Source organism: Mchenga conophoros, linkage group LG18 (genome assembly GCF_057382185.1).
Source record: "Mchenga conophoros isolate Kocher_MC1m ecotype Shallow Benthic linkage group LG18, M_conophoros_male_GT1.1, whole genome shotgun sequence".
Classification (NCBI taxonomy): domain Eukaryota; kingdom Metazoa; phylum Chordata; class Actinopteri; order Cichliformes; family Cichlidae; genus Mchenga; species Mchenga conophoros.
This window is the reverse complement of record NC_140543.1, coordinates 18,587,593-18,729,388: the sequence shown is the minus strand read 5'-3', so window position 1 is coordinate 18,729,388 and position 141,796 is coordinate 18,587,593. Positions and strand designations below refer to the sequence as shown.

At 39.7% G+C, this 141,796-nt stretch overlaps 2 protein-coding genes across 3 annotated transcripts; one reads left to right on the top strand and one right to left on the bottom strand.

Annotated features, from left to right (window-relative positions):
* The first annotated feature begins 1,751 nt into the window (after nt 1-1,751).
* LOC146553576 (zinc finger MYM-type protein 1-like) lies at nt 1,752-4,124 on the top strand. Of its 2 annotated transcripts, none has more exons than XR_014889608.1 (2): nt 1,752-3,787; nt 3,995-4,026. XR_014889608.1 is itself a non-coding variant. In XM_085255666.1 (2 exons), exons 1-2 carry the CDS (start codon nt 1,807-1,809, stop codon nt 3,809-3,811), a joined length of 1,581 nt encoding a protein of 526 aa, XP_085111792.1. In that variant the 5' UTR covers nt 1,752-1,806; the 3' UTR covers nt 3,812-4,124. The 2 variants fall into 2 exon arrangements, 1 of the variants encoding a protein (XP_085111792.1); XM_085255666.1 differs by having other exon boundaries at nt 1,752-3,248; nt 3,673-4,124.
* Nucleotides 4,125-80,600: 76,476 nt separating this feature from the next.
* On the bottom strand, nt 80,601-141,283 carry cdh2 (cadherin 2, type 1, N-cadherin (neuronal)). The gene is made up of 16 exons (XM_085253304.1): nt 140,980-141,283; nt 139,236-139,344; nt 104,454-104,662; nt 100,808-100,975; nt 99,464-99,619; nt 96,464-96,608; nt 96,027-96,199; nt 94,886-95,023; nt 94,217-94,402; nt 93,227-93,480; nt 92,389-92,531; nt 91,209-91,442; nt 90,160-90,393; nt 89,786-89,925; nt 84,752-84,916; nt 80,601-82,185 (listed from the first exon to the last, which is right to left on the bottom strand). The coding sequence occupies exons 1-16, from the start codon at nt 141,037-141,039 to the stop codon at nt 81,979-81,981; spliced, it is 2,721 nt and encodes a 906-aa protein (XP_085109430.1). The 5' UTR covers nt 141,040-141,283; the 3' UTR covers nt 80,601-81,978.
* Nucleotides 141,284-141,796: the final 513 nt, after the last annotated feature.

Below are 141,796 nucleotides of genomic sequence, written 5' to 3'. Positions count from 1 at the left end.
TCAAACAAAGCTGTATGAAACGTTTCCAGCTGTTAGTATCATGGTTGCTAGGCAACCTGGGCAGCGTGACAGAGGCTAGACCAGGGGTGTCAAACTCAAATACGCAGTGGGCCAAAATTCAAAACTGGAACAAAGTCGTGGGCTAACATTAATATTTATTGAAAAAAAAAATCTTCCTCCAGATATAAGAATGAATCTTTTTTTATGGACTCAAATAAGTTTTGCTGGAAAACTGAATATGGAACAAGAAAAGCTTAATACTAAACAATATATATATTAGCTGTATAATACCAGTAGGCCAGCTCTAATAGTAATTTGGTATGGCTTCGTGGGCCAAATGTAATTAGGCTGCGGGCCAGAGTTTGACACCTATGGGCTAGACCGTCCCATCTCACAAGCCTACAAGCCTCACACTTCCGGCCTCAGCGGTCTTTGAGTGCGGCCCTTGAGGACCGTTAAGGCTGCGTACTTTAAGGCTGCAGACCCTGAATTGGGAAACAGTCCCTGAATTGGGATACAGCCATACATACATGTTTTGGTTCGTGCAACTGGTCCGTCCGGTTATTGTCTCCCCAGAAACATTTCCGTTGTCTTTTTCCTATTTCCGTTGTGTTGTGTGTGCTTTTGCAGCGTTTTTCTTTTTGCAGCATTTTTCTTTTTGCAAGTGTTTTCTGAAGTTGCAGTCCGTTTGGCCTCTCAGGGCCACCGTAGTAAACCTTTAGTATCTGATATTGCAATAATAGAAACTGTATATAAATCTTTTTGATTATTGCAATAATGTAAAACAGAGTGTCCTTGAGCAACAAACATTAATGCAAACAAAGTGTTGCATTTCTCTCTTTGGAGTAGTGGTGACTATGGATTCACTAAATGGCTGGACATAATAGGGACTGTCAGTATTATAATAAGAAAGTTCTATTTCATCTTTTCTTGACCTTTTATTTGAATACTCCCTCTGAGTGTGTGCTTTACAGCAAAATCAATAAGTGCGTCACTGTGGTCTTTGTTTCCATGCACAACAACTGCCAGTGGCTACAAGCTGTGCTCAGCATGCTATGTACCATAATTCAGTAATTTGTTTACATCTGCAATGACCAGGTGAAATAACACAATTATATGGAATTAGAATCACATAAAACAGAGGATTCCCCTGGGCTGGAAAATCAATCAATAAGGCTTATAAATGTTAAGCAGCAATAGCAGAAGTGTTAACACCTACATGATGGTTTCAGGTAGAGTAACACTCTGTTGAACAATGTTCTAATCAAAACAAGTGGGCAAGACACTGCGTCTAATAACATGTTTAGACAGTGGCGGCTGGCCCATAGGGGGCGCTCGGGCTCCGCCCCCCCAAATGTGGAGGAGTAAAAATATATATTTTTAAAAAATTCATCAATGATAGTTTTACTATGTGTGTGCCCATATACAGCCAGGCGTATTTTAACATTTTCACCAGCTGACTCATTAAAGTTCAACCAACAAACGGTGTTTTTCTTCTTCTGGGGCGCTCGTCAAAGCGCCCTTGATATGCAGCGAAATAGCCTATCATTAAATGGTTGCCAGGGGAAAATAATAAATATTTGACCTATCAGCGTCGCTGAATTAAATGGTTTGGGGGCGCTTAAAATTGCGCCCCTGCAGAAAACGCGCGAAGATTTGCTGTTCTAGAATTTTACCTCAGTCAGTAGCCTAAGTGAGCTATAAGGTCAGAGAGAGACGATGGCAGCGGTATTGTTAATGGTTGAGGCACAGCCTCCCCCAAATTCGGTTAGATCGCTTCTAACCTACCCTTTTGCCAGAAGGACAATGGCAGAAAAACTGCAAGTTAAAGAGTTGGGACCTGACAAGCCCGAAATTCAACTAACCCAGGCAACGAAGGAGAAGTCAAAAGCATACAACAGGACTTTTTGTCGGAGTTGGTTCCAGCGCAAGTCGTGGCTGACAGGCTGTGGAACAGCTAATGCACTTTTTTGTTTCCCGTGCATACTGTTCAAAAGTGACAAGTGTGATTTGACGTGGACACAATCTGGACAAACCGACTTAAAGCACCTCTCCGAACGAATCAAGAAACATGAAAGCTCACGAGTTCATATGGACAACAGTGTAAAGCTAGCTGTGCTAGGGAAAACTAGCATAGCGGCGCAGCTAGATGATGGACATCGGATTGCTTTAAGAAGGCACAACGAAGAGGTAGATAAAAACCGTCATATTTTATCTAAAATCATCGATTGTATTAAGTTTTGTGGTGCTTTTGAGCTAGCAATGCGGGGACATGATGAAAGTGATTCCTCAGACAATCCAGGGATTTTTAGAGGTTTAGTCGACTTGATGGCATCAATTGATCACGACTTGAGGCAACACCTTGAAAATGCTACTGTATTTAAAGGCACCTCGAAAACAGTCCAGAACGAGATCCTGGATTGCATGTTGGCAGTTCTGAGAGAAAGGATCGTGGAAGAAGTAAAGGCAGCGAAGTTTTTAGCCATTCAAGCTGATGAAACCACTGACATTTCTACACACTGTCAGTTAGTCATGGTGCTAAGATACATTGACCAACGAAACCGTATTCAAGAGCGTTTTTTTGAATTCATCAAGCTACCCAATGCTTGTGCAGATGCAATAGCCAGTGCCTTATCGGAGAGGCTGCGCTTCATCCTCCCCCAGGGACAAGAGAGAAAGTTGATCGCCCAGGCCTACGATGGGGCCGCTGTAATGAGGGGTACCACTGGAGGAGTGCAGCGTAAGATACAGGACATTTATGCTAACGCTCACTACGTACATTGTTATGCCCATCAGTTAAACCTGGTAATGCAACAAGCAACCTCCCACATCCCTCAAATCAGTCACTTTTTTTCCGACATAGCAGGATTCGCTTCTTTTTTTACTAAATCGAGCAAGAGGACTGCAGTGCTTGACGAGGTGGTGGCGCACCGACTTCCAAGTGCATCGGCAACCCGTTGGAACTTCAACAGTCGTGCTGTGAATACAGTGTATGAACATAAAGACGATCTGGTGAGGTGTTTTCAGACCATCCGTAACAGTGAAGGATTTGATGCCCCTACAAAGAGAGATGCCGGTGGTTTCGTGAGAATGCTGGAAGACGAAGCTTTCTGTTTTTTCCTGGCCTTGTTTCACAAGATAATGCCACATGTAGACATGCTGTATAACCACCTACAGAAGAGAAACATCGATTCTGTCACCATCGCAGGGATCACCCAGACATTCATCAGCCGCATGCAGGCTATCAGGTAGGCATAAAAGCATAAATATGTAACCTAGAATAAATGTTAATTATCTATGCATAGATTCTATCAAATTCTCTGCATATATTCTGTGTTCTGTGACTTAAATGTTTAATGGAATTCAGATAATTTTGATTTATATCAGCCTTTGAAGTAATTTTATGAAAAATATTTGATTAAGTATATTTGATGAAGTATATTCCCAGTAATGATTTGATGTAGCCTATACCATAGGCTATTTCCTGAAATTATGGCCAGGGCCTTTATTTACTTGCACTGGTTTTCCCCCAGCCATTAAACCAGGTCCGGTTATTAATTAAATCCGGTAATTCCCGGTAATTAGAACACAACCTTTGTTTGGTTTGTGTTTGGTTAATATATCCCTATTCAGTTTTCAGAAGCCATTAATGAAACTTATGTATTGGATCAGGGAGGCACTTCCTAATCTGGTTGTGGATGAGGAGTACAGGGGACCTGTTCAAGACCCACCCACAAAGAGACGGAGAACATTGGGGGAAGACAGGCAACACCATTTGGCACTGGAGGTAAGCACTAGCTGCTTGGTCTGATTTAAATCGGATCATCAGATAAAATCTAATGACGATGCTGTCAGATGTCATTTGATATAGTGGTCATGACTGTTTTGTTTTGTTATGGACAGATTTTTTTTTTCAGAATAATGATTAACATGAGACATGTGCCAAAGTCTTACCACTGAATCTAACTCTTACCAATTATATATTATTGGATAGGTGTGCGACACCATTATGAGCCATGCCAAGGAGAGGTTTTCTTTCACCAAGCACCTTGTCAGCGCCACTCTGTTGCAAGGAGACTTGTTCCAACAACACAGCAAAAATTTTCCAGATGCAGCACTACAAACCACAGTGGAAGCCTATCCCTCATTGGACAAAGCCAGACTTAAAACAGAACTGTCCCTGATCTACGACAACGAGGAGTTTCAGAGTTGTAGTGGTGCGCTGGCGCTCTATCAGGTTCTGATGGAAAACAACCTTCAAGACACATTCACCGAAACTGTAAGTCTTCTTAACATCCTCATCACCACACCAATGACAACATCAGAATCGGAGAGGTGTTTCTCTACTTTAAAGAGGATAAAAACTTTCCTGAGAAACAATATGGCTCAGGATCGGCTCAACGCTCTGGCTATGCTGTCCATAGAGAAAAAACTCACACAAGAACTTCCTGATTTCAACACCAGGGTCATCGAGAAATTTGCCACTCAAAAAGACAGACGAGCAAAGTTCTTGTACAAATAAGAACCCTTAACCATATTTACTCTCTTTCTCCATCCCTCTCTCTTTCTCTCTTTAGCCCACCCCCCCAATCAGTTTACAGTTGTTGTTTTCAATAGTTATTTTTCATTCATTCAAAAAAAAAAAAAAAAATCTGTTCATGTTCATTTTTACAAATCTATACAAATGGCCAGAATATGGTTGTTCATTTTTACAAATCTATACAAATGGCCAGAATATGGTTGTTCATTTTAAATTTAAATTAAAATTGTGTTGTTTGATGTACTCATTAAATGGGTCATTTTAGTCGATATCATAAAAATTGCCCCCCCTGAGATTTTTTTCAGGAGCCGCCACTGTGTTTAGATGTTTTTTTCCAAACAATAACTTTATGTCTGCCTGTGCATCATTAGTCTTGTTATTGCTTAGGCATAAACATATAGATAGAAAGATGAAGTTAAGACATTTGTATATCATAACATAAGAAATAATATGGAGGTTAAAATAAATGTTTAATATCTGATATGTGAGTTTTTGTGAATTTTTGAGACCTCTATGTCATTAATGTTATTTTTCTTTTCATGGGTTTTATATTTGTGTGTGTGTGTATCTATCTATCTATCTATCTATCTATCTATCTATCTATCTATCTATCTATCTATCTATATATATATATATATATATATATATATAAAAATTAGGGTAAGAAAAATAGGATATAGAGTTCTTTTTAACTGATGTTACAGAGACTCTGGTGACAACTTGTTTTAGATGTGTAATATAGCATGCAATATCACTACAAGAAGTAGCACTATAAATAAGTCAGCAGTGAAGCAGCATTCCTAAGTAATGATGACATAATACTATGGAAAATGCATGCCTTGTCCAAACTAATACTAGTAACAGGGTTCAGTATTGCACCAGTTGTGATTAAATTTAGTCAGCAAATCAGTCAGAACCTTTAGCTGTCCTTTAGCAGTGCTAAAGTCACTGGAAATATTGAGAGGGCCTAGCTTTGCATAGTTCTTCTTCTTGCATGTTTTAAGAGACGCTGTAATAAAGTGACCTTAATTCAGCATCACACATCACATACTATCTATGAGCTCAAATTGTGGTCATAAATATTTGGTAGTTGGAAATCAGACTGTACTGTTTATATCTTTGAGGTTCATTCTATATTTTCTATTTTCATTCGTATATTCCGTCTTTTATTGTAATATATAAATATGTAATAATTTGTGTAGTGGTAACATTCTTTGGAACAATAGGTTGGAGATTTGAATCCCGTCCAGGGCCCAAGGTTGGATCCCCCCATGTAACCCAAGCCTACCCTCAGACTATCAAAAGGCAACATTGCAGAATTCGAGGACAGCTACAAGTACCTTTGATTACCACAGGCAAATAGGAACCACAAAGGAGGTTGCTAGGAAAATACATGCAGAGAGCAAGGTAAGTCCTGAGGAGTCATCTGAATGGGAAGAACAGAATCCAGGCAATTTCCACCTACGCCCTGACAGCCACCTGATACCCGGAAGGGATACTAAACTGGCCAAAGGAGGAGATAGAAGCTACTGCCATCAAGACAAGAAAGTTCCCTACCATGCATGGAGATTTCACCCTAAGTCTAGCACCCTAGGATTGTACGCTAAGTGGAAGAAAGCGGGCTAGTGAGTGTCAGAACCACTATCCATGATGAATCAGCACAGATCCATGAGCTTAATGCTTAGTGAATACTAGGGGTGCAACGATATTCGTATCGATATTGAACCGTTCGATACAGTGCTTTCGGTTCGGTACGCATATGTATCGAACAATACAACATTTGTAATTTATTTTATCAACTTTCCTTCCGACGATGCTGTCTGTGTTGAGCGCTCAGTGAATCTGCGTTCGACTACTCCGCCTAGGCTGCACTGTCGAGCGCAGATCCACTGAGCACTCAACACAGACAGCATAGTCAGAAGGAAGAGCGCAGGGCAAGCTAGCAAGACACATGGACCTCCCCCACCCTCATTCAGATCTGGCGTTTGGAATTATTTTGGTTTTCATGTGACGTATGACCCTGAAGGTAAGCGAGTCATGGACTAAAGTAAAACAGTATGTTGGATGTGCCATGCAATGCTCAATTACATGGGTGGGAACTAGTGTGTTAGCGCAGTTAGCTCGTTAACGTGTTGGCCGTCTAGCCCCACACACGGGGCGATCGGCGGTAGCTCGTCAACGGAGATTTGCCGTGTTGTGGCGTTAAGGTCATTTCAACGAGATTAACCTGAAAGCACTAGTGGGAACACAACGAATATGACTGCACATTTACGCAGACATCATCCTAGTGCAAAGACCAAAACAACAAGCATGCTACTAACTTTAGCCGAGTCATTTAGACAGCTGTTAGCACATGATTCTCCTTATGCTGCTGAGAATATAGCCCAGAAGAAGCGGATAGTATAGCTTTTATTTTGGAAAGAGACATTTCTCTGTAATAAACTCTCTTTTCCAAAGATGAGTGATTCCTCAATCAGATACAGGGCTTGCAATATCGCTAGCCCGACGTCCTGGAGCTAGCGATTTTTTTCAGTCAGGCTACCAAAATCTATCTCTGCCCTGCCCGTCGGGCTATTGTAGGAAGGAAAAATATATGTCAATGCTTTTGCATTCTTTCAGAAATGTAGCTGGGTAATTATGTCATTGGCATCGGTGAGCCACTGTCAATATGTGACATATTGAAATCGCGTTTGAATTTGCGCTTGTTTTTTTGCTTTCACTTTGCAATCGCGCGAACTGTGTATAGAGAGCGACAGCACTGATCTGTGAGTGATGATAATTTGTGCACCAATTCCTCTGACATCGTCTTATTAATCGTTAGCTTACTATGCAAACATGACAAGTGAAATCTCCCGCAGCTTAAACATGTGAGAGGTTGATCGCGCAGAGAATCGCTGAGCTTATGTGAGTCCGTGTGTAAAAGCATTTCAGTTCTGCTGAGCCAAATAAGACAGGTCAGGGTGAAGAAGTGACAGCCAAAGAAAAGCTTACCACAAAACGGAGAAGTTATGACAAATCAGACTATAAGGCAAAAAGAAAGTGCAGCTTTATGGTTTCACGGACAAAAGAATTTCTGTGGCTGCAATATGACGAGCTAAATAACCAGGGCTGCACATAAGTGGTCCGCAGGTGCGCATTCGCTGTCAAAATAAAAAAACACGCACAAGGGTTAGGGTTAAATTTAAAAACTGTACTTTTGAGTTAAAATATATATTTATAATTTTAATAAATGACAAATTAAAAAGGCATGAACATTTTTTTTGTATCGAAAAAATATCGAACCGTGACACCAAAGTATCGAACCGAACCGAACCGAACCGTGAATTTTGTGTATCGTTGCACCCCTAGTGAATACCTCAGGAAGCAAAAACCCAAGATAGAAGGTGGAGGAAGAAAAGGAACCATCTTGGAAGGACAGGACCCCGCACAGCATGTGCCATCAGCACATAGTATAAGTAGCTGATATCGCCGGAGAAAGCTGGTCTGAAGGACAGCACACATTACACTAATTATGGCAGCACAAGAACAAATTCTAAGTACAAGATCGCTAGAGGCTGAGGTCTACCAGACAAGATCCCAGGTGCAGGCTGTGTACGGATGCCCTTGAGACAATCCAGCACATAACAGTAGGGTGTAAGACGCTAGCATTCAGGATATACATGGAAGAGCATAACCAAATGGCTCTCAAAGTATGCAGGAATATTTGTTCCAAGTGGAAGTCTCGAGGTTAAAAGCCCCCTAGGATAGTTGAGAAAGACCAAGCTGAGATCATATGGGACTTCCAGATAGAAAAGGACAAAACTGTGATGGCTAACCAGACAGTACTGGTAGACAAGCAGAGAAAGAAGGCCATAATGATAGATCAGAAAGATAATCTATGAGTCCCGTATCCATTTTTCTTATAAAAAAATGTTTCTGTTAAAAATTATTGTGAAGTAGTCACTTCCTGTGAGTCGCGGGAACCGGAAGTTGTGCGCGGGAGAGACAAGACAGAACGGTAACACGGCAGACTTCGGAATCTACAACTTTTCTGCTGCTGGTTTTACAAGACGTACACGGTAAAAACATTATGCTGGTTAATTTGTTAAGCACTTGTGCACTTTGTGAAAAGAAATAAGTGGCTGAGATGGATGTCATGTGTGCTATTGATATTATTTTACTTGTTTCTAGTTATTCCTCTCCATGATTGTGAAAGGAATAAAAAAGAATTGTGGACATCAGTATGAAGCGTGGAATCTTTTGACCAGAATAGATACACAAGATCTCTGTTCAGAAGAGCACAGTTCTAAGAACAGCAAAGATTCTGTGCAGGACCCTCAAGCTCCTCTCTTGCTCGAGAACCCGAAATTTGCTTGTATTGATAACAAAGCAAAAATGGTGTATTCAAATTAGTGCTTTCAGCGTTAATCTCCTTAAAACGACGTTAACGTCTTAACCGCATTAATGCAGCGAATCTCCGTTAGTGAGTTCACGCTGATCGCCCCATGCGTGGGTCTGTACAAGCGCGTTAATGAGCTAATGCGTTGATGCCGTGCAGCCCCACGCACGGGGCGATCCGCACTAACTCGCTAACGGAGATTTGCCATGTTAATACAGTTATGGCGTTAACGTCATTTTAACGAGATTAACGCTGACAGCACTAATTAAAAAAAAATTAAGGTTCTATGATGTTGCTGTATCCCTATTTAGCTTTCCCAAGCTTTAATAATTGTGTTGACTAGACTAAGAGCACTGCTATATTTGCAGTTCAAAACACAGTATAACCCAGTCAGATTCAGTGCTACTATCCAGCCCTAAGCCTTAACAAACTACTCTCTTGCCATCCTTTTTGAGTATGGCATTCTGTAAAATGGACAGTGTTGAATCTTCAAAGACAGCTTTAGTCAGCCTCCCCCTTTAGACAATGACTAGCTCATGACTGGTTAGAAATCAGCATACAGTATGTGCTCATAATTGCATCACATTAACCATGCAAACCCCACACAGAGGGAATTCAACCACATTTCTCAAAGATTTAAACATGCATTGAAAAACCAGCCTTTCTCTTTGGATTACATATTTATTTACATTCCACATACTCTCAGGCTGATGTCACTCGCGCTCCTGTTTCACCTTTAAGTAATGATAACCACACATGTTTAGCCCTGTGTCATTAGCATGCATTTTAGACAACTAGCTCCATGCAGACTATCTGACATTTGGGCTCTTAAACCTTCACTGCAGTTTTAAACATGAACGATAATTAAAACATCTGTTCTTGATTTAAAAAAGTGGTGCTAGAGACATGTAGACCGAAGTTCTGGAGCAGTCTCTAGAGCAGTGTGACTTAAACATATGTTTTGAAAAGATATTTTCAGCATAAAGCATTGTAGAAAAATGTTAAAAATATTACAAAACATGCTAATATTTAATGAAAGTAAATGTACAGAGACGAGATTTGCTATGGCAATCAAAACAGGGCTCGCAAAATCGCTAGCCTGACGTCCTGAGGTAGATTTTGGTCGTCCGACCGGAGATATCGCTAACTCCGGGACGTCGGGCTAGCGATTTTGCGAGCCCTGCAAAAGAAAAAGATCAGTCACATTTATGAAGATAGCACTTATCATCATGTACATGCACAGGAAGAGGAGTATACAAAAACTGTACTCATTTTTTCTTTTCCTTTATTTCATATCTCCTTTTATTTTTTCCCTTTATTGTCCATATATCTAGTAATTACATATGCAGTATATCCAGTCACAGCTTACTCTCTGCACTACTTTGGTATGAAAAGAGTTTGAGCTTGTTTTAAGACATAACCGGTGGATCATTTGGTGCAACAGTGATGGTGTATCCAGAAGATCCAACTCGGCTTGTGAGAGGAGTGAAATCAAAGCAATCTTCTTGGCTTGACTTAAGGAGCTTTCATTTTGTGTAACTGACCTTTCTGTTGGATGATTTGAAACACTGGAAAGAGGAAGATTTCTAAAATTTCCCCCCTAGTTTTAGTTATGTAATGTGCACACCTACAAAATGTGTACGCATTGTGTAACTTAGCAAAGACAAAATTTGAGAGTGGCTGTAAAGTGAAAAGAAAGAAGGAGAAACAATCCTTCAATAAGGGTTAGATAGCTCATCCAACAACACCATAGTCTGACTATACATTGAAATACACTCCATTTAAATCCCACCCATTCCTTCTTCTCAATACTATGTCTAAATTTTTTAAAATCCTGAATAAAAACTTGTTATATGGTATTTAAATAAATAATTAAATACAAAATGTGGCCACACCCTGAAACCAGATTTCTCATAGATGAAAAAAAGTGTTTCGCCCCATAGAAAATTAATATATGTCAAAAAGTTTTGGTACAGAGTCATCAAAATCTATAGTTTATAGACAATACAGTCAAGGCTGGGGCAGACCCCAGCTTAGCTCTTTATGAGACCAGCACAGGATAAATAGTATTGTATCAGATGTGGAGAATATAATAGGAAATCTTTCCTTGAGTATGGTAGGTGTCTTAAAAATCCACATTGTTGCTTTTTCAGTTACTCCAATACTAGGATATTTTACTAGTTAGGTGTTTAAAACTGGCATTTCCAAGACTAAGAGTTAGTTCCAACCTGATGGACTAGACCAAAATAAACAAATTGTAATTGTACAACAATATAAAGCCAACAAGAACCCGAACAAGTCTTAATATCTTTTCTCTTTATCTATTTAGCCGAAGGCATTTGGAGTGTAAGGGTTTGTTGTTTTTGTTGCAAGTGATTTCCTCATCCGTGTGATGACACAAGAGAAATGACAGACAGCACTAACAGCCAGCAATAACAAAGGTGCAAACGGTTTTAGTTTGGAACTACATGATAAATTGAACTCACCTACGAATGCACAGCATGCCTGTCGGAATGACTCTGATCAGCACCTCGTCAGGGAGTGGCTCTACTCTTTTTCTCACATGAGGCATCAGGGTATAAGATGAACTAGCTGCGCTTATTGGGGATGACAAGTCATGTTCACTTTAATTTTTGTAGGCCTTTGTCAAAATGCAAGGAACCTTCAAAAGATTCATCGTTTCCCAGGTTTTTTTTCCTGCAGTATAGGGACTGATTTATTTTTGCCTATTCAGAGAATCTGTTAAAAAAAAAGACTTTTAAAAATCACTTAATAAAGATTAATGGCAGTATCATATGATGAAGAAATGCCAGTTATGTGGCTTTCTAAATTTCCTGTGACAATAAGTGTCTACCTGTCATAGCTTTCATTATCATATTCACAGTGTTGCCTTCTGGGAGCTGTGAATAACTGATTGATATTAAAGTGTACCCCATACTGGTTTTGAATTCTTTTTTTTCTTCTTCTTTTTTTATGAACCCTGAAAGTCAGACATGATAAAATGCTCTGTGATTGCAGATTGTACCAGGAAAAAAACGTTGAACAGAAGTGTGTGTGAGCATAAGGCAGTTTTACAATTTGCAAATACTCACCAAACAAGCAGCTTGTTGATGAACACCAAAACAAACTGGCCGGCAAAAGCTTCTTTCTTTTTTTCTTCTTTTCCTCGCAGCCACTTCAATAATGGCCAGTTAATGGGCTTGCAGCACATCATAAATTGGTTTCATAGCATTGCATTGCTATTAATGTCTGAAAAACAGTTAATCCTGTGATAAATGCAAAATATGCTGTTTATGTTGTAGAAAATTGACTATTTCTAAGCCAGGATTAAACAGTAGATCTGTAATGGGACTACAGCAAAATTTAACACCACAAAACAAATGTAGCTTATTGGGTTGAGATCTGGAAACCAAACTGGCATCTCTGACATTTCAGGAAATGTTTTAAAACGATATGACTCGTCATCTTGCTGGAAGCATTCCTTTTAAAAAACAACGAAAAAAACAAAACAAGTGTGAGCTGTGCAAAAGAAAATGAAATGAATTTTGTCAGAAATGTTTAGGCACGCTGTGTCATTAAAATGTTGCTCAGTTGCCACCAAAGAGACATTGCACCATGAAAGCACCGACAAGCAGCCTGCACAGCCTGCACAGCCTCCATACAAGGATGGACCCATGGTTTCATGTAGTTTATGCTAAATTGTTACCCTGCCGTGACCATGTCTCAACACAAACCGTTATCCTTGTGGCAGAGCATCCCACTGTGCAGTGGTGATGACATCCCCGCTATGGCTTCTCCTCATTTGTTTTGAGTCGACAGAGTGGAACCTAGCATCATGTTTTGCTGCTAGTCCTTCCATTAAGATTTGTCTAGTTGTCTGATTTAAGATGCCCTCCTGCACATCACCCTGGTACGGAATCGTTTTTTTGTGGGCCATCTGTGTGCTTGAACAAATCTTGTCATTCTTCTGTGACCTCGCCTGGCAACGGGGTGTCTTTGTCCACAAACCTGTCACTGACTGGACACTTTCTGTTTGCTCATAGGTTTTGCTCACGTCACTGTGCCGGTTAAACTAAAGCTACCGTAGTGAGTAAACTTCCCTGAATGGTGAAGGTGTTTATGCTGGAATTAGCACATGTGGGATCACACATCACACCGCATTCAGAGTTCCTTAGATCATATCCTGCCCTTTCTACGGTTTAGTCAAACAGTAACTGAACCTTTCAACTCTGTTTGCATGCTTCACACTCATGCATTATTAATGTACATCATGACTCACTGTCTGGAGGAACAAGCTGTTTGTGTTTCTGAGAATGTGTTCTTAATAAAGTGGGTACCATGTGTACTAGAGACCTTTTCTACCAACCCTGCCATAAAAAAATCTAGGCACATTAAATTTTAAAACTTACCTTGGGGGCTCTACCTTTTTAAATGTTTACAGAGTATCTTAGAGCTTTGTTCGACCTTAATGTTAGTGATGACTTATGAAATTAAAACCTCTAAATATATAACAAAAATAGTGTGCATGAGGGGCATTGGTTGGCAAGGCTTTAAGTAAGAAAGGCGAGCAATTTGGTTTGCACCTAAAAGGCTAAGTAATTCATCAGTGTTCTACCTTTGTAATTTATCTAAAACACAACTTGAAAATACTTACATGTCACTAAACTTATCAAGTCATCTACACACAGTTCCTCAAATGATAAGCCCATAATTGCTATTGCAAGAAAGAGGATTCGGTCGCTGTGATGACCTGCTGAAATTGTTTATCTGCGGCAGGAAAAAGACTAACTTTGCAGTATGTATGTCCTAATGTCGGGAATGGGCCTTGAAACTGAAAGCATGTTGACTCATGCAGCGATGCCGCTGAATGCTGACATCGAAACAAACCGACAGAGGAAATAAGCCGTGGCACTGAATCAACAAACAGCTGTCAACCATCCCTGCGTTATATTGACGGGGCTCAGCAGTGGCGAGAACAACATACCATAAATGGGAAGGGACAGATGGACACGCTCTGTTTGGGTGACAGACTGCACAGCCCTGGGAAAGGTGTGGGACAGACAGCTTTTTATAAAGAAATATGTTTGACACAGTAGACGCTTGGTGCAAATCACATCAGGCTGCCTGAAGAGGGCTTTGTAATTCTGAAGTATTGAAATCATTTGCAAGCTGCAGAGACATCCACAAGTAATAGTTTTTTTTTTCTGCATGACATGGAAATTTGATGATCTAATTAGACTTAATAATCAAAGCCTCAATCAACCGTTGCTCATAGTTTAAACTCATCATCTTCCTCAATTTTATCATAATAGATGCATTTCACTATGATGTTTGAATGTGCATGATTACAGTCTGAATGTTTTCTCTCAGTGAATAGCACGTAATCAAACTGAATTGCACGGGTGAGGTTGTCACAAAAGACAGCAGTCCTCTAATAATGCAGCAACACTGATTGCATGTGATCTCTGCTGTGACAATGATGCATATTATACTGCACATCTAGAGGCTTCCCCAAGTGTACTCTGCATCATTTGCCTATCTGGCAATGAGAATGTGGTCATGTGACAACATTGCTTGTATGTTATGCTGGCTGTCATTGATTTTAGGGGAAGCTATCAGGCAATATTTTGTCCATCCTAGCATTTTTTTTTTTAAACGAAGACTATAAAAATACCTTTCAAAAAGCAACACTATCAAGCTATAGGAGTAAGCTGGACACAGATTACATCTTTATTTACGTCTGTTGGGAATAGCACCACGTATCTGTCTCCATCAACACAATAGATCTTCCTAAATTTGACAATTCAACTCAATTGCCCCTGTCTAATGGCTTGTATTCTGATATTGAGATGCAGAACAATATGTTACAGTTTCTGGGGAAACCGATGCAGACTATCTAGGTTGGAAAATAACTTTATATGAAATGATACATTTTCTTAATAGCAACGCCACTCACACACTGCAGATATGAGTGATCTAGGATGAACTCTGATATTCAGAGCTGTCAGAAGCCACCAGAGACGTCTGTGTTACTGTGAATTTTTTCCGTCGGTGGTGTAAACAAATGTGGCCCTGTCAATTCTCACAGATGTGTTTGATGTGTGTTGTTGGAAGAGCAATACACACACCTTACAGGAAAACATCAGAAAAAAAAAACTATAAAGATGTTACCTACAAAAATATACAGTGAAGTTTATGTATCTCTGTTACTGTTACGCGAGATAAAAGGAAGGTTATGGAAGCCATCTGTGTTGGTAAATAGGAAAGAAGAAACTACCACAATCACACAACCATTCAGGTGAGACTGATGACTCATGTTTGAAAATGGAAATGTCAAACATGCTCGAAAACACTGTTGAATCATACATAATGTGTCCCAGATGAGCAAAAGCAGTGTTTTCTGATAAGACAAGAAAACTAGTCTGATGTATTTTGTCTGTAGGAAAGTGGATACATTTTTTTGAACCTGGCAATTGAATGTGGATGTCTTCAACTGTCATTTTCTGGTTGGTTAAACAGGTATGAATACTTCCCTTTTATAACTAATATACAATTAATATACCACCCTCCTGGGAGAGACATAGACTGGATCAAATTCAGCAATAGTTTTTTTTGAATTTGAAAATTGGCAGATGCAGTCTGTGGTTTTAAATGCTTATTTATTCTACATCAAAATATCAGCAAGACTCAACGTTAAAGCTGTAAGAATCTTTACGAAAACCTCCATTTCAAAAATGAAAATTTCTTGTTGCACATTAATGGTCCACGAGATACCAGTGTAGCTCATAAAACTATACTTTTGGCAACTCCTGTCAGATTTTCCCCATTTTCAGTATAAAATAAGCGATTACATGGATTAAGATAACTTATTCATAAAGGATATGACAAAATAGTGTGGTTTTGTTTTGACTGTGACAACTTTATTCCCCCTTTTTTATTTTATTTTTATGTTTCTGCATCTCCACCTGCTAGAATTGCACAGGCAGTTCTGTCTTGTTTCCCACTGAAACCAGCCCACATTTCAACAGATCTGAGAACTGACATTTACAAAGTGGGAGGTTGGGGTAGTTTACATGGGAAGAGAATCTGGGTCTTTTTTTCTTTTCTTTGAATCATGTTTGAATTTCTTACTGTAGCTCCTTTCACATCCAGTGGTACCAGTAGTTCCAACTTAAAGCACCGGTGTTTTTCGTGCTGTATTGGTGCCAGCTTTTTGGCAGCAGTCTTTACCTTCTTATGTCTGCTTATATGAGAGAGTTTCTACCAGAATTTCTTTTAGTTCTCTGTCTCTGTTCTCAAATATAAAATCTCTTAAACTTCTGTTTCTTAGTTTTGTTTTAGGTTAAAATTCATCAACATTTGACCTCAGATTGTATTTTTTTTCTAGTATTTGCAAGATAAAATCTTTTGCCACTGTTCAGACAGTGTCTACAGTGGTCTTTCAGAACCAGGATCTAGGTCCTGCTGAAGGAGCTTGATACCGCAATGGTTTCCTGTCCTTGATGGATAGAAACACCTCTAAACTGCACTCTCGCTTAATTCCTACCCTACCATCTGAATATTGGAGCAGCTCATCTCAACATCAGTTATAGATAGTTGCATTAAAAAAAGTGGATGTGTTACAAACAAATATAAAAAGATATTTAAGTGCCACAAAGAATTTATTTATTGATACATTTTATTAATTCAATAAGAAGAAATTATTTGGAAGAAAAAGTAAACATTTTTTCAAAAACATAAAGTTGTAAAATTAATGATTTCTTATGAGAATTAACATCATAGATCAGAATCCCAAATGAAAGTGAGAGAAACTACCTGGATCCCCTGTGGTCCAAATGCTGGTGGTGGCAGGCACAGTAGGCAGATGGCTGATGGAGAGTTTGGCTCAGTTGCTCTGGACAATCCGGATGAGGCAGAGATGGGGAAGAGGAGGACTGCATAACAGACTGCCTAATAGGGAAAGTGACGGATCACAGTGAATGTAAGGAATGGCAACTAGAGGTTGTCTGGTTCAGAAAATGTGGGCAGATATATTATTTAACAAGGACTGGTGGTGTTTTAATTTTGAATAAGGTGAATTTGTTGGGAAAACAAAGTGATGAAGAAAATAAAGGAATAAGAAGATAGACTACCAAGATTAATGCGACAGAATATGAGAGAATGTAAAACATCATTATACTCTAATTATAAATATTCTATTATGCTTTGTGTTGTAAGAAAAATGTGCTGCATTTGACTTTAAATGTCTTTTTAACTGTCTCATGATGATAATGCTAAAATATGTGACATAAGGCTGTGTTTGTCAACTGTCATACATCTATTAATGACCGTCTTCCATCTCTCCTCTTTTATATGGATCCGTCAGAAACAGCTGTTTCAAATATCCACATTAACAGGAACTTAATGAAGATTTAGACTGCCTATTTTACTATTGCTCTAATTATTTTTAAAGTACTCAGTCTTTGAATATCATTTGATCTTCACCAGAAACACACAGAGGTTCTATAAGAGCATAAAATCTTAAAGGAACTCTGCCTCTTCAGGGGATAGAGACTTAACGAGCTCAACAGCCTTTGAGTTGCCTGGAGACAGTGGCAGGGTTATAAAGCATTAAGGAAGGAAATCAAGTTCTCCTGAACACCGAAAAAAGAAAGAGAGGCTGCGGAGATTCTGACTAAGCTGTGGGTGGTGGCTATACAGGCCATGGGGCTACCAAGGACAAATGATGAAGGACCCTGAAGAAGAAGTAAGATCCGAGATCAATAATATAATCAACAATCACTGAGGCAGTGACATTTAACTAAAGCTGGTTTAATACCAGATCCAGACATGTATCTTGGGGAAAACAAATTCCCAATAAGACACTGTTGAGTGAGTACACACTTTCAAAATGACATTTTGAAGCACAATGCTATCATGCAGACCATTTCCCGTCTTAATTACAGCATATGCAGTGTCAAGCTCTGTCAAGAAGTATATTTTTGTTAATAATCCTATTTCTCCTTTTATTTTTGCTTCTCTCCATCTTCCCACCACATCCTTAAGAAGAAGTCCCAAAAATGACAGTTGTGTTGATGGGATTGTATGACTAGTTATTGCCCGCAGGCTAGTGCTTGCTTTGTTTGGCAGTCTTCTTTCTTTCTTCCTTTCTGATGTCAGCTGGAATGCCTCAGGTGAAAAGTTTAATCTTTTGTCCCCTCATCCTGACAGTTGTCACCATTTGTTAATCAGCATCATAAAGACCCAGTAATGATATTGTCATGGTCCGTTGGTCCTCGCAGGTCGACCTGCATTTTTGTTTTCTTTTTGTTTTGTCTTGTTGTTTGCTCCATGTCCCTCGTTTCCCCCATGTGTGTTTGTGTGTGTGTGTGTGCGACTCAGTGTGCCAGTTTACAGGCTACACTAGGCCTTTAGAGTTTCCCACCCTTAAGCCAGCCACACCTGTCTAAAATCAAGCTTACCTGCTGTTGGTTATCCTCATCAGGAACTCACTTTTTAACAGAGCTTTAGTCAAAGCTGGATTGTTGAGTGACACAGTCAGTAAGGCCCTGGCTCACTAAGGTGAAGCTGTCTTTGGTCTTCGTTTTTGAGAAACGTCAACTAATCGCCATGTCTTGTTTTAACCGGGAAAGCTGTGCGGAGAGTGTGGCTGGAGCTGAGCACTATCTGTAAATATTGTGTCTGGAATTCAATGCACGGGAACTTGTCACAGAGGAAACCACGTTATTGGGAAACTGTACTTCATTGATTGTTTATTCAGTCTAAATAGACTTGCTGTCACCAACCAGAAAGTCCTGCGTTTTGGTCCAGTATTTTTTTTCCAGTTTTTGTTTTTAATCAGGATTGTAAAAGTTAAACTTTAGCTGTTAGCAGTGGCTTATGGTCAAAGCAGCTATTCATTTTGCTTAGTTTCCCTCCCTAATCCATTTTTTTTGTTTTAGTTTTTACCACAAGGGTATACCAAGGTGCTTAACAAGTAACATAGAGAATACAAGGAAGATAACAGACATAGAAATAGGACCAAAGCAAGTACTAGGTATGCAAGCAGATAATTGTCACTCATACATACTGTAGGTGAAGCAGCAGATACAGAACAAACAAGGAATTAAATGAGCATAAAAGTGCATAATGTAAAATCACAAGTGAAATGTTAACTAGAACGAAAGGCAAGATTGAATAAGTGGGTCTTTAGTTATGATTTAAAAAGTGCAATAGAATCAGAGGCGCGGATAGCGAGAGGGAGGTTATTCCACAGTACCGGGGCAGCCAGAGCAAACACACGGTCACCCCGAGACTTCAGCCGAGATCTAGGTTGCGTCAGAAGTAGTTGAGTAGTAGATTTAAGTGTTCTATCAGGAGTATGTGGCCTGAGAAGTTCACTAAGATAACTAGGTTACCAGTCCATCCCTGACTATAATGGATCAGAAATCTACACTACCTACACTAACTGTATTTTGTGTTGGCATGCTTCACACACAATCTTCGACTTAAGCACACACTTACTGTTGTCTATACTCTTAAGCCTTTGTTAGAGTCTGTTGTGGACACAGATAGCTGGATAGCTCACCACGGCTGAGCGGTCATTCCTGTTATACTTCACTGAAATCCACCTCTTGAGGTGTTTGCATGTCTAGTGCATTATAAAGTAAATTCTCCATGAACAAGAGTTTACAAAAAATGGTTTGACATGTGGGCAACTGCACAGAGCTTTGCGCTCACCATATGATGATGATGTTTACATCATCATTAACCAATCGGACACACTTATCTAAAGTTAAACACATTTTAGAAAAGCTCTGTGTATTCTTTGACTGCTTGTTGTGTGGCTCTTTGAGGTTGCTGGCTTTTGCTGGGTGAAATTGTTTACAAAGAGGGTACTGTACCAAAAACTTCCATGTGATAGCTTAGGCCACTAGGAGGTGGTTACCTGTAATTTGGAAGACAATGAATAATCTGCTTACTACTAACTTGAAAAAGTGCAAACCAGAAAAGAAGAATGTTTACCTTCAAAGTGAAAATTGTGCCTCAGCCCTATCGCCAATACTTTTCAAAAACCACAACTGGCTTCATTTCCAGTTTTTGTCACATTTTTCAATTTCACCACTGCTATGAGAGTATTTGGTCAGTGTTTCCAGACAGGTCAGTGATTTTCATGCAAACTATGGGTGACCACGGAGGAGGCTATTGCCAAACATTGAGGGAATAAACATTTTTTCCTAGCGACTGGTGGTTTCCAAGGAGTAACTGACGACTCTCTAAGCCTCTGTTACAAGGGCTTTGTTAATTTGATCCTATATTATAACGCATCCAAAAAGCCGGGAAGTTATTGTCACGTGGTTAGTGGTCACAGAACTACAAAATAAATAGGCTTTTGCAGTGCACAGCCACTAGAGCCACTTTAAAGAGTAGATCTTAATAGCAGTTTAAACAAGGGCTTGTTTTCTGGGGGAGGATTGGTATCGGGTTTGGTGACATGTTGCCATGATAACATTTAGTTCAAACCTTTCCTAAGTATTGCCTCACCGATGGCCAGCTCCAAGTCCTGTTCCATTGAGTCTTCATCTATTTTACACATTTAAATTAAGGTTTACTGCTGATGCAAATCCTCAGAGCATTTTTAAAATGTTTTATTATTATTATTAAATCTATCAGAGGCCGTCAGTTGCTGTGCTCTCCCAGAGATGTCTCAGCTTTCTCTTATATTTATAAAGACACTTGACAAGACAAAGAGGTGTCTTTCTTTATTTAGATTTTAATATATTATAAAGTTATTTTTAATGACAGCATATTGTCTGAAGAAAATGAAAACAGTAAATCAGAGTGATAAATCCTTTGGATGATTGTATAGGCTTGTCTTTTGGGAGAAAAACAAGGGAGAACACAGACCTTGGCTAATGTGATTGGCATCTATTTTGATGGCTGCTGAAGTGTCCAGGTGCCCTCTTATCTAATTCTCTCTTCGGCTGGGAGGCTCGAGTCTATAATAGCCTCGTTATGGAAGCTTGTTAAATTCATTATGAAAGAAGGAAGCAGGAGCGGCAGTGGGGGCAAGAGCTCAGTTGTTCTGACATTCTTCTGGCGTTGACTCTGCGGGGGGAATAGTGTTTCTCATTTTCATTAGATTTCATTAGATAACACCTCGCTTTTCACAAGCAGTTAAAAAGATGAAATGCTATTTTGCACTTTTGCTGTGTCCTCTGCCCACACAGAGCTGCTTCCAAGATGGTGTTGTTGCAGAAATGGGAAAAATAACATTTTAAGACTCATCTGCCTTTGCTCGGCTGTTATGGGGGAAGATTTACATCCCGTTTCCATGTAGCAGATTGACAAACAGTTTTTTTGTAAGCATCATAACTTTAACTCAAATATTAGGATTTGTATATCCTCCAGGCAACAAAACGTGAATAAATAAATAAATAATGCTTAAAAAGATTAATACAGCCACCCACATTGTATCACTGACTACGTGCCACAGTCTGCAGCACCACCTCAGACACTGTATAAATTATCATGGTTTATCATTATCATTACCACATTAAGATAGCATGCAGCCTGGATTTTTGAAGAAAATATGTTAGATTAAGTTTGGCATGATATAATACAATTTTGTATGAAATCTCTGGTGCAGCTTTCAGTGCTAAAGCATGCCTCCCCTTTAATATTTGCATTTGCAGATTTTAAAGTACAAATATTCACACCTATGGGCAATTTAGAATCACCAATACGTAACTGCGTGTTTTTGGAATTCACACATTTAACATAGTATTTGAAAGAAAAATGTATTGTCAATGGTAAAATTATTAAAAATAATTAAAATCAGAAGACATAATAGCTCTTCCTGGTCATGAACCTCACTTAACAAGTTATTGCCTGTAAAATGACAAATCTTGACTTGAATTTAAGCACAACAAAAGGACCCATCGGGTGGTCACTCTGCACAAGTTTCTATAAAATTTGACCAGCCCTCTAGTTGGAAAAGTGAAAATGAAAAGAAAATGACAAACGTGATGCTGATCTTGAGCACAGTTTGGATAAAGACCCATTGGGTGATCATTGTACGTAACTTAAATTCTCAGAGTGGCAGCGATTCTTGTGAATTCTTATGAATTGTGGACAGAAACGGATGGAACAAATGAAAAATTTAATTCATTAACAGTGAATTTACATTGGCAGTGTACATTGGATCAATTCAATCAAACAACTGGTTTTGTCATAGTTTTTTATGTCTGGTGTTATACATACATTAGTAGGTTATTTTTAAATTATTTAATGATGACTTAATGATTGTGCTCTCTTTTGTAATTGCAGCTACTTAGCAAAAGTCCTCTATGATTTGCTACACTTTTATACAAAGTCACCTCTTTTAACCATAGTTAACCTTTTGCAAATTGAATTTAATAGCAGTATAATTTCTGTGTAATTTTGCAAGTGACTGCTCTGTATTGTTGTACATATTAATGTCAGTAACTGAATGGACACTGTCCTCAACCTCTCCTGCTGTGGTCCTATATCTCTTTTTGAGTATTGCTTTGCTGTAATCACATATTCGTGTAGAGCAGAATATCAATCAATCCCTCTGCAGCACGTTTCATGGCTCTTCAACTCAGCCTTCTCTACTTTAGCTTTGAGCAATCAACTGATTGTACTTTAGCCTGCTAAACCCATCCTAAGTCTCCCAACAGACGTTAACTGAAATGTCAACCAAATTAGAAACAGGAAACCTGCAAGCATGATCTTTAAACCAAGATACATTTTTATAGCTCAAATCTGTGAAAGACGAAACAACTCCAGAACTACAACGCTGGTCTTCAGTACAGTTCCTGACAAGTTATTAATGTCAGAAGTGCAACTGCATGACAGTCCAAATAACCGAGCAGACTTTAGAAGACACCTTTTCTTTTACAATGTTTGTTTGTGTTGTTTTATTATTATGATCCAATTTGAGGACTGTTTGCAGTACCCCCTGCGTATTATTTATTATGTTATTGCTTTTCTGTGCTGCTTTGCCATGTTGCCTCAGCAGGGAGCAACACAAAAAGCAGAACGATATACTGCCAAGTCAAAGTGTCTTTATCTCTTTGTTTTGTTTTGTTTTGATTTGTTTTTCAATGCAGCATAAATGTTACTGACAAGTAAATATAGTAAATACAGTGTAGCTATAGCCTGTTAAACTATTTATTTTGCTACAATTAAAAAAACAGAGCATAAATAGAAATATTTTACTTTTTACCTTTTGTTTATATAAGATAGTGGGTTATTGACCATTTAAAGTGAGGGTACAGTGCTGTGAAAAAATATTTGGAATTCATTTTTTTGGCAAAGTTTTTACACTGACATGTTTCGGATCATCAAACAAATTTAATAGACATTATTTTGCCCTAAACCTAAACACTGGTTTTGCCTTGCTTGGCAGCAAGAACTGCAATCAAGTGTTTCTGAAAACTAGCAGTAAGTCTTTCACATCACTGTGAAGGAATTTTTGCTGAGCCTTCTTTGCAGAATTGTTTTAATTCAGCCACACAGGAGGGTTTTCAATTCAATTTCAAGAGTTTCAAGGCCATGTGAAAGCATCAATTAGATTGAAGTCTGGGCCTAACTGGGCCACTTCAAACCCTTCTTCTTCTTTTTAATTTTTTTTTTTTTGAGCCATTTAGAGGTAAACTTGCAATACCCAAGTGCCCACGTGCTTCAGACACATGGGCACATACTAATCACTGAATATTCTTCCATTCGACCATGGCCTGCAATGACTTTGCCAAATTCTTCACTGAAAAAATCCAAAAAATTAGACAAGCAATTGGTACATCAACAGCAGATCCAGGATATGTACTGTGTCCACCAAAAAACTGTTTAAACACCATGAAACAGTTTCAACCTATTAACAGCAAAGACCTGGAGGACATCTTAGGTAAACTGAACTCCTCCTCCTGCTGTTTAGATGTCCTGCCAACAAGTTTTTTCAAAAAGGTCTCAAAGACTTTAGAGTCAGACCTGTTACAGATCGTCAACTTTTCTTTATTATCAGGTGTGTTTCCAGAATCACTAAAAACTGCTGTAATCAAACCTATACTGAAAAAGGACAATCTTGACAAGACACAAATGAACAACTACAGGCTGATCTCAAATCTCCCGTTTTTAAGTAAGATCATTGAAAAAGCAGTTTCTCAACAGCTCAGTTACTTCTTAAAACAGAATAATTGCTACGATGCCTTCCAGTCAGGTTTTAGACAGAACCACAGCACTGAAACCGCTCTGACCAAAGTGTTTAATGACATATGTCTGAATACAGACAGTGGAAAAATGTCAGTCCTAGTTTTACTGGATCTCAGTGCAGCATTTGATACAGTTGACCACAACATATTACTCAAACGACTGGAGAACTGGACAGGTCTTTCAGGAACTGTACTAAACTGGTTCAAAACATACTTAGAAAACAGGAAATACTTTGTATCAATAGGTAACTTCACATCTGAGCAGACAAGTATCACATGTGGAGTTCCCCAAGGTTCCATCTTGGGACCCCTTCTGTTTAACATCTACATGCTCCCACTGGCACAGATTATAAACAACAACAAAATAAACTATCACAGCTATGCAGATGACACACAAATATATATCACAATGTCACCAGGAGACCGAGGCCCTGTACAGGCTCTTGGTAAATGCATTGAGGAAATCAATGACTGGTTGTGCCACAATTTTCTCCAGCTAAACAAAAACAAAACTGAGGTAATAGTCTTTGGCGCCAAAGAAAAACGATTACAGGTCACCAGAGAACTTCAATCTATACATCTAAAAACCACAAACCAGGCGAGAAATTTGGGTGTAGTGATGGATGCAGACCTAAACTTAGAAAAACACATTAAGACAATAACAAAGTCAGCTTACTATCACCTCAAGAATATATCAAGGATAAAAGATCTGATGTCTCAACAGGACCTGGAAAAACTAGTCCATGCATTCATCTTTAGTAGGCTTGATCACTGTAACAGCATCTTTACAGGTCTACCTAAAAAATCAGTCAGACAACTACAGCTCATTCAGAACTCTGCTGCTCGAGTCCTCACTAAGACCAAAAAAGTGGACCACATCAGTCCAGCTCTGAGGTCCTTACACTGGCTGCCTGTCCGTCAGAGGATAGACTTTAAAGTTCTGATGCTGGCCTATAAAGCTCTGAATGGTTTAGGACCAAAATACATCAATGACCTCCTGACCCAGTATGAACCTTCCAGATCCCTCAGGTCATCTGGATCCGGTCTTTTATCAGTTCCCAGAGTCAGAACCAGACACGGAGAAGCTGCATTCAGCTTTTATGCTCCTTATATCTGGAACAAACTCCCAGAAAGCCTCAGATCAGCTGAAACACTCAGTTTATTTAAATCCAGGTTGAAGACTCACCTGTTCTCAGCTGCATTTGAATAAAGCACCAAATCCACACTTTAAGCTTAAATTTCAAAACTTACATTTAACTACTGATTTTATCTACTGTTCTGATTTTATCTGTTTTGATTTTATATACTGTTTTGTTTGTTTGTTTGTTAATTAGTTAGTTTATTTGCTTGTTTTAATCAATTTTAAATCATGCTTTTTATTTGTTCTTGTTTCTAATGTCTCTGTAAAGCACTTTGAATCACCTTGTTGTTGAATTGTGCTATACAAATAAACTTGCCTTGCCTTGCCTTGCCTTGCCTTGCCTTGCCTTCACGATTTACCGGTAAAGAGAGGAATTCATGGTTCCTTCCATTATGGAGAGTCGCCCAGGTCCGACCATCACACTACCATCACAATGTTTGATATTTGGTATGGTTTTCTTTTCATGAAATGCTGTTAGTTCTATGTATTATAAGAATCCCAAAGCCTTGGCTTTGTAACCCTTTCCAGAATGATGGATGTCAATGACTTTGTTTCATTTTTCTTTTTCACCAGGTAGAACCAGGTAGGTTTGCCATTTTCCCCTAATAAATAAAATCATTTTTTTTAATGATTAAAATCATTTTGTATTAACTTGGGTTAATGTTGTCTGATATTGGAATTTCCATGTCAGTTATGAAAAAACTAAGATATCAGGAATGAGGTAAATACTTTGTCATGGCACTGTAGATATTTTATAAACTGAATGGGAAATGAAATCATCATGTCAGCTTTCGTCTTTTCAGGTGTAATTCTTCTTCTTTTGTTTTTACCTTGCTGAGTGCCAGTAACGAACGTCAAGAGAAAGAAAAGAAAAAGTAAAGAAAGTAAACTACAGGTAACAATTACAAAATAACGGACTCTTCCATCAGCTGGTTAAATGCAGCAACAACAGAAGCTATGTTTTCTTTTAAATTTGTGGTGCTCAATTATTCTTCCTCCAAAGAGAGGAAGTATGTAAATGGTTCATTTTGTTTGTTTGGCATCTTGATAACAACCACAGTTTTCAAGATGCCATTTTCAAATTTTGTTTGATGGTAAATGTACAGTAAGTAAGTTTTATATTATCCAAAATTTTCTATGGATTGTCTTCAAACTGTACAACAATTCAATTCAATTCAATTCAATTTTATTTATATAGCGCCAAATCACAACATAAGTCGCCTCAAGGCGCTTCATAGATACAGAGAAAAACCCAACAATCATATGACCCCCTATGAGCAAGCACTTTGGCAACAGTGGGAAGGAAAAACTCCCTTTTAACAGGAAGAAACCTCCGGCAGAACCAGGCTCAGGGAGGGGCGGCCATCTGCTGCGACCGGTTGGGGTGAGAGAAGGAAGACAGGATAAAAGACATGCTGTGGAAGAGAGACAGAGGTTAATAACAGATATGATTCAATGCAGAGAAGTCTATTAATACATAGTGAGTGAGAAAGGTGACTGGAAAGGAAAAACTCAATGCATCATGGGAATCCCCCGGCAGCCTATGTCTATTGCAGCATAACTAAGGGAGGATTCAGGGTCACCTGGTCCTACAACCATGCAGGCCTTAGGGGACATGAACACCTACGTGTTTGACCTTGACGTTCATTATTAGTGCTGTGGCTTCCATGATGGAAGATGACCTTGAAAAAGAATTTCAAGAAACCATATCAAGTAATACTGTCATGAGGTGGCGGTGAAAGAACAGAGTGTGGACCAGACAGAGTTAAACTCAAAATGCAGCTTTATTCAATGCTGGTCAAAAAGCAAACACTATAACTGAGCTTAGTATGAACAGAGAGGTAAAACAGACTTGCAGAGGCTATACGCTCATACTGAAGGAGGACATAACAAAGAACAGAGAGAGACGCACACTGGGGGATTAGTGCAGAGTGAACACACTTGGGAACACAGCTAAAACGCATTACCTCCCCTTGTAACTGCAACTTCGATATACAGTACTGCAACTTTTGCATGGACATGGGGGAACTGGTGTATCTGTTAAATATTTTGTCGTGATACTGGGCTGGACAGATACAGGGACATGACTGCGGTGACAAAAGGTAAACAAACTTGGAGAGAAAGACTGAATATCACAGGAGACGCTGAAGACTGGGACAGACTGGATATAAAGGGCAACTAACATAATCCCCAAAGGAACCAAGGAACAACTAACAAACAATAACAAGCTCAAAAGAGCTAGAGAATAGTAAATTCAAAATAACTAATGCAGAACTTGAACACAAGCATTTCATAACTTCAGTGGACTCCAGAACAAAAAACTCAAAACACTGGATCAAAGATCCAGGACAATGAAAAATATATCAAGTGAACGTCATGGAGCAAGATGTACAAGACACTTTTAAAAAAATGTCAATACAGTGCCCTACAATGCCACAATGATGCCATAACAAGCTGACATCATCATGCTATAATAAAAACAGACATCAACAATTCATGTTGTAATAAAAACATCATAAAACATCAAAGTTTTAGGATAACCCTTGCTCTTTTTGTTTTATAGACTTTATTTAATACCTTTTCCCACAGGGAGTTACAAGGATTTGCTGAAAATTGCAATTTTTCTCTGTAATAAAAGTTTAAATCTAATGGAAACCCCAGTAAACAGTTACATGTTCAGCTACACATTGTTGTATATATGTTTTCAGTATTGTTTAATTGAGGAATAAATCTAATTGTGCTAACCCCTTTATAGGGATGAAACAGTAATTACAAATAAATGTTAAACATCTCAACCTAGCAAAAACGCAATGAGAAGACACTAAACATGATTTTGTTGAATAAAACCGCCTTCAGTTCTTTAGAAGGTGACAGGATGCTTTTACTTCTCAGCTTCTCTGTAAACCCTTCAAACAACCGACACAATATGTTTGTGAGGCAGCAGTGATAATTACTTCACCACTCCACGTGGGAACAGTTCATAATACATGCATAGCTCTAAATAAATGACATAGATACTTTTTTATGATTAAAAAAGTGCTGTAAGATAATATTAGTCCACTGCATGATGTCCTGCAGTGGACATCATGTGGCTGTTAACTATTTCAAATGTTGTGTTAGTAAAAAATAACAACACATCTTTGCATTTTAAAAATAATGACTAGATGTAATCAAGGCAGTAATTTAACTTTCAACGTTCAACCAAATATTATGCAACTTTTACCCTGGATATACTATTTAAACGTATTTTAGACCACTAATCAATGGGAATGAATGAACTGGGATATTTGTGAATGGAACTTTTCACATCTCACAAAAAAACAAAACAAAACAAAAAAAGAAAGGTGAACATCAAAGCAAAAGAACATCAATGGATGTCTCTTTCTTTGGGGATAGGTAGAAAAATATTTGTTATATTAAGCATTAATTACTTGCAAAAAACCTCATTAAATATCAGGAACAGACATGATTGAAAATAATCTCATGCATGGCACAATGTAAAAGCAATACCGTAATTAATGGAACCAGTAAGGTATTTCAATCATCATGATTTACGAGTCATTAATCATTTTCACGTCTTCTTCACAGTGAAGTCTTCAGTGCATGGGGCAGGCCAAAAACTCAACAGTAATGACAGTCAAAGTGTTTTCTGATGAATATTCCAGACTTTTGTCATCATTATTTAATTGGTGTAACTTTTTCATGACTTTGTCATATTTGTTGCCGCTCAGATTCAGGGCTGACCTAGTTCTTCTTTAACACTGTTGAATAATAAATATTTAACAGGAGCTGAAAATGAATTATATTTGCCATTAATAGAATGGGTTAACAACACCAAAGACATGAAAATCTTCATATTGTGACGAATACTCAGAAGATTATTCCATATATCTGAACTTTACTTTTAAGTTACAGGACTTTCTGCAATAGACAATAATGATCAGTTCAGCAGAATAGACATCCACTGCCATTTCTACTTTGTCTTTTTACTCATCCCGTAAACTATAGATGAATCTGAATCCATTAGTGTCTTAGTAGTAGTGCCTGATATAACTTTACCCTCAACATTTTGCATACAGTGTAGACCTTTGTTACTCACCATTTTTAGTGGAGATTTGTCTTTGGGCAAAGATAAAGATAAAAACTGCTGTATCTAATAACTTAAAATTTTGTATTGTGCAGTTGTATTTGTGTATTTTCCAGTATAATTTTACAAAATATCACAAATGAAGTCATACTTAATAATTTAAACCTAATCGTCTGTTCCTATAAAGTACTCCAAGTTTTTGTCCCAAGATTTTTTTCAGCTAAATAAAGAAGTGCTCTAGTATTGTATTTTAATTAATGCTAGCCAGCAGGGACACGTTTTCTTATGTGTTTATGATTGTGTCATAATTCTCCAAAGCCCTGTTCAGCCCCCTCAATATGTCATGTTCAATCATCAGTTTATGCCATGAAGCAGACGTAGGCCGATGCTTACCCAAGACAAATGGTGCTTCTTTTATCCTTAACGCGCATCCTCTAAACTGGCACTCAAACCTGTTATGCTACGCTATCACGTTCTCCACTGATGTAAACAAAGTTATCCTAAGGCATTATTTTCTGCCATAAACTGTCTGACAGCCCCTCCAATACTGTGTTTTCACACAAATAGCGATTTCTTGACAGGATTCGTTTATAACGACGACCATACTGCACAAAGATCAAAGCTAGTATCAGGCTGTGCAGGAACATGGTAGGGAAAAAAGCTTTTCATGTTGCCTGTTTCAGTGAAAGCTGTTTATTGCTTCATTAGAACATCAATGGTGCTATATGACAGCAACTTCACATTTTAAATGTTGTTGCTTCAAATAAATAGCTGTTAAAATTTGTTACAAGACTGCAAATAGTTACTATTGTACATGTTGAGGTATTAAAATGTGTTAAATCTGCAGCTTTCCTTTTGTTTATTCCATACTTTATTTTATTTCCAAAATAGTCATATAGGCTGTGACAAAGAGGAAGTTGTCCATCAGGGTCAAACCATCCATTATGATATGTAAATTGCTGTTTTCTTAGATCTGTGAAAGGCTCCGGTGCCATAGTTTCAGTGTTGAACTTTTTAGAAAATTTGAATTGCAGTTTGTAGTGTGGTGGTTAATCATTTTCATCTGCAGCTGCACAACAGTGTACCTAAGCAAGAAGCACATACTTTAATACCCCAGTATTATTAAATATTACCACCATGGATAATTAATTTGGTTCTCTAAATTTGCCTTTAAAAAATTTTTTTTTAAAAGAGTGTAACACAGCTTCAACAAGTGGTCATTGAACAGTCTGCACAATTTCATGCTTCAGGCAAATGAAGTTCAGAATGAAATGATGCAATAAAGAGTAACAATGTTTTCATTATCAGTAACTGCTGATTTCTAATCTACTGTATGAAGGAACTATGATTTCCTCCAAATAGTTTATACATAAGAGTGCCTAATTAGTAATCAGTATGAGTGCTCAGTGCTGATCAAATACAAAACGATGATCAGTGGAATACCTTTCATTCTTTATGCTTTTTGCATTAGCTGAAGCTGGGTCTTTCAACAAAGCTCTGCTATTTAAATCAATACATCCCTCATTACAGAATGATGAATATTTCATCAGGAAGACTATTACTTCAAATGAATAATTTAACTGTGTTATATCAGTCAGGGTTGGGGGTTCAATGGTACCCAGGTCCCTCAGCTTTTAAACTCAATCAGTCATTATGGAGCTCTTTAAAACATCACATAACTCCACCGGAAAAGGTTTGGGATTTGGTTCAGAGATTGTTCTCTCTGAAAATGCCAGGTTCACAGTTCAAACTACTGACAGTAGAGGTATTGTCACCTCCAATTAGTCATGATATACATCGAACTCTGTGCAATTGTCAAAAGCCTTTCTATTTATTATAATAAGCTCCATGCTTGAGTAAATTCCACATAGATATATGGCTCTTGTGCTCATTATAAATCTAAAAACTATGCATGACCATCTATCAAATATTCAAAAGGACAAAAAAGAATGAATATTAATGATCCAATACCTAATCCGTAATGGCAGTTCATTTTTGTTTTTTATAATTTCACCATCTGACATAGTACAAAGTGTCTTGTAAATTATGCAACCGCGTTACTTACAATAATTGTTACTGTTTTTATTATCACACCACATTACACACACTGGTCACTTCATTAGTTACAGCAATTCAACTGCTTGCCAACGGAAATATCTTGGCCGGTCACGTAGCAGCGAGTCAATGCTTAAGCGTGTCGAAATCACGAACTGCTGAAGTTCAAAGCGAGCAAAGGTGATTTAAGTGACGTTGAATGTAATATGGCTGCTGGTGCCAGACAGCCTGGTCCGAGTACTCCACAAACTGCTGATCTGCTGGGATTTTCCCACACAATCATTTCAAGGTTTTACAAAGAATAGTATGAAAAAGAGATAATGCTTAATGACCAGCAGCAGTTCTCTTCAACAAAATACCTTGTGTGTGTCAGACATCAGAGGAAAATGCCCAGGATGCTTTGACCTGATAAGAAGATAACAATAGCTTAAATAACCACTTTTTTACAACCAAGGTTTGCAGAAAAGCGTCTCTGAATGCAGAAGACCACGCCAGGCCCCATTCCTCTTAGAACAGAAAAATGAGGCTACAATTCACATGGTCGGGTAGGGGATATTTTCTTGTATGGTGAATATATATTAAAGATTATCTTATGCCATATCGTTTATCTTAGCTTTTTGCGGTTTGTCCAGTCTTTTCACCATTTCACATGTTGCAGCTTACATAGAAAGTTTGCAGTGTCAGCTAAAGTGCTGTAGAAATGAACAAAGAATTTAAGATTTTGTAGAAAAATCTTTGATTATTACTTTAAGACTTCAAATACATATACATCACCAGCGTTTCACCAATGGAACAAATTCTGGCTACCTTAAAATGTACTGAGCTCCATGATATTACAAAAAGGATATCTTTATTATCTGTTATATCAGATTCACTATCATATATTAAATATCAAGAGAGTAGATTTAAACCTTTGGGATTTACACAGGGGGAAAGGATGTATCCACTTCCCCCTCTGAAATTCATCAAAATCGAGATAAGAGTTCTTTCAAGTGTTGAGCTGTGCAGGGTATTAAGTAACACAAGGTCAAATTCAGTGTTCATGTAAGATTATGGAAATGTCAGTCTATTTCCTTCCTCTCATCTCGGTAGTTAAGAACAGTGAGAGCACAGTGGTTAAGTATGTCATACACAGATAGATATGTTAATTGTATGACAAGCACCTATTTCAGCCACATGCCTGCTCATTTGTAGTCTTTCAATCAGACAGGTTGTAATTTCTGTATAATTACTTCCATTAGCATGAATTGCTCTTCTGATACTTGAGTATGTGATGACATATAAATTGTGACTGCAGATAGTGGAGCATGGGCATCAAAAGTGCTTGAATCTTCCCTTTCAAAAGAGTTTGACGCCATTTGAAGAAAATAAGGTATTTATTGAGTTTATTTGTCGTTATCAGAGCACAAAAAATGAATATAATGTCAGCTTTGGGGCAAAGTGTGAACTAAAGTTGATGCAATTCCCCAGTAAACTGTTCTACCAGCACAAAAAGAAGTTTAGATTGTTGCCACATTATCTTCAATGATTCACAGCAATGGCCACATCTGTTCTGAATCTTTTATTTTATCCCCGAATCCTTGCTTAGGTTGATCTTCTTGTTGCCTTTGAACCATGAGTTTTAGAAGAGGAAGATGGAATAAATTTTTTATCATTATTTTCTTATCTTAAGTATTTTTTATTTTCAGCAACTTGAAGCATTCAAATATTATTATGCATTATAAATAGGATAGAAGCAGGCCTTGTTTTGTTTTTCTTTTCTGGTATAAAATATTCACTCAACAGACTCAAAAGGCAGCTCTAACACAACGTGTTGTTTTCTCATTTGTGAGCACTTTATGTGGTGACCTTGGAATTCTGCCTCGAAAGCACGAGGATTACAATAGCTTCTAGGTTTCTACAATTAAAAAAAAACAGGAGAAGCTCATAGAAACATATCAAAACACCACTACAGCAAAACATGCCTTACATTTACTGTATTTCACATCAAAACAGTGTTTTTATAACCTTTGATGAACGCTGCTACTATCTTCTTTTAAAAAAAGCATCCTCTGAATCTTTAGTTAAGCAAGTATTTAAATAAAGCTAGTGAGCCATTTTAGAGAAAGATTAAGGGGGGGGGGGGGGGGGGGGGCAAGGTACAAATTAAACCAGTATAAAATATTCTAAATGTAGACAAATAACACTGGCAAAACAGCTTTAAGAGCCATGTCATTTGGTTCTTTTTTTGTCAGACACTGTGGATTACGATCTCAGCAGATAAAACAGTGGAATTAGCAATGCAGGTAAACAGTTTTTAAGCACTGAGACATTCTTTTTAGCTTTATCTCCTAGACTGCGCTGATAGCTATTGTGGATGTAACCTGCCTAGATCGAGCTCTCCCTGGAGTTTCCGCTATCTCTCCATCCTCTGTGCCAGAGATCTGCTGAATGACAAACTATACCGTTCTCTGTGGATCAATGGCTCATAAGTATAAACCAATTTCCTTTACAAACTGTACTTTGGGAAATAGACAGACACTCTGCCTTGGGAGCCTGACACTGCACAAGCTTTCGCAGCCCATTATTCATTTTAATGTTGTGGAACTTTGATAGAAGCACAGAACTTTCGAGATTAGGCTTAGAAGTAAATCTGCAAAAGTAAACTTCATGTCAGAAAATGTTTCACATAAGAGGCATCAAGAGAAATCTTTAGACAGCCGGGGTTCGTTTGTTATATATATATATATATTATATATAATACATTATACAAATGGTAATAGCGAAGAGTGGTATATTTCACATTGTTGCCAAGAATGCATTTTATGATTGGGCTGTTTGTTTTTCTCTTTCTTCATTATGAACTGCAAACATGTGAAAAATCTGAAACTTGTTTTGAATGGTTATGTTATCATCCATCTTTTTTGTTTCGGTTTTTTCTTTGTATTATAAAGCCTTCTGTGGCGGAGGCGTGGCCCCGGGCGCAGCTGCAGGGGAGGAGTGGAGCGGAAGGCTCAACAGGGCGGCGCTGCGAGGCCGGTAAGAACAGCTGATGTTGTTTATGGACTGATGATGGTCTCCCTCCGCTGTGTTTATAGTGAGACGAGGAGGAGCGGCCAGAAGAGAGATCAGCTGGGCTCGTGAGCTGTCAGACTGTGTGACTGAGTCAGCTGTCAAAACAACAACACTTGAATAAATGTGGAAGTTGGCTGTACCTACCTGTGTGTGCGTGTGTCTGTGCCTGGTGTATTCCACACCTTCACATTGTGAAAACAGAAAATCTGTTGACATGTTCAAGGATGTTTAACGTGAATAAGCAGAAAGAAATGAACTTAATTCATGTCATTCTCATAGCAGTTTGCTGACTTCATTTGAACATTTTCTGATAATAGAGCCCATGAGCTCCTTTTTAGCCAAAAAAGGTCTGCTTTGGGATCCGCAAAGTCCTTGAATGCACCACTAGATTCTGATCCTTTATAGCTGTGTAGATATATTCCATTTAACCTTTGTTGAGTTTCTACAGTATAACAGGATGAAAGTAAGGAAATAAAAGCACTATAAAATCAAAAGAGTGAAATGTCAGAAAACATTAAAAAGTATCAATTGAATCACATGGAAAGAAATGTATCAACACGAGGAAAGAGTGAGGGCATGCACTTGCTGCTGGGCTAATTGTTTCCTGAAATAAGGGGGATTTGAGGGAGGTTTCTGGGGTTTGCCTTAGGTATCTTCTCTGTATTAACTCTTTAATCCCGTGTCAACAAGACGTACACCTGGAGGATTAAATCAGTTAAAGTGGTTTTTAAGTATGTTTTGGAGTGATGCTGACACAATGTTCCTACTAGGACTGCTTTGTTAGTTAGTTTGTTTTATAAAGTTCTTGCATCTTTAAGGACTAGTTCACATGATGCACCATGCTAAGAAATGCTGCTGTTGATGTTCTTATTGTAGACAGTATAATATATATTATTTTTCACCAATTATGGACTGCTGGTAATATGTGAAATAACATAATATGAAGAAGTGGGTTATGTTGCAGTAATTATTTGGATAAATATTTGAGGTCCTTTTTGTATAGCATTTAGAAATAATTTAAAAAGCACTGTTTTTTTTTTCTTTTTTCTTTTTTGTAGCTATTTCTAATGTAACATGGTAATCTGGCAGCATTTGTATTCAGATAGCTCCGGTTCTGTGGAACAAACTGGTTATTTGCTTGTATAGATATATAAACATTTCTATGTACTAAGAGATATAAGGCTCCGGTAAAACGAAAACAGAGGCACCAGAGGCTTAAATGATGGCTGGTATGAGGAAAGCCTTTTATTGTGTATGACATTATTTTTTCTCTGCTTCCTCTTATTCTTAAATTACCTCGACACTAATTAACAAGAGCTTTGTGGTCTTCAAAATCCATAGACACTTGTCATCTCTCTCCTTAATTTTCATTGTTTCCTTTCTTAGTTTGTTTTACAGCGACTCATACTTCACACTCATTTATTTTTTGGCTCTCTTCAATGCAACAACTGCTAATGACAACTTTGGACTATTAAACACAATCCCGTGTCAAATGCATGTCTGATCTTTTATCAAGACTTCATTATCTCCAAATTCAATAGGGATTCCAGATAATAGCTTTGCGGCCGAGAGGCAGGGGATTTTCCATATTGATTGAAATTACTCATACCTTAACCATCAAGGCTGTTTGTTCATGCTGATGAAAATGCAGTTATAAACCAAATTGATTTCAAATGATATCACTCCACTTGGTCATTTTTTACCTCTCATTTTAGAAATTGGGTTGGCTGAGTAATGATCAAATTCTTCTGTGTTATTGAGTTTTCCAGTGATTTCTAGCACTTGACTTTTTCAGGCTGAATCTCTTTATTTTGCTTAAAACCACAACATTTTAATTTAAATGGGAAGAGCTTCGACACTTGTGCCAGTTGTTGAAACTGTATCTCTCGTCCAAGTTAAAAATATCAACCAGTTAACCGCCTCTCAGACCTACCGCTGGTGATTTATTTATTTATTTTGTAAAAATGTGTCATTAGCTGGGTTTATCAGTAAGTTGAGTGGTACAACTGTTTGATAGTGCTTGATAATATACTAATAAAATGATAAATTGTGGAACACAGACGGGTTTTTAATACAATTAACTACAGAGCAAGCCATTAACTGTGCTGCAAAAAATGCTGCAAAAGGTACCAGAAACACCATCAAGACATAGAGTTCAATGAGTAATATCTACAGTAGACACCAGTCGGTAACCCCTTGGCAACCATAGGTTGCTAAAGAAAAAGAAATGCATTCCCTGACTGGTTGACGAGGAGTTGCTGGAGGGCTCTGCCATTTCCGACATGAAATTTGTTGCAAAGTGACACATAGTGCTACTATAAAAACATGATTTTGATTGTTTTGGTCATTGCAGAATGGACTTAGATTTGCCTACAAACTCTATGCAACTGCTCTCCAAGGAATAGTTAAGCAGTGAACCAGAAGTGGTGGCAAAATACCTTTAAAGTAAAAGTTCTGGCTTTTGAAATATGTAGTTTGAAGGTAAGGTGCAACTTATCTTACAAACACCAAAGCGAATTTTTTTTGTTATTTTTGCTGAGAATGTAACCGTTTTAACATGAGAGTCTATTGGGTTTGACTTACCTTTTGGGTTGGCTTCATTTTTCAGCCCCAGGGCAGTCAAGTAAAAGAATCTCACTCCATAGAAACTGCAAAGCAAACACAAGGAAAAGCACTGGTTTGAGGAGATTTCTGATGTGATGACAGCTTAAGTTGTTTTGACACATGCTTTAGAAACACTGGACTATGCTTAAGGTGCATAGCCTATTTTATTCATAGTGTATCCACAACATTATTTGAGGTTCTCTGACTGTGTGACAGATTTGTTCAAAGTACTCTGTGTGTAGCCTACCATATGCTAACCTTTTAAATGGTTTCCCAGTCTCTTATACACTCGTATACTTCTAAAGGTTTAACTCTGCATCAGCCAACAAATTTACGGAGGTCTTTTAAGCCCATTTTCTCTTCCAACACTACTTCAGGGCTTTCGCTCACTTCTGAAGAGTTTTTTGATTGCTTTAGCATCACTTGCATTAGTTCTCTTGATGCTGGTGCTCCTTTTAAAAACGAAACGATCAACAACAAAAATACTTGTCATGACTAAATGAAGCCACTTCAGTCAGTGGAGTGTAGAGTGGATGGCTTAATGTTATATCACGAACCCACATAATATTTTGAGTTACTTGTGAATACTCATCAGCAGCAGGATTTTTGGAGTTCCTTGAGTTCAAAATTCTTTTGTGTATTTGAAAGCAAACAGTGCAAACATTTCCACTCCACAGTTACATCTGCTTTTCAACAAAGCCATTTACATAAATCAGGAAAAACACTTCCTTCTCATTTACCTACTGCTGTTACTTCTAAAGATGATAAGTGTCTTTCTAACAATGTTAACCCGCTCCAAAAACAGACACATCCCTCATTTCATACTTACAGAATTTAGAACCGCTGTGTGACAATTCGCAGGGACGTGTCATAACTCTGTGATCACAAGTTGACATCTTAAGTTTAAAATGAATTCAACTCTCTGAGTAAAACAAGGATATAAATGTAATTACTTTTGGTCCTCATCCCTGGATCTTGGATGGCACTAAATGGAAATACTGTTTAACGTAGAATTTTGGGAATTAATATTACGCCCCTCGATGCAGCAGGCAGATGTTTTCAGTGACAAAGCTGCAGAAATCCACTCTGGAGCAAACTGCAGACATAAAACATTAGCAGGAACTTTTCACTGACAGGTAATTTCATGAGAAGTGAGTTGAGACCAAAAGCAGGGCTAAAAGGAAAATGACTATAAATAAATGCTAATGCTACTCTGTTGCTGATGGATGTGCAGTAAAGGGTGAGAATATTTCACTGTTTTCGTCACAGCTTATTTAGATTGTTTCCAATAGGCCAAAAAAAAAAATAGCTAAAGCTGGATCATTCTTTTATTTTCATTGATCTTTCTTCTTCTTTTCCTAGCTGCAGATTTCAAAGATATAGACGCCTCTAGTTAATAACATCACACGGCCAGCCTAAAGATCATTGTTTAATGCTCATAAAAGTATTATTAGCTTGGTTATGTGATGTTGATGTTTCCTGTTAATTACTCATGCGGCATGAACTCCGCAGAGAAGTGAAACCTTAAAAATCTCATGAAAAGGTTCGTTTCTGGAACATATCTAGGTTACAAAACACACTCCTAGGCTGCAATAGAGACATATGGGAAAACCAATTCACACAGAACAGTGAAAGGTTTTCATCTCCTGCAAGAGCCATTTTCTCTGAACCTCCTACTTAATGTTTTGACACCGTTATCCATGTAAATGCTCTGCACAGTGCTTATGAATACTGAGAGCTCTCCTTTGCACATGAATTGTCAGCGTGGTTGGAGATCATTTAATTCTTAGGAGATAGTGATTAACACATGCATTCATTTCAGGTTATGCACATCTTTGATGCCAGCGAAAGGGAGACAGACCAGAAGAGGAAAAGAGCGAGAGGGGGAGGAGAGACGAAGCGGGAAGGGAGGGAAAAGACGAAAGAAACACAAAGAGACAGGCAGAAAGCCACACAGGGAAGGGAGAAGCAAATCTCTCATAGCCACGTGTTACTGATGTGTGGCAATGTGCAGGAAAGAGGCTTCATTAACATTGTTGATTCAAGGCGCAGGCGAGAACACAAAGAGCACTTTGCATTACAAGCCTTTATTAAGAAAAGCCACGCATACAGCAAGCACATATTGTAAAACACAATTTATGTTAGATTTTCTATTTAACAACATTGTCCTTCATTGACGTCATGTTCACATGAAAACCAGATTTGTTTACATTTCCGTGCACACTTAATGTTTTATTAATGGTAAATGTTTGAGAGGGGGATGGGTCACTTTGAAAGCTGGTGAAGATGGATGAATAAATTATGTACACATGATATGGAGTGGAAAAAAAGGAGGAAAATGGTGAAAAGAGTGAGATATAAGAAATGTGAGGGAGGCTTTATGTTATAATTGAAAGATTCAGCCGTTTAAATGGCTATTTAGACAGCCATTATCTTTAATTCCTTCTGCCAGTCTCATACTGTATGTGGATATTTTCATCTCTTTAGTCCTTCTAATATGCCAGCACCTTCCTTTGGGTAAATATCTCATTGTTTTTAAAGGTCATGTTCCAAATACTGGCCCATAGCTTATGCAAAAGGGCAGATGTTCTTGAATGAGAGGTCATTTGCACAGAGTAATATCCGTCAGTGCGTAGTGTCTGTTATCTTCCTGCCACCCATTGGGCTTATCTGTTGTTATCTATCTAAACATCATCTTTTGAAGATCAATGCAGGAAACTGCTGGTGGAGCTCAGAAGAATTTGTGATAAAACAAGGACTACCTAAAGGCCTACACTTTGTCAGCCTCCCTAATATAGATTATCCTGTTGAAACAGACCACCAGTGGCCACAAAGATATGCATTTTATGACCCTAGAGAGCCACAGGATGGGACATTATGACACCTCTTATCAGGAGTAAATTCAAGAACAACAAGACGGTAAAGCTGCATTCTTCTCCCATTCAGCATCTGAAATGAAGAACCTTAAGTTTCCCACTCAGACAGAACTGGACACTAGATGTAGAACACTGACATATTACTCAAAGCTGAGAACATCACACTCTTTTTGATTACAATGCCTAAAAACTCATTTAGCCCCTAAACCTGTTAACAGCTACACACCCCAAACCCCAGAAACCTGAGCCTGATCGTCTCCTCTTCTTTGCTCTAACCTTTTTCTACAAAATGTATATAATCCAGGATGATATTAGTTCATGACTTTTATTTGGTTTTTTTATATGTTGGTGTGCTTCAAACATGATGTTTTGTGTCATAAGAATCCTGCTGGTATCAAGACAGCAAATATGTACTCACTGAAATTGTTTTAAGTGTGGTTAAAATTCTCTAACAGCTGCATTAAAAGTCACCTCTAAAGTCACCTTTTCTTGTGAATAGCCTCTGAACCCTTCATGGGGCTGTCCAAAGAAGACAGTCAACACGAACACCTCCCTTGAATGATAAACACATTTGTCATTGCTCAGATGCTTCTTTGAATTTGCCCCCAAAACTTTGCATTTAAAATGCCACCATTATGTATGCAACTTCGAGTTCCTTTGTTCAGCAACAGCTAGAAAGTCTCCGGCCCTGTCCTCCTGCCTAGCAACCTCCATCAAGATGCTGACGCTCATTCTGCCTCACTATGGTTCGGCATCTGGCTTAGACACCAGCAAAAATGGAAATGAATTGTGACACAGACTTTCAAGAACAAGAGTGATATGCATACCTGTAACTATAGAGATAAAAGTGATTAGCCATACCATGAAGATTATTATTTGAAATTATATAAAAGAGTTGTTGAAGATAGGTTAAAGAGAGAGGTGACAGTTGGCAAGCAGTACTATGGCTCCATGCTGAAAAAGAGCACTGTAGATGCTATGTTTTCTATGAGAGTGTTGATGGGAAGGCATAGAGAAGGTCGGAAGGAAATACGGTGTGTCTTTGTGGATCTAGAGAAAGTATATGATAGACAGGAACTGTAGTAATGTGTGAGCAATTCAGGAGTGGAAGAGAAGTATGTGAAACTGGTGCACAAAATGCATTAGGACAGCAAGACAGATGGGTTCAAAGTGGGGGTGGGATTACATTAGGAATCGTCTCTGAGCCCCTTCTTGTTTGTGTTTGTGAAGGACAGACCGAGACATGAAGTCTCCATGGACTAGGATGTTTGAAGATGACGCTGTGATCTGTAGTGAGAGCAGGGAGTAGGTTGAAGAGAGTCTGAAGAGGTGGAGGCGTGTTCTGGAGAGAAGAGGAATGAAAGTCCGTAGAAGAAAGCAGTAGAAGCGTTCGACAGGGCTCAAGAAAAGTGAGGGGGGAAAGTGCAGACAGGGTGGAGAGAGTGGAGACGACTGTCCGGTGTGATTTGTGACAAAAGGCAGCAAGAGTGAAAGGGAAGGTTTTGTAGCACAGTAGCGAGACCTGCTGCAATTTATGGTTTGGAGATGGTGGCAATAAGAAAGACCAAAATGGACAAGATTAGACATTAGAACACCAGAGGGACATGTTAGGATGAAGAGGCAAGGTGGAGATGATTTGGCAATTGGGCAAAGAATGTGGAAAATGGAGCTGCCAAGACCTCAGAGGAAATTTGTGGATGTAGTAAAGGAGAACATGAAAGAAGAAGATCAACTGTAATGCATCAAATGTGTCTTACTGGTAGAGCATTATTATTCTGTTAACTTACACTTACCAACATTCCTTCCTGACTTCAAATCTACTAAACGTTATTAATATAGTAGCTCATTTCCAGTTTTACCGACCAAAGCATATAAAGCACACACCCACTCCTACAACGTTTTTAAAATGATACTAGTGTGCAATGCTTTTCCTGTTACAGACAGGCTGATGTGTCTGCATCAGTTCTGTTCTTTTTGGTCTGGTTTCTTTGTTTAGCATCTTCATATTTTTTGCAGTATTACACTTTCATCTTCACTTGGAAAATCATTTGCTCTGATTCTAGTACACTTATCTCTGTTTTTGATTGGGCAGATGCCACCAACACCACCCTAACCATGTGAATGTGCTAGTAACTAGATTTATAAAGCCCAGGTTAACATTTTGTGCTTGGATTTTAGTGACCCTAAGTGAGATTTTATATGTATCTCCCAAAAGTGACCAGCAAAACTACCAAATCAAACATACTGCTCATAACTAGATGAAGATGAACACACACACACAAACTAGAAGTAAGAAAGCAAATGAATTGAATTTCTTATTGTATTTTAAAATGTCTATTAACAATATATTTAAAAAAATGAACACTTAGGTAAAGGAAAAAACAAACAAACAAACAAAACTAGTTATTATAAGTTAAAAAATGATGTTGCAGTTCTACTTAAGGTGGCGAGCAAATAGTAAGTAAAACTTATTCTAATGAGAAACATATTAGCAAAAATAAATCATAAATTCATTACTTTCTAGCCGTTGCTCGCCAGGTGAAAATTACTTTGGCTATATTCAATTTCATTTGTTAAAACTTAAAAGCCAACTCTAAGATGCAAAACAACAAAAAACAAACAATACTTATGAGTATTTTTGTCTGATTTTTTTATCAGACAAAAATACTCTTAAGTATCCAGTAAAGTTGTGGTTAAATACTTATTAGCGTATCGCAAGATACTATGAACATTATACATTTAATAAACTTGATCAGGTAAACAGCAATCATTATGTTAATAGAATCATTCAAGAGTTTAATTGTTACCAAGTGTGTGATTTCTTTTTATTCAGTAATGGTTTCTTAGCTACCGGTGTATATTTTCCTGTAAGCTGTGCTTTTAGTTCCCATTAGATTTTTAGTCTTGGTTACAGTTTCTTTCCTGCGAGGGTTTGTTCCCTTTATTCTCCCTCCTGAGTCAAGGTCTATGTATTCAGTGTTTCAGTTTTTCACTTCCTATATCATTTCTGTTGTCACATGCTTGTGTCTTGCATTTAATTTTGCTACCTTTTGTCATTGCCGTGATTATTTTTGAGCTATCTCTTGTTTCCTAGGTGTTTCTTATCTCCTTTTTTTTGCCTCATGTGTGTGTTTATAGCCTTAGTCTCCTTCAGTCTTTGTCAGTGTGTCTGTTTAACCTCCCTTGTGATGACCAGTTCCTGTTTTTAAATTAAATTTTTTGTGTGTTTTTTTCTTTTTTTTTTTTCTTTTTTTTGCACTTTGGGGATTTTTGAATCCTACTTTCATAAAAAGGTCAACTTTATGTTTCCCTGGTTTGCTGAAAGTCCTGCTTTCAGGTCCTCTTTCTTCCTGAACCTTGCCAGTATATTCTGTTTTTTTTTTGTTTTTTTTGTTTTTTTATCAACCTTTAAACAATAACAGGAAAGGAAGAGTTGAATGTTTTCTAAGGTCACAACATGAAAATGCATTTTAAATATTTAAATTAAAGATTATATTTGAACTATTGCACTAAAAATAAACTGGAATGACTTCAGAGGTCTCTTGACAATATAAATGACATTGAAATTATAGAAAAAGTGCTGTAAAAGTATTTAATAGATCTACATTTTCTACCCCTCTTGTTCTGGATGCAGACTTAGGCTGTCAGTTCACAAAGGTAGCCTAATATCCTGTAAAATATTGCTCTATTATAATGTTAATAATATTAGCACACAATTTACTAATAGATTCAGATATTTTTCTGCATGATTTAATGCAAATCAAATATCTAATTTAATCTGTGTCAAGGTCATTTAATAATTTATTTAAATACCTTAGACGTTGATAATACATCTTGGCAGCCGTTATCTTTTTCCCTAATTTGTGATATCCAGTCCTTTCAAAAACATGCCCCACTCACTGTTGTGTATCTGTGTCTTTCCCAAGGGTTACTTAAATCTACAGCTAATATATTAATTTGTAAGTGCACCTTGTAAAAGAAAGAAGCCCTGGATCTACAGCAATCTTTATAAATCAAATTATCCAGTGTCCTTGAATGCTGATGGCTTGTACAGAGAGAAAAGAATGTAAAATGAATGCAAAAATTTCCAGTGTGTGTTAGAGTGTCGAACTGTAGCGAGTGTTTGCAGAAGACGTCCGTGCAGAATATTTTTTATGACTTTAGAACAGGGAAAATCCAATTTTCTTTTATCGGCTCTACTTGCCTATATCTGTATATGATGGTGTATTGGGGAAATAAGATAGTGACTGGGATCCCGGGGAACATGAGGAACGTGATGATGCTGGTATGGCCATGACTGGTCTGTCACCATGTGTGGACAAACCGTGTGGCGATGATGGGGGACAAAGGAGGCAATTAATTGGACAGAGCACTCGTAATACATTCTCAGGGGACCAGCAAGTCAGCCAGCTCAATGCTGCAGCCAGGTTCACTGAGCAATTAAGCGAGCTGGTAGAGTCAAAGTGGCTTAGCCTGATGCACTGCAGCATTGCACAAGTGTTAAGAGCAGAGGGTCACTTTCAACCCCTATCAGTCCACCTGTGTCTTAATGTACCCATCCACACTGGCTAGAAGAGCTGAGAACAGAGCCAAAGGGACAAGTGGGCCAAATCAGTACATGGAAGGAGTTATTCACCCCTTTCCCCATAACTATGTCTGACATATCCTTTGGCTGTACTCCCAGATCACTAGCAATGCATATATTTTTTGTTATATCCTTGCTATCCTCAGTTCCTTAATAAATTATTTATATTACGGAGAGCAAGGGGGTAGCGCATTTACCTCGGAGTAAAAATACCAATAAAAGGAGCGATGACTGCAATAAAATGATATGGAAAGCATCATTTGCCCCTTTACCAAAACAGGTTTTAAAGTATTATAAGTCGTGCACCATCTTAAATTTCAAAATTTTGCAGCAATTGGTTTTTTTTTCCAAAATGGAAAACAATGAGCTACATGAATTTTGATTAAAAAGATTTAGCATCACTTTGTTATTTTATGAATTCCGTGCAAACAATTGATCTTAACTGTAATAATCCACTCTGCTGCATAAATTAAAATCGATCAAATCCCTCTAAATATTTCATTTTCAGGTGCAATTTGACCTCAGTGGAGTAAGAGCAAACAATCATTATATTTCTACTCCAGTTTCAGGTTTCTGCCAGTTTTAAGTGGGTGTCAGATATTACCCATGGCTACCAGGCAATCAGAAACAACAATAAAATCCACATGTTACTGGAAGCATTTTAACATTTGCCCCAGGATAATCCTCAAAAGGTATTTTTTTCCTTTTTTATTTTTTTCCTACTAGTCTGTGAGACAAGCGAAATCATGAGTGATGCCCTAAGGGGAACAATTTTGAGCGTACCTGCAACACATTCACCTAGAAGTCCTTAGAGAAATCTGTGCTCCAGTTTACTGCTTCCACAAGAATGTGCAAAATCACTGCCCTCAGATGAGGAAACAGCTCATTGTTAAATTTCATTAATTTTGGGTGAAAACCAGCTTCAGGCAAAGATCACAGTGTCCAAATAGAACCGCATACAACTCTCAGTGAGATTTACACGTGTAAAAGTGGCGATTTCTCCCAAATAAAAATCTGCATGAACTATTTGCTCTTTGAGATATTCTTGCTTCCAGTGTTTTAGAATTGCAAGAGAGGGCAGTGATGGGTCAAAGCAGCGGGACTGTTAATTGAAGTTGTACATAATAAAAGAAGGGGTTGAGGGGTGTGGGTAGGGGGGGCAGGGATATCTGTTAATTAATAATTGATCAAAGAGCCGTTAAATTGAAATGTGTTTGCATCAATTAATCATGTCCACAGATGCCACTAATCAGCTTTTTCTACTGTAGTATCATAGCAATCCTGCAGACCTCATATTTGTACTGAGCCTAAGCCCTCATTCATCATGTTTTAGCATGCTCTTAAAGCTGGCTTCCAGTCTGTGACAGAGTGATTAAAACAGTATTGCCATTGAGCGCTTTAGGCTTTACTCACAATCTCCTCTGAAAATGGGTGGCTGTCCATACTATGTGTACAGTGTGAAACTTGATTACCATGTTTCTACGAGCTATTGATATTCTTTGAACCTTAACCGGGCAGTGAAGTAATCTGTTACAGTCGCCAGTGACAGTTTTACTTCTCACACTGTTTAGTTCAATCAGTGTCAAGCTCTGCAAAATTACCTGGTTTTTAAGGGGGTGGGTGGACTTCCATTAGCAGTTAATGAATGCTAGACAAACAAATTTAAAAGAATATAGTGATAAGGATGGCTTCGTGATTGCACCTTTTACAATTACCATTAATAAACACCGATATATATACATAAACAGACATTGACAAGTAGCTGGGGATCCCACAGGCAAATGGGCACCGTGAAGAGGCTGCAACCACCAAGTACCTGCAAAGTGTCAGGCAAGTCCTGAGGAGTCAGCTGAACGGCAAGTACAAGATCCGGGCTATCAACATCTATACCCTGCCCATGATTACATACCCCGCTGGGATAATAAGTTGGCCAAACGAGGAGATCTAAGCAACTGACATCAAGATGAGGAAGCTCCTGACCATGCATAGAGGGTTTCACCCCAAGTGCAGCACCCTGAGACTGTATATGCCAAGTGGAAGGAAGGAGGCTGGGGACTAGTGAGTGTCAGTACCACATTTCAGGATGAGACACTAAACATTCACGTATACATCAAAAAGATGGCCCCAACCCGACTGCGTGCTCAGTGAATACCTAAGACAGCAGAAACCTAAGGAAGAGGAGCAAGAGGAGGAATCATCATGGAAGGACAGGCCCCTGCACGGTATGTACCACTGGCAGATAGAGGAAGTGACTGACATTCAGAAACCCTAAAAGTGGCTGGACTGAAAGACAGCTCGAGAAGATGTGGAGGGTGAAGGCAACAGTGGTCCCAGTGGTAGTCAGAGCACTTGGTGCAGTGACTCCCAAGCTAGGCGAGTTGCTCCAGCAAATCCCAGGAACAACATCTGAGACCTCTGTCCAGAAGAGCGCAGTCCTAGAAACAGCAAAGATACAGTGCAGGACCCTCAAGCTTCCAGGCCCGTGTTAGAGGACCCAAGCTTAATAAAGACTGGGGGGGGATTTTTTATATCCAAATAGTGGGTGGATTAACTGAAGGGTCAGATGCATCTCTTGGGTCCTGTGACCAGACTGTGCTGGATTGTTCCTATTTCTTAATGACATAACTTTCAGATACTGTTCATCTGATGTAGGTCCTGTTTAAGTCTCCCAATTCCCATTTTCCTCAATTTTTAATGGCACGCTGCAAACCATGCCAACATATACCTTTTTTGGCTAATAGTTCTTTGGGAATTACCTTGTTGGTCCAAAAATACTTTTTTTATGCCTGTCAAACTGTGTAATTTGGGTTTGTTTTTTTGCTAATTTGGCAAAATAAATGGGAACATCGGGCTGCCAGATACCATTCAACTTACCATTTAATATTTTATAGTTATTTGTGGACACAACACTGGTTAATCTCTTGAGTCAGATACTTTTTTATGCTTGAATGATTCATAGGTCAGTGTTAAGTGGCTTAACAATTTGTGCACTGCACCTGCAGTGTGTGTTCTGTCTTGGTTTGATGATATTTATTAGAATGTGTTAACTGTAGTGAAGCTATGAGGAAGTCTTTGATTAGTCATACGCCCAAGCTGCAAACTGCCCATGTTTGTAAAAAGAATCAATATTGGTTTAGACACATGTCTTTGCAGTGCAGTTTCAATTGATGAATTGATCTCTTTTCCATATATAGAGAGATAAATATATCAATTAGCAATATCTCACTTTTATTGTTATGTAAATTTTCAATATTTTCTCAGTTCTCTAGTCTGACTTAAACTTCTTCACTAAGTTACCTGAGGTCATAATACATTTCATGTGATCCAACGTGTTACCTCCGTCTAATCTGCTTGAAATGTGAACCTCCATGTTTAATTAAGATGAAAGCACAAACTGCCTTTTCATATTTACTACATCAGTGAACATTCAGGTTAATCCAAGAAGGGATTATCTCCCCTCACCGAGAGTGACCATTCATGTAATACATTCACAGTCCTGTTGAGTTACAGGATAGCCCGGTCAAGAGTCATAATAGTCATTCCCATTAAGTAATGTTAAGAAATGCTCCCATCATCTTTATTTTAAAGTTTAATATCTCCAGGCTGAGTTTCAGGCCTGTTGACATAAAAATGATCAATGACAGTAGATCAGCCCCATGGGAAGTGCAAGATGCACATCACATGATTAATGGCTTTCCAAGATGTCATGAACTATACTGGACCAATAGAGTGAAGGCTTCATAAATCATAAGTGTTTCGACACATGAAGTTTGGTGGAGCATTTTACAAAAACCATTGGGTAAATATCTGCACTACTCTCAGGAACGTGACAGGATCAGCCTCTTCTTTGTGCTTACTGTCTTCCATTGACAGTATTGGTATTGCGAAATGCCTCTAGTCTAATGATAAATTAAACATAAAATTTAAGAGTACAAATAAGATGTCCCCCAGGAAAGTCTGTCATGTACTGTCGTGCACTAATGAATGTCTCCTAAATCTGCATTAAGTTTTTACCACGAGAGAGGGGAGCCTCCAAAACAGAATCAACAGAGCCTTGATATACCATCGGCTTAGCAAGTGCTTAGGGCTAAAGTATTAGCAGAAATTTGGCTGTTTACACATTCAACAAACACCGAGCTACCACAGCATCCCACTGGAGTCTTTATTTTCCTTCTACCTGTCAAATAAAAGCCCAATATTGAGTCACCACATGTCAGTCCTGGTTTGGTCCATGAATCCCTGAAGTGAAAAAAAAAAGAAGAAAGAAAAGAAAGGGGTACTGCTGGGTGTTCACTTGAAAAATAACTTTGAAAGTTCTAATTTTAGCATTTTAGTACCAGTTGATGTTGCTATGGCTACCTTGATGCTGGTCTTTGTGAGTCGTTATTGCCTCGCAGAAGAAGATCATATGGTTTATCTTTATAACTATTTTTATGAAGCATCTATTGTAATTTATATTTAGTTAGAATCAGAGTTCGTTTCACGCTCATTCGAAAGGGGAAAAAAAATCTGGAACTAGTCCTGTAGCAATCTCAAAATAAATAACAAGCCAGTCACAAAACAACAAAGTCATTCACATATTAAACCAAGATCTTTCAGCAGACAATACAAAACAGTTATTAATATGAAGGAATCAAGAATTAAATCAAAGGTGCCATGGTGCATTACAGTAATCATGTTTGATTTAGGATGGTCACTGCACTCAGATAAGAACTCTTCTTTGATTCCTGAGGAATCATGACCCCTCTGTTTCTCCATTGATGATCATTAAACACAGTCAATAACAACAGCATCGTATGTGGCGCCCTTAAATTGAGGACACAGTACAGTTGGTCACTTTGGCCCGTGACTTTTTTGCTACAATATTTTTGCAACAAAATCCTCCAAAGTGCATTTAATTCTCAAAATCTTGCTGGTGAGTACAAGTTTCTAGAATAAACTTGTTGAATTCTCTCCATGTCTGTTTGTGTTTCTTTGAAATGTCTTTACCTCTTGTTATATTAACAATAATAAACTTGAAATGCCACACCATTCATTTTGTTTTTCCTGCACTGGCATTGCACACAAATTATTATGGTGCCATGTGTTCACAGTAAATCTCCTCCATAATGACCGGGAAAGACAAATAAACAGGGGTAACGACATATCCAGCCACAAATCATCTACACATATTTATGCACAAGTTAGTCAAACATATGTGTGTGGGTTCACATCCTGTGCACAGAGCAACACGAGGAGATGATTTAGAGGGAGGCACAAAAGAGGAAAGTGAGAGCTGGAGGTCAGAATTAATAGAACTCTGAACCTTTATTAACACTGTACAATAGTGAGGCCATTATGATTGTAATTATACTCATTAGCTGTATATCGCCTCTTCCATCCTCTACAGGATGATGTGCAGCTCTATTGAGAGCCATCAGCTTCTTATGTGTTGTGAGCATATGGTAAATTTAATGATGGGGGGGAAATAAAATCATTAAAAAAATAACAGCATAAATCTGCAGCAGTTGTTTATCTGACCAAGCCTTTGGGAATACATATCCTTCCATTAATAGTGTTAAATATTCAACAAAATGTTACTCTTTATTACTCTTAATGGCCCATATTTCTGGGAAAGCCAGAAAGCCAGGTTATTACTTATTACTTTCCTGGGATTTAACTGTAAACATTACGTGCATCGCTCTTTATTATCCAAAGTCTCCCTAAGAAAGGTGAAAAGTGATTCTTCTTTCAGAACTCTGTAAAAAACAAAACAAAAAAACAAAAACAAAGGAAGGATGTTCTATCCCGACTTTTATTTTTTTAACACAGCTAAAAATTTGCCTATTTCTTCGATGGCTTGATGAATAACCTTGCACCTCTCTTCTACCCTCTGCTCAATCCGAACAATGGCTTGTGTGAGTTTATCAGTTTTAATCGAACACGGCAAGGTCAGCACACAATGAAGAGCAGCTACTATCACAGAGTAGATCTGCAGGAATGTTTGACAATGCCAAGAGGCAAAACACAAAAACACAGGAAAGACATCACAACTATAAACACTGCATGTCAAGATGTATAAAATGCAGTTTACAAAGACCTGGGAAATAGAAAACCATAACCTAACACTTTTACTGCATTTGTAACATGTGCTTTCATGTCAAACGTCCAAGGATCATGTTTAGTGAAACCAAGTCTTTTTCACATTTCCTTATGTTTATTTTTAGAACAGATACAGTTGAAACCTGAGGGTATCCAGTACTCCATTGGCCAGTGCATGCTGAGGTGGATTCAGCCCTGCTGGGATCCTAAATAGATAAGCTGGTATAGACAATGGATGGATGGCTGAAGTCTCCATGGAAAGAAAATGTGGGCTATCTGTCATGAGAAAGGATTTTAGTAGACTTTTCCAATCATAAAATGTATATTTTGGTTATAAAGGATATTAAAGACCTTCTCTAATCCTAGAATCCTTATTAGCTGGCTTTTGCTGCAGCTAGTTTAAGCAGGAAGCTACATAAAGCACTGTGAAAGCAGAAACTAAGAGTTTGCTTAGGAGCAGATTATGGTTTCATATTACTAAGTGCAAAAAACATAGAAACAGAGCAAGGCCGCAAAGACATAACCGGTTTGGTAAAGTGAACTGTGCTTGATCTTGATAAGAAACAGTGGTGATACCTGGCATCTCAGTAAACAACCACTTGTTAGCAGCATTGATCTCAAATGACACACCAATGACAGAAAAACAGTCCACTGGCTTCTAAAGCATCCTGTGGCTGAGAAGTAATAAAGAAAACAATGAATGGTGTTTGTGGAAGTCACAGCAGTGGCGAGCAAGGTCCAAAGCATTATTATTCCTCGACATCTGTTTTTTTTCCTCCCTCTTGTTTTTGCCTTAAAGTCACACTGAAGTTGGTGACATATCTTCTTTTGAAAGCTAACATGAGAAGAAGCTGTAGCAGCAAGTGTTAGGGAAAACTTACCAAATGGGCAGAGCAGCAAAAAAAAACTGTAGCATTAAGGCTGCACAAAACAGATCTTTGGCTACAGCAAAGGGTGCTTTGGATGTATACTTCAGCTAGGAGTGTAAATCATGTGGGAGGTGGCACTGCATTTTAAGTTGCCTGCCAGAAGTGGCTTACAGGCTTTTTTAGCTGAAATAAAACAGGATTGTTTTTTAATAGAATTGTTAGAATTTTCTCTTTAATATATATATATATTAAAGAGAAAAAAAATATAGGCATATTTCTTGTGAGTCACTGGCAGTTTATCCATATGTAATTTATTTCACTGGACATTTAAAATCCTTCTGTTTGCTGTTAACTAGAATGTTAGCAGTTCCCTGCTATTTGCACAACAAGATCTTACATGTGTGAAAAATTTAAATTCTTTAATAAGCACGGTTCTCTGTTCACTGGTGCAGAAGTCTCTGAAGGAGGGAGCCCGGACACAACATTGTCAATGAGCACTGTGTCTCAGGCTGTCAACGAGAAAGCCTGACCGTTTGATTAGAGAAGAGTGGAGGACAAACACAAACCAAAAACATCTCTCAGTAATGATTAATACTGAAGGAGCTTGGACTTCCATCTGCTTTTTTTTTTTTTTTCGTATCAGATCATTTCTGTCAGACTGGATTCCAAAATAAGTGAATCAATAAAGCTGAAAATGAAAATATAAAAATACCGCAGATGAAACCAGGCAACACAGAGGGAAGAGAGTACGGTCACTTGAGATGAAACAACCCATATGGAAAAGATATATATAAATCTTATAAAGTTTGTATCTGTCTTGTGTGAAACTTGTATGAAAAGCATATAAGTGTGAAAACAGATATGAGATCCCTTGAAAAATTATATAATGAAACTTGTATGTTTTGGATACTTACTAAAACAATGTATGAAAGTAATGCGAAAGTGGCCACTTTCATGAGTAAATCATGTAAGCCTTATATGATTTACTCATGAAAGTGGCCACTTTCATGAGTAATCACATATAAGTTTTTACTATTTCTTTTCCGTATGGGAACAGTCAGCAGCAATGGATACTTAATGCTGTGGAATCTGCAAAAAAATGTACTTTCAATGTCAAGTGCAATATAATGATAACTTATATGATCAGTGTATTATAGGGCAGTGTTACGAGTTCTCTGCCTCTTTTACAGATTCGAACTTGACCTCTGAACCTGCCACTAGATGCCACTACTCACCAGATGTCCCTAGCATTTCTGTTCCATTCCCCACCCGCTCAAGCACTTGTCTTGTGTGTGTGTTTGTGTGTTTGCGTGTGTGCATGTGTGTACATGTTTAGACATCTTTGTGAGGACAGCTAATTGGCATGCCACTACACTTGTGGGGATCAACAATCACTTATGGAGACAAAATGCCCGTCCCCATGAGTTCGAAGACATTATTGAGGCTCAAAATGTGGTTTTAGTGTCAGGGTTACAATTAGGTTTTGGTTAGGTTTAGGCTAAGTGTTAGTGTTAGGCATTCGTTTTTGATGGTTAGGGTAAGCAGCAGATGTCCTCACTAAGATATGAAAACAAGTGTGTGTGCGTGTGTTACACAGAGTGAACTTGCTGATGGTTTGTTATATCATTTATAGTTTTTTTCTCATGACATGGACTGATTTTTGCAATCTAATACCCCCTTGGTTGCAATCCAGTCTATATCAGTTCCCGTACATTTATTTGCCTTCATTTATCCTTAAAATTAAGTCAGTGCCTGCCTGACTGTCCGCCGTTATATCCTGCCTGTAAACTCATCCATGGCAGACTGTGCATGTCATCCAAAATCCAAGACACAAAGACAGAAATCATATTTTTGTGCTATATGACCATAAAAAGGGACTAATAACGCCTCACTGCACTCCCAAAATTATATTATTCTTGCATGCATTTACAGTCCCATAAATATTATTTTGTTTTCCTCTTCAAAAAATAAATCTGCTTTATAGTCACAGCATAATTATGTTATTAGAGACAGAAAACATACATTCATAACATCATATTCTATTAAAATGTTATTCTTCTCTACAATACGGTGGAAATATGTTGAGCCACTCCTCATTTCTTTATATTTGCTTCTAAGAAGTCAGACTTCGCTTTTTAGTCGTTTGATGTGGTGTTGTGCAATAGTTCTCCAGGCTTTCTGAAGGTCTTTTAGGTTTTTAGACACTGGCTGCTTTTTCAGTCCAGTCCTGATAGCGTTTTCTTTGTTTGTTTGTTAAACCATTTATCACTGACCCACGAATCATTCAACTAAATATCTACACGGATGAATAAGTATTGTATCTGCACATAAAAGACAAAGAACAAATGTTCAAATTGTAACTTTAGGCACTTTGTTCCTAGTCGCCTGATGCAGAAACACATAATCCACCAAAGACCTAATGAGAGAGATGCAGCTGCTCTAATGATCTCTGAGCATTCATCACAAATGGACCCAATGGAAGAGTGAGTGTCAAGAAGGCAGTTTTAAGGATGGAGGGCAGGGACAGAATGCTGAGGTATGTCAAATTACATAAAAGCTCAAATTTAGCAGCACCATGTGCTTGCTCATAGGGGGTCATCTGATTATTGGGGTTTTCTCTGTATTAATGTAGGGCTTTTACCTCGCCATATAAATCACATTGAGGTAACTGTTGTGTTGATTTGGTGCTATATAAATAAAATTGAATTGAACTGAATCATGAACTGATAGACGCAGTATGACATATGGTGTCCTGTTAACAGTTCAATTCTCTGCTTGGAAAAGTCTAATAACAAAGTGTTTGAAGTGAGATTAAGAAAACAAATGAGTATAAACCTTTAAAGTCATGTAATGTCACAGAACAGGGTCCATATCTAAAATGACTTTTCTGATCTTGAATAAAAAGAGAAAATTGAAATAAAAATGTAATTTTACTGAAATAAATTTTTTTTGAAAGATTATATACGAAGCTGACATTTCATTAAATTGTGCTGTTAAGTCATTTCACCCAGTGAATAGCCTTAACACTTACTGCACTTTGGCAATTAAATTTTGCATTTGAGTGAATCCCCTACATTATTTAATGCCCTAGTATTTAACATTCCCGTCAGACTTACACTGCAAAGAACAGGTATAGAAACAGGGAACCTAAAGGCAGGCTGTGCTTATGTGGATTGGTAATTTCAGTCTACAGAGAGAAGAAAATGAATGAAATGAATGGAAGGAGGGGTTTTTTCTGCCTGCTGCTGTGAAAAATGATCTGGGAACCTTCTTCTGAATGCAGACAAACAAGATTAGATCAAACTGATGAAAAATGTGTCATGGCTAATGCTTTGGGTTGTTAGCACTGCTGATTCTGGTGACCAGACTCTGCCCCCGGTTCACATGTGGCTCTTATTATGAGGGGCCTTGTGGTTTTGAAAACTGGTGACCTTAAATGCTTAAAAGCTGTTCTGAATCAAGAATGAGGAAATATGTTTCCCAAAGTGTGTATTTGCCCGCTCTTTGCCACATGTTCTAAAATATCTTAATATCGTCACCAAGAGGCTCTGAATCCCACACTGCATGCACAGTTACTGAATACATTAGAGTGCAACATCTGGAATAATTAAATTTTACGTGTGTGTGTGTGTGTGTGTGTGTGTGTGTGTGTGTGTGTGTGTGTGTGTGTGTGTGTGTGTGTGTGTGGTGGGTGTAGGTGAGAGAGTTTTTGAATCGGTGCGGCACAAAAATGTAACTCAATCAGCAGGTGGCCATGATGTGATATGTATGCTAATCACTATTTCTCTGTATGAAATCTGAATATGGAGGAATGACATCTGTATTTCCTATTTCAGGACACCTGGATGTTATGCTGTCACATCACAGCTACTAACAGACGTTTCTTGAAAGTTGCATATGTATAGACTGCACAGCTTTAAAAAGCAATAGAGAATCTCATACATTTTGCTACAAGAATAATCTCAAGGGTGTTGCATAGCTGCTTTCTTCCCATTATTACAGGCAAGCAGTGAGAGGATTAGGATGAAAGTTACAATCCTGAAATAAAGGTTTACATAGTGGAAGTTCATACAGTACGCAACACATCAGGCAGTACACCAAAGACAAGCATACTTTCTTCTATTTTTTATACTACATTAATCACCAAGTGATCAGGTGTTTTCTTTTGTTTGTTTGTTTTTTTTTATTACTTAATAGAAAAACACCACACCACAGAACTGACAGCGCTCTCGCCAAGACAATAAAAGCACAGATGCACATGAATGTGCTCAAAACAAATGCGCACACAATGCAGATGGAGGAAACAAGAAGCATGAATGGGTCCAAATTCCTCCTCTAATCCTACTGGAATATTTTGCCGTTACTGTCTCCTGTGTGAGCGAGTTTACGGGAATTCATCATCCAGTGTGTGGTGCCCTACAGCCAGCGCTGGGAGAGCCTCTGCCAACCTGATGTGTTCTGCTAGCAATCACAGCACTCCGAGTCACAGGCCAGTGGAAAATGCCAGATAAACATCAAACTGGGAATGAGCTTCCTCCCTCTCCCCGTCTTCTCGCTCTGGCAGTTTAAGTGGTTTAAGAATAGCACAAGAGATGGAGCTGCTTATTTTAAGTGACACCATGAGAGCCAAAAGGTCAAATGGAACATACAAGGCTGGAACAGACGAAAAAGGTGCTCAGTAGATTAGACGACTGAGGCACATGCTAGGGTAATGCTGTGGGTTGTGCTTAGATTCAAATGCCACTCTGCATGTTATGCTGTCTCACCGACGTCTTTGCTGTCATCTTCTATTATGTACGACGCAATAAAGGAAGCGAGTCTGTGTGAAGCAGAAAGGAAACAGAGCTGAAACCAGAGTCAGTGCTCAGACTCCTGCTAGAGCTACACTGCCTTGTGATTTTACCCTGGCTTCCATCCAATTCACACTTTCACACAAACATTCACAAAAGCTTATCGTAATTTCCTGTGAGACCTTAAAAGACACAGTCAGGAATAGCTCTTACGGCAGTCTGCTGTTTTAAATCACACGAGGGCAGCTCTGATATTTCATTTTTGTTGAACATCTCTCGGCTCATCGACCAATGGGAGAAAGTATCCTGTGACAAATTTCTTCTAATTTCACGACATATTGCACAAGTTCTAACCTTTTGTTAATCAGAGATAGTAGATTAGTGGAAATGAATACGCGTAAAAGAAATAGAAGACCCAGCAGCTGAAAGTAGCCTTGATGAAATCACAAATCAGTCACATCAAAAAAATCTTTGGATTAGCTGGCAATGATTAGAGCCTCCTCAAGGAGTAACAGGTGGCCCGCGTTATATCTGACACTCTGACATCTAGGCTCTCTTAATTCTTCCTTAGTATGCTGCCATCCACCATCTGAGAAAGAGGCTGTGGATGCCCATGAGTCTAGCAGAAGATTAAAAAATTTATTTGAAATAAATCATTCCACTGTAATGAATAAACTACAACTGGCTAAGATGCCATGCCAATTTGTCCCTGTCTGGCCATTCCAGCAAATTCAGCCCTAGAGCAGACAATTTGATGTAAAAAGAATTTTCAAAGGGCCCTCGAAATTTCATCACCAGATCTGCACCGAACCCTTGGAACTGTTAGTGTCAGCACACATGCATCTACAGTAAGAAAGAGATTACCTGAAGTTGACTCGATTTGTTGATGTGCCAAGAAAAACCCGCGCCTTCCAAATAACCATCAGAGCAGAACTACAGTTTTGCCAATGAGCCAATGAGGGGGAAAAGAGCTTTTTTGGAACAAACTTTGCTGTGGAAAGTCAAGTCAAAGAAAGAACAGTTTGACAACAGTAATAACAGACCAGGAGTATACAAACTGTGCATTTTGCTGGTGGAAATGTTCTCATCTTGGGTTATTTTTCTGCCTTAGTGGCCGACAACATCATGGTTGTTGATTCATCTGTAAATTTTATGTTAATAAAATGATTTTTTAAGTGTTAATATGAGATTAGCGTGGAATGAAAGTGAACTTTTCAACAGGACAATTACTCTTAGCACTCTGGCAATCCATCTGTCTGTTTCTTATGTCAAAAAATCAGAAACAGACAGGTGTTGTGGAAACACACAGTAAATAAACATCTTGCAGCTGAAGAGCTGTTTTGGTTAAAACAGCCATACAAGTTTTTCCATAAAAGAGTTCTTCAACTAATAATTAAAAATAGTCGCTTGCAATGTAGAGTGAGATGCAAAATGATAGTTTTCATGTAAGCGTAGCTGAATGACACATTAATAAAAATAACACACACAACTGAACTCAAGGTTGTTGACTGTCAATAGCAATTGGCTCAACTTGCCTGATGTAAAGGATTATGTTGGCCAGCTGAGAGAGTAAGATAAGCCACCTGATTTTTTAAATGATCATTGTCGCTCTAAATTACATGTTTATTTTAAGAAAAGGTGTTTTAACTGATAAACACAACATAAACAACAATGCCTTTGTTTGTAGATCTTGGCCTACAGAGTTCTGCCTTATTTTGCCCACAACTCTCATTTTGTCAAAAACTCCATTTTTACATATTGTTAGTTCATCACCACTTTTGATTTAACTTTATAATGTTTGTAAATGAGATAAATACCTTTTAACATGACACTAATTAAACCTGTAATGAAAAGAAAAAGCTTTAACAGACAAATAGCTGCCGTGACTTCTCTCTGTGTTCTCCTGCTTCCTCTCACAGTAGATGGCTAACTACCATTTCTAAACTGGCCATAGGTGTGAATTTGAGCGTGAATGGTTGTCTATCTCTGGGTTAGTCCTGCAACAGACTCATGACTTGTCAAGCGTTTGCACTCCCTTTCACTATATGACAGCTGGGATAGGCTCCATCCCCCCAGCAGCAATTCTGACCTGAATAAGTGGAAGAAATGGATAAATAAATAAATAAATAAATAAATAAGCAGCTTAACCAGCAACATTTACAGGCTAACTCATTCCAGCATTCAGGGTGAGACATTCAGTAATTTTTGGCAGCTATACTGTAGGTTTAAGCAAAATGAGGTACAATAGTTAGTTAAAATCTCTCTTAAACGTGGGCAGAATTTAAAAAGATGAAGTTTTTCCCCCCTAGTATCACAGATATAGTAATTCAATTTCGAAACTTGTCTAACGCCTTTAAACTTCTAACAAAATCTCATGTTAGGTCTTTATCCCCAGATTCAGCTTTCTTTTCAAGTCATAATGGAAGAAAAAGCAAAGTCCTAGGTCCATTTCCTCAGGACTACCTCATTAAAGTGCTGACTGAGTGCTGTCCATAGCTGCTGCACAGAGCAGGAATGAACTACTGTATATGCCTTCCGGCTCGTCCTCCTCTTTCTTCCTGGCATTCATTTGCTGTGGCAGCCGGTGATCATGGCAACGAATAGTCTTTGGCGGGACCGCTCAGGTCTAGACCGGTCCAAGCTGCAGCAGCCTGTTAGGTACAGTGCTATGGCGCTTTGTTTAATTAGGCCTGTCCTGCTGAGCTGCTGCTGTTTATTTCCCCTGTGACAGTCTGCTGATCTCCACTGAGCAGCAAGGGAGAGACAGAGAGACAGAGAATTGTTATGCATACACTTCTGCACTAAAGTGCCTAAAGAGTAACTGCTTATAGGCACATGAACCGACTCACACTGACACACATTCAAACTGCACAAATACATTCATATGACCTAACAATGCTTCAGTTTGTGGAAATTTTTGTGTGTGCACTCGCCATTCCTCTTTATTATCACTCGCAGTCAATCAGAAAATAAATTAGCTGTGCCATGTTTTCTGCAAAACGAAAACCATCATTAAAAGACTGACATTTCAGCAAGTTTTTTAATTCACTTTCTTGCTGAAAGTTAGATGAAAGCATCAAAACCAATGCCATGTCTGTACAGTATATGAACCCACTATAGCCAGCAGCAACTTAGCTCAGATTAGCACAAAGACTGCAAGGCAAGCAGCCAGCCTGGCATGTCCAAAGATAAAATGTTATCAACTTGCAGCTACAAAGCAATCAGGAGAGGTGACTGCCTCCAAGCCAAAATTCTGTCCTGTGCATAACCTTTTAAAAACTCACAGTGGCTTTAACACTCTTCTTTTTGTTGCTACATATTAAACAAACAGGATATCATGTAACTAGTGAAGCTTATAGGTGCTGTCGTGCAGTTTACTTTTGGACAAAGTGAGTCTTTCTGCTAAGCTAAGATAACAGGCAGCTTATTGCTTTTCGTTTAATGTACAAACACAAGTCATGTTATCAATTTCTCAGCAAGAAGCAAACTGAAGAGTGCTACTTCATATCGTGTTGTGGGAAATATGGTGTAAATGCGAAGATGTTTTGGGGGCATTTTTTGGTCAACAAATGCATGTTCAGACATTACTGTGACACCTCATGATGAAAAATATCAGAAATGCTTGTCTCACACACACAACTGAAAATGGAGTACAAGTCGCACGGGGGAAAGGGCAGTAGCCATGTCTCTGTGGTACAAAAATCAATCCAGCAAAAAAGCAATTGCCCTAACAGAAGTTAAGTTGCGTCTGTGAGTTTCTCAGGATCCCTCCAGGCGACAGACTCCACTGAGTTCTTTTAAACAGTAGCTGTTTAATTTAAGTGTGGGTCCAGTGAACTGAAAGAGAATTACTGTTTATCTCGACTGGGCCTCCATGCGGCAGAGAGAAGCATCAGGTCAGCACAATGCTGCAGCCAAAAGGATAGACAGAGATATATGGATTGTCAGAATGCCTCAGTACCAAGCAACTCATAATGTAGGACAAGTTTTCCCAGTGTGCACTTTAAGCTGCTTAGTTCAACAAATCTGAGAGAAAATAAGGTAGATGGACAGGATAATGTGCTGTCTACACATTTTTTTCTTTTTTTCTTCCCTTTCTTCATTGTGTTTCAGGAGTTGCAAATTGAGAACAATTGGATCGCATGGCACAGTCGAAATCCGTTTGACTACTCTGGCAATAACGAAACTGTGAAACTAGGACTGGCAGAGTGGCCATATGCTCTGTGCCAAATCATTCTTGTTACACAAGCACAACTCTGCACATGCACGCGGACACAATTATTTGGAGGAAGCACGATTGATTTCCAGTTTTTAAATATGAACCTCCGCAACTTTATGCCCTTTAGATTTAACATAGGCAAACCTGCAGCCTAATGTGGAATGAAAAACGCATTCGCCACAATAACAATTCTTTTCCGCGGTTACAATATGGCATTTATTGATATCAAGGTCATTTTAAGCATTTAGTTGCAGATGAGTGACTCATGAATCTGTATTTCAGCTCCAGGTGCCTAATTGTTATGACACTTCGAATAGCATTTGTGTTCGTGCACGCGCGCGTGTGTGTGTGTGTGTGTGTGTGTGTGTGTTTTCTGGCTTCTGGCTGACGTTTTTTTTTTGGTCCGCAAGATCAGAAGGGAATATTTCCTTGGTAAATGGCTCAATTTCTCCTCTTTAGGCTAAATATATGTGAAGAATAATTCATGAGACACGCTTTTATAGTATCCGCTTTTGCTTGTAATTCACTGGCCATATGGTGTCATTGTGTCTGGATGATAAAGTGACTGAAAGCAGCAAAAAGGGCAAAAAGGAAATTCGCAGCTGTGTGCTCATATATGAAGTATAATGAGGGATCTCCTTGTCACTGTCACCTGTGATAGACTCATCACACTCCAAATCACAGGGCTAATGGAGAGATCACCCATCGGGTACAAAGGAGAGAGATTGTCCGAGGTGACGGTGGCACCTGCACATCGAAATAGGATGCATAACAGCAGATTTATTTATGGTGTTAATGTATCGGAGAGGAGCTCATTTGTCTGTCACCGTGTACACTTGACTGGAGAGGATGGAGATTAGCTGTGGAGTCAATGTGACCTTTCTGTCTTACATTCCTCTTTCCTTCTTCCTGACTGTTACATCCCGCTTTGGCATTTTTCTCAAGCTGTGTGTACACAAGGTGACCATGAACTTGCTTTGGGAACGGTCCAAAGCACTGGTGTTTCTTGATCATGTGCCTTGGGCTGCACGATTTAGAGTAATATGAAATACACTTGTCGTCGCACAGGTACTAGAATTGGTACAATTTTGTGTACTGTTTGTTTTCTTTAGCCATGACCCCAATATATAGAAGGAAGTCAAGAACAAATAGATCAATATTGTCACTTGTATTTATCGTTTTATTTATCTTTTGCTTTCTGAATATTTTTTGCTTAAAATATTCAGAAGTAACAAAGACTCTTTTTTTGAAAGACAAGCTGGCATCACAACCTATTCAGTAATTCATAACACAAAACCTTCTAGCCAGATGTTTGTAATGACTCCCCACAGTCTATCTGACAGTTTAATTATTTTTTAGAATGTGCATTATTAGCAAATCTCCTAATGCTTATTGCTTCTGCCTCTTATTTGGCTAATGGGGCCCATTGTTAATTTCTTTTCTCTATGTTACCAGAGTTCAGGAGGACAGCACTGCCGACACTGAAATGATTCAGTGTGGGGGGGACTGGGACAGGCTTGAGCAAAACAATCTCAGCATGATCAAAGCTGCTGAGTGGAAGAAACACTGATTGGAGTGGGGGTGTGGAGGACAGTATGTAGCGTAGTGAAACAGATCACCTCGACACAAAGTTTCTCTTGCGCTGCAGTTTGTGGGATGAAATGGGCGTGCTGTTGCAATCCATTAATCATAACCAGTCAATACCCTTATAGTCTCATGGCGTAACCTCACAGCCAGTCGAGATGTGATACTGTGTCTGCAACTGCGTTGTAATTAAACAGTAGCCTCTGCGTCTTCAGTAATCGTATTATTACCTAAGGTGTGACAGAAGACAGACCCGTCGAAAGAAAAACACATGTCAGAGCGTGAGGCCCGGTCAACACTGTACATTGTAATCAAACTGACAAGGGAACAACCTCCATTCTGTAGCACACTTGCAATCTCCGTCTCCATTTACAGTCTCCCCACTTGTACATAATTACCGCATTTCTCCCCTGTAGTGAGTATTACCGGTAGGAGCTGCATCCCTGTAGAGGGAGATAGACGTGTGACACCAACCACTGTCATCAGACACTGGGTGGAGGCAAGGATCAGCAGACAGCTACCACGTAATAACTGTACGCTCAGGAAAGAAGCTGAATTGGACGGGGCGAGTAGTAACCCGTAAAGGGGTGGTGGAATTAAATGGAGCTAGTTAAATGGGTGTAATTTAGAGCTATCCAAATTGTGTTGCAGACTGCAAAGCTGTAAGTGATGCTCACTGATTCAAATCCCACTGTATGATGTCATTGTTCCTCCTCACAATGGAGCAGCGTGGAGCTTTCCCCGTGAATCAACGAGCCACAGAATTAGTTTTGTTTTCACTCTGTCAGTTACCAATGTTTGTTTATTTTTTTCTGTATTTAATGGCAAGACAATAATGAAGCAAATCAAAAATAAATTCACAACGCAACAATGGATCTTGCACATTTATTGACTGCTCTGTTGATAACTGGACAACAACATTTTGTAATCATTTTTCTTGCTAACGGTTTGTTTACATCGGAGAGCGGGCCCTTATTTTTAAGTGCAATCTGCTGAATAGTTCTGAATGCATATTTTAATCTGTGAATGAAGCTTTTTTTTTACTGTGAATACAATTACAGAAATGCAACCAGACAAAATTCAGCCTCAGAACTGATCAGCTGGTCTGATGACTTTGGCTCTTGGTTCAGTTTTTTTCAGGACCTCTAACATAGCCATCTAGAGAATAATGAATATCCAGTTCAATAAGGATAGAGATCATTTGGAAGAACTGAACATGATTTATTGAGATGCAGAATTCAGTTATTTGGTCATTAGACTCAGATGACCCATCACAGCAGAACTGGATACCAGAGGTTTTAGGAATTAGGACAGGACCCCCTGGAGTCTAGATGCTGCTGGTGGTGAAGATTAAGATGAATGCTTGGATGGGGGACGAAGTGAGTTGCACGAATGACAGTCTGAAAGGCAGAATGGCACAAGTGCACTGAGATTTAAAGCATGCAGAACGGAGACTGATTGGCTCAGAGAAAGTAGGCAAGAAAATGATTGGCCAAGAGCAATGATGTCAGCACTGAGTTTGGCAGCGTGGAAAACATGGAAGTGTGGAAAAGAATAAACAAGAAGGCGAACGCCCATGAAAGCAGGCAGATGAGTGATTACAGATCTTCCTTAATGAACTTTGACATAATCTTCATTTCAATACTTTCTTTTTTTTTTTTGTCATTATTATTTACAAATGCACTGACCGCAAGCAGACACCAAAAAGCTTCCAGTACCAACAAGCTTGTCCCTTGCCTATAGATTGTGCACATGCAGATACCTCATTGCAACAAATGTAGAATTTCAAACATTTGTGGAGGTTCATGGTAAATATTTCAAACATTTAAAGTTATAGGTGGTTTGAGGTTTAACAAGGTAAAAAAAAAGTGATAATGATAATTTCAGAAAACAGTGGTTTGACAAGTTAAAAAAAAAGCTTAAATAATATCACAAAAATGCATAAATGTAACTCACTGTGTCACTTACCTCTAATAGTTTTTGTGAATACCAGTCTGGTCCTGCTGGGCTTTATTAGGTAAAAAAAGCCAATAGCTTCAGAATCAAATTTGTTTCTACCAAAATGCCAGTAGCATATCTGTTAATTGATTACTTAAAAAAACACAAGCTGTCACCACACTTTTTTTTTTTTAAATTTTCCTCTCTGGTCTTTTTTGATGGAACACCTGGAGAAATATAATTGGGACACGGTGTAGTATTCCTTACTTTTGTCTTTCTTTTAACAGTACATAGAGGGAATGGACTACATTTGAATCTGACACCTAAGTGTCTGTTTTGTTCTAACATGCATTATTGTGTAAGTGTCTCTCTGTGTGTGTATGTTCATTTTATCTAAGCTGGCACAAAATTAGACACTCCAGTGTCAGATTCTAATTTAGTCCATTCCCTCTATGTACAATTAAAAGAAAGACAAAAGTAAGGAATACTACACCGTGTCCCAATTACTTTCCTCCAGATGTTCCCAGCAACATTTCTGCAGTGCGCACTCTACTCCCTCTCCTTCCTACTTCTAAGTTTGGGTGACAGGCCTCTGAAATACCTTGTCTGTAGAGCTTTTCACAATGCCCCAGATCCATCATTGCAGGGCCATTGAGGCTCATTGTGCGCATCCATTAACTGTATCTATGGTGAAGCCTTACAAAGGGCCAGCTTGAAGAGGGTCACTGGTGCGTGGGCCTCAGCCATCATAAATCTGGTGCGGTCCAGACCTCAGCCCCCCCTGTGCTCCGTTAATGGTGCTCTAATCGCTGGTACCACTTCTTGGGTGGGATGGAGGGGAGGTGTGTGTGTTTGTGTGATGGGTGTTGGGGGCTTAAGAGGGGGCAGGCTGTATCAAGCATTATTCATTTATTTCAAAGCAGCTCAGAGACCAATGAGCCCTGACTAATCACCTAGCTTTTAGTTTTTTCCATAAAAGTATTTCTGAAAAAGTGCAAATTGGTCCACCGTTTTAGTACATTTCCTTTGTCAAGATATTTATATTAATCATTGTCTCTATCTCCACGCTAGCACAGCATTAATACCCATATTAATAAAATATAGGCTGCGTACAAGGGATGGTCAAACCCCCTCCTCATTATTGAAGTGGGTCAGTGCCTCCTCACCTCTTTGCTTAACTGTGGAAAAACATATAAGGCTGGAGAGAACTGCAGGGTTAATGGACTCGTATAGAAGAAGAGACCTTCAGTCACATCTTACCATGAATACAGGCTTGTGTTTTGTGTCTGTGCTTGCTCTATTAGACTCGTAGGCAGTTTTTTCTTGCTATACAATTCTTAAAAATTTTAATCCTGCGGTTTAATATGTTGGTTGATGTTCATGCGTACTGACCGCTGATCACAGCACCAAATTTAAGCATATTATAAAAAAATTAGCCACTTCAAAAACTTTAACATTTTGCAATATCCTTCCCCGCAGCATTTCATAGTTAAAAATGTTTTAAAAAACCACCTATCAGCCCAAAGATTAAAACCAGTTACCTCCCCTTATTTCACCAAAACAGATCGGACTTGTCTGATGTTTTATACCTGTGGAACAACCTTGTAATGGCACACAGAGACGTACAATCTGACTGGGATATGGGAATTTTGGTGTAAATTTTCTTGGCTGTTTTTAAAATTTTCTTGTGGGATGTTTGGTCTGTTAAAGTTTGGGACATGTCAAAATAAAATCCAAATGAATGCCAGTACTTAGCATTCCCCAGAAGACGGTTGGATTGTAATAATGTTATCAATATTAACTGTGAGTGGTTTTAATGCTGTGGCACAGGCTTCCAGAAAAATGGGCTTTTCAGAAATGTTTTCCACTGTCTTTTTATGACAGCATTATGAATAAAGCTGTGCAAAGAATGAAAACTGGCATTCATACCAAAGTCAGAAGTTCCCTTGTTTAATGTGTTTCCCTGTGCTCTGAATGCTGAGCAGAATCCTGGCATGCAGGTACAAGTGTCCCACTAATTTGCCTGCAGGGCCCGATTAATTCCCTTGTGCTGTAGAACATTGTCTAAACTGGGTTATTTTGAGAAAGCTAAGCAGGATATAAACTGATTTTTAACACTCTGTATCCCACAGTCTGTCCTTTTTTCAAATGAGCAAAAGAATTTACATTTCTTTGCTTTTTTTCCCTCTGCTCACCACCTCCAGCTTTGTAGGCATCTCACAGTCAGAACATCTCCCACTGGAGCCTGTGGGTGTCCTCTCAAGTAAAAGGAGCTCCTGTTGGTGCATCCTACCCACACACATCCAAAGGTTCCCCTCTCTATCCCAGGCAGTACCTGTGAATACTGGCAGTCATCACAGTGTCTGAAACACAAAAGAAACGTGTCTACCTTAATACTGTTTGTGTGCCCAGAGATGCAGCTGGTACTGGCATAAAGAGAAAAGTGCCCCTGCTCGAGCCCCCTTCCAGTCCTCCTCTTTCCTTCATTGGGAGGGTGATCAAACCTCAGAGGAAGATTCAAGTCAAGTGCTGGGAAAACAAAGGCTTTCTTCTCAGAAAAACTGCAGGGTTACTGGTGGACTGTAGCCAGTCAAATTCTCACATCAATTACACCATTCAGATAACAGACTATGTACAATGCTTGTTGTCCAATCATACTTGTGAAGCCCGAAGAGCAGAGTCCTGTACTAATACCAATTATTTTTGGAACATTTAAGAAAATCCTCTCCTAACCTTTTGCTCTTTTTGTTTTGGCATCTGTACATTTCCAGTTAGATTTCAAATTAGAAACTTTTTTCTTATAAAAATGCATTTCCTATCATAATATGTTATTTAAAAAATACAGTTATGTAAAATATGACCTATAAACTTGAGCTTTTTATGCATATGGATTCTTATTAATAAGCAAAGTTACTCGTTACTCTGCCTGTGTACTCTGTTTAATTGGAGGGGCGCTGTATTGTTGGTTGATGAAGAGTTACATTGGAATTGTTGGTTGTTCTAGCTACGGGCTAACTGGCTAAATTTAGCAGATGAGTGACAGGCACAAACAAGTTCAGCAGAAGCAAAGCAGACACGCTGCCTTCGAGCTTGTTGGCCTCTCTGTACAAGTGTGTCTTAATAGCTGTTTTTTTTTCTTCACAATATGTCATTCAGAGCTTGTTGAACACTGTTTATTCAGTGCCAGATGCCACCCAGTGAATAAAAATGGTGGTCAAACACACCATCTTGAGTGGCACTGCGTGACACCTGGTATTTCTCAAGCAAAAAAGCAAGCTGTCATTCAAAATCTGCATATGAAATGTGTTCCTTTGTTTTCTCATTTCTGTAGTCTGCCCCCCAACAGCTGTATATTTCTCCCAAGTACCAAGTAACACAGGTATTCAGCATAATGTAAGCGATATAGTAAATAACCTACTCGGGCGACCGTGGCTCAGGGGGTTGGGAAGCGTATCTGTAACCGGAAGGTCGCCGGTTTGATCCCCGGGCTCTCTGTCCTGGTTGTTGTGTCCTTGGGCAAGACACTTTACCCTACCGCCTACTGGTGTTGGCCAGAGGGGCCGATGGCGCGATATGGCAGCCTCGCTCCTGTCAGTCTGCCCCAGGGCAGCTGTGGCTACAACCGTAGCTTGCCTCCACCAGTGTGTGAATGTGAGAGTGAATGAATAGTGGAATTGTAAAGCGCTTTGGGTGCCTTGAAAAGCGCTATATAAATCCAATCCATTATTATTATTATTACTACATTTAATAAGCAGGGGACATTTAATATTAATGGTTCAATAAAAACATGAAGGGATTAGCACACTATCTAAGGGGTATTTTACAATCTAGCATGGCTTTTACATGACGATCAGAAGCTCACAAAACCTCATACTCCATTGTGCACCTAATGTTACTTGACTTTCAGCCTGTGACAGGCCCACTACGTGATTATTTTCTTTTTTCTTCTTTTTTTTTGTGTGGCTCGTTTGGATCTTTAGCCATCAGAATTGTTGTCTTAAGACCAAGAAAGATGCCAAGCGGATTTATTTTACCAAGTGGATCATCATGGCCTTGCCATATTGGTCCATTTGATTGACCTTTATTATAATTATGTATTTATTTTATTTTCGGGACAGATATGACTGGGGGATAGGACAGGGAGAAAGAATGAAAGAAAGAGAGGGAGAGAAAGAAAACCAAAGGGGAGAAGAGACGGTGAGAAGGGGGGGAAGAAAGAAAAACAAACAAAACACCTGGATCACCTGTATGGAGAAAAAAAAACCAGAAGAGAAAGCAAACAAAAAAAGAGAAACATAATAAAAACAGCACCATCACAATAAACTAGCTAGCAGTAGATAACAGTAGATACTAAATATTAAACGATATTGTGCAGCACGCAAGATAGATAGCGCACAATGTGCTTTGAGGCAGCAGCCAAGAAAGGTGTGAACACCCGTGTGTACACCTGTGTGCATACCTGTGTGGATCAGCATGCTTGTATTCCAAAGGTTTCTCCATGTAACGATGTGCTAGGGAGTGTGGGGAGCCATAGCCCCGTCCACCAGGGCATGAAGCAGGTATGGAGGAGATCCAGGCCCCAGATATCCAGAGGCCCCAGAGTACAAGGACCCGACGTGGACCACCAAAAGGGGGGGAACCGTGCCACCCTCCTGTGAAGAGCTGAGTAGAGCCCCAAAGGAGAGGTCACCCAGCAGCTACGGAGCAGAGGCCAGAGGGGGTTGCAGTGGCGTGCCCGCGGGCTCTGCCGGCAGCCAGCTGTGCCAGAGAGGACCGAGCTTCAGGCCCAGAGGCCAGAAGCCCGAGGGCACCCCATCCCCCGGAAGGGGCCCAGCCGGGCCACAGGCTCCAGGCCCCGCCAATCGGCCACCAGGAGTGAGCCGGTACATACATGAGCGCCCAGCACCAGACAACAAGGACCACCAACACACCAACGTCTGAGGTAATCAGCCACCAGCAGGGAGTGTGGTGAGATAGGCCTCCGTACTTTAGAGGGCCTGAGATGTACCCAGAGAGGTTGAGTCTAAGACCCAACCTGACATATAGACACAGACGAACAGGCGCACGTGGACACAAACGTGCATTCCCACCCCATATACACAACCAAATACTCGGCACTCACCCAACGTGTAGACAGACACAAATAGACACTGCACAGACAGTCACACTCCCCAAACATACTCTATATCCCAGGTCCAGGTACCCCCGCCCCCAGAGGGGCAAGCCGCACCTAAACCCAGGAGATGTAACCCTTCTCTCTGGGGTGGAGGCAAGCGGAACACCTCCTTATCTGCAGTAGCAGGGAGGCCCCGCATCCCAGACCCCAATCTGACGGCCAGCACCTCCTCCCAGCCCCCCAGCCCTGATGGCTAACAGAACCGGGGTGAGTGAAGACCCCAAACCTCCCTACGCCCACTCATATGTAGTGTTGCTGTGTGCTGTTCTAAAGTGCATTTAAAACACAGGAGAGCATGGTACTTGTTTCCTCTCAGAGAGCAGCATGGCTCCTCCCGAAAACCCTTAGTGTCTATATGCATTTAAAATTGAGGGTAGGGCACCAGCGCCAGAGGTGGGTTGGAATACACCGACTATCCTCTGGATGCTGTAAAACGTGCCCACCCCCAAGGCCCTATATGTATGTGTTATGTGAGAGTGTGAGTAATGTGGATGTCTAGGTTGCAGAATAAAATTGAGGCACAGGCAGCCAGAAGGAGACAGAGGGGGAGTGCCTCCCCTGCACCCTGCTGACATACCTGCACCCCAAGCCCTGCGTGTGTGGGTGGGTGTGGTAGAGCGAGAATAGGGAGGCAGCTGAGGATGGGGAGGGAAGAAAGGGAGGGGCAAGCGGCCCCTCCCTGGGGCCAGCTCCCCCCGCTGACCCCAGTAGGCACCCCAGTGATTATTTTCTACTTATCTCTCTTTGAGACATTAGGAATCACTAGAAAACATAATTTGGTGACGGCAACAACAGATTTGGTGCACTCTATATAATTTCTTTCTCTGCTCTGCTTGACTTAGAAGTAGAGATCATTCAAAAAGAAAAATATATTTTAGTATGCTGCAGTTTTGTTAACATTGTCAATCTGACCTCTTTACATAGAATCTGTCCCATAAATATACACACATGTATGCAATCATCACTAAAAACAACTCCAATGATGCATTGTGCTCTTTTCGATTTATGACACTGTGTCAAAGGTTTAAGAAAATGTTTTCTCTGATGTAATCTTCACACTAACACTTTATTATCAGTGAAGCATGTGGAGTAATGCACCAGGGAAAGCCTTATCAGATATTCATCTGAGATCATTTCCATTGTGTAAACATGAGTGTTGTCCTTGGTAAGGATGTGCCGAATAGTCCGGTGCAGATGATAGATGGCCGGTGTGCCGCCCGTGTGTTTTTCAACACTCCTCCATACGTGCTCATCAGCCTTGGGGATTGATATTCTGCTGATGTCCTGCTTCCTCTGTGTGCCTGGACTAAAAGCAGGGGCTCCACAACATATTAACTACATATGCAAATAAAGCAGGCAAGCGAATAACTAAATAAAGACAAATATTCACATCTACCTGTTGGATGCTGTTTGGTAATGATTTTACGATCACTCGTGCATACAGTGTGCTCCATTAAATTAATTCTTAGAGTGTGGGAACTCCATTGTGTGCATTCAGTTGCAGATAAGATTATCCATGTTGCACAGTAGCTCATTTTTCAGCTGGTGGAGATTTTGTCAAAAGAGATTATATGTATAATCCCTTTTCAGTCTCTATTTTTCAGGAAAATACACTAAATATATCTAATACAAACATTTGTGTGCTGGAAATAATAAAACAAGCTAAGCCATATAAACACTTACGCATAGCTTATAGTTAAAAGTTAAAAAGCATCTTTCTGTCTTGATATCCAAATTTTGTTGAGTGTCACATTTCTCTCACGTCATGAGTTAAAACAGGCCTCCTACAGTAAACCTGAACATCATGGCAGGTCTAGGTCTTAAAATGACACCAGTACCTGCTGCATATAAATGATGCTGCATAAGAACGACTGACTGACTGCTAAAACCAAAGCAGCACACTGCAACTATAAAACTGTCTTATATGTCAGGAAAACGCAAGAGAGACAGATAAAAGAAGGAATCAGTTGAAGCACTAAAATAAGCCTTGACTCTTCCATATTATAAAGTGTGACTGATCACAGTATCCTGCCATCAGTGATGGTGGAGCTCAATCCGAGACTACTGGATAATAAGGTCTTGCTACCATATTATGATCAGTGCTGATCCTTGACACTGTCGAAATATCTGCTTGTGACTTGTGCTACAAAAACTTTTCACTGTAATTGATTTGCATTATTGGACAAATTCAGATTCTACCATATAATAATAGTACATCTTTTAAAAAAAAACACACCTTTGGATATGAATGTTTAATGGCTCGCACCCAGGCAGCTATAACCAAGGAATTATTGGCTTTGCATAGCCAATTCATGACTAATGTGTGTTAATGGTATCTCTATAGTTCCTATTCAAGACACTAATCGGCAGTAACTGTGGTGTGTAACATCTAATTAATGATAGATCTTAGCCTCATATGCAATATCTGTCTCATACCTGTCTTGCTAAGGATGTATTTTTCATTGATGCACTTTTGCTCCAGTACGTCTGGAGCAAAAGTGCATAGAGGGCCTTCATAATTAAAGAGAGCATGCTCATCTGCAGTTTGTTGTCCATACTGAAACGAGGGAAATCAATGAAAAACACACAAAGAGCAGCATGTGCAATGACTGGCTTGGCCTTGGTATCAATAGATGGAAATAATGAGCTGAAATTGTTATGTTATCAATTAAGGGTGAGCAGATTTTACACTTAATTGGAATTAATTAGTCTTATTGTACCACGTTGGTTGTCTAATTAAACAAAGAATTATGAGTGTAAAGGCATTTGCGAGGTCACACACCCTCTCATTACATCTGCAATATACTGTATTTAGAAGTTGATTGATTAAAAGATTAATGAATGGCTACTTTTGTTCATTTAACTTCATCTAACCACTCATTTATTACCACATGATATGCCAGGCTGAATCTGTTTGTGCGCTTGCATTTACTTCGCCGCACTGTTCTGTATGTAGCATACTTGATCATCTTGACTGTCGCGCGCTGTACTTGCTGCCAGAAATGGGGATACTGAAACAGCAGTATGAAAGGGCACACGGTTATTGTCATTTCTTTCTACTGAGCATTGTTATTGTTTGTGTAACTGTATAAAAAAAAAACTTCCAGCATGCTGCACACGTTTATAATAAAGTCATTTTTGGTATTGTGAATTCTGTGTTTGGCGTTTTAAAAGCATGAAGATGATTTATCCATTTTGGCAGCCATGTGTTGCTACTTGTTTATAAAATGAAGAGTTTATGGGGGTCTTAGTTTTTTTTGTCTTTTTGTTTTTCACTGTTGTCTTTGCCTGGCATTTGGTACTGCTTTCCTTTTGAATCTGTCTCTGTGATGCAGGAGAATAAAACAAATCTAAATAATGTTTTTTGGCATGGATGGGAGTAGATGTATAAGCACAAATATGAATTCTGGTACCTGGTTAAGTGTTGCAGTATCCTAAATTTTCTGGTGTTGTATTAATTGCTTCCAAATCACGGATAGATAGTCCTCTCACTGCTTTAGGTTCATGATTTCTCTCAGTCCTGTTACTCTGTTCTTTTTTTCCATCAGTCTATCCATCCATTTTCTCCCACTTATCCAGTTCAGGTCACAGGAGAGTTGGAACTTATCCCAGTTGTCATGGAGTGAGAGGCAGGGCACACCCTGCACAGATCACAATCTGTCACAGGGTTAAACCACACAGACGTAGATAACAATTCACACTCACCTACAGCCAGTTTAAAATTGCCAGTTAACCTAACATGCATGTCTTTGGATTGTGTGTGGAGGAAGCCAGTGTACCTGTACCTGAGTACATGCTTACTCCACACAGATCAGCTGCTGGATTTGAACCCACAACCTTCTTGCAATCCTTTCTTCTTTTTCTTCTTTTTCTAGCTAAAAATATTTGTTTCAAAAACACAAAACAAAAAAATGAGACAGAATTGCCTCCTAAAACAAATATCTAATCAGCCTGTCACATGGCAGTAAGTTCATCCATTTAGCCATATAGAGATGCTCAAGACGCCCTAATAAAGTTAAGAATCGTAAAGAGAGATGACTAGGTGACTGGGCATGGTTGTTAGTGCCTAGAAGGCTGTTCTATTTCAGAAACTGTTGATCTACTGTGATTTTTTCCCTAAAAGCGTCTCCAGAGTTTACAGAGAATGGTTTGAAATACAGTGTTAACCCTGCGACAGACTGCCGACCTGTCCAGGGTGCCCAGGGATAGGTTCCAGCCCCCCTGCAACCCTGACAAGGATAAGTGGAAGACAATGGATGGACGGATGGTTTGAAATACAGAAAATAACCATTGAGTAGCAGCTCTCTGAATGAAAATATCTAATTGATGCCAGAGGTCAGAGGAGAAAGGCCACACTGCTTTGAGTCTGGAGGTCAACAGTAACTCAAATAAACACACGTTACAACCAAGGTTTACAGAAGAGCATCTCTGAACGTACAGTATGTGAAAACTTGAAACAGATGGACTACAGCAGCAGAAGACCGCACCGGCTGCCAATTCTGTCAGCAACGAACATTGTGCATTGTTTAAACTTCACATTCTTTTATCATCATGGACGCTTCCAGTAGAATAAAGCACCAAGTTACAAAGTTCAAACTGGTTTCTTGACATCACAACCAGTTCGCTGTACTTAAATTGCCTTCACGGTAACCTGATTTCAATTAAATAGAGCCCCTTTGGAAATGTTTGCTCTCAACACCTATCATCGAGTAAAGTGTTGATATTAAGGTGTTATTGTATTACACTATATATTATTATCTGATGCCAGTTTGAGCAATTTATTTTTTAAAAGAATTTAAATTGAATCTAAAGAAGCAAAAAAAGAGTGAAGGGATTTCATAATTGCTGTGTTTAGCTCATCACAGTAGATTGTTTGACACATCTGTCAGAGCTGACTACCACTTTTTTATTACTATTCAGTAATGTTCTTCATGTTATTACTGACATTTTACAGATGCTAAAGAAATAAGATGGTGTATAAAACATTCTTGAATTGATTTGCACTCCCATATCAAGTCCAGCATTCTTTGACAACGCGTGAATGAAAACCAATGCTCCTTAGACTGTCTATGCTCCGGAGCTTTGTTCATGAGTCGCTTGTCACTTTAGCTCTCGGCTATCTATATGAATGACTGACTACAATAGAGTCAGCAGACAGGAAAGACTTGACTAGCCAGTGGCCTCTTTCCCCCCTCCATATAGACCATAATGTAACATTGATCTCAGGACTCTCTACATTTATTAGCCAGTGATCATGGAACTCCCTGTGTAGTCAGCACCAAGATCCCAGTAACATATTTGTGCTTATTGGAAGAAATTATCCACTTATTGTGCGAATGTGGCCAAGGGACCCAAAGCTTTAATGACAAGAGGGTGATGGAATGTCAAGCATTTGAAAGCATGAATAAATCTAACAGTACTCGAGGGATTCTTTGTTTCGCTCCTTTTTTGCTTGCTGTTCTCTTTTTCCAGCTCAAGTTTTGCATATTCTATTTCATTTGAAAATTAAAATCTCAAACGTATTTCTCTGGAGTGAGTTGCAGTTGCTTGATGTAATTGCTCCTTTTAGTCAGTTTCAGGTTGTGCGTGAGATGGCTAGTGCTGCTGTGTGTGCAAGTGTGAGAGAGAGAAAGACAAAGTGATGGCCTGGGTGTCTTTCTGTGCATGTGCATGGTTTACGATTACATGTCCTCTGTGGATCGCATCAACCAGTCATGCAAGAGAGACCAGAGCAAGATGAGAAATGCCTTCAGTGCACTCGCAGGCAAGAACAAGTGACATTGAACGTTCACATACAACCTGAAAGTCTCATGCTCAGCTGATATGCATGTTATGGAGAAAAAGAAAATAGCTTTCATCATATTCATGTCAGTCCACGCCACCAAGCTCACTCCCAATCACGTAATCAGCCGTCCCTCCATCTCTCAGTTCTGTGACCAGTGTCACAACTGTGTTGACTGAGAATAATGGCAGGGTGGAAGCTGATAAATGAGAGCCGATAAATCAGTATCACGAACAGAGGAAGAACAATATCTGCTGAAACAGAGGGAAACCCATTCGAGAGATATCTGTCTGCCGTCAGTGTGAACACAGGGAGGTATAGATCAAGGCTGGTGCAACTGCAAAAAAACAAACAAACAACCAAAACCTGGGACTCCAGAGCAGTTCTCTTACACTCTCTGCTAGTGAGACAACACAAGCAAAAATTATTCTACGCCGCTGACACTACACAAATACATTAAAGACTTCATGTGGCCCACTGTGCATTCTCTGTCATCCAGCCTGCTTACTTATTCATTCAAGGTAGCTTGCAGGAGCTGGGAAACTATAAGAAATATGTTCTTTCTCCTCCAGGCCAGAAATTTCTATCGATAGCCTGGGTAGCATCCATCTTCCCAAAGTCCACCAAAGGTCAGGAGCAGCATAACTTAGAAGCTGGTTTGCATTGGATTCTAGTCTGTATTCTGCATGTTTACTGACAGTCCCCCCCATGGAGGCTGGGTGGCTCTGTGACACTTGCGCAGCCATCCACACACACACACCGAGGAGCTGAGATGGCTGTCTTGTAAATCTGCTATGGTGTAGGGGGTGATGGTAAAAGCATTGTTTCACAGTCAATAAAAGTGGCCCTGGGGTGCTTGTAAGAACAGCAATCTGCAGCAGTTTTCCAAGACAACATCTTGGGAGTACCCAAGGGGGGTTTAAGTTGAGTCCCACCTCGTATTTGGAGTTAATTTTTCGGATAAAACCTAAAATAATAATGTGTCCGCCACATATTGCAGAATCTAATGGGAAAAGATATGGTGTCACTGGAAAGCAACATGCACACGAGAGCCAAATCTCACCCCAGGAGGGACAGCAAAGCCCATAATGCTAGCCAGCAATTAATAGCACATTCATTATTTATTGTTTAGTGTTTCTGAGGTGTTTTTTTTAGCATACATTTTGTGTGACATTTGCATAAACTGGCGGAAGAAACTGCTGTCATTCATATCCATATTAATCCATTTTAAATGGGTGTTTGCACCCATTTGTCAGCTAGCTAAAAATGTGCAAATGAGATAATGTTTTGAACATTAATTTCACTCAACCTTGCTAGAACATATGGCATATTAATGATGAAAATCACTCAATGTCAGTGAAAAGAATCTTCCAAATACTGTAACATCCTTTTCACTTTCTTTTAAAACATACTCCTGCTGCACTCCAACTATAGCAAACAACTTTCCTTGCATTAGTCCACAGTCTCTAACAGTACATGTCTATAAATGGTACAAAGCTATATGTTTTGGGTGAGGATACTGAAGGCACTGTCTAGCAGCTGCCTTTATGTCCTATGCCAGGTACCTTAGGGGATAATCCATGTTGTGAAATTGAAGTGCAGTGCTGGAATATCAATACTTTTTTTCCTCCCTACTGGGAGTTTTAAAAAATGGAACAGAATTTGACTTCTTGGAGCCGGCTGGAGCAATGTATCAAGATGGCAATATGGCAGGATGGGAGGTGCTGTGGAGGAGATCTTGCTGGAGAGGAGGCATAAATGAGATAGTAAAGTTAAAAAAAAAATGCATCGCGTCAATTTAAAAAAAAAAAAAAGTGGCTAAAAAAGGCAACAGCTATTTATTTTCTAGTGTACATTGTAGAGATTAGCAAGAGCTAGCTTAGCATAAAAACTACAAGCATGGTAAGCATAACATGATAAGCAAACAATATATTCTATTAGGATCGAACGCATTCCAACTTAACGTGTTATTGTAATCACATTACATTTTCCAGTAATGCAATAATGTGACGCGTTACTGTACTGATCTCGGTAATAATATAACAATATAATTAACTGTAATATTAGTATGTTGTTTTATGCGTTACATAATCTGCCGCTTTTCACACCGACAGAAAAACCCACTTTTTTTTCCTGTTCGTTTGTGCAACAATCAACTTTTTTTAGTTGATGTGCTTAAAGGAGGAAAACGGTGAAGTGATCTACAGCTTTTGAGAAGTGGTGATATAGTCATTTCTTTTCGCCTCTGTCAGTGCGCCCCAGGGCAGCTGTGGCTACAATGTAGCTTGCCATCACCAGTGTGTGAATGTGTGTGTGAATGGGTGGATGACTGAATGTAGTGCAAAGCACTTTGGGGTCCTTAGGGACTAAGTAAAGTGCTATACAAATACAGGCTATTTTACCATTTACCATTTTTATTTTTATTGCACAAAAGAAGTGCATAATGATGAAATGCAAACTGCATTTGGGATAGAAACATCTGCATAATATTGCTAATACAACTTCAACTTCTTGCAACCAACTGCACAGACATGCTAACACAAAGCTAGCAAGGAACCCAGAATAGTATTAAAGCTGAGCCCATGCCGACTGTAGACTAGCAGGCAGACCCTGAACTTTAACAAAGGGAGTAATGAGGAGTCAGGCTTGCAGTCTCCATTTATACCTGTATATGTTTCAGTAGAATCATTGTAGTGATCACTTTAAAGTCCGTTTGATCTTTGTCTATTTGGTTTTCATCTTTGCTTTGTGTTGCCAGCTTTATGTTCATACATATAAACCAAAAAAAAGATTGTGTGTGTGTCCTCGTTAGGATATGGATGTGTGCATAAGTGTACCCTGTATAAGTTTTATATCGTTAACTGATAATTATGTGGCAATGAATTTTAGGTAATTTTCTTCAGAGTAAAATAAAAGTAATATAACAAGGAAAGCAACTAATTCATTTATTCAGTAAGTAATTAAGTTTTTACCATTTCCAAAGGAATGTTGTTTTTTTTAAGCAAATTAACACTTAGCAATGATTCATTCAACCATAAAAAAAGGCACAGTGTCTACACATAAGAGACAATTTAGCAAGGAACCAATATTAAATTGTGTCTTCAGGCACTGTGTTACTATCAGCCTATCACAAAAACATGATAACATAGTTTGACAGGCGTATAATAGTATTTTGGCATAGCTTGTTGGTGATTTCCAAAGAGCTATTAGCCAAAACTTGACTTATCTGGTATATCTAAGATATTTTAGAAATATCAGGAAACTGACAAGTGCAGGATTGATGAAGAAGTAGCAGGCCTAAAAAAACTGTCTATAACAGATGAACAGTATCTAAAAGTCCTGTCTTTGAGGAGCAAAGACTTGAGACAGGACCTGAGATATACATCTAGCCTTTTAGTTGATCCATAGCAGTGAAGGTCTCCAGTCATCTGTAAAACACAGAGGAGGGTCTGTCGTGGTTTGGGGCTGCGTTTCAGCCAGGGATGTTGGGGATCTTGTCAAATTATTAATGCAGAGTAATGCAGTCAGATTTTGAGTTATGCAAAATAACCCAAGACTAGACTGAAAATCAGTGGCAACAGGTCTAATGGAGTGATGAATCGAAATTCAGACAGTCTGTATGGAGGAAGGCCAGGAGATCAGCAAAACAGGGAGTATCTACTGCAATCTGTAAAACCTAGCAGAGGTCCTGTCATGGTTTAGGGTTGCATTTCAAGATGATCCCACACTGCTGGGGATCTTGTCAAAATTGATTACATTTCAAACGCACACAAGGATGGTCAGATTTTGATGTACCTTGCAGTACCATCTTGAAAGCATCTGATTGGCAATGGCTTCATTTTTCAGCATGAACCCACACACTGCCACTACAGCAAAAGCATATCAGGATAGAACAAAATAAAATCGATTGGCCTGCTCAGAGTCTGGACCTCAACATTATTGAAGCAGTGCGGGATCATCTTGACAGACAACAGAACAAAAATCAGCCAGCAAAGAAGAACTTTGAATGTCCTTCATGAAGCCAGGAGAACTATTCCAAAGGACTACTTACATAAAGAACACATGTCAAGGAGAGTTCACGGTGTGTTGAAGAATAAAGGTGGTCATACCAAATATTGACTTTCAAGCTCGTTGGTATTGTACAAACTTTGCTTTTACCTTTTATGCAGTTTTCCAGGTGTCTTTGCACGTTTCAATAAATAGCGGTTCCCATTCCCTATTTTCCTAGCAGAATATATAGAAACAGCAGATGAGTCGGAACTTTTGGACTCTATGTTTATTTTATGGGAAACAAATGAGTTTTTTTCTTTTAAGGACTGAAAAACTATGGATACACAGTTTGGGCACATCAGCGCAATCAAAGGGATTTTATGAAAACCCTTTTAAGACGTTGATTCACTAACCACATCTGTCCCTGCTCAAGATCAAAGTAAAGAAAAACAGTTAACCAAAGGTTTAAGTGGTGTAAGCCTTCTATCAGGAGAGCAGAAACAAAGGGATATACAAAAAACCCCACCAGCCATCTGACTTAAAAACTTGAAAGTTAAAGGGAGTAATTTGGAAAAGCAAATTTGATTCGGTCGCAGATGAAACAACACTTTGAGGTCAGGCAGTTCATCGTTAAACATATCATCTGACTGGGCACTGTAAAATGTTATGTTGCTTCTGGCAAATGGAGGGCAGGGTTATGCATACAGCAAGATAAATGATACACGCCGCACAAGGTCATTTGAGGTCTGCAAGAATAACGCCGTGGCTCACGCAGGATATATGAAAGACTGCTAAGAGGTACAGGATGTGGAACTGATTAACACAGATCAGCACACTGATTACACCAACTGAAAAACAAAAGCCAGGTACGGTTCACTGGTTATTCTCTAACAGACATTCATTGTGCTTTGTGTGACGACTACAAAACCAAACCCGCTCCTGTCTAATTTGGTTGAATTAATAAGCCATGTCCACATCTATTCAACTTGGCAAATGGTGGCTGTGAATTACAAGTCCCAATGTAATAGAGGAGAGAGCGGAAACGAAAGGCAGGTGAAGGCCAAACGACTTGCACGTGACAACTGAACACATCGTTACTGCCGCAACTCCCACGTAGAGCACACACACACACACACGCACAGCTGTTCTTGTTCATCCTCCCAAATGTCCCCGGAGTCAAGATACACGCAGAGTCCCTAGAGGCAGTTTTTGGAGGCGTTCTTCATTTTGAGGTCAAGTCCAATCTGACCTACAGTACTCAACAGTACAAATCCCTGATGGCAGAGAGGTGCTGGATGGATTTGAGTTTGCCATGAGCCTTTGACCTTGACTTGCTTTAGGGACACACACAGTGTTCCAGAATGAGCTTATTGTTTAGCGTGTACCCTTCCAGCCACACAACTTATCATCTATAGCCTAATATTGGCCTTAAGCGATTTGATTTTATATGTATATGCGAGAAACAAATAAATAAGGATTTAAATGATTTAATTCTTGCTTCTGGCAGAATGTTGTAGAATTATTATTTATTTTTGTTTTTGTTTAACACTATTGTCCTTTGAGATAGCTTACATAATTCGCAATCTAATTAAGCCTCTGCAACAACGTTGAGTTTCAGTAAGAACAAATGAAGAGGCAGTTTTTAGCTCCAAAATTAGCATTTTATTTGGAAGGTTGGGGTCAGAGATGTATAATTTGTGTTCCAGTACACATGGTTATCCACAAAGCTTAAGTCCAACACCTTTGTCCAGTCTTAAAGCTGATTCCGTAATTAGTGCCGAGCATAACATCCCACCCCCACCCCCAACCCTTTTTGGTACAAATTCAACAGTTGTGCTGACAAGATCACTACTTTAATTTCTTTTTTTTTTAAGTGTGTGTTTTTTTTTTGTTTTTTTTCTTACAAAAAACTCTCTTAACTTCTACACATTTAATGTCACCCAGATTTTTATTTTTTTTTCTTTCCACTTTGTAAATAAATTTGGGAAACAACAATTTTTTTCCTTTCTGTTGTCATGAAAAGATAAAAACATGCAAAAAACTTGAATTTGTAGTTCAAATTATACATTTACAAGTTTGGAACTTTTTGCACTTCTTCATATACTACATCAAAAGAAAGGATAAAGAAAAAAAAAACATTATGTACACATTATCTTATCTTTTTACAGTGAAGTAAAACTTGAAAATACCAGATGATGACTAAGGCAAATGAAGTGTACATAGATTAGACCAAAAAAGTTTTTTGTTGTTTTTGTAAAACACTACATCACTTCAAAAAAAAGAGAACAAAAAGCTGCTACAAAAGTATGATTCATAACTCCCTTTATTTGCAACCAGCTGCATAATTTTTTTAATTTTTTTGTGTTTTTTTAGTGAGAAAGTCTAGATGTCTAGCATACTGTACAGTGTTGCTCGTAACTGTTTTTCTTTTCCAACCAAACTAACAAATGATCCTTCATTTCTTCATCGTTGTGGTTCATTTAAATAATCCTCAACAAACAGGAGCATTTTGTAACCAAAGGAGAAAAAAAAAAGCATGTAGAAGCATACCAGAGTGTAACATACTTTGTTTGAAATCACTCCAAAAGTCAGTACCATTAAAGCCTTGAACATAAAACTAATCATTTAGATCCAAAAAAATGTACAAAAAGGCACATTATATCCCAGTGCTTCTGTACTGTGAAATTCAAGTGTAACTGAGCGCATTCAATACCAACAATCTGAATGGTGACAGTCCACCAGTGTTCCCTCCCACTTCCTCCGTAACTGGACCACAGTCTATGCCTAAGCTTTCAACAAGCATATGTATGCGTAGACTACAACAATAAGCCTAGGTTGGTTGTTTTTTGAAAAAAATTCTGAATCAATGTTTATTTTTTTGTTTATTTTCTGTCATGGTTCTACCTTTCTCTCTCTCAGGGAATATCAGCTGTCCATGTCCATCAACAGGAAATCTTTCCTTTTCTTCATTTTTTTTCTCTCTCATCTTTATATCCTTCAGGGCGTGACTGTGTGTCCTAGTCGTCACTTCCACCGTACATGTCTGCCAGTTTTCTAAAGCGAGGGCCCCAGTCGTTGAGGTAATCGTAGTCCTGGTCGCCCCCGCTGCTGGAGGAGTTGAGGGAGCTTAGGGAGCCAGCTGTGGAGCCGCTGCCCTCGTAGTCGAACACTAGCAGGGAGTCGTAGGGAGGAGCGGTGGGGTCATTGTCTGCTGCCTTGAGTCCCTGTACAAAAAAAAAAAAAAAAACGTTAGATGAGAAGATTAAACACCGTCTCCAACGAGGAGTGAGTCACGTAAAAATAACTCTCCCACCCACTACCGCACACAAATGGCTGTACTAAAAACAGTCGGTCGCTCCCTCCGCACTTGCTCAGGAAATAAGGATTAATCAGGCTCTACTGTTCCTGTGTGTTTCCTCTGTGTTGTTTCATTGGGATTCTCCTGATGTTTCTAGGCTGCTGGCTTGATCGAAAGCCAAGATTGAGCATGACCAGTAGCCTCAGATGACAGTTCCATCTCCCCTTACCCCAACTAACACTCCTCTGGCTTTGTACAGGGAGCACGACTCTGGCACCGACACATGGTCGTCTATCATCAGATCAAAATATTTGTAACATTTTATATCTGAATGTGGCCTAAACACTACGCCTAACTGTGGAAACCAGCGAGAACGTGTCTCTGTGTGTTATCGTGAAGCCCGCAGTGCTGGTGGGAGCGGTTCTACTTTCAAGATCATGTTTGACATTCCAAGAAATCCTCACACCGGTGTGAAAAGTCCTCATGGATTGTTATTGATTTCCAGCCTCCTTCCTTAACGGGACTTGGGAGAGTTGATGGATTGCCAATCTAGGAGTTGAGATGCGCTTTGGCCATGAACCATGTGGATCCAGGCTTTGTTTCTCCCTTTTACCCCCTGGAACTGAGGACACCCAACAAATAATAAATGAATTAAAAATAAAGTGGTGCAACATAACGCAGAGAAATGAGACCTCAGCTCGCTGGGAACTTGTCGAAGATTTATAGTTTCCTCCGCACTGCCATTACAGTGCTGAAATGCTCTCAAATAAAAAGATGTACTGAATTAAAGTGCCCGGGCACTTAGCGATTATTTTCCACTTGTTAGCTTTTTGTTAAGTATTTGCTCAGGGCTGTGGTGCTGATAATTTTGTGGGAAATATGACAGATGGATCGTTCATTACAATTACAACCATAATCGCTCTGCTGGTTATAGCCCCCTCCATCTACAACCACAACCCCACTGGCAGTTTCATAAGGTTAGTCAATCACGGAACTCACTGTAATTTCATTGTTAACTGAGTCATACACCGCACCGAAGATAATAACCACTCTTAGTAAAATGGTGAACTCGCTGTCTCTTTTTTGTGCCACGGTTAACAAAGAGATGTGCAATCAATCCACTGTAATCTCTAGGCACACCTAACCCCGCCAGGCTCTATGTAAAACAATGAACGCCATCATTTAAGGTTTGCGTCCCTCTGTGGAGAGACGTCCCACCTGTGGACAACAAAGGTCATTTGAAGTTGGTGCTATTGTATTTAAACTACCCCCTCCCCCTCTGTCAGAACAAAGCAGGAGTTCAGTAATAGACCTTTGTTTGTCAGATTGTCAAGTTAAAGTCCTTCTGCTAAACCTATTCCTATTTTTTGTCCATCTAATTTAATTAGGAGACACAAGCTCCTGGGGCATGTGGAGACCATTCAGGATGGAGATCAGACACACTCCCCCTCCCCAGCCCTCGCTGTCTCCCTGCTCCTCTGGCAGATAGCCCTATCAGTTAGGTCGGATTCCAGCTCCATGTGCATGCTGAAGCTACCATGACTGAGCTTTAGTGGCAGTCAAATTTGGAACTAAAAACAGGTCAGGGTGCTCGGAAATGTCTCAAAGGCCTTGCAAGCACTATAAAATGATATGTTTAAAAAAAAGCTAAAGAAAAAAATAAGTGATCAAGAATGTTTTAAACTGTCAGGCTGTTACTCGCGGGACAGCACAGACTATTACATTTCATCACATATTAGCTGTTACGACAAGTAACATGGCTCACGGTGAGATTAAAATAAGAGGTGCCTGAGTAAAGGGATCTGAGAGATAGATGTTCGGGGGCAGAGCAGAGAGAGCTAGCTCTAATCTAAAAACATGGGCACCATCCAAAAACTAGGGGAGAACTCCATTTGTAATGCTGTGAAACTCTTGTCTGTTGGAGCTTGTGAAAAATATATGACTGCTCTTTTCATTTTACATTCTCCCTTCATGCTGGAGTCAATGATGGCCTGAGGCAAACGAGGGCACGCCGAGCAGTTCACTGCGATAGAAAGCCAATGTATTGCTTCTCGCATCTCCTATTTCTATATCCTGACACATCTATAACTCTACTTTGGCAGAAAATGAGGAGAAAAACAATTATATCCAAGTGAGTTAGCATCATGTACTTTTTGGGCTTTATACATGTTTGAGTGGATATTTCTGAAATGAAAAAAGTTTCAACTTTCTGCTGGGAAAAGATGAAAACAATTCTCATAACGACTGATTCAATTTAAAGTACTTCTCTGTCAACTACAAGGGAGCGAGCAACTCCTTGATGCTCAGTCATATGAGCCAAATTGTTTATTTAGACACAAGTTTATTATAAGAAAACCAGTCAGCTTGGAAATGAAATTCAAGCTTTGCAAGACCTCTGATCCTTTTATTTCAGCTCTTATCCTTGGATTTGATTTTCACCTCACCGCAAAATAATGTCAGATTTCAACAACATTACTGGCTGATGTTTTTACCTCATTGATGAAGTCTCCGATGTCTCCGGGGTGGGGTGCTGCTGACCTCATTGGGTACTGTGGCTCAGGGTGGAGGGGCCTCTCGTCTAGACGGCGGATTCCCACCGGCTTGATGGCATCGGGCTCTATCGTGTCCGGCTGCTGGAGCTGACTCAGGTCATAATCCTGGGGAATACAGACAGAAGGGACTTAGCTAAGCACCGTGGCAAGACCCCAAACTGAGTATGATTATTTAAATAGGTAAGCACATCCTGTGCTGTAAGTAGGAAGAAGTAGTTCAGCTCAGTGGAGGGGAGATTTTAAAGTTAGAATCCAGCGAGAAGAGTTGAGGGAACACGAGGGAAACTTTAATCTTCTTGTCTGTGAAGTACAAGCCCAGGGACAATTTGACACATAAAAAAGCGCCAGCGCTGAGGGGGGGCCAAGCTGAGGACCACATCATACGCTGCAGAGTGTTTGTACTTGGGCGGTGTGCTGCAGGAAGGATGTGCAGGCGACTGTTTTGCTCTAATCAATGCCCAGACACGGGATGGTGGATATGCATAAGCCATTTCTAATCCTATTAACATTACCAAGGCAACCTGAATGGCTCGCAGTTTGCGCAAAGTCATGGGCAAGGAAGAAGGAGGAAAAAAAGGGTGAAGAGAAAAAAAGAGTTAAGAGCGAGAAAGAGGCTGTGGTGAAGAACAACCCAGCTGAGCTGAATGACTGAATGGTATCAGGGTGACAGCAGATATGATAGAGAAAATGCCATTTGAGAATCAGAGTGTGTGCCTAATAAGCGTGCATGATGGATTGTCTCTCTTTAAGAGATTTTCGTAATCCATCCATCTCTAATATGCCCCTTCAAAATTGTCTTTGCTCAGTTGCACACGTACCTACACACAGACACTCGAAAGAGTGGAAAAAACGTGCAGATATTCTTGAAACAATTTTACAACAAATCCTCAAATGAAGCACCAACATCCTGAATAGAAAAAACACAACCAAGCAAGAAGTCAGTTTACAAGTACTTTACTCCAGACATTTTTTTGCTATTTGATTTAATACCCAATAACAAAAGCTCTGTTGGTGAATGGGGTATAATAACAGTCACATGCCACACGAAAAAGGTATCCATCATCTTTGGCTCATTTCAGTCCAACTCCCATTTCACCTTGTCTAAGGTCGTGCTCCAGAAGGGTCAGGAACAAGTGACAGGAATTGCAATGGAGCCATATAATGGCTTAACTATGCAGGAAGGTCTAATGATACACCAGCCCCCTTCAGGGATCAGACTTTTCACACATACGCTGGCCTGATGAAATATTTGCCACCGGCGTTCATGACCCACATTCAAAGAAGACTAAACATTGTTAAGCATCATACACCCCATATATATATATATATATATATATATATATATATATATATATATATATATATATATATATATATAAGAACATGCTTTCAAATGCAAGGTGCCTGTTAGAGGATTATGTTGTCGTTCTGTTTTACTGTGATACATTTGGTCGACAGATTACTACCATTCTCATGTCCTTGCAATTATAAGCTTATCATTAGCTCAGCATAAAGACTAGAAATAGGTCTGCTTGTTAGCAGTTCCCCATCTTCGCTGAGGTTACTTTTTACTGTGCAGATCTGAGCATAGTTTTCCTTTTCTTATATACAGCAATATTAATAAAACAAGAGTAAAAAAAAAAAAAAAAGAAATCCAAAAATTTTAAACTATTTGAAAGCTGTAGATGTAGTTCAGTAATTATTTCCTTTTGCTCAGGGTTATGAAAAATTTAAATAATGACCAAAGGTGCAAAAAAGCAAGCGCTATTTTCTAATAAATTTGGAGTTCTCCTTGAAGTTAAGTCATAGTTCCTCTGATGTGCAGAATGTCTTCTTATCTGTGTAACAGGTGGTTAATTTGTTTCATTTATTGAAAAATAAATCAAAACCTTTCGGGTTTTTCCAAAGCATGCCTTCAAAGCCACACTGGGTTAGGTTAAGGTGAAGGAAATTTTCCTGAGGTCACTTATGGAAGCAGATGGCTCTTTCTCTCCCATTTTTTTTAACTTGCAAACCTGTCCGCAACTGCCTGTCCATCTGTCATTATTTCCTTATTATTACTTTTTTCAATGTGTGCTGAGTGGGTGCCTGATCAGCTGTCTGCCTTTGATGAAATGCGTACTTCACAGAGCAATACAAAACCAGGGCAATGGCAGCAACAACTAAAATCATATACTCTGAGCGCACCCAATGGTCTGACACTTCAATTTCCTCCCCAGCGGGAGATAGGGAGAACAGAGGTGGGCATTATAAAGTCCATGTTGCTGGGAAAGTCAGGTCTATTTTTTACCCAACACTGACTTCGCCGATTCCACAGACAAGACCATTTTCTCCTGGCTCCCTGCCCTTCTCAGCACCACTCAAAATGGAAGCTTGTTTTCCCTCAATAAATTGCTGCACCCGCTCGTTTGCCTTTGAAGGGTGTTATATCATGTGGCTGTTTCCTTTTCAACATGTTTTGGGCCGCAAGTTTGTGCATTTTGTGCTGGAAAGTGAGGACGCGAATACACAAGTGGTTCAGTCCCTCCTGTCTAATCACTGGCAGATGTGTAATGGCTTTCCAGTCGTATTGTTACCTTAGACAGGGCTTCATTATTGTGCCACAGCAGATGTCTGTCTCTAAATGACATCAGCTTACCAATTACAAGTCTCCCAGGCTAATTTGCTCCTGCTCTGGGTCAGGCTGGGGTCTCCCGCACATTTCTGCTATATCTAAGCCACCAAAGCACTTCAGCAAGCAGCAAGAAAATAGCCCATTTGGTATATTACTGCCTTTTTTTTATGAAATGATTCCATTTTGCTAACAAGGGGTTATTAGGACAATTGAATTTGTGCCTGTGTGTGAGCCTGATCAGTGCGGGATGATACAGAGATGTGACTCTCCCGATGCCTGTGGCAATGCATGTCTGTTGTGTTGGTGTTGCGAAGCGGAGAGCAGTTCCAGTTGAGAGACATTCCCAATATTTCTGGAACCAATTGGATCAAAATGTGTTTGCCTTATTGATTCGAGCTTTCGATTTCCAGCTCCCTCCTAGAAAAAAAAAACGTCCAATTTACGTCTTACAATTCATTGTGAATTGCTGAAGTGTATCCTAAAGCGGCACAATGAGCAGACCTCATGCTAGAATGAAGCATTGTAAGTCTATGCATGCTTGCAAAAGAATCTAGGTGGTCCTCTATGTCCTCTGTAGCTTCAGCTATGCAGAAATTGCTTCCGTGCTGCATAAATATGACCTGAATATTCCACACCAACAAAGACCACACACTGTACAGCTAGATGATGTGTATAGCATGGCATTTCTCTGCAGTGTGAATAGACTCCTAAGCTGCAATAACACAAAGGTTCTCCACAAAACAAGAAAAGAAAGAAAAAGAACAAAAAGTTGTTTGGATAAACATATAAACATGTTACAATGCAAAAAGAATTTTAGAAATCTGAGCATTATTGTCATTATTATTAACTTAAAATTGTGCTGTTGTGGAATTTTGATACTTTTTGGATACATCAAAGAATTACAGTTATTTAGGACCATTAAAATCTGGTTTATTAACTGCCCCTGAGATGTTTTCTTGTTTCATATCTCCCTATACTAAACTATGCTGACACAGTCCAAATAAAAAAAAAACCCCAAAAAAACCAGAAACTTTGAATTTGTAAAGTATTTCTCTGTTACTTTCTTTATTAATGCCTAATTGATATAGACATCAAGACATACAGTAATGTGCAAAAATCAAAAACAGAGTCTCTATAATTATAACCAACTAGATAGTCGATATATGGTACAATCACCTTTACTCTTTGACACACCTGAACTCTCCCTGGCAAGCTTTCCTAAGCAGTCTTCAGGAATAGTTCTCCAGGCTTCTTGAAGGACACTGAAAGCTGATTGACGGTGGTCTATCATGTGTTTTTCTATTCAGGTATACTTTTATTTGGGGTCTTTGTCATGCTGAAACATTTCCATGTTGCAATTAAATGCTTTGCAGATGATACTGCATGGTAGATAAAATCTGATTGTACTTTGCTGCGTTCATAATTCCATGAAGTTTGACAGTGAGAGCAGACCCAAACCATGACAGAGCCTCCACCGTGTTTTACAGTTGGCTGTAGACTCTCGTGCCGTACTTCTGTCCTGATCTTCTCTGAACATACTGACAACAATTTGAACTAAAGATTTCACACCATAAGACTTTCTGTTAATTTTGATTATAGTACTTGTGTAAGTTTGCATCACTCAGCCTTTGTTTGCCTGATGGATACAGATTGTTTTTTAGGCGAACTACTTCAGTTTCCTCAGTTCTTTTTAGGGCACAGTGCACATCGTGGCGAAATATGCCAAGTTTTTGGACACTAGCTCTTTGGGAATGACTTTCTTGGTGCAAAAAATACTTTGTTAAATACCTGTGTTGTCTGTGGTATTTTCAGTAGATTCAACTAAATTGGGGTGAGGGTGTTTGCTAGTAACTAATACAAGGCATAAAAAGAAAATTCATCAATTATCAATTAAGTTAAACAAAAAAATCTCTGAAAATAATCAGGTACAAGGACTGGACTGAAAATGAGTGAAAAAAGCAGCAATTATCCATAAAAACATTTGCTGCTTTGAAAGATCCTTTAGAAACCCAGGGAAACTATTGCTCAGGACCATTTTAAAAACAAGAACGTCTGGCTCCTTGTAAACAAAATATAAAGAATTGTGGGGTAGCTCAAGGCTTGCGCACAGTACTCTATGATTCATTTATTATTTATTATTAATTTAACTTTTCAATTCAGCACAGTTTGGGTTTTATATCGTTTGTTTGGGGCTGAATAAAAAAGCAGACACTGCCACAAATGTCATCAGATTCTCTTAAAATCATTTAAATCCTGGTACAATTCACAATCAGTAATTAACATCTGTTGTTACCTATTCTATTGAGAACAGCAGATTTTCTGATTCTTTAGAGGTGCACCCAAACTGTTATGATTCTTACCTGATCCTCTTCTCCTCCACCTTCTTCATCATACTTCAGGATGTTGTCTCTCACGTCATCCTCAGGATCGATAAGGAGCTGCTTAGCCTGACGTTCTTTATCACGACGCTTCATCCACACCACAAACATCAGCACGAGAACTAATAGGCAGAAAGAAAAGCAGCTCTCATACAATGAAAAATAATAACCTGCATATTTTCATTCAAATGTAATCGGATCCAGTGTTTTAGAGCTTGGACGTGGGCCTGATCAAGGCTATCTTTTTGTTAATCCTGCGGTAATCTAGTGATATCTCGGATAATGTTTAGCTGTCTTTATAATCCCCGTGTGCGTTCCCGTGGTGTGCTGTTTGAGAGAGCCACTGAGACACTCACTGAGGAGGATGATGATGCAGAGCAGAATGGAGATGATGGCGCCTGTGCCTAGGCCGGCAGCCATGATGTGCTGCTGGTCAGTGCAGTCTCCGTTCATGTCGCACTGGCACACTTTAATCCGCAGGTAGGAGGTGTTAGACATGGGCAGGTTGCCTGAGTCCGTGATTATGATGGGGATCTCATAGATACCACTTTCAAGGAAGCCAATCTTCAGGCTCACCTGAGCATAGTCACCTGAGAGACGGACAGGAGAAAAGAGCTGTCTTAGCACCTTGTTAGAGGAAACACATTTCGAGTGGTGAGTCTAAAGATTAAATAACTCAGGCTGTTTAAATATAAAAGAGACAGGAAGCCTTTCATAGGGGATTAAGTCTAAACTCTGAATGCTTGTTTGTGTAGACTATGTTCGCAGCGTGATTACACTCCTATTACCACAAATATGCAACATAAATTCCTACCTGGAAGTTGCATCAGCATATCTAATCCAAAACATGGTCCTGATTTGGATTTGGAGCTTATAAATCTACTGAATGCGTTTTGATAATGCTGCTTAGGCTAAATTCCCAGCTGCGATAATCCAAATGCCATTATCCTATTAAGATATATTCACTGCGTTTCAACTCGCACCATCTAGTAGCTAACAAACAACAGATGAGTTCCTACACTCGTGTTTTGTTGTAAATTAGCATAAACAATTAGTGACTGCTGAGTAAGGTTAATATATTGTTTCATTGTCAGATCTGGCTGTGTGATTTCTACAGCGTGTAACTAATACACAAATTTCACATGTGCTTTGGAGGATAACAGATGTGAATGCTATAAATACTGTATGATTTGAGACTTTGGAGTTTTCTAATTAATCATCAAATGCCACTTTTTACTTTTCTTTTACATCAACAAACACAAACGTGGGCACGCAAGCGCAAAACAGCCGAATTGCCTTCTGTCACACGCTATCAGGGGAACAGCAAAACGAAGGTTAGTTTTACTAAATTAGCCCAGGGCTCGAGCGCCTGAGCAGCACGGTGAAATCATAGTCTGCATCTTACCGCTGATTCTTGTTATGGTCCAGTTTCTCCGAACATCAACGGGCCTGTTGGCTAACTCAAAGGCGAATGGCCCAGCATTTGGGCTCAGGTCTCCATCAAATGCAGTGATGTTGATGGCATTCGGGTCTGGCTTTTCACATATTTCCACCTCCTGAGGGGACACCCGGGGCGCATTGTCATTGATATCCAGTAGGAAGATTTGGAGAGTTCCTGTGCCACTTGCTGGCGGTATACCTGTGTAAAATAAAAAACACACATATAGTTAACATCAACTTTTTACGAGACGCAAGATTTCCCAAAATTCACATATGGAAAGCAATACTTGCTATTGAAATGCCATCTCTCATTTCGCAGTTATTATACAGTGGACATAGAAAAGTAAAGCATGAAGTTTAAACTTTGGGTTTCACTCTAAAAAGCTTTTTGCTCTAGTGGAGGAAGATCCGCACAAAATGAATACTGATCTGAGAATTTAATCTTATGTGGGGAGATGGGCCGAAACACTTGGATATCAGAACATTTAGTGTGTGTGTGTGTGTGTGTGTGTGTGTCTCTGAGTGTGTATGTTTGTATGTGTGTCTGAAGAACGTCTTCCTGACGAAGGGCACGGGTCGGGAATACTAAAGCAGACAAACAGAGCCCACTGTCGCTCCTCTCAGGCTCCTCTATGTATTCACTCAGCTAAGAGGCTTTTTTACCATTCAGGCCACGCTCAAAGGAGCTAGTCATCCAATCCTGACCCATTAATGCTGAGAAACCTCTTTATTGGTGGAGTTTTTAAGCCTATTGGCCTAAGCTATGCTCCGTAGAACAGGGTAAACCTGAACAGAGGTAAATCCCGCCAGTTCAGAGACGAGGTGAATACATCCACATGCTCTGGGATTGCTAGCACATTAACCCCCCAATAAGGTGCTCGGCGTTTCAGATGTGCCAAGTGCCTGGTTTAAGGTTGACCTTCGAGAATTGAGAATGTCTTTGTGGCTTTAACCAAGATAGATTTTTTTTTTCAGCAGATGCGTTGCACTTGTGCACTGGCTTCAGGTGAAACACATCACAGAGGTAGTCAAAGTGATGCAAGGTGGAAGATAGACCTTTGAGAGGTAGGCTACACTAGACAGCTAGGCTTCCTTTAGAGAAGTGAGTATTAGCTCTTACTGCATCCATCTAGATAGATACGTACCATTGTCAGTAGCCAGGAATGTTGCATTGTACAGATTGTTCTTCACGTAAGGTGATTCTCGGTCCAAAATGGCAATCGTTGTGATCCGGCCGGTGTTTGTGTCGATCCTTAACCAGTTGGCTGGATCTGAGAGTTTGGAGTACCTGAAGAGAAATACAAAGAGATTCACACAGTGACTCGTTATTTCAAGCCAGGCGTTATTTACCGAGTTCTCTGATAAAAGCATCGAGAATGTCTCAAAGGTTTAATTTTGTATTCTGCTGGAAAAAAAAGTCTGTTTCCAGCTTGGCATTTTATTCTTTTTGTCTTTATTAGTTTACACGGAATAAATATTTTAGACCATGAATTTTTACATAATTATTCTAACTTTGGAGAGCAGCCTCACGGGGGAAACCAAACTCAGTAGCTCAAACTAATTTGTAGGACAAGCCGTGGAATTACAAAGCTAGCTCATTTCTCATGGACTGTTTTCAAGCAGATAAATACTTCCACTGCCAAATAGCTGTGATGAAAAGGAAAAAAAATAAGGCTGAAGAATGAGATGGAGACTGCTGCTGGCTGCTAAGTGTTATCTTAACAGGCCTAATGGAGAGAATAGCTGTCACCTTAACCTACCATATTACTCCATATTTTTCACATGCTCAATAGCATTATTCATATTAGAAGCTGGATGTGATGTACTTGAAAAGGGGGAGAACACATTCGAGGAAATTGGGCTAACTTTAAAGATTAGAGGAATTCTTCCAAATTTCCACATCTGAAAGGTGGACTCGAATCTTTTGAAGAGGTGTAAAGTTTCAATCAGACTCTCCTTTTTACTTTTTACTGTAAAATGTACCTGATGGTTTGCTGCATGAAGCGATCAGGATCCTGTGCACTGAAAGTGGTCAGTGTTGACTGTGGCATCATTCCCTCTTCAAGCCTAACGAATTTGGGGTTGGGCTCAAAGTAAGGACTCTCATTGACATCTATCACTCTGATGGAGACGGTGGCAGTGGACTGTCGGGGAGTGTGGATGCCTTTGGCCAGGGAAACTTCATTCCTCGCTTCCACTGTCAGCACATACGTCCTGCTGGTTTCATAATCAATAGGCTGAAAAACAGTAAAGGAGATTGGAGTGAATCACACCTTAAACATATAGGGTAAACTAAATCACATGAAAATTGTGGTTATGTGTCACTGATCTGAAAGCAATAACTAAATCATTTTCTTCGTCTTTGCCTGAAAAATGCTATCGTGAACACTTGCATTGGACAGTGGGACGAGATAAAGAGACTAAATCCTTTTATGGTCAGCTCAAGGATACAAAACAGCAGGAGAGCTGGTGTAAGAGATGCGCAACCAATCTTTTCCATTTGAAATGTGGTCGGAATTAACAAAAAAAAAGGATTTAAATATTTCATTATATTTTAACATTTTGATTTTGCACAATATTTGTTAGGAACAAAGCTTTTACAAAATATGAATTGCTGTCACTAAATTAACCTTTGTAAAAAAAAAAAAAAAAAAAAAAAAAAGACAAAATCCGAGAGGTGCTGCAATTTATCAGTACTCGTCTACAGATGCTTTACACAAAATTATTTTTCTACTTTCAGATAATTAATCAGGGCGGATTGCTAATGGGTTTTTACAGACAAGAGGTGAGATGACATATGAGGCAACTTTCCTTCTATTAAATCCATGCATCTCCTAATCAAATAAACATGACCCATGTTTTTCATGCCAGACCACATGTCATGTATCATTGCAAACATATATGCATACATATACTATGCGTTTCCATGGGATTACAGGCTGTTTGAAGAGCTTTTTCAATAGGAGGCTTTACCTTGACGACTGTTACCAAGCCCTCATTAGTGGTTGGATCAGTGGGCACGGAGAACCTGCCGGTGGGGTCGCCCCCGGTGATTTTGTAGACAGCATTCCAGGCCGGCGTGTTGGGCTGGTCCTTGTCAGTCACTGTCAGGTTAGCCACAATGACATTCACGCGGTTTTCAGGCACCTCGCCGAAAAACTGCATGAATAAACCATGAACACAGAGAGCAGCGAGCTGTTAGTGATACTGCTGTGGCAGCGAAAAATACACTGAGCCTTGTCTCACACGGCACAGCAGGACCGATCTTGGGTAAATAGATATCTAAGGTAACTTATCATGTCGTCATGGTCATCTCATTCCCCGTGCTCCCCCGATAGCACAACAGTAGCATTACAAATTTCAGTGATTCGCAGGCACAGCAAGTGCCTCTTTCACTCGGGCAGGCATCCCCTGTACTTGCATGTGTCAACATTTGGAGGGGGATATAACACTTTACGCATGGCTGGTAACTTGTATATCTGTGTATGGCTTCAGAAATGCAGGGCAAGCAGAACTAGGTAAGTGAGCAGAACCGATAGCTGAGTGCATATATCTACATTGGGGTGAAACAGGAGTCCTTGTGGTGCCTCTTTTACGCTAAGATTGCTGTGCTGACATCTCCGATATGAGCTTGTTTCTTACCGTCTCAGCAGTAAACTCTGGCGGGTTGTCGTTAATGTCAGTGACTCTGATGACAGCCGTGGCCGTGTTAGAGAGGCCATACATGGGATTGCCCTCCATGTCACTGGCCTGGATTATCAGTGTGTACTGTGGCACTTTCTAAAGGGAAAGGAAAAAGAGGCTGAATTAGCATCACTCCCAATGGCATCATCAAAAAATCTCTATTTGAAGCTTCATAAAAACAGGATCCATTCTTAAGACTATTGAATTGATTGAGGCTCCCTATTAAGAAGGCAGCACAATGTAAATCAGTATTAATGTGTCCAAATAAAGTGAAACCAAACTGAACAGGCTAGCTTCATAATTATCGTGACTGATGGTGGGTTTTTTATATTAATCTGGTTTATTTCCTGTGAGGTACTCTGAATTTGTTTGTGTGTCTCTGTGTGCGCGTGCGAAAAGTACATCTCTGCTCTGGACAGTATCATGAAGCTAACAAATGACTCCTTTCACATTAAAAACCACTCAGGTGATGGACCAGTTGCTAGGTAATGAGAGTCGGCCAAATTACTTTCATGGTGGCAACTGGCGGACATAAAATGGTGGCCCCCAGGGCGGAAGTGATTGAGCAGCCACCTCAGCCAGATTGCCCTCACTAGAATTGAACCAACTGGCAACTAGCTGTATATATTACTTTATTTATTATGAGATAGATCCCTGCAATTCCAGAGATGGAAAAATAAGATGAAAGTACAGCTCGTAGGCTAGAAAAAAGACAGAAGAAAAAAACAAAGAAAAGAAAAACACAGAGAAGGTGAAAATGAAGAAAGTCCAGTTCTACTTCTCTTTTAATTCTAAATAAGAAATATTCCCGTTGGCTTGTTAGCTCTCAGACAGCCTTGATATATGTTTAAGCAGCTTTGGCATTCCTTTAAAAAGGAATCGAAACATAAACCTCAAATGCACTGATATATCTCCAGAGTAAGAAGATGAAGAACATGGAATATAACGGATGGCCTTGCTAATGAAGGTGTCACTTAAATGCAGGTGCAGTATGCCTATTAAATCAACCTTCTTAAACACAATTTTTACAGTCAGAGTAAGGTAGTAACAGTATTTGAGCAGATTAAACAAGTACCAAGGAAAGAAAAGTGTCAAATACCTCTCTGTCCAGGCCTGCTGCTACTGTAATGATGCCTCCGGTTTTGTTGTTGATGGTGAACATATTGGAGGTTGGACTCTCGGGATTCTGAGACAAGATCTTGTAACGTAGCATCCCATTGGCTGTTTTGGGGTCATCTTTGTCAACAGCCGTCACTGTCATAACAAATGATCCTAAGGGATAGAAAGAACGAGACAGGGTGTCGATATTTTCACGTCACCGCTCTAATTGGCAATCAAAATACATTAGAAGTTCAGCGAATGCCGCTACGCTGAACACAACCTGAATTATAGCTCTGCTGTAATACATCCTTAATGCTTTTGTTTTCTTATAATACAGCTGATCGCTAGACAAAGTGATAACACAGTGGCCACCCCAGAAATGCCATCAATACTCTTTAATCTGCAAACACAGTGGTAGAGAATACACTTTATTACCTGGCTTGGAACCCTCTGGAACGGTGCCATTCCAGATCTGATGGGTGAACTCGGGTCTGTTGTCATTCATGTCGATCACATTGATCACAATATCAATAGGGTTTTCAACTTGGTTTCCATTCAGGTCTACTGCATGAGCTCTTAGCTGGAGGAAAATACAAACACATCTGTACTATAAGCACTGTTCAAGTAAAGGATGTTCTCATACACATAAACAACATATGGGCTTAAACCACAAAGCACTTACTCAGTCTCACCTATCAAACTTTGTGTTAAAGCCATTACAAGAATTAGTCTTATACCAACTTGTGTGCGGGTTACTGCTCATATACAGTGCCTTGAAAAAGTATTTGGAGTACTTTTCCACGTTTTGCCACGTTACAACAACATATTTTAACAGAGATTATATGTGATAGCCACATAAAGTGTGGCGTGCATTTGTTTTCAGCCTCCTTTACTTGGATAGTCCACCTATGTGTACTTTAACTTCATTATAAATACAGCTGTTCTGTGAAGGCTTCAGAGGTTTGCTAATTCAAATGTATTTATATAGGTCCAAAACAAACATCATGTGCCTCAAAGTGCTTTATCTTTTAAGGTAAAGACCCAACAATAATACAGAGACAACCTTAAAATAACCTCCTATGAACAAACACTTGGCAACAGTGGGAAGGAAAAACTCTCTTTTCCAGGAAGCAGGATCAGAGAGCCATCTGCAAAAGACCAGGCCCTGTTACAGTATAACTAAGGGAGGATTCGGGGTCACCTGATCCAGGCATAACTATAAGCCTTATCTAGAAGGAAAGTTTAAGTCTAATCCTAAAAGTAGAGAGGGTGTCTTTCTATCGAATCCAAACTGGGAGCTGGTTCCACAGAAGAGAGGCCAGAGAGCCTCGGAGAGCATTAGTGAACAAAAAAAAGCATCATGAAAACCAGGAAACATACCAGACATGTCAGCGATAAAGTTGTGGAGAAGTTTAAAGCAGGGTTGTATTATGAAAACATATTTTGGGTTTTCAGTATCTCACAGACCACTTTTCAATCTATCATCTGAAAAAAATTATGAAACATAGTGGCGGCAACATCATCATGTTGTTGGGAAGTTGGCGAGAGATCATGGGAAAGTGGATGGAGCTAAATACTGGGCAATCCTGGAAGGAAACCTGTTTGAGGCTGCAACATTCTTGAGACTGGGCAGAGGTTCACCTTCCAACAGCGACAACGACCCTAAACATACAGCCAGAGCTACAATGAAATGGATTAGGTCCAAGCCTATTCATGCATTAGAATGGCCCATTTGAAGTCCAGACCTAAATCCTATTGAGAATCTGTGGAAAGACTTTAATATTGGTGTTCACAGACACTCAATCTGACTGAGCTAGAGCTATTTTGCAAAGAAGAATGGGCAGAAATTGCAGTCTGTCGATGTGCAAAGCTAGTAGACACAAACCCCGAAAGACTTGCAACTGTAATTGCAGCAAAAGGTTCAAAAAAGTACTGACACAAGTGAGCTGAATACAAACGCACGGGACACTTTTCAGATGTTTCTTTATAAAAAAGATGCATATTTTTCTTCTACTTTACAATTATACCCTTCTTTGTGTCGGTCCATCACATAAAATCCCAATAAAATTCATTTATGTTTGTGGCTGTGACATAACAAAACATGGAGAAATTCAAAGAGTATGAATACTTTTTCAACGCGCTGTAAAGACAGCTATGCATGTATAGCAAAAGATAAAGGACGACTATATTTATTCAAATGAAATGCCACAGCTGTTTCATGGATGTCTCGCGAGACAAATACATTCTGGTTTAACTCATATCATATTTACCATATTCATCATTTATCATAGTTATACTGCTGCCTAACATGGAAGCCCATTTGTTTTATGAGACTAAATCTGATTCACTGCATCTTTTTGTCGTTCAAGTCTATTTTGTCCAACATAATGTATGCTTCATGCCTAACATGGGATTTAAATTCACTCATACATGAGTTGTCATACTTTTATAGCATAAAAGTATAAAAACAAATGATAAATTCAGAGTTATATCTGTGGCAGCAAATATAGTTACTCTATTAGATCCAAGCTCTCTAAACAGATTGACAGATACTACTTCTTAACTCACTGTGATAATTCCCATCAAATGAATGAAGATAAAGTTCACCAACTTGTAATGAAGAAACTCACACGGGTAGAAATGGTATATAAAATGAAGCCAAATCAACTTAACTGACACATTATTACAACAGAACACATACACGCACACTGACACTACAAAGGAGAGGATAACTAAAATCTTAATGATTTTGTCGGTTTTCTTTCAGGTGATGTTATGTATCGAGTGCAGCAGCAGAATAGCATCATCTATTATACTAGTCTTTTACCACAAGTTGCTGTGTGATTCTTATACCTGGTGCTTGAATTGCAAAATATTCAGTGGACTTCATGTTACAGTGTCAAGTGCAGACAGCAACATTAATAGAGGAAATTGCAAAAACTACAAAAGAATTACGGACATATAGCTTAAATTGAACAAGCATAGACATCTGTGACTTTGTGACCTTCCAAGGCCAGTTGATTAGACTTTACAAGACGAATATGTCAAAGGCTATGATTTCATTTAAACTACAACCTTTATGATTTTCTACCATATTGCTTTCAAGCACATTATTTAAGTCAAACTTAATGGAATGGAAAAACCACTAATACAGCAGCATCGCAGCTCATTGTGATATATCTAACACACATACAATTTATTCAAAATCCTTGAAATTCTCAGACGGATAAGTCAGATTTCCTGGGAGACCCCCAGTCTTTATGGAATCTGAGATTGTTAAGGCTACACATGACTCTTGAGCACATGCCAATTGGCAGGCACGTACAGCACTACCACAGAACATTTCTCTTTATAATCCAGAATGGAAAAAACCTTTTCAAATCACAAGGAATTATTGAAGAGGGCCTTTGTTTCTAACTATTTTACATGACTCACGTGGAAGCTGGAGATGTGCTCCCGATCAAGGGGCTTGTTGACAGACAGCTCTCCGGAAATTGGGTCGATGATGAAGATTCCAGTGGGAGGCTGGTCAGCACCCGGGCCTGTCACGCTGTATCGCAGGGATCGGTTTTTATCATGATCTGATCGGATCTGTTGGTATAAAGATTTGTTAATGATAGGACACACACACATACATATACATATATATATACATATACATATACATACATATATATATATATATATATATATATATATATACATATATACATACATATACATATACACATATACATACATATATACATATACACATACATACATATACACATACATACATATACACATACATACATACATACATACATACATACATATATATATATATATATATATATATATATATATATATATATATATATATATATATATATGTATATATGTATATATATATATATATATATATATATATATATATATATGAATGAAACCCACCCAATAATCCCTGAATTGCTAATTATTTCTAGTACTAATCAATGATTTCAACAGCAATCACAATATTGGTTTAAAAATAGGTTGTTATGTGAATACAATAGTACATATAAAATGAGTGTCTACATATACACGTATTGAAATTCTCTCTTGGCTGTCTATCCTGCTTGCCATGTAAGCTGAGACCCCAGCTCCTACACTCTTGATCCGTTCTGAGCAAACTGAGCTTTTCCTCTTCCTGATATCACCCACTAAAGCCAATAAACATCCCATCAAATATGGCCGGATTAAAAATAAATCATACTTAGAGAATGTACAGTACTTAACACTCTGTAAGAAAGTAAGCTTAATATGCTGAAAGGATCTACTTCTTAGCTGTCTCAAGCTTTCCGTGTCCTCTGTCAGCCACCCACACCTAGCCCTGACTAGAGAATTGGTGTAAATGAATTGGGTTGTGTCTGTCCTTGAGCCATGAAAAAAGGAGTGTAATATCTCAGCAGTCAACCGAAGAGCAATTATGCTCGTGAGCACTTCAGATTTCTCCCTGCTTCTAAATAATGCCAGGTTATACTGGCACCGACTGCTCCCTGAAACAAAAGATAAATAATACAGTGGGGGGAAAAAAACCCTAACCTTTAGCAAAGTGCTGTAAATATGAAGCATTTTGTTCAAGGCACAAATCTCCTGCCTCTAACCCTTTGAGTGAAGGCCCAGGGTAAGGACGAGCCTGCAAGGTTGTCATATAAAGCAAAGGGCTTTTTTTGGTTTGTGTGTGTGTGTGTGTGTGTGTGTGCGTGTGCGTGTGTGCGCGCGCGGACATGCATGTGCTTGTGTGAAGTACATTACCCGGACAAGCTCTTGTGGGAATGGGCCTCGTGAGTTCTCTGGGACATTGATTGGGGGGATGACCCAGTCTCTCTTCATGCGTTTCAGCTGGCTGTCCATGTTTCGTGGTGGAAATGCTATTTCCTTTAAATCCTTGGACATGACTGGAGGGACAGCGCCTTCCTGCACCTGGCAAAAGCAAATGATTTAGTGATCACATGTATGCGGTCAAGTATGAGCACGTACATTTTTAGCCCTGCCAGCGCACGGCTCTGTGGACGGTAAAGCTTGAAGTTTGAATGCCACAGAAGTTTTTCAACAGTCACTTTACATTATGCAGAGACTGTTTGTACAGAGATTCTTGCATTTTAGACTCCTGATGACTTTAGTGACCTGACTCTACCTCAGACACAAGCATCAGGCGGACAACTGTGGTTAGAACAAATGAATTTGATTCAGTTTAGTTTATATAGCAACAAATCACAACAAGAGTCACTTCAAGGTGTTTTATATTGTAAGGTAAAGATACTACAATAACACAGAAAAACAACCAGATAACCCATTATGAACAAGCACTTGGCAACAGTGGGAAGGAAAAACTCTATTTTAACAGGAAGAAACCTCTGGCAGAACCAGGATCTGGGAACTGAAAAGACCAATTAATGCATGCCAGAAAAATGCGGTACATTCCCTTCAGGATATAAAAAAGAGCAAGTGATTCTTACACTTTTGTCAAGATGTTCCTTTGCAATTACATGTATTTATTTTATGGGTTAATAGCATTCATTGGCAAACACTAACATGGTGATTTCAGAATATAAGCATGATAAGGAAACACACTACGAGTTCTGGTTTGCTTTAAATGGCAGACGTCTTCTTATGTCCTGATAAAATACACCCACAGAGATAGAGCAGCTTCCATAATGGATCTGCCATCCTCCCTCGGCTGTAATGAATGAGATTTGAAACAAAGGAGGATGGTACCTGAAAGCCAGACACTAAACACACAGATGGCTCAAATTGCCTATGCTGCTCCAGAGACTGAGGAGACTGAAGTAGTGCCAGAGAAAGTTAAAATAACCTTGAACAAAACAAGGCAGAAAGGAAAACAGAAAAACAATATGCGAAATCCGTCAATGTCAATCTATGATAGCTGGAATTTTAATGGAGCTGCCGTGCCCCTTCAAGTATCTCCCCCACTGTTATTTTTATGTAATTAATTAAATGTTGACCGGTCGTGAGGTAGTCAAGTCCTACAAACTACAAAGTACCCTATGCAAACACAGAAATTAATTACCACTTTCTCACCTTTATAACATGACCCATATCCCACACTCCCCCTCCTCTAACATCTGGGGAGCTGTTGCCAAGCTTCCACTAATCATGTTTGAAATCCGATTATACTGCTTTCACACATTGGAAATGCAGAGAGGCAAGCGGACAGATAGTGAGGGAGCATGCTTCAGAAATATCTATTACCCTATTAAAATGGGTGTGAGTGAGAGCAGTAATTATTTGCAACTTGTGTCTGGAATGATGAATGGCATGGTGGGTTTGTTCTGCCCAACGCAAATCTATCTCTGGTACACTGGAGGTCTGTACCAATCCACACTCCGCGAACCCCTCTTCATCTTCCGACTAGGAGTCTACTTCAGAGTGCAGGAGAGTGTTTGGCTGAGTGATGGCCTGAGTGTTTGTGAGTGTGTGGAAAGGATTTCATATGTGTGTGTTTCCCCTTTTAGGAGAAATTCTTCTTTCGGATACTGAAATGTTTTCTCCTCACGGACTGTGGCGGAGCTCAGGTTCTAATGGAGGTCAAGACAGTGGGCGAGTACACACTCATGTTAATGAGGATATTGTTTTGTTGTCATTGATTAAAATGTTTCCCCAAGGCTGGAGCATTCAGGGCACTAATAAAAAAAAATGTAATCACTGATGTGATTAAGAGATGCGTGATGATTCATGACAATAATTGTGCTAGGGGAAGATAACATAGCCGCTCGTGACCTCGTAAACGTGGAAGATACGGGAAAGTCAATCCCTGATTTCATTACAAGCAAATCAGGCCAAATCCAGCAGCTCTCACCAGATACAGATCAGAGTTCAGATACTGATAATAAAGTTAATCATTTGTATACACATGTATCGACCACGTGAGATTCGGATTTAGCAATGCAGAAACTGCGAAAAGTCTATTTTTACCTGATTATTTAAAAAAATATATATTTACCTGTGACCACCCAACAACAGTGAGTAATGGTATCATTAAAATCACATATACCTGCAGGAGTCCCTATAGTAAATGACTGTCAGTGGCTAACGATGGTGTTTTGAAAAGCCCACTAAGTTTAATTTCGACCAAGCAGACCACTATGCCTGCAGCACTGATAGTAACTACACAGAACTGTCAGTATTAATTCTAGAAACACACAAAATAACTATTGACTTTTTATCCGTGTTGCTAAACATTTAAAAATGAATACTTCTGGGAGTTTATTTAAGTCCAGTACTGGAATTGAAATTAAAAGAACATTGGTCTTTTGAAAAGAGTTTTGCTTTTCAGAAAATTCAGAAGAGTCTCCAGAAGGCCAATGAAAGTTTTTACTGACTACTTGATTTTAATGAGTACTTACAACAACATCACTGGCTGAAATACAACCCCAAACCATGACAGAAGCTCCACCAGGTTTCACAGATTCCTTTAGATATTCACCTTCCTCTGTATATACTGTCTGAATTTAAATTCCTTTCTCTATACGACCTGTTACCATTGATTTTCAGTCTGGTTCTTGTGTAATTTTGCATAGCTCAGCCTTTTCTCCCAGTTTCCATTCCTTAAGAGTCTATTCTTGATAGGCACCAATAGGCAAGCAGCTAGATAACCCGAAGGACCCGATGTGTCTCTCAGATACTGTGTCAGATGGATTTTTTACCATCCTTAAGGGCATGACTTACAGATGCTGTTCATCTGCTGTAGATAGCGTTTAGACCTACTACTGTTACGTTTGTCCTCCACTTGTCCAGAAGGAAAACATCTGGCTCTTTGGGAAAAAAATATGAGGAGTCACTCAAGTCTTTTATATATTACTGTATATGTCTGCACTGTAAGCAGATATTTCCTAATTGAGTACTTTTTTTTTGGAAAATTCGTTTGATCTCCTCCCAACCACAATGTTGACGTAAGAGCACATGGTCATTCAGACTAATTGCAGATGACTGCACAGCACATCCAGAGGAACAGTTAGAGCGGTACACTACAGCTCAGGCAGATGCTCCCCATCTTCCAAAGCACTAAAAGAGGTGTGGCCCCCTTTTGCATGATAAGGCAATAACCTCACAATCACAAGGCATGCTCAGTGAAATCAACTTTATGGGGAGCTATTCGGCATCTGCTCTTGCTACCCACTGACCGTGTTGAGTGTATGTTTGTGCTCCTAGTAAATTGACACATTAACTTTTAATTAGCAAGCATCCATCCAGTCTTTGGGAACACCTGCTACAATTTAGGGAAGTAGTCAACTGTGAATGTGAAGTGCACCTAATAAGTGTAAGTTATTTGATGCAAGGGGAGAATTGACCATTCAACCTTTCTTTATGGCACTAAACATCAATCAGACACTCAACAAACAAGTTAAAAATGTTATAAAAAGGGTTGAGGTGTATTCACCTGCTGCCTGGGCACCAGCGTGACTTGGGCCACCCATTGCTGCTGAGTGGCGGCGTCACTCGCCGTGATCAGCAAAGGTGACACAGGGAGTGTGGAGCGCTGAAGAGTCCTGGCAGCATAGAGGACTCCGTTGGCCTCTATCCGAAAGTCAGATGGGTTGCTGCATTCAAACTGCATCAGACCACCACGGCCACAGCTGACAAACCTCACTGCAAGAGACAGAGACAAATAGATTTGAGTTCAAAATTAGTTTAACTGTAAAACCCCAGAAAATAAAGAAGAAAGAGCTAGGGATATAGACAAAGGAGAAGGAAGACAGGCAGCCAGACAGAAGGTCCACAAAGGTTTTCTGATTCTCCTTCTCATACTCATACATTATTCACTTCAAGCTGTGCCCCAAAGGTATTGCTCAAAACAGGTGCAGCGGAGGAGAAAGATGGAAGGAGGAGGAAAAAATAACTAAAGAAAAAGAGAGGAAGAGTGCCCCTCAAGGGCTATTAATGAAAAGCCCCAAAACCCACAACAATACATTAACAGTGAGATGTATAAATTAGACTAGTCTACATGTTTCCCCGTGTTTAAGAAACTACGAGGCAAGTGCATAAACATGGTTTATTCTGCTAGTTAAATGCTATTTTCTTTCCAGCTAAAGCCATTCCATGCTGCGTTGTCCCCGATGACACACATGGAAGCCTTCTGTGGGGGACTGCAATCCTCGGAAGACAGGTGCGTGTGTTCGTGTGGGCATGTGTGCGAGCGTGTATGAGTATTTATTTTATAGGCGAGTTCACAAAAAACACACCGAGGCGTCAGACAGGTGGACTTTCGAGTCCCACAGGTGCCTCAGTGGCAGTGGTACAACATCGGTTCATGTTACAAGTGAGTGACAGTCCAGCACAACCTATGTAGCTCTTGCAGGTGCGTGCACAAGCCCATACACACAAACATACAGACATACTTCGACACTTAAGAACATCTTTGTGTGATTTCTTTGTGTATGGGTATGTTTCCCCGTTAACCCACCCCACACCCCAAACATCCCACCCCCACCCCATACTTGAAAAACAGATATATCATTTCTATGGCCGCTCTGCTGATGCTGCTTTGAATTATTAAAGCAGATGTGGAATAACTTAACAAAACCCTTGCAGGTGGGTGCCTAATCTTCCTTTGTGCCGCTTCCCTGGGGACTTGCTCATGTCTTCAGAGCATCATCTGCTCTTGGAGAGCATTGAGTTCCTCTGGGTTTTGAGGATGCAGCAGACTTGCTTAAGGTCTACTGGAAATCCCCACAAGCACACCACATCTTGCAACTATTAAATCTCTTGGTGATGACAGAAGCGAGAAGAAAAGAGAAAGAGAGAGAATTAATCAATGAGGTTGCCCGAGGAAAGTTTGAAAATTGGCATGCAGTGGAATCACATATTCATTCTTCAAAATAGGAAGAGAACATCTTTTGCAAGGACCATGCTCTGCATTCCATTACAAGCTTTTCATATCCAACAGTTCAAATAATAAAGATAAAAGTGACACCACCTTTCTTCCATACTGGAATATACTCTCTATTGACCTTCCCCCTTCTGGTTCAATTACCCATGACCATTTGTTTTCTTCTTGCTGACATCAGATAAATGACCTTCTCCCTCTGAAGGTTTTACCTTAAAGACAGGTACACGCAAACTCAGAGCCTTCAGGCTATCATGATCCAGCCCAAGTCAGCAGCTACTCAGAGGCAGAATACAGAGTAAGAGGCTGTCAAAGTCAAAAGAATCAAAACGCTTCACACTGCGTAAGGTAGGTAGTCTCACACTGCTCTGACTGAAGTGAATTAAGAAATATATAATCCTTTTCTGCAAATGTTCGTAGATTTGATCAAATTAGCTGGTTATTTTGTTGATTAGATAATGACCTGCAATTGCAGGAACAGAGAGGCTAGTGCTTGGTTGATTATTGAAACAAACCCTCCAACATTTTTATCCACCTCTGCATTCTTTCAGCTGTACTAACTAACCATTTCCTCCCCTCCTCATTGTACTGAGTGACACTTCATTCAGGTTTTTGTCAATAAATAGGAATGACATACAAACAATGGTATGTCTAACCATAAAAGGCAATTAATAGACAACAAATGTCTATCTAGCCCAACTGGCTTCTCTCCCGCCCCCCAAAAAATACCTGACATTCATGGCCCCACTTACATATAAATACATCTAGGTGTTGCTCGCTCTCTCAGTTTGGAGGTTCATACCATATGTTGCCTCCTATTTTCCATGTTCTGTCCTACTGGCACTTTTAACAATGAGTCTTTTGTAAATGTGTGCAGACATGCACTTGACAGCAGCATTTCCCCCGTGAGTTTTTTTAAGCCCAGGCCTCTTCTTGAGCTGAGCTACAGCTCCTTAACATTGCCTGAAATTTGGCCATCAGGACACCTCTGAGAGGTCCTTCAACAGTCAGGCCCCACAGCAATTGCTACAAAAACTCCCAGCAGGCACAACCATTTCCAATGATAATGAATGTGAATGTCCTGCATGTGTCTATTCATTTATCAGGCTTGCTCTGGTGGCTTATAAAACCAGAGAAATGTGTAGTGTGGCACTGCTGCTTATCTATAGCTAGGTGTGTTGGCTCCCTAAGGTACAGGGTGAAAAGAGGTCTTGGTTGCCACGCCCTAACACACATGCCATCGTGGGCACAACGATGAAGGCTGGAATTGGGCAGAAATGCCGATACAGCATGGGAGGAGGGGGGTGACTGTGGATTGGGGTTAAAAAAGATGGGGGAGCACAAGAGAGAGAGAGAGCTGGGGAAACAGGCATGTCAGCAGAAAGGCCTCTCTGACTAATGCCCTTCACCGGGGCCCAAAATTACCTCCAACTCAATGATCCCATTCACAGCTTAGATGCCATCCCCCCTCTTGCCTGACAACACAAAAACCCCGACTAACCTCTCCATAGTGCAAGAGTGCCTCTCTATTGTCTGATGAGTCACGTGACAACTCCAACTCAGACAGACACAAATAGTTGGAGAGAGAAGGGGTGGGGGTGCGGGGGGTGCACCGAGAGATGCACTTAATTTCAAACATACAATGTGAAGGCTGTGATTTCACGGAAGCAAAGAATATGTTCCACAATCTCATCTTTTGTGCCTGCCTGCCAAATGCATCGGCTGCAAGCGAGCAGGCTGAAAGTCCCTCCTAATGCGCTATAAATGTGACGCGACTGAAACTTCTCGTGTGAGATCATATCAATATGCCATCATTCATTTTATGGGAAGTGAGGTCACTGACAGTTGAGAAATACTCAGCGCAGGTGTTGCATACTGAGGTAAATGCCTCTCTGACCCAGCACTGGTAAATCTGCACCTCTGACAAAATGCATTCCTCACTAATGAATGTGACCATGTTTAGTACAGTGGCCTGCACTGGCAAGGAGACAATGCGATATGAAGCAGAGGCTTCCACTGAATGTGCCGTGAGAGACATCCATGCCAGCACCACTGTTTATAAGATCCCGTTAAGCCCCCACTGAAGCTCGCACTCTTGTACTTCAACTCAAACTGCTGTGATATTAAATTCTAAATTGTTGCAAGATTAGTTGTTGGTTTTTTTCTAATGCTATTACTCTGAAAGTGTATACTACACCTTCAAAGCTGGTAAGTAAACAAACACCACTGTGCAACTTAATACAGCCGTTTTCATATACTGAGCTCATTTGTTATTTTCGAGCCCTCCTATCGATATCTATATCTCTAGCAACATATATGTTTTATAAATTATGCCAAATGATGGCTATTTTGGATTTCTGTACTCAAAAGTACAGAAATGATTGCATCATGCAATATTAAATTCTCATAAAACAACAACTCACTCATTATATTAAAAGCTAAATATTGATTCATTTAAAAGGCACATAGAGGCCCATGGTATGTTTGTGTTTTTTCCCCCCTTTCTTTCAAAAATAGGATATTCTTCAGAGAAACCAACATGTAGCTCAAGCTTGGATCTGGGAATGATGATACTGCCTTTTGCCAGACTAAGCCCTTGAAGGCGTTTTACTAATGCATTGCACTTCAAACGCTCAAAAGCATTCCATGCATTTATAGCTAGGCCTAAAATATGTAAGGGATTTGCATGAAAAATATTGCAGTGTTTATTCTCCGTTCAGTGTCTCCAGCAATTAGGGAAACTAAAGAGGAATTGCATCAGAGCATAAACACATTTAACAAGCATCTGGCTCATTTTCCGAGCTTGATTGCAGTGACCATTCCCCTAGTATTTGGTTTATGCATATGGTTGGAGATCATTTTTTTTTCTCCCTAAAATTGCCACTTCAATTAGGGAATTATGAAGAGGCTCTCAAAAACCACACTGATACTACCTTCCCTTATCACATACACATACATATTAGTGTACACACTGACTGGGGAAGACAATATACAACGCAGGCATGCCTAATTGTTCACACTGGGGTTTTTAAGCTCTCTTGATCTAGCAATCTGGCCCTTAGGAGATGGAAACAAATTTAATTTGTTTTGATGTTCTTTCCTTCTTCTTCTTGTTTTTTTTTTAACTTGCATTAATATCACATTTGTACATTTGGTCATTTTTTCTCTAGGGTACAGCAAATCCCATTTATAAACTACTGTACTCAAAGACAATTACAATGCAAGCAAACTACCCACCAGGACAAGAATCATCTCCCTTTTCTCCAGGAGTCTCAACACTTCTCCATAGTCCTGTAGGATACAGTGGTTATATTCCAGCAATGAGCCACAGGGAAACTACCCCTCTCCACTGGCTGCCCAATGCGAACACATCAACTGCATGCTTGGTACATACCCGCTGGGCTCTGACTAGGCTAAAATGCTAATCAAACGCAACCAACCACTTCCTAAAATGATCTTATTCCAGAAGAGAAAAAAGGTGGTTATTTCAAAAGAAAAATGTATGATAGTAGGTCTCTTTTGAATAAGCAATAATTAGCCTTTGAAGATGAGTAATCTCACTGGGTTAGTAGTGAAAGAGGGCAAGCAAAGGAACATCACAATTATGTCCAGGCCTTTGTTGGTAAATGAAACGATCCTGTGTTTTCCAGTACAATGACAGCCGAGCATTGTGTGGATTACCGTGTCAGTGAAACGAAGAACTGATAAGGCTAAGCTGCATCTTTCTGCAGTTATCAGTGCATAGCTACTGGGGTTTTGTCCTGCGAGTTATTGAGACAAGCAGCTTGATACTCAGCCTTTAGTATGCCATCACGCTGACCACATTACTAACGTGTCAATTACGCTTACTCATCACAATCCTTCTGAGGAAAGCTCTGTGACCCTAATGCAAATGCCCGGAGGTAAAGCTGATTGCATTGTTGTTGCATTAATAAGTCGAAAAATAAAACAACTAAAATTAGAATGGTTCTATAAAAAAAACAAAAAAAACAAAAAAAAACAAAAACATAGTTCATAGTTTCCTTCATCTTCAGCACCAAAGAACTATAACTGACACTGAAAAAGTAAACTTATAATTACTGCACACTATGATAAGGCTAAATGTTAGATACACGACCACATATTAAGAACACAGACTTCTATCTCTTAAACAAACGTCTACAATGCAGAGCCTCTCATTTAAACCAAAGTTCAGCGAAATGGGTTGTTTAAGTTTTCAATTCATGTCTGTAATAACTAACCTTTGACCTTATTGTCATTCTTGAGTCATCACCACAACTTACTTCTCCTTATAGGTACTAGCAATAGTCATTTTTTTCAATCAACAAAGGCTTTGATGACGAAGAACAGAGGATAGAAAAAGGAAGAGGGGTTAAAAAAATTAATATAAAAGGATAAACAATTTGGTCGAGGTTGACTGAGACACTGAGAAACGTTTTTGGAAATCAGATTGTGAGTAATAAGCCTAATACGCCATTTTAGGTGTTCACATGCATTAGCTTTTATTGTTTCTCTATTACAGAGGTCATTCTCTTGTGACCATACACTGCAGTAATACACAATCTAACAAATGCTCCACTGCACTCTGCATCTATCACTACTACGCCAATGTGTTGCTACGGCGCTGCTGCGTCGCATGCTTTTTCAGCTGAACAGAAAATTAATGGATCCCCGAGGCTCTGGTTGGGTGAGATATAACCATAAATATTAAACATCAGATATTGATTGCTTTCATTTATGTATCTGCTGCTATGAACTACGCAAGAACTTCAAATAAATCTTTAGGTGAGATAACTTTATCCGTTTTATTATTTTCACTTTTTTAGATTTCTTTAGATTTTGACAGACACAATTAAGATACTGTACTATTAAACCTATTAGTGAATAAGCTAAAAGAGCGAGTGGTATACAGCTTTAATTTGGTGGTTAATATTCAAAAGAGAAAAGTATAAAAGTAATGCAGTCTATTACTGAATCAGCTTATCACTATGAGCCCCGTGTCTCGGGTTTCAAGCTGAGCTGTTATTTTCTGAAGAGGCTGATCACGAGGGCCAGGCACTAAAACTGCCTTAGTACAGCCTGTAATGTGACATTATTAGGGTCTTTTGATCTCAAAGGCACAGACTCAAAGCTATTTAATTCTTCCCCTTGATCATTCATGTCAAAACACCATCATAAAAATCAAAGAGACAAAAAAATGTAGTAGTGGCCAGTGATGAGATAACCTCTGCTGGCATGTTCAGGCTTCAGGTCTTTGAAAGATTGTTTTAATCATACCAACAAATTGGTTCCTGTCACCATTTGTTTCTGAGAGACGAAACAAAGAAATTAGCCGCAATGTTAAAACCACTGACGGGAGACAACGGCGGCCATCGTCTCGTCACAATGCAGTTTGTGAAATAAGAAATAAGAATCCGATAAGTAAGACGTCTTCGCATACACACTTAGTTGTGCAGTGAGTTAAAAAGCTAGAAAGGACTTTTACTCGGAGACAACAAGCCACACTGTTAATTAAAACTTTGATTTGGACTGGACCGAGGTTGTGCAAATGAATGTTCAAGACAAGGCTATTTCCCAGCAGATTGACTGCAATTTTGATAATATTACCAGTTGTTTATTAGAATGTGATTAACTTCTGACAAATTGCCTAACCTCTCTATGTCAAGTAATGACATGGAGTTCATTTAATATAGAAAATCAGTGGACCTCGATGCTGAGACGCCTGCTTTTCAGACACTGCATGCATACTTATAGATTAATAATACTGTGTTTTAATATAGTTTTATAGGTGGCGATGCACAACCAACATGAATGTCTACCCTTTTAGACGTGCGCACCATTCAGTTATTTTAAACGGAATATGTGACCTTTGACTTCTGAACGAGCTAGATCCCACTCGGCATTGTTGCCACATTGATAATATTCACCAATATTAACTTTGTGCTAGGGATGGGCGATATGGCCTAAAATCCATATCGCGATATAATTTGAAGCATGTGCGGTAACGATATATATCACGATATATTCTTTTCTTCTGTATAACGTATTTTCCACACTAAAAATCCTTTAATTTTCTCAAAAATCGAGAGTGTGCCTTATGTATGAATTCTGGTTGTGCTTACTGACCTCAAACCGATTTTGGCGTGCAGAAATCTGTTAAAAATTGTTTTAGTACAACTTTGGTAAGCTGCACAGCTTGATGGATTGTCAGAGATTACAGCTGCCGTAGTGAGGAGCTTTGCAGAGTAATCTGGGTCCAAAACTCCGTCAGATTAAGGTCCCAAAGTCAAACGAACACTAAGAGTTAAAAACGGTCTAAATTCTTTCATCTTTAATTAAATCATCAGCGTTGCTGCTTTATCGGGTGTAACAATTAAGCTTTACATCCATGCATCCATGAAAACAGAATTTATTAAATTTAATGGAGTTAGAAGTTAACAGGAAGTTAGCTCGCTAGTTTCCACCTAAACATGACATACCATGTTCTGACTGAGAGATTTTTGAAACTAATTAAAACGTACAGCTCTGCTACCACTTCCAACATAAATGAAGACAGAAAACTAAACAGCAGTAGCGTTTGCAGGGTTACTGAAGTTGGACTACCTGGTATATAATGTTGTGCTACATGATTGCTAGCGACACAGATGAACGCCAACTTTTTTTCCCCACTGGATAAAAGTTAACGTGATGGATTCTGGTGGTTAGAGACAAATGCAATCGCATAGCAGGATGCTATACACGGGCCAAACTTTAGTCAGGAGAACAACTGAGATTATTCATCCACAATACGAGGTTAGTTATTAATATACTGCAACAACATGGGAACAGCTGCGAGAGAATTCAACATTAATGAATCAATGTTACGGAAGTGGAGGAAGGGCAGTTCTCGGCTTTGCCCATATTTCAAAAGTGCTTCATCTCTTTGCTATGACTGTCGCCTGCCATAATTTGCAGATGATAATGGTTTTAGCCGCTGCGATGCTTTCGACCAAAACAGGCGCAGCTTGATGACATCATCAGCATGCGCTATCGCGATAGAGCGATATAGTCAAAATCTCTATCGTTGGCCAAATTTATATCGTTTCTATCGTATATCGTTTATATGGCCCACCCCTACTTTGTGCCATTGATGATAAATGAAAAGTTTAAAAACTAAAGACAAGATGGAAGAAACACCCTTCATGTTATGAGTGCTAATGTTGCACCAGAACCAAGAAGGCACTCTGGAACTTCTCTGATAGCAATGCACATTCGGAAAGCTGCATATAATCCGAGTCTGAATCCAAGGTAACTACAAATAACTAGATATAACAGATAGTGAAACGCTTGTGTTTTGTGTGTCTGACAGAAAAAAGAAAGATATATCAGAATATTGGCTTTTTAAAACACCAAACATTAGTATCGGCCTTAAAACTCTTATCCTGGCAAAGCCAATGCTGGTCATTTTTATGCGAAAGCTCCAATGCAAGTCTTTCTAGATTGAAGTATCAATTCTATGGTAAGAAAATATGATATTGCACATATGTGACAGTTCTCTCTGTCCCAGGTATGTCTAAGTGCATATTAACATGAAAATGACCAATGCCTGTGTGATGACAGGAGCGTGGTGAAGCAATCTTACGTTTCCCGTGTCTGCAAAGAGCCTAACAAAATGGAATGAATAATACTTCGATTCAGAAGCACTACTTCCCATCTGTTTGTTGACTCATAATTGCACATTTACAAGTGAGTGGAAGTCAAGCAGACTTTTAAAGTGGGTGGAATAAAAAAAAAAACAACATCCTGTATACTGGAAAACAACAGTAGAAAAATGTACAAGGCATAATAGGGAAGCCAGGTTTATTTCTGTGTGCACCATACATACAAAGGAATTTGATTTCTTTCACCTTCTTTCAGCTTTTTTTTCCTGGATGTGTTTTCATGCTTGACTAATCTCAAGCACAAATGGCATCCTAAAGTCGACCCGATGTTTCTTTTTTTAGCTTTGCTTTTTGTGTAAGGACAGAATAGGACATTTAGGGGTTTTTTGGAGTGCAGGGAGATCAAATGTCTCCCAAGCGTTTGCAGAAATGCCCATTATAGCTTCAACTTATGCTGAGAGCTAATCCACCATGATCAACTCCAGTTCAAGGACTGCATCTGAATATAAAGTACATATCTTTATTTTAACAATTTTCTCAGCAATGATGACTCAATATTAATCAACAAAAAAGTGATAGCTAATACAAAAAAAAGGCTGCATTTTTTTTTTTTTTTTTTTTTACAACGTCTCTGCCTTCACGGGGAATAAAGCCTGTGCCTACTTTGCATAGCTCTGTTGTCAATCAAACCCATGCAAATGACTAGTTCAGGTAAAGACTGTTACAGTCCACTGCATCCAATTACAAACCTAACCACACACACACAAACATGTCATTTTTGTTCACTTTTTTGATTTTTCTTCTTAAGATTCACACCAAAAAAAAAGTATGCTTACACATGCTCACATATACTGTTTCCCTTTATCCATGTGCATGCTCACAACAGTCCAGCGCAGCAAGTTGGGGGATTTTATACAACAGAGAGTGCCTGTAAATGGATGGATGTGATTTACTTACCTGCAGAATATCATGTAAAATAAAAGCTGTTGGGGGAAAAAAAATGCGTGGGGATATGGGACCAGTTCCGGGGCCATTATGTCACGTATAGCACAGTCACAAGTTCATGCTGAGCTTTCGAGAACAAAGCTAATGGAATTCCTGCTTCTCTGCCTTTGCTGTGAAGAAGTCAGGGCACAGGGAGAAACAAGGAGAATGCATGTGAATCTGCTTTGGCTGGGAAACAAAGCAGCAGACAAAGGAAGATGAGGCTGACAGCTTCTGGAGTAGACTATTGTATTGTAAGATCGAGGCTGCTTCTGCATCTCTCTCGAAGAAAGAAAGATGAATTACTGAGTCATCCACACAGGAAAAAAAATACGTATGCATCAATATAAACTGTAAAAAAAATATGCATTAATCAGCTGAAATGTTGCTATAGGGATGGAATGTGGATTTTTACATTTCAAAGCAAAAATATTAGAGTAGGAGAAAAGGAGCTGAGAGAAAAAAAAAAAATCACTCTGCCAAAAAGGCCACAAGGACATTTAAATGCTTCCCTTTCAACCTAAACAAAGCAAATGAGTCATCGTGGTAGGCAGACCATTACAGTCACAGCTACCAACCATTATCCTCATTTTACTCACTTGCCCTATGCCACACACCATGAGACACTTGGAAATCTCTCTCTCCCTCGCTCTCCGAAACCCTTTCACGTGAACAAAAACAAAGCAACGTGATTTTGAAAATCTCGGCACTGTGGAGTTAGCGTGCATCTTCTGAAACGCTGGGTAGAAGAGACAACGTAAAAACAAAAATTAACCATCAAAACAATGACAGGAAGAGAAAAAAAATCCTGTAAGGACCGAAATTCTTCAATGACAGGGATTACTGCCACTGCCAATATACAGAGTGTGCACGTTTGCAATTGGTACATTTGAATCAATACGTGTCAAATTCTGCTTGAAACACAATTAGCCCGTGTTTAAAGAAAAAGACGGAAAATACACAGAAGGAAGATTAAAGGTAAGTCCAATGTTCCCCTCAAAAGCTTGCACGTCAACACATGACAGCTTGTTATTTGCTGCACCAGTCGAAGAAAGCAAACAGCGAGGAAACCATGCATTTGTATGAATTTACAAACAGTGTCTTAGTGTGTCAACTGAGCTTATCCTTTGCACTGTTTCTTTTGGTTCCTGGGGATATCAAGCCACAACTGAGATGGTGAATGCGTGCAACTTCTTTTGACCTGACTGAACCTTCGCACCCCCACACTCAGTTTGAGCTCAAAGAGATCAGCTAAGTGGAATGGAGTGGAGTGTGGGGGTGGTTGGGTGCTGTTATTCTACGGCTGCATCAGCCACAAGCCTTTACTGCGAGGCAATTAACATCCATCTCAAATCTTTATCTCAAAGCTGAATTTAAGTTTATTTGAGTTAGAATATAGAGGATGAAAATAAAAAACTTGGATCAAACACACACTTAGATCAAAGCGGATAAAAAAGGTGCAGGAAGAAGAAAATCTTAGAAACCTGTCCTTTGTGCAAACAAGGAGTTTAAAATAAGGCAATTTACAAGAGCAAAATGACTGTGTGGATGCAAATATACATTTGGGCATTAACAAACATGCACAAAAACAAGCAGGTGACAGCATAATTCATACACTGACAAGATCAAAAACAGAAGAGAAGCAAAAAAAAAAAAGCACGACAACCTTAAAATGAGCTGCCGAACTGGCCATTTTCTACAAATCCCGAAAGACACAGATCATCTGACTCATACTGTGCAACAAGCTTTTTATTGGCGATTCCACAGTTTCATTACATCAGTGGAAATACACCTCTGTTTTAAAGTAGTCTGCCAAAAGTTTACTTTAAAATGAACTTCTCTGTGGCGAAACAGTTTCTTGGCGTGATCTCTTGAACTGATTTTGTGTATTAGTCTAAGTGTCGTTTTCTGTAATGCTGTAATTGTTTTAAATGGATATTAAAAAGATTAAAGAAAAATATGTGGCGATCGTGCAGATATTTAACTTTTTCTAATATAGCAATTTTTTTTAAATTGTTGATTTTTAAAATATGATTTGCAAGCAAACCGCCCAAGCAATGCTGCCACCAGTTGTTTGTCTCATTTAAGTAGAAAGTCGGTATGTTGCGCGCAAGCGGTTTGGGTAGAATTCAGAATTTATTGAATTTTTTTTTTTTTTTTTGGTCTTTATTGCAGACGTTTAGCCTCTGTCGCTCAATGTGGCACCAATTTGTAAAAGAGACACATCTTTCTGTTGGAGCTGCTCACTTTCATATGCATGACTTTTTCTCTTTTTTTTCTGGGCAGAAGCAATTTAACACAATCCAGTCTAGAAAATTGACATGCTGCATTGGAGTCTTCACATTATTCAGCAAGAGCAAGATTAAACCTACCAAAAAAAAAAAAAAAAAAAAAGAGTCTAATTCAAAAAAAGTTTTCCATTCCAAAAAGCCTGTTGATCAGACAACGTGTGCCCATTTTAACAACGTGTAGACATGAAGATGTGTACGCTTCCACAGTTTCCTCCCCCTACTGTGCGCAAAAAAATCTGTTTTGCAAATCACAGATATAAATTCATATTCGAAGTCCCTCCGTGGTAACAGTTGCTCGGTGCAAATGCAACATCAGGTGTGAACAATTAGTCCTGGCATCGGTCCAGCACAAGGAAGTGTCTCCTCTCACAAGCATTATCCGTGTTAGGGGAACAGTTGAACATTAACATGTGGGGAGCATGTCTGTGAACTGGACTCTGTGAGACGAGAGCCCTCTTTTTTCTTTTTTTTTTTACTCCCATGCAATCAGCTGAACTAAGTGGGTTAAAAAAAAAAAAAAAAAGAATCTGTGCAGCTGTGCTTTATTACACACACAATGACTCCCAGATTAGGGAAGCTGGAAGTAGCGAGGAAGGGAATAGATGATCAAGGGAGAGGAGGAAAGGGAGCTACAAACACATCTGTCCTCAGTTTGTCTGCAGCTAAAACACCACACCGCAAGCACGGCCATGTACAAATCTGTCTTCGCTTGGAAAGGCCGCCTGCGGAAATGTTTCCAGACCTCGGGTTTTTAATACGAGGACTCGTGGGAATACTCTGTTGCCTCATGGTGATAGCGATGTTCGTCAGGGTCACACTAACATCGAGAGCGGTGGCACAAACAAGCAGGTGGCACAAACATGTGAATCACTGCAGACAGCTCCTCACACCGCCGGCCAGTCTCTGCATGTGTATCACATATCGTTGCCCAGAGTTTTACAGCGAATGACGAGCGCTGTTTCCCTGCTTTTTTTCCTTCATGCGCCCATTATTTAAAAGTAAGGGAAAAAGCAGCCTGATTTGTCAGCACAATTCTTTTGTTTGGGCTTTTTCTTTCTTATTTCTGTGCGTTGCAAATGTGAAATATGGTTTTCAAACTTTAAGCATGCAATGCTGCCTCCACGTGAGTCACGCTAACAGACCCGGAGACACAGAGAGCGAGATACATAGAGGAGAGGGAGAGAAGAGAGGTGCTATGTTTGGTTGGTGCTGTCCGATTATTCTGCTTCACTGGAACCTCTCAGGCAAGAAAAAAATAAAAAATAAATACATTTTAAAAATGCCGGTTTACAGAGTGTTATACCAGCCGAGGCAAGATTCACCAAGAAAACATCCCGTTGTCATTAGAGCTTACTGAAAAGCCTTTCTATCTCCCTTAGAAGAGCTTACGCATAGAAAGTGATTAAACATCAAACCACACTGTTGCACCCTAATCCAACGCCAAATTCCTGATGTGTTCCGCTGTTTGTCTTGCTTTCTTCCTTTATGTATTCATTTGAAAAGACAAACTAATTCACATTGAATCCTGTGCTTGAGAAGTTCTGGTAAGACTTTTTTAAAGGAGAATTACAACTTACTTAACAAAAAAGGTATTCTTTTGGGGGTGTTTTTTGGTTTTGTTTATTAAGGACACTGGTCCACTTTTTCATTACTTGGAAAAGGCCAAAGTCGGATCACGTTGGCAGGAACTGGCCAGCAGGCACATGACGTGGGCGCGATAAAGCACTGCTTCTTTGTTGGAAATATGTATCGGAATTAAATTGTTCCAGGTGGGGTCCTGTTTTCTTTAAAACTCCTCCGATAGGCCTGCAGGTACGAGAATAGCAGTTTTCAAGACTGAAAATTGATCCTACTTTTTAAAGCACATGAGCAGACCAAGAGGAGTGATGGGGTTGCATCTCGTGATGTGTGGCTGATTTTATTGCTCGCACTGTTTCTCATCTAGGGCTGTTCTCCTCAATTATCCACATGCCTCTGATTCACTGGAGTGGGCACAGGAATTAAGTTTTTTTCTTTTATTTTTTTTTACGAGTTTAATCTCATTACTTTCATTGGCTGATAACACTCTGGTAGAAGTAAGCTTATTATTTATTGTTTTGAACAAAGTATCTGCACAAAATGTGTGACCACCCTTGGATGAATACAGGGATTCGGACAAGCAGTCCAGGGGTGATAACAATAAACTTTTATTTATTTTTTCATATCTTATGTGGTCGGGGTATGGCACAGCTGCTTATGAACTAATATGATCTCCTGTGCTACTCAATTTTCTCTAGGACCACACAGGACAGATGCGGCAATATACATGGACACTCAAGATGTACAGCCTAATAACTCATATTATATGAATTCAATAGCACATGTCTATGGCGCTGCATGGTTGTTGATAGGAGCACTAAAACAAACTTTAATAGCTCAGTTTGTTAGGCCCGCTAATGATCAGCAGTGATGACATTTGAGCTGTAACTCACTGTCCATCTCCACCTCAATGCCAGAGCAGACTGTAATTCTCATTCTAACACTATACATGGGTGTCGAAGAGATGCTCCACCAAAGCCGAGCGCACATAAATAACTTTCTGCTGACATTTTTACAGTCTCAACAGCTCTGTGACGTCACCACAGTCTTTGTGGAGCCCTAAAGCTCACCACAGTATCTGATTCACCAGCTCTTGTTTTTGAACGAAAGCAGAACACTGGATACTTTGGAAGGTTATTCATCAGCATGCGATTTGGCATCTGCGGGCAAAAAAAAAATTTGTTAGCAAAGGTAGGGCTTTGGCAATGCAGTAAAATACAGCAAACATGTCATGCTATGAGATCACAGACTGCTGGCCAGCTGTGTCTGTTGATGCAGTGGAAACCTTTTAAGCTCCTGCAGCATATGGTTTGAATCATGCACATCAGAGTCAGACTGAGTTTTTAAAAACAAGCAAAAGGTCCCGCATATTTGCAAATGCTGAATTAATTAAAAAAACTGAAGAACAAATTTCAAATGGATCTTGATGTGCAGAAATGCTGACAGCGTACTTGTGTTACCAAAAGAAAAACACTTAGCCGGCTGTTTCATGGGCGTCCAGCAAATGTTTTAAATTAAAATCTAGATAGCTATTGACAGTGAGCATCGCTCGGTTTGACCCTTTAAGCAGCAACATGCATTTTCCACCTCTAAAAATACTTTTAAGCTGGAACAGCTCAGGTGAAATCAGACTGGTTCAAATTAAATACTGTAAACCGCAAACTCTTTCTATCAGCACAGCAAAGCATTGTGCGTGTAGCCATAACATGCTAGACTACAGGCTACAATGCCCGCCATCGCCTGCACATTTTCAGTAGTAGACACACATTAACAACAACTGCCAATCACGCCGATGCAAAACTTTAGTTTATTGAGTGCGAAGGCCGTCCTTTCTTTGAAAGGCATTATGCCGTTTTTCAAGCGCATTACTGCACTGAGAGAAAAGAAAATCAACATAAAAGCAGAGAATAAAAAGACAACACTGAGAACCATTGAGTCCAGCTGTGTAACTTGCATTACTAAAGTGTCAACCAGGGGGCTGTTAAAATCATTAACACTGTACACAAAAGGCAGGAGGGGAAGAGCAACAGGATTTTTTTTAATGACTGATTAAACAAACACAGCAAAATAGTAACTGATGAGTCGCTTATTGAAGACATTCAAAACTACTTTGGAGTATAACATCGGCCTAATGGGTCAGCTCCTTTTTCTAAATACATCAGGCGGTATTATACCCCTTTTTTCTCATACAATTCAGCTTTATATATAGAGAGATATCAATTAAAATGCTTGAACAGTTGAGACAGTCAGTTGTTATTATGTTTATTCCCCTTGTAGCTGACAAAATGGTCTCCTTGGTGCGAAATCTAAAACCTCTAAGGCCAGAAACCGTTAGTTGATATACTCGGATACAGTCTGGGAAAGGGCGTTGTCCATGAACCTCAGCGCGTTGCTTCATCTTACATTACACATCCCCCCCACCATCCTTTGTGCACAGGGACAATAACAGCATTTGAGCGGAGGGCATCGGAGGGATGTCGAGGGGAGATCCAGTTACCTTCCCAACCACTACCTTAGCAACATACGGAAGAAGTTCAGTTGCATGACAACAGGTATAGCTTACTTTATGTGTATCTGTGCTACTTCACAGCTTGAGGGGCTTTTTGTCCAGCAATTTTTACCAAAAAAACAAAAAAAAAAACAAAAGCCCTGCAGAAATCCAGTGACAAATGTATAATAACTACTTTAACATGCAAGCAAGTATCTGGCTTATCAGCAAGCTCACAAAAATCAAAGCACTAACGCACTAACGCTCCTTGTGTTTGTAGAAATCTAATAGTATCACCTCTCTCATTTGTGCACTCATTTACATAATGTGGGTGTAGAGAGGTCAAAGATCACCCCCATAACAAATCCCTTTCAGGAAGAACACACAATGGGCAGGAGCTGAATGCTTTGAGCCTAGCAGCAAAGGGGAAAGTAGCTCCTCCCTCCCAGCTCTCTACTATAACCCCTTATATTAACCATTTGAAAAGTATCTTACATGCTGCATTGTAACCTGAAGCAGTCCGTTGCATATTACTTTTTGGCCAAACAAGAAGAGCAGAGGGAACGAGACAGCAAGACGTGCTACAAAGGCATTGTGAAGCAAAGAGAAAGAGGAGGGGGTAAAAGTAGTCCTCTGCTTGTAGGTGTTTTATTGTATCCTGGCCCATTGCAGAAACTGCAGGGCTTCTTTCAGCTGTCACATTAAAAGACCCATCCATCAGAAAAAGAGCAGACACTTTCCACTGTGCTGGCCAACACTTTTTAAACCAGCTAGTGTAAATAAGATTTCCATTGGCACTCATTATAGCCAGCATACAGGCAAGGCTAACATTCCACTGAAAGAAAACAATTAAATTATAGACATGGTGAGTGGGGGATTGTTGCACACTAAACAAGCATAGCGGAGACTTGACTTTCTCCAGAATACAACCCACCTAAAAATGTAGGTTCATTCAGCACTGTCGTTAGCGCACGGCGTTATAAGAGCTAGAAATACGATTTCATCCTCAAGTTAGTCTGAGGGCGGCTGCTTCGGAAACCTAACAATTAAATATCGTGACTTCTGTCAAAATAACAGCAGACGCATTAAAGTGTCAGCAGCTGCGATGTTTGAAGATAATGTGTTGCGTTTCGAGCTGGTGTTTTTATGCGAAAGGAGGTTAACGTGACAGCTGTAGCAACCCGGGATAACGGGAAGACCTGTAAGCACAAACATTTGCCTTTTGACCTCACTGGAATCCACATTAGGAGGTCATCTGCATGATAGATCCCCTCACCCCCACCCCTTGCAGATCAATGGCAGCTGTGAAGTGCATTTTATAGGCCAAACAAAAACCAGAGTTAGGATTTTATTAGCGCTTACAACAAATTACATTTTTATTCTCATCGCAATACGAACAAAAGTAGAAATTTTACTTTATTTACGTGCGGCACGGATTTACACTCAGCTTTCAAAAACTACATAATGTTCAATAAAAGTTTGAATATAATTAGTCCATTAATTATTAAGTGAGCATAGGCTAATCCTTGTTTGAGATCCTTGTTAGCAGTATTGCATATGGATCCAGATATACGCAGAAGCTCTAAAACAGATATACATACTTCAGTATTTACTTTGAGCCATATTGTCATTGCTAAAAATATACAATGCTAACTAACGCTTGGGAGTCACCTCAAATCGTGCCAGTTTATTGTCTAAAGCGGGGGTTTGATGTTGTCGTGCATGAACAATATGACAGTAACACTATGCCTGACTGTGCGCCTGGAGTAAATTAAATTACCATCCATCTCATGACATGGTTTCACAGAACCAAGTACACATTTGCATATATTTACTGAGAAAGAGACAATAATAGACAAATGATGTGAGTGGTAATATGAGAAGCCTCCTTTTTGTACCACAAATCCATCAGGTTATCATCACCGGGATCGTTTGTTTTCTTCCATGAAATACTAAAATGTCTGATGTTGTCCTTGCAAATGTCTCTTTCAATCCAGTCAGAGTCTTCTGCTCAAATAGACCAGTGGGAGCTGAGCTTTTAAGATCCATGTAGCATATGGAACACACTAAACTGAGAGGGAGTGGCGCCCATGGGTTAGATTTAAACATGGACAGACAGCTGGTGCTGTGAGCTAAGACAGCAGAGAATTTGTATGGAATTCAATTCCTCCTCTTTTACGGCTGTGGAATTGTGGGCAAATTGTGAAGCTCCTCTGTTAAGAACATTAAAGGGTTTTTTATGAGCCTGCTTGCAGAGAATGGGTCATTTTAATGAGGGGGTAATGTCCAGTCCATGCTCCTCGTCGCTTTAACTGCACGCTGCCTCAAAGCACACGTTGGACCTTCAGCCACATCAGGGACATCTGGCCCCTCGATCTACAAACATGGCCCTTAATGGGCAATTACAAAGTCCAGAGTCTGGGAATATGCTTCGATTTATAGTTCCAATGCATCCAAACCCAGAATCCTCTGTCTATCATGACCACATTAGGTTACATGAGACAGGAGGCCCATCAGACCTAATAAGCCTTATCCTTTCCAGAAGATGGCCATTAAACTCCCTCCTACTATGCCAGCACAGCCATCAGCACCCAGTCTAGTAAATTAAACAAATGAATGGCGTCCCCAGTATTACAATTAAAGCATTGAATAACATCAAACAATGAAGCTCATTGACGATCTACACTCCATGAAGAGAATTAGATAAGTCAGTTATAAATCACTTATAGGGAAGACGCTCAGTGCGTACATTTTCTTTCAGTCTTTTAATGTCAGGCTCATATTCAGTCCTGATTAATGCCTGAATGTTAGCTTTCAGGAAGGGAGGGTATGAGAGAGGCAGCTTGCACATGCACCATTTCAGTTGCCCCAAACAACCTGTGGCTTTTGCCAAGTTGAGCCCTCTTAATTTAAGTTCCTCTCTTCTTATTTCACTCTGCCTACGTCCTTTTTTCAGTTGGGGGTCTCCTGTTTTTATTAAATCCCCTCCCCTCCCTTTCGTTACAAACACAACCATGTTATCCATGTCAAATCCATTGGAGTCAGCCTGGGGAAGTCAATATGGAGCCAATAGATTATGCGCTTTTTATTACATGCTGAGGCAGACTTTGCCGAGAGTATGACAGAAAGCTTTAAATAACTAACTTTTTAAAGGCAAGAGTTTTTAGTGGAAGGAAAAAAGATTTTTTGATATAAAAAAGTGCAGTGTATACAATACACAGTGAGCCAAGAGCTTAATGAAAAGTTGGGGGGGAAATGAGTTGTAGTAAACTCTGAAACAATGAGGGATTTTTGTAAGGACCAGAGAAAATTAATGAAATGCAAGCAAATAACTGAAAAAAATGTTGGTCAGATTCCTTAGTCCTCCAGAGTAGATGCAAAAACAGAAATGATACATGTATGAAATATCAACTTGGTGAAAAACCAAAATTATGGCAAAAACACAAACAGCATCAAGCCTCGTTTTCCACTGTCTTATTTCTTTTAGCAATTAACACCTGCCAACAGCCTTTCACCCTCCTGTCCTGAGCCGCAGGTGTGAGGAGACCAATGTGTGACCTGATGAAAGGCACACTGCCAGTCTAGTGGCAAACAGTCATTTCCCCTCACTGATAGGCCACTCTTAATTTAGAGCAGCCTAAGGAGGTGTTCTTAGTCACCACCACACACACACACCGACACTCACCGGCACCGACACTAAAAATAAACCATTACCACCAGCACGGCCCACAAGTCGCACATCAACCACGGCAAACCAGCTATTCCCTGCCTGATAAGATAGCGCGTCCTGAAATTAAACACAGGCAGAAAAAGGACAGACAAAGGGGTGAACATGGGTGTCACAGGTGAAAGTATAAATCACCACCTGTACAGGACTATTGCTCCTACTCTTCGCACTGCTCACCCAATGGCCGGAACCCTGGAAGTGACAGTGAATACTAACAATGCGAGCTTGTGTCTCACGGGCCTCCGTACAGCAGGCGCAGAGTAGAATCATAAATGAGCGACTTTGACAGAAAACAGCATTGGCTTATAGAAAGAAAAGGGGGTGAAGGATGAGCAGCAGAGGACGCAATGAATTTAGAGGTTGGGGGATTTTTTGATATGACAGGGGGTAGTTATTTGCTGGCAGCAGCAAGCCCTTTACCAACAAAGGGCCTTTCATATTTCCTGTGAACAGAGACAGAGACTCCCATTAATCCCAAAGGGAGGGCTCATCGCATGCTTCTAGTCCGCACATAAATTACTTTTCTTATACCCTTCCTCCTGTTACTTCTCACTGTTTAGAGCATCACGACAAACGAAAGAAAACAGAAGTTGGCTCCGCATCTTTTATGTTTGAGGCCACTCTTAAAAAAACTGTTATGTTAGCGCTAACTCATACCACATGTGCCAACGTTTGCCACGTTTCAAGCCGCAGCCAGGAAACTGTGGCTACCCCACTCTCTGCGTGACTCTCCTCATTTCTGTCTCTCTTTCTGGTACGGGAAGAGTGAAAGAATTCTGCCCAGCTGTCACGTTTTCCAGCAGATGAAACCCCCCTCTGACGGGCAGAGAAAATGCCAATCCCCACTTAGCCAGCACAGAATGGAATTTAACGGTGGTGCACAGGCGCATGTATACACATGCTCAGACCCCTTGTTGGTCTGGTAGAGGGCATGATAAGCAACTAGGGAACCACCGTTTTCACCTGTGGGGCATGCTAGCAATGGATCTGCTAGAAGTGGATAGCAGTGAAATGGACATTGATATGAAATGAAAAAACTAACATCAATGCATGCCACCTGTGTCTCAACTGCCTTGTTTAAAAAAAAAACCCCACAAATCAACACAAATCAATTGCATTTTCCAAGCACACTGCAGCAGGACATATAAATGAAACCCAGGGTTTAGGCGGCGCAAAGGCTAGACGCTTTCTGTGACCGGTATTCATAGAATGCTGCTCAGAGGTTTTTAAATACCTACAAAGATGCTTTGGTTGTTAGTCTCACTGTCTGTAAAAAAAGCAACACCAGCCACACTGTTGCTGTGAGACTAAGTGTTGCTGAAATTTGTACGAATCTTCTTTATAACACCGTGATTTGCTGACATCGTCAGGCAATTCATTTATGCAGCTCTCCTTTAGAAACGGCATCACTCTAAATAAAACGTCTAAATTCTCATATCCTAATAGCAGCTGCATGCTTGCATGCACTATATGCATAGTCTAAATTCTGAAAAACATAAGTGCATTTAATTGAATGCTTTTTTTTTTTGGTCTATGGAAAAGCCTCAGAGTGCAAAACTTCAATATATTGTAATTCCGAAGATGTTTGCGACTGTGTTGACAGTCAAAATTAAATAAAACTAATACACAGCACTGACACTCATAAATAAATATTCTCCTCCAATTAACTACCCAATCATTCAGCGGATGCATAATGAACAATATGTGCCAGTGTTGCCCACTACAGTCACTCTGCACAGAATAAGCCTGGTAAATGCAGAACAAAGCCTTGTTTGTGTGTCTGACCTCAGCTCTCCAAGACAACACATTCTTGGTAGGACAGAGGGGAAACATTCAAATGGGTTCACCGCAGTTGTTTTTCCGCTATTTATCCAATAAGATCTCCTTTAAAAGACAAGCTGTGTGTGTGTGTGTGTGTGTGTGTCCTGTGAGGAGAAGGGCGGGGGAGGAGACAGCAGCTTTAAACAAACACTAAGTACTGACTTAATATGCCATGTCAACCTGATGTTCTATGCTCTTGGTAAATCATCAACAGCTGTCTGTTGTTTAAAAAAAGTTCTTTGTTTACTCTTTGAAAGGATAATCAGTGGAACAGTGTTTTTGCAAAATCACCTCACCATCATTGCTCCACAAAGGAGTGATGTAAGTGAATGCTAATTTCTCATTTCCGGTAAAAACTTGACTCAAACACTAATAATGACAAATGGACTAAGGTGGCCAGCTAGTGTTCGGACTGTGTGTTCCTGACTGACAGCCCTATCAACCACCAACCGAGATTAGAAATGGCAAACTCCATGAGAGCAGAACATGATAAGTTAAAAGGTTACAAACGGCCAAAAGCGCCAGGGCTGCATAGTTCAAATAAACATCGCTTTCATTTTATTAAAGCGACATTATTTACAATACAGGGCAAAAGTCTGAAGTCAGATAGGTGCTGCAATTTATTGAGAAAAAACATAAAAACAAAACAAAAACAGCGCGTGTACAAATCTACAAAGCTTGAAAGTCAGTGTTTGGTATGGTCACCTTTTTACTTCAACACAAGCTTGATCTTAAGCACCTCTTTTGTTTTTTCCTTAAGTAGTCTTTGGGATTAGTTTTCCGAACTTCCTGAATGACATTCAAAGAGCTCTTCTCTGGATGTTGGCTGCCTTTTGTTCTGTTCTTTGTTAAGATGACCCCACACTGCTTCAATAACGCTGAGGTCCATTGTGGGTTTTTCTATCCAGCTATGCCTTTACTGCATTGGAAGTGCGTTTGGGATTATTGTCATGTGGAAAAGTGAAGCCAATCAGACACTTTCCAGGTGGTACTGAATGGCGGATCAAAATCTCGATGTACTTTTCTGCATTCATAATTCGTCAGTTTTGACAAGATCTCCAACGCCGTGTTTTACAGAAGATTGTACCTCCCGCTGTTGTACCTCTCTCCTGACCTGCTTCGTACATAGTGACGGCAATTTAAACCAAAAACTTTCATAAGACCTGTTGCCACTAATTTTCAGCCCAGCTTTTGTGCCATTTGGCATACTTTAGCCTTTTTATTCCTCTTTCCCTTACTTAGAAATAGCTTCTCATAAGCCACTCTTTCACTCAGACCATTTGTGAAGAGCAAGTGGGGGGTAACTAAATGGTCAAATGCATCTTTCAGGTCCTGTGTCAGGTCTTTGCTGTATTTTTCCTATTTCTTAAGGACATGAATTTCAGATACTGTGACAGGCTGCTGGCTTTTGTTTTTCCATGAACGATCCAGTATTAAGTAGCTGGACAATTAAAAAAAAACAGTCATCTGAAAAAGGTTAGGTAAAAGAATTGGACTGAAAATGAGTGAAACAGCAGCCAAAGTTGAATAAACCCAAATGTAAAAGACTTTCAGAAAACCTTGAGAAATGCTTATTCAGAACCACTTTAAAACATCAGAAGTAAAATATAATCAGACATGAGGGGTGGCTCAAGACTTTTACACAATACTTACTCTTCTTTCTGACAAATTTCATGGCTTTTTTTTTTTTTAAAGAAATGCTCTAAAGAAGAAATGCTTTAAAGAAGTGCTGCAATCGGTCACAGACTGCAAAATGTCCCACATTCTGAGGCGGCCCCTGTGCAAAGATGCCGCCTGGATTGAAAATGTTAGGATGTTACAGCTTATTCCCGTCTCTATATCTGTATCTGCGACTGAAAGGGCACAGGCAACTCACACCTCCAAGAGAAATGAGGAGAAAGTAAAAAGGTTATGAGTGATGTTGCAAAACTCTCTCGCCACTGTGTTTTCAACACACATTGTAAATTTCAAATAAATACACGCTGAAATTCAGCCAGATATATTTTTTTGGGCTTTACTTTTTCATTTCCAGCATTTTGTGCTCCTCCTCTTTTGTAACTGAACTGTGTGTGAACCTGAGATTTAGGTGACGGCCATGCTTAGCTACAGTGTGATCATACCCTAAGTGCATGTTTTTCCATCAGCTGCCACCCACTTGTCTGCAGCACCAGCTCGACGTATAAGCTCTTGCGATATGGAGCTTTTCAGGTCCAAAATACACACTCCCACTCATACCCACCCCTGCTACCCACAGGCCAAGATAATATTTTTTTCCAGTTTTATACTGTACATTTTGATAAACAGTCCATTTAAGCACAAAAACAAGCCCCACCAGCGTAACGCATAAGTAGGCACTGCACTCACCAACAGCACGCTCAAGCACGCAATTCTCATGCATTAGTCCTTTTACCTCAACCTATATCTATTTTCCTACAAACAAACAAACACTTGAAAAAATATCAGCCCTCCTTGGAGGATGGTGCAAGTAGCATAATTTTACTGATTCTCTAAATTGGACTATAGTGAAGCACGCACGCAATATCTGAGGTACATATGTGAACGAAACAAATGCACGATATTAAAATTGCCCTTATTTTAAACCGCACTGAGAAAGTTGTCTAATAACTAAAATACATTTATGGGACAAGTCTCTTGTTTTTATCTATTTCCTTTTCCCCTGGGATGTAATTGCAGACCTATATACAAACAATGCATCACAGAGCTTCTCTACACTATAAAACCGGTTTTAGTTGAATCCAGTAAGATAACAGGTATGATTATGAACACAAAACCAGCGGGGCTGTAAAACAAAATAACATCATAGCATGTTGATCCAATATAAATGCATCCCTCCCCCAAGATTTTACAGGCTGGGAGCTCAGAGGGAGGACAGGGCTGAAATAACATGTACTCAATCTTCTCTATTCACAGCTCTGGTTCGCCACAGTCCACACAAACATTCTTTACATGCTTCATTTTATTAAAATGGTTTTTCTGCCTGTTAGATTACCCCATTGTCTTTCAGCCGCAATAAAGCATAAGCAAGTGAAGACAAAAAACAAAAAACCAAAGAAGAAAGATTTGTGATTGAAATAAAACTCCAAGGTCCTTCAAATTATCTTTGCAGAAAGGCTCGCAAGTGGCTCTGAATCCATCAGATAATAATGACCTCAGTTTAAGATTGGCTGCTGTAATGTGTTTTGTGCTCCAAGTTTTAATCCTCCATGGAGTCTGCACATTACATACCCCGATCTCTCCCCAGACATATTCATAGAAGCACTGTGATTTTGTGTAATTCTAGCTGTATGTGCTCTCGCTGTCTAATTTATTTGAAAACAATTGGTCAAACGCTGTTTAAAAAAAATACAGTAATAATTTAAATGAAAGCAAAAAAACTAATAAAAAAAAAATCTGGAGAATAAAGCTGCCCCCTCGGTTCGATACAAAGTTCGGCTCCTTAATAAGCACATTTTATTTTCCCTTCTGGGTGTGGGTCCCTCTATCACTAGTGACAGGCGTGAAAGGTCAATAACCTTGGCTCATAGCCCTCGTATGGTTAGCAGTGCCGCGAATTAATGGTTCAAGGCGTTATTCCAAACTCTTCAAGTCAGCCAAAGGAAGCTTATCTTCTTCAAAGGTCACAACATTTAGATCACTTAGTGTGACAGCGAAGAACTGACACAGGACCTATATACAGTAAGACCGAGCATATTCTATTTGTGAGAAATCAGATGGAAGGTAGGTGGGATGTTGTTCAGCATCTTCAAATCCAGGCCATACAAAGTGTAACGACTTCTGGTACTCTATCTAAAAAGCTATTGAGGGGCTTCTATTGTGTTTTCAATGAATGTTCAGTTCGTCAAAGTTCAATTTTATTGAGCAATAGTTCAACTCACTACTTTCTGATCTTTAGAAATATACACAAAGGGGAAAAGATAAAGAGCAGAGACGTGCAATTCTCTCGACCAATTCTGACTTTTTCGAATCCACATTCACAGCATACAGAGTGACTTCTGAAACTTCTTTAAGGCCTTATTGAGTTTTTTGTTGTTGTTTTTTAACCTTGAATCACACAACACCCTGTATGGGATAACAGATACACTGTACTTGCCATGCATTTCCCTTGGCTAAAAAAGATCAGTATGAGTGACCAGAAAACAGCAGCACCTGCACGCTGTAAAGCACAGCACCAGTCTAACGTCTGACCCGAAGGTTTTTGTTAAGACTACTTTTTCTGCTTCAGGCGTCAAGAGACTAAACTATGGAAACAGCTGGGATTTCATAGTAGTTTCATGGCCTTGACTGCTTCATGGCATTGGGCAAATTATCTGATCTCACCTTCCACTAGTACAGCTATGATTTTCTTCTTCCAGCTATGTGTTTTTGCCCACCACAACCATCTTGGAATCTAGACAAGTGTGCCAACAGGTTTCCTGCTAATTTAAACAAAGAAAAAAAAACACTGACATGCAGAATAAGATTTCAAAGTTAGGAATGTAAATATTGATTTTAATATTAGTGCTCATGCAGATCTAATGGGCAGCTGCTGCCAGCTCTCTGACACAGGCAGATTCTATCTGCCCAGGATAAAATGATATAAAGCCATAAAGAAAACGAACAAGTACGGAAGAACTCGGGACACTAAGCATGGCCCAGTACTTGGAAGAAAGTGGCCATTAAAATAGTGGCAATACCTGAGCTGCTTTGACAGGTGAGAATAGGCAGACATGTGTAATATGCCCTATAATTGACATCACAATGCTGTTGTTGTTTTTAGGGTAGCTGAATAGAAGTTTTAAGTTTCACCTAAAATATATTTTTGCTTTTAATATTTGAATATCTTGAAGAATAATGCAGAAGTCAAAGGCTTGCAGGACTTGCAAATTCTGCCTGTTTAGACACATTTCATCTGAATCTTGTTAAACATGGATAGATTCTTAAAAGCTGATTTAACATACCTCTGCCTCAAATCTCACTTGTGTTGTAAAAAAAATATACATAATGCCAGTTCGTGCACTCTGCTTAAAATGGGGTTCAAATCTGGGTTAAAATATGTGTGACCTGTGTGTGTGACTTGCATACATAAAAAGGCTAAAGACAGGGCTTGCTCTGTTCGTTATTTTGCACATTTGCAAAAACATATCTCATTAATATTCATTTGAGATCTGCCATTGTTACAGGCAATGTACAACTGACTGCTTCTTTTGTTAAAACTTTAGTTTTTGCAAAGTTTGAAGCTCTGCTTTGGGTCAGTGTCCTGTTGTGGGAGGAAACCAGCTCAAATCACGCAGCATCCAAAGAGTATGGCATTGCATTGTAACAAGGAGTTATATAGCTTCCCTTGTTCAAGTTTTCTTCTGTGCAAACCACACCACTGCTAGCTAAGATCTCATATGAAAGTATAAGTAAGTTTTGCGGTAACATTTATATCTCAGAAATCTTACAGCCACTTCTAGCAAAGCTTTGCTAATGTAGCTACTTGACTGTATAGCTAGCTTACGGTTTCTAGCAAATGCTGTTCAATTCATAAAGAATAGGAAGGACAAAAGCAAGGAAACACACAAATGTCAGAAAAGGTACATTCATAACAAGAGCGATACCAATCGAAATCAGATTCAAACATGCCTGTTCTTTGTTCTTACGTACCTAAGCACCATATATCTTGGTTAAACATGCTTTGAACTATCAGACCTGCAGTTTGCATAACCAATTAGAAAAAAAACAAAAAACATTACCCTTGCAGACCCTGTTCTGCTGAGGAGGCAGTGCAACTGGGGGGGAAAACGGTGACATTCTCCGAGATCTTTAATGTCTTAGTAAATATCGACACAGCTAATATAAACTTAGACAACACAGACCGCAAAGTGATATGTTGCTTACTGCTATAGTGCATGCTCAAATGGAGGCAAGAAATTGCTGTAGGTCAATCATAATATCCCTGGGGTTGGCAGACACTGGTGTCAGCAAGGCCTGGTAACAGTAGATCACTTGAGACGAGTAATACTGTGGGCTACATATGATGAGCCAACAGTTTGTGGGGAGAGAATGTAAAGAAATATTTACAATCGCCAGTCCAAATCAATATTACACTGAAAGCTTTAGGACCTAGTTTGCATATATATATGTTATATATATGTATATATAATATATATGTATTCAACCAAGGTCACTGCAACCAAGAAAGAAAGAAAGAAACAAAGTAAAAGGACTAAATGCTACAGTACTGTCCTTGCATTACCCAATTAAGGCACATCAATCATTATATAGAGCCAGGGGAGTTCCTCCATCTTAAAGCACTCATCATGACGCAGAGGGGGAAGGGAAAAAAGGCGAGTGGTGGAGGTGATAGAGGACTGGATCAAACATGGAGAATGTCACAAGATACAACCTAGCAAGTCATAAGAGGCTAGTGTCCAGAAAAATGCTGGTGCATTGAAATTTCAGCTTGCAGCAGAACACAATAGTTGAACTGGCCTCTTCCTAAGCAGGATACTGGGCCTTTGTGAACACGGCGACAGTATGTGGGTCAATTAATCTATCCATGCTTCAAATTTCACTTGTTTGCTTTTGTCAGAGGAATAATACAAAGCCAATTCTTGTAGTCTCTTGATTTTGAGGCTTGAAATATGTGAGATATGTGTGTCACTTGCATACATAAAAAAGGCTAAAGACAAGGCTTGTTCAGTCTTTATTTTGCACAAACTATCTCATTAATATATTCATTCGAGTATTAGCTTCCTGGTTTGACCCTGCGCTCAAAGACTGCATTGTCTGCCCGCTGTCTGTCGTTCGTAGCTATGCAAGACAGGTAATGCCGACGACTTTTACACCTGAGCAGTAAGTGAATGCCTACTTTTCTGGTGGAAAGCAAAAAAGGCTGGAGTTAAATGTAACGCCTTACGAACAAAAGATTTAACAAGAGTGAGAAGCAGCGGGGGGAGTGGGAGGGGCTTCCTTTCACATGCCTGCCAGCATAAACGTGAGGACTCCGTGCACTCATGTAGCTTAACATAATGAGAAAAACAAGCACAGCACAGACAGAAACTGTGGGCAAAATCGAACAGGGTTATTGCACAATAAACAGCTGGAGAAACACTACAAAGAGCGCTTTCTCTGTAGAGACAGAATCTGTGAAAGAGACGTGGAGTTGTTTGCTCTACCAGCCAAAAAAAGGCTCTCCCACAGAAGAAAAATGACGCTGAAATCCACAAATCAGACCCTAGAAAAGAAAACAATTCAATCCAAAGTGATGATGTATTGTCTTCTAGGTGCAAGCTGGCATTTTCTTTTTTTTTTTCCACACTGGTTCTAGCATTTCACTTGTGAAAAATAATACTAGCCCAGTTATATAGAGACATATATGCAGAAAGTCAGGTCAATACAGCTATTTATACATGGCCTCATTACACGGCGGGGTCATCTATTGCACGTTCTGGGTGTTCTTCACATTAAATAAAACATATCAGAACCACTGCGCCAGGCATTCATAATCACAATAACTAGGAATGTTCCAGATCTTTTTCATGTCACTAGTAACTGCAAACGTGGCAAGATAAAAACTCATAAACTCCCTTAACCTTCATATGATCACGTGAAGGAATTCTATTGTGAAATCCCTGCTTCTCAAATCCATCTTCAATCACTGCGCTTTGAAAACAGACATTAAAATTGTGATTTGGCAAATGGAGTTCCACGTGTACACTATGCGAGAGGCAAAGGACCATTTACGACACACCAGTCACAGTCAAAATTATATAGCACGGCCTGACAGCCGATTTTCTGTCAAATCTTATGTTAACAGAGCCTTTAAACCTAGCTGGTTATAGAAGCTTCAGTCACCATTATACTTCGTCACCTCCACCTCCACCGAGACCTCTCTGGGCAGAACAAGCTAATTATATGCCAAGGTCGAACTTCCTACGCACACACACAGGCATGACAGAAGGGCAACTTAACTACTTCCAAGTGTCAGTGGTATGCTGTTAGGTGCCCATTGTAGAGGGCAGGGCCTGTAACTGATAAGAGGGACATGAACTGAGGCGATAAGAAGCTTCAAGCCAGTGTCTGCCCATTTGCCTCCAAATATGGAGCATTAATTTGATACTAGCTTTGATTCGGAGAAAACTTCAGCTAAGTTCAGACACCAATAAAATGCATCCTATAAAATCATGCCGCACAGCAGGCTCAGGAAGCGCACACAATTTAGCTACAAATAGGTGTATTTGCTTTCATACGCTAACATTACTAGTATTTCACTGTTACAGTATAGCCTTAGGATTGCAATGGAGCTATAATGTTCTGACAAATGACTGCGATGTTATTACCAATGGCACTCCAGTCACTCTGTTTCCTTGTTATATTGCCGGCAACTTACAAGAGGTTACTCTCCAAAACCATTTGCTGCCAAGATTCAATCTGTCGTCACAATATGTGGTGGTTATCTAGGCCACGCTGCTCCCAGGAAAGAAAAGGTAGAGTGAAGTCAGATGAAAGCAAATGTATGCAGGCTGATAACAATAAAGAATAAAACAAATTCAACCCGAACCCGACAGTGATTCTTTAGCTGGGAATTGGAGCGCAGCCTTCATTACAACATATTGATCTCAGCAAACAAAGACCCTGAATTCATTGATTCACTTTGAGAAAAAAAAAAAGAGGGAGGCAGGGGCAGCGGACTGCTCTTTTGAACAAAGTTATAGTGAAAGTGCTGCCTTAGCTTAAAAAAATGAAGGGAGGTAAAAAGAGAAAGATGGCCATGGTCCCGTTGTTCCGCAGCGACAAAGAATATACATGAAATACAAAGAAAATATAATATAAAGGACGAGCGTCTCCTCGTAGTGCTCCTAATTTTCCCATACTGCATGGTAGTTACTCTGTGCCTATGGATCCCGTCTCGAAAATGAATTTGAATATCAATAAAGTCATTTTTTGAGATTAAAATGCCAAGTGCTGCCACAGAGTTTCAAAAAATAGATCCATCTCACACATCCCAAAAACAGAGATCTCAACAGCTCAGTAAATATCCTGTTTCTCCTGTTTTTCGGAGTTATCAGTAAATATTTCAACAAACAAAAGAGCTCTATAGATTTTTCCTAAGGCAGATCCATACAACTCTCGGTCCACTCAACAAAAACCATAATAGTTACCTACTGTCCATCATGCTGTTGGAGGGCAAATGCTTAGAAACCTGCATACGTCTCAAAAACCCTAGGTTTTAAATTTGCGTTTGTGTCTCTAAGTGATGAATGATCATCTCTGCGGGTCAGAATAACATAAGGTAGAAGTGCTATGCATTTGCGGCCTCCCCCGGTGATGGGTCAGGACCTTTTTGGCTGGTATTCCATTTATCTATACTTCATCAGGAAACCCCCGACAACCTCATTCCCAATTTGAGGCTAGGCAGAAAGGTTGAGTGTGTTGCTGAGCACTAGGTCCAGTTTACAGAGCAGGTCGAGCAGGGTCATGTCTCACCAAACACTGGGGCCCCTTGAACACATATGAGTGGCCCCGGCTGTATTAGAAAGTTAACACAGAGCAGAGAGACAGAAAAACAACATACTGGGTTTATCTGGTTCAGAATTTTAGAATTTCCAAACAGATTTGTTCTTCTGCCAAAAGAGTAAAATCGGTTTGTCTAAAAGGTTTGCAAACATAGCAAAGAGGTGCATTTAGTCAAAATAATACATTTACTACAAATTCTAAGATATATTTAGCCTGGAAACATTTTCCTGATGTATTCTACTCGCTGATATTGATGCTGCTTTTTTCAATCCCTTTATTAAACCGGTCAACTGTAAATCCATCCTCCAAGTCATGCGTGGAGCCAGCCAGCCAACTGGGCCCTCTTGACACCAGCACATTTAAAGCACTTGAACCAAGGCCAAAGCTGACTATAAACATACTTCTTTTTCATCACCAGAGCTCCCATAATTGTCAAGAAAATAAGTGAAACTCGGGGCTCAGGGGTGGAGGAAAGAAAAATGAAAGCAGCATAGAAGGTTGGGAGGGGGTGGGGATAGCAGAACAGCAGCATAAGAGAGTGTATTAAACTCAATTAAGCTTTTGGGCTTTTCATTAACCCAGTTTTTAGGGAGGGAAACCTCTGCTGAATAATGCTTCAACAAACTCGCTTTGCAACCCTGCTTTAAAGGCTTCATCTAGAAAAAAACGGCACAATGTGTGTCAGCTCTCCAAAGCCGCAAGGATTCCATTAGAAACCCAGGAGCAAACCACCCACAGCCGCAGCCTACCTGAAATTAAATGCAATTTAGTAAAGTCACTTTGTCAAACAACTAAACTAGATAAGGGGGAAGCACTGCCTTCACATGTGTGATGGTCTGATAATAAACAACTATGTTTGGTCATTTCTCTTCGGTAGTATCAGGCCAAAGCAAATATTCCGGCCTAAAAGCAAGGTCATATCCAGCCCCGTGGAGACATAGCGCCCAACTGCCCATGCCTGATGTGGTTTGGCATCTACAAACAATGAGCACAGCCTCCCTTGAATGGCTCATTGTAGAGGAATCCTCATAAAAGAATAGTTGTACTCCCTGACTTTTCTGTGTGTTGCTCCGCCATGTTACTTTGATGCAATTAATTATTACCAATCTAATGAAAATCAATGGGCTTTCACGTGGTTAGCAAACAGTTAAAGTCTGCTTTACACAAACCTGATTAACGCTTACTACTAAATACACATTGTTAACTGGCTGGCCACAGTTCCTATCATTAAATCCACAGGATGTCTTTAAATTAGCGCATACAATGTCAGCAGTTTCCATGTGAACCGCCACCATTTCCAGGTCTTACAGGCCTCGGGATGTGTATTGTCATTCAATGGCAAAGACGACGCTGCAATTAGATGGGACAAAGATGTCAGACGACTCACCTCCGAGGTGTCTAATGCATCTGGGGTCAAATGCAAAATCATATGATCAAAGGACTCATGTTACTGACACCAGACGCAATGCACTGATAGTATTACATGGGCCACTCCAGAAGATCCTCTTTCAAATAAACTAATCAAACCATCAGACATCTGGTGACCCTTCACCAACAACTTAAAGAGAAAACTTTGCATACTGAAATGAACCTTCATTGGTTAATCAGCTACTCCACAATTCAGCCAGTGTCTTTCCGATTCGTTATTTAAAACCTCCAGGCTCACAATTGACGACGTTAATGAAATGCGAGGAAACATAAAGCGTCAGCCTGCTCAGCGTGGCTAAAAAAGCATTAGTTAAAAAAATAAAAGCTTGCTAGTGAAAAGCAATATTCTACACCAGCATGGTGAAAGCAACGTTGTAAAACTTTGGGAATACTCTTCACACTGTGGGGGCTTTGTCTTTCAAAACATGCCACAGGAGATTTTCATTAGAGAATGCAGTTTCATTAACATCATCCCACGCTGCTGAGCTCTGCTGCATTACAATGACACAGGAGTGCCCCACTCTGTCAAGGAAATCTCCACAGAGCAGCAATGTGTCTGGGGGAGGGGAGGGCAGAGAAAAGAGGAGGTAAGGGGGGTAGTGTGGGGGCAAACAAAAGAGAACCTGATTACCCCCAGTCACGGCTCATCCACGAGCCGACGGAGGGAAATCCATCACCTGCTGGATCAAACAGGAACTTGTGCACAAGGTAAAGCCCAGTGAAAGCTGCACCCACCCATCGGAGCACTCTCTTCCCTCGCTCCTTTCTTTCTTCCCTCGGCACTGCTACCCCGCCACCTCCACCCCACAGACTCACACCAACGGCAGCGTGCGAGTTTTAGGCACGCGCTGTGAAATCGAGAATGTTTACTAGTCCAAATGACCTCAAGGCTCTAACCCTTCTGATGGCACAACGGTGATATATTCCACTTTTATTACCGTCTCCAGACCTGCGTACCATTTCACAGTAGCTGCATCCTCATTTCACCAATATTAAACTCCAAAGAAGCAGTATTGGTCATGCCTGCTGCAACGTAATGAACTGCTACTTTCTTGTTTGCACCAGTTTATATGCTGGAAAAAACATAAAACCCACTTCTGTGTTCAGCAAAGAAGGACTACTGCTGTAACAAACATTCCCCAGGATATTTAAATTGCTGTTATTACTGCTATTGAGTGGGCTTAGCAGTGTCACCCTGTAGTTGAGAACACTACCATTGTAGCAGGAACTTTTGAGTGTTTGACCTAACAGGCAAAATGTTTAACGAGTTTGATTGAAATCTGTACAGAAGTGATGATAAATTATGACAACACATTGCAATGCAATGGCATAAGATAATGAAAATGATTCATCCCTTCATTGGAAGGCAGGGAATGTTTAATAACTAAACTATTTGCTTGATTAACGTTGTGTAAGTGTTCGAATGTGTGAGTAATTGGGTTTCAACGCTTTGCAACAGGAGTCACATCTTCACTGGATTCAACAAGTTTTGATCCACCAGATATTAGTTGCTAAAAAGGTAAACTAAAAATAATAATAATACTAATGTAGCCACAGTGTTTGCCCAGCAGTCAGCTAACAATGTGCCTGGTTTTCAACTTGCTCTGAGATGAGAAAAAAAACCACCATGCAAGCAAAGCAGAAAAGAGCCATAAAAAGCTGAGGCAAATTTAAGCTGGTTTACAAGGCAAACTACATGACTTGCAATACCACAGAACAGCACTAAAGCTAATTGTTTAAATCTGTCAGGCTTGTTCTGATCCTCCCTGAATTGTACCACATGGAGGTAGGTGAGCACGCTCAACTGATATGCATGCATGCACACACTCGCACCCTCAAGGAGAGACATAACAGGGCAAGGAATGTTTCACTACTTACCGTTAAAAAGGGGCTGTCCTTTCTCGGTGATATCTGGCACCACAACCTTGTATACATCTTCAGAGAAGCCTGGCCTGCATGGTGGGGCACCCCTGCCCTCTGCTGCAATCTGTAATAGTGGGGTGGGGGTGGGAAAGGGGCAACAATGTCATAAATCAACCTTCAGAAATGCACTCCTGTTGCCTCCGAAACCCCTTGGTCACGTTCTGAAGTCCCTACAGTTGTACAAAAGCATCTGTTGTTTTTATAGCAGGGACCGCAATTAGGATAATGAGGCCAAAAGGGTTAAGCATTAGCCAAAAAGCATGGCTAGGCAAGAACAAGCTCCATTTGTCTCTGTGTAGGGGCCCAGGCACAGGGTAATAGCCAACACTCTTGGCCAGCCCCTCTGATCAACACACTACTCTAGACAAACACTCTTCACTTTGAAGTACAGGAACAAGGGAATAAAAAGTAAATGCTAACAATCCACTGTTGAGGGAATAAACATTTACGTGTGAATGTCTGAATAAACACCCTCAAACCACAGCGTTTTCTAAAGACTCTGCGAGGTTGTGACTGATCAATATGTTCCTTTTTATATCCCCCCCCAATTTCAAGAAGAAAGCTGTAGTTGGGGGGACAAGATATTTAGAGAGTAATGTGGCTGTTGTAAAGAAAGAAAACAAAGCTTATGAAACTTGTGTTTCCATAAAGAGTGAGTTTTGCGCCAAACAAAGAAAACAGCGACTGTGAAGAACACACGCAGGGTATACTTATTAAGAAAAAATGCTCTGGTCTCCAGGCATGCCCAAATGTAGCCAACTAACAGCTCTTAGGAAGGGAGGCCTGGCCCTGTTTCTTTGCGTGCACTCTCAAAAGAATGTAAGACGAGAGGAGCCCCGCTGAAAAAGAGCATTGTGAGTATCCGTGCCACTTGCCATTCTTAATCAGAGGAATTTAAATGGAAAATGCTGGCAGAGAGGAAGGGTTGGGGGAGCAGGAGGAGGAGCAGAGCTGGAAGTCTGGCACGTTAGAATAAGGGATGTATATTTCTAGATACAAATGTTAACATAAATCACAGTTGCAGTTTTTTCAGATCCCAAAAAGCTTTCATTTAACTGCCTGATTGCTTTTTCCCCTGTTGCTCAAAGTGTCTGACTAATGAAAATAAATACATTTCCACAAGTCACCCCATTACACAGAGGGGTTCCAACCTTAAGGCTGGACAACAATCATTATCCCATCACTGAGGTGAAATTACCACAATAACATGTAGTCGGCTACTTTTCATTGTTCATCTTAAAGACTTTTCTTTTCTACCACAGATGCAATTAACTCGCCCGGGGGGACAGAGACACGCTGCAGCAATCTACATAAATATTAAACCAAACTAAATATAACCAAGTCATAACTAGGTTAACGTGGGCCTGTATCGCCCAACTGAGAACACATTAGCCTGCAAAATGATTGCAAATCATCCAAATGATTATTTTCTTTGTTTTTTTGGCTAAAATGCGCACGCAGCATCTCTTGAAAAAGAAGAAAAGAAAGAAAGAAGCCATTTAAGTCAAAGCCACTTTACAGCGGATTTTTGTGTACTGTTTTTATCAAACTGCACACAATGTAAAGTGGCCGCTGGAGGGTCTAAGCACCGTGCCCGACTTCCCCAAACTCAACATTAACAGCGTCGCTACGAAAGAAAACAAGCGGAGAAACTGTCCGGTGTAACTCCTGCTGGAAGCCGCTTTACACGTTACATTACCTGCAGTCCTGCCAAGACCAGCAGCAGAAGCAGACCGCTGCCCTCGTGTAAGGAACACATTTGGACGCCCGTGAATGCTTAATTCCCTCCGAATCCGTGAAAAGAAAGGGAGAGAAAAAAAGAAATTTAAAAATTAAAAAAAAAAAAAGAATATCCCGCTGACTCAAGTACAGCCCTCGATGGAGAAAAAAAGAGAGATCCTTCTACGACAAAGGCAGGAGCAGCGGCAGCATGTAGCAGCCTCCTCCTCTGTCTCTATCTATCCAGTCCGTAGCTGACGGAGGGAAGAGCACTGCCTGGTACTGAGGCTGCTGCGCCCTCCCATCCAGTCCGACACGAAAACGAAAAAAAAAAAAAAGCCCCGGCCACTAGTCTATAAACCGCCCATCTCACTGTCTCTCCCTGCCGGTGACACAGCCAATTTCACTATTGGAAAGGAGCGGGTTCTCTTTAGCTATCTCGTCTAATGACTATTGACATGGCATTTTTATTGCTGTTGTTGTTCTTGTTGTCTGTCTTATAGGTAAAGTATGCATCAAATGAAAGTATGCTTTCAAACGTAGAAGAAACAACTATAGGTTTACATTTCCAGCCTGAAAAGATACACGATTACAAAACTGCTAATTGGACATTAGTGTCCTGATTCCAAACGCAGTATATGGTTTTCATATACATAGGTATTAAAAAGTTTTAGTAGTGTATCAAACCAAAGACTCACACAGTTATTTAGCGATGATTGCCACACATTTAGTGGAGCATTTTGGTATTTCCTTATAGTTTCCCAGCCAAACTCTTTGGTCATTGGCTCCAGACTCCT

Bases quoted from the DNA above. Each gene is read 5' to 3' on its own strand.
- LOC146553576 (XM_085255666.1), top strand. From the start codon at position 1,807: ATGGCAGAAAAACTGCAAGTTAAAGAGTTGGGACCTGACAAGCCCGAA. The intron at 3,249-3,672 runs GTAGGCATAAAA...GTATTGGATCAG, and splicing joins AGCCGCATGCAGGCTATCAG to GGAGGCACTTCCTAATCTGG.
- cdh2 (XM_085253304.1), bottom strand. From the start codon at position 141,039: ATGTGTTCCTTACACGAGGGCAGCGGTCTGCTTCTGCTGCTGGTCTTG. The intron at 93,481-94,216 runs GTAAAGCCTCCT...ACTGTTTTTCAG, and splicing joins GCTTGGTAACAGTCGTCAAG to CCTATTGATTATGAAACCAG. The intron at 92,532-93,226 runs GTACATTTTACA...ATTTCTCTTCAG, and splicing joins TTCATGCAGCAAACCATCAG to GTACTCCAAACTCTCAGATC.